At 45.2% G+C, this 144,179-nt stretch overlaps 3 protein-coding genes across 3 annotated transcripts; 2 read left to right on the forward strand and 1 right to left on the reverse strand.

Annotated features, from left to right (window-relative positions):
- Positions 1 to 18,384: 18,384 nt before the first annotated feature.
- On the forward strand, positions 18,385 to 38,894 carry LOC146209571 (neprilysin-2-like). The gene is made up of 7 exons (XM_084587423.1): positions 18,385 to 20,043; positions 23,813 to 24,151; positions 25,047 to 25,337; positions 28,095 to 28,309; positions 31,208 to 31,400; positions 37,350 to 37,625; positions 38,634 to 38,894. Exons 1-7 carry the CDS (start codon positions 18,385 to 18,387, stop codon positions 38,892 to 38,894), a joined length of 3,234 nt encoding a protein of 1,077 aa, XP_084443549.1.
- A 3,822-nt stretch (positions 38,895 to 42,716) lies between these two features.
- Positions 42,717 to 103,548, reverse strand: LOC146209572 (uncharacterized). Its single transcript, XM_084580510.1, has 14 exons — positions 103,418 to 103,548; positions 101,925 to 102,154; positions 73,887 to 73,954; positions 70,896 to 71,042; positions 66,867 to 66,914; positions 60,740 to 60,886; positions 59,728 to 59,766; positions 57,441 to 57,569; positions 55,656 to 55,694; positions 52,282 to 52,413; positions 50,679 to 50,732; positions 48,098 to 48,205; positions 45,238 to 45,276; positions 42,717 to 42,782 (listed from the first exon to the last, which is right to left on the reverse strand). The coding sequence occupies exons 1-14, from the start codon at positions 103,546 to 103,548 to the stop codon at positions 42,717 to 42,719; spliced, it is 1,377 nt and encodes a 458-aa protein (XP_084436636.1).
- A 5,191-nt stretch (positions 103,549 to 108,739) lies between these two features.
- Positions 108,740 to 119,714, forward strand: LOC146209573 (uncharacterized). The gene is made up of 6 exons (XM_084580516.1): positions 108,740 to 109,724; positions 110,265 to 112,588; positions 112,802 to 113,808; positions 118,975 to 119,152; positions 119,362 to 119,412; positions 119,658 to 119,714. The coding sequence occupies exons 1-6, from the start codon at positions 108,740 to 108,742 to the stop codon at positions 119,712 to 119,714; spliced, it is 4,602 nt and encodes a 1,533-aa protein (XP_084436642.1).
- The last annotated feature ends 24,465 nt before the right edge of the window (positions 119,715 to 144,179 follow it).

Here is a 144,179-nt window from a genome sequence, read left to right on the forward strand (position 1 = left end):
ATAGTCAGGTTATGTGTAATTGTATAGCTGTCATGATCCTTCAAGGCCTTTTCGGAATCCGGCTAAGGAGAGGTCTTCGATTCAGGATGAAGCCGCCGGCGAAATTGTGTCGACGCTCATGGGATGATCTACTTTGAAGACATTTGAGAAATTATAGTAATATTTCTAATACGTCAATTTGTAAATACTTTCCCTTTACATAAAAACCCAGCATAAGTGTTTTCGAGCCTTTAACTAGGGAGAGTTTCTTGATGAGATCTTCAACGTTGACGGCCTGAGAATCTCGAGTCTTCACTCACAGAAGCGCCCAATTACTGAGGGGCTGTCACTTATGGGCCATAAAAATCTCTAACTACTAATTTTCCCTTCGCCACAGCATTCAGGGCTCGCACTTACACTAATAAAACACATAACGGACCTTAACAGCTCTAATAAAAGATGCCAGCTGGTTTTCCAGCTGGACTCACAACTGAAAGCCAGATAGAACCCATTGACATTTTTAGGAAACGTAGCGCAAAGAAGACAAGGACACTACGCGCTACAGGCGCTACGTTTCCTAAAAATGCGAATGCACAAACTCGCCCAATTTAGCATTCTTGTGCAGAACCCATTGAGACCGCTTGACCACCAAGTGAGACCCGTTGACTTCCAACCGGTAGGCATATGGAACGTGTAAATACTGGCTCAGAACCAGCTGCGACTAGCTGAAACCGACTGAAACCAGTCAGAAGCAGCTAAAACCATTTTACGGTCACCTGCAGCTAATGCGTTCGCTCCACATTCGGTTCAGCAGCGTTGAATGGTTCTCGTATTTTTTTCATTTGCCCGAGTACAATGTCTTGTACTTTGACTGGTGAAATATGAGGCCAACTGGCTTTGAGAATAACTTTACGATGACGGTGCAGTTAATGAAACCAGTCCTGTAAAGCGGCTGCCACCATTTTTGCTCTTATGAAGGCTAGCTTTTGCTTTCACAATAGAATGAAGAATAGTTTATAACGCCATGGCAGTTCAAGAAGAATACCTGGTTCATACCTTAGCCGATATTTTTATTAGCTTCACTGCGTAATTACACACTGATGGGGAAGCGTTTCATACGAAGAACGACCTAGATCAATGACCTATTTGAATAAAATAGAGCTTCTCCGGTCATTCCTTTTCTCATACCAGCGCTTCCTTTTATCCAGTCTTTCTTGCATCGGTCCCGGACCATGAAGGGGACGGCCCGTTTGAAGATGGGCAACACTGAGGTTTTTCATAGCCGTAGCTCTTCCCTCTATTAAAGCATCGTGCGTATATCTAACACTCCTCGAAAAGCGTACTTAATTTGGTATGAAATGCAATATAGTTTATTCCATTGATGAGATGCAGGCTTGTCGAGTGACCAGTTTCCGTTCGGTGCATTTTACGTGCAAAAGGGAGAACTCGTATCGCTCCTTCAATTAGGCTTGAGAACTTGGGCCTCTTTAGCGGGCGCTCTTGATACCCGACTGACGAAAAAGCTTGCTAGCACATTCCTGGAAAAGAAAAGATTGAATTAGAAAAACGAAACGAACACAGCGCCACTCGCAGACTAGAATTTTGCTTGTTCACGCACAGTATGGTAAACGATGAGCTCACATTCTGGGTAATACCTTAGCTTGAAATAATTAGCGAACCTGGCATGTTAACTATAACCCTGTATTATTCGAAGCTGCACAAAATTAAGGAACCGAGAACATAGCGGCTGCTTGTTGTGCCGATCTATTAGGATGGCCTTTTAAGATATACTTTCAGGATATCTTAATAGGATTTATCCTTTCTATATTCTCTATTTAGATATATTTCAGGAAATCTCTATTAAGATAGCCTTTCAGGAGAATATAGCAGCCTATAATACCCTATTTAGATATCTTTCAGGATACATTAATAAGCTCGTACACTTCGGTTCTCCCAGAAACGCGAGCAGAGTCCCTTTCGGTATTTCAAGACAATAAGAATCTGAATTCTGACCATGACGAAGATTTTCAGAAACTGCAAAAAAAAAGTAAGCTTTACGAAGAAGGTGCCGGGCCAGTTGCTGCATGACCTCAACGAAAACAGCACATCACAAATGAGACAAGGAACAGAAGGCGCGCGCGCGCGCATACACACACACACACACACACACACACACACACACACACACACACACACACACACACACACACACACACACACACACACACACACACACACACACACACACACACACACACACACACACACACACACACACACACACACACACACACACACACACACACACACACACACACACACACACACACACACACACACACACACACACACACACACACACACACACACACACACACACACACACACACACACACACACACACACACACACACACACACACACACACACACACACACACACACACACACACACACACACACACACACACACACACACACACACACACACACACACACACACACACACACACACACACACACACACACACACACACACACACACACACACACACACACACACACACACACACACACACACACACACACACACACACACACACACACACACACACACACACACACACACACACACACACACACACACACACACACACACACACACACACACACACACACACACACATACACACACACGCACACGCGCACACGCGCACACGCGCACACACGCACACACGCACGCGCACACGCGCACACACACACACACACATGAACCACAAACTCTCTCTTCTCTATGCGCTGGCCTCTTGGTAGATGTCACACGCTCACGAGGGGGGTGGTTCAGAGTTCAGGGTGGACAGCCAAATGTACTGCATATACCGGATTAGTGTAATAGCAGAACAATTTCCGGCTCTATTGCATCTTCTACAACCTCAATTAAGAGAAAAAGCCGAATAAAACCGGAAGACACAGAAAAGATGTCAGGAAAACCAGGAAGAAAGAAAACAAAACAAACAGGCGAACACAAAAAGAAATAAAATAAAGAAGGAAAAAAAAGAAGAGAAAGAAAAAAAGCACGCAGAGAGAAAACCTGGAGACCGAACCACACTAACCACATGAAAGCTGTGAAAGTTCCTATTGTTACATCTTGCCTTCATGAGGGTAAACAGCGCAAAAAAGACGAGGACGAACGAAGTACACAAACGAGCTTCGTACTTCGTTCGTCCTCGTCTTTTTTGTGCTGTTTACCCTCAGTGGATTACCAACTTGCCCAAGCGTCTGTTTTTGCCTTCATGAATATCCTGATATCCAATTTATTTTCTTGTCAGCCCCAATCATGTACAACACACGCTTCATAGCGATCTTCCGGATTTTTTCTTTATTCTTCTTTCTCTCACGGAGGAGGAATCATGTGCAGTAGAGCCTTCAGTCGTTAGCACAGTGTGCGTTCGCATTTGTGTTTATGTGTGTGTATTATGTTTTTGTCCTGTTTGTAGTCTTCTGTTTTCGCTGAAATAAGCTTCGTGTTTCAGGAAACGAAATAGTTCGCCTTGTCTGATACCTTGACTGAAAAGCTCTGATCCCTTGGCAATGAAAATTTTTGCTAAGGAAAAAATATAGAGATAAGACTTTGGAAAGAGAAATTATCAGTGTTAATTTTTAGTAATAGGTGCCATAGATATACTAAGGATTTCATCGCGTAAATAGTGATATAACTAGAGTCCTGGCGCTCCTTCTACTTCTCTTTTTTCTTCTGTTGCTCTTCTAATTGAAGCAACCTTCGCCTTTTCTCTCTCCCTCTTCCTTGTCAACCCTCTCCGCTCTTTAGCCTCTGCTCTTCTCTTTTCCGGAGTCCTCCCTCATCACCTCGCCATATTCCCTCTCCCCACAAAAGGTGCCAGGCTTCAACCTGAGTGCTAATCCCAACGCTTGAAAATCTACCTCCCAATTTTGGCCATGTTGCGTGGTTCCATGACGTCACAGGCCCCGTCGACCAATAACCGCTTGACCTTGTCACGTGACTCCGCAATGTCATGACTGAAGGCTCCAGGTTTTCAGTGACGAACGACACCGGTAAACTTTTAAAATGTGGGTTCTAACGCTGACGCGTTATAAGGCTAGCGTCCCCTGAATGCGTAAGCGTGCGATGGGCATCGCCTCCTGAACTTCTTTAGCCATTTATGCTCTATTTGCGAAATTAGGTTTTCTAAGTAAGCACATATATAGTTTAACACTTTTTTACTCTAGCAGAACGTAATGCGTGTTTGAAGGGAGGACCCGGCGCTGTTTATCGCGTGCCTAAGAGAATCTTCACGTTCTTATTGTTTGTGTAGACATACTTACGGCTGCGCTGTTTGATCGGGAGTACATAGTTCGGAGCTTTTCTTCGTATCGATGAGTCACCTGAAAAACAAGCACGAAAGCTCTGAGTTTCCTGCAAGTCGACAGCCGAAGGAAGCTTAGGAAGCAGAGGTGCCATTAAACAAAACACATGCACGTAGGTTCCCATTTCAGATCTTTATTTTGTTTTATTGAGGTCCCATTGTTAAGATCGTGAAGAGTTTGTTTTCGCTCTTGTCTTCTCGCAACAGTAAATACATGAACATTGATATTGTAACGGGTATTGCGCCAAACGTCCAGGCAACGTCCTGAGCCTAGAAGACTGCCGAAGTTCGGGAGCGGTCCGAGCAGCGGTCTGAGCGCGGTTCCTGGCAACCAACTTCGTCGTCTACGCCAACTAGCAACCACTTCATCGTCTACGTCAACTAGCCACTGATTGTCTCCGCTTCGTCGTCGGCTATAGTTTGTATCACAGCCCCCCTCCTCTGTAGCATCGACTCGATGCGACGCGGTGCTACTAGGAAGAAGTTAGCGAAAGGATGCACAAAAGTGTCACAAGGACCCAGCGGCGTTGACGAAAAGTTCAGTTCATGCACGATCATGATAGGGCTTCAGCCGAACCACGTGCACGACTTCAGGACGCTGTGGCCTTCGTGATGGAGCTGAAGCTACGGGAACAATGGCGTAGGTGACTTCACTGATACGGCGAACAATCTCGTAAGGGCCGAAGTATCGGCGTAGTAACTTTTCAGATAGGCCGCGATGACGAACAGGTGTCCACATCCAGACGAGGTCGCCCGGCTCGTAAGTGACGATTCTTCGGTTCAGGTTGTACCGAGCAGCGTCATTCGCCTGTTGTTGGTGGATTCTGAGGCGTGCTAGTTGCCACGCTTCCTCAGCACGCTGAACAAAGATGTCGGCGTCAAGTTCGGCGTCAGAGCCGCAAGAAGGACTAACTGGCATCATGGCATCCAAGGATGTGCTCACTTGGCGACCGAAGACAAGTTGGAACGGGGTCATTCGCGTCGTCTCTTGAGTGGCGGTATTGTACGCGAAAGTTATATAGGGCAAAACCGCATCCCAGGTGCGATGTTCTGCGTCCACATACATAAAAATCATGTCGGTGAGGGTGCGATTGAGGCGCTCCACGAGCCCGTTGGTCTAAGGGTGATACGCCGTCGCACGTCGATGGCTAGTGTGAGTCAGAGTCATGACCAACCGGATAAGGCGAGCCGTAAAAGCTGTTCCACGGTCAGTGATTACCACGGCGGGGGCGCCATGACGTAGGACAATGTTATGAACGAAAAATTGAGCAACTTCGGCTGCAGTACCTTTAACAAGGGACGCGGTTTCCGCGTACCGTGTTAGGTAGTCTGTCGCGACGACTACCCAACGGTTGCCAGACGAGGACTTCGGAAAAGGACCGAGAAGATCCATGCCCACTTGATGGAAAGGGGTATTGGGCGGAGCAATAGGCTGAAGAAATCCAGCGGGTTTCAATGGCGGAGACTTCCGACGTTGGCAGTCACGACATGAGCGTACATAGGCCCGCACCGATGGGAGTAACCTGGGCCGATAATACTTTTGAAGAATTCGTGCAAATTTACGGCTCACCCCCAGGTGGCCGGCGGTGGGTTCATCATGACAGGCACTCAATATATCTCGGCGCAACTCGGAGGGCACAAGGAGAAACGTCTCTTCACTGTTAGCGAAATTTCGCTTGTAGAGCACGTTACCACTCAGAGTGAACGTTTGACGCCCACGATGAAAAACACGGGGAATACGGGCGTCGACGCCCTGCAGATAGTCGACGAGTGACGCTAACTCTGGGTCCATTCTCTGCAGCTGCGCCATTTGGGTTGTACTAATAGCCCCCAGAAAGGGAAAATCATCGGCCGTGTCTTCTGGACATATGGCGATGAGCGAGCGCGACAGACAGTCAGCATCCTGATGCTTCCGTCCTGATTTGTATACGACTGTTACGTCCATACTCCTGTAATCTAAGGCTCCATCTAGCCAATCGTCCTGAGGGGTCTCTGAGGCTCGCGAGCCAGCACAATGAATGGTGGTCGCTTTTAACACGGAAAGATCGGCCGTAGAGGTATGGTCGGAACTTGGTGAGGGCCCATATTACCGCCAGACATTCTTTCTCAGTTGTTGAATAGTTGGTTTCGGAGCGGGTAAGTGTTCGGCTCGCGTAAGCGATGACCCGTTCTGCACCGTCTTGCCCCTGAATTAGTACAGCACCAACCCCAACGTTGCTGGCATCAGTGTGAACGCCAGTTGCGGCGTTTTCGTCAAAATCGCCTAGTATCGGAGGATTCTGTAGGCGGCTGCGAAGCTCAAGGAAAGCGGCCTCTTGTTCACTTCCCCACAGGAACGGCGTGTCATCTCGAGTCAGTGTGGTTAGCGGTTCTGCGATGTGCGAAAAGTCTCGTACAAAGCGTCTGTAATAGGAGCACAAACCTAAGAACCGTCGAACCGCTTTCTTGTCAGTAGGGTGCGGAAAACCAGAAACGGCAGCTGTCTTTTCAGGGTCCGGGAGAACACCTTTAGCGCTGACCACGTGACCAAGGAAGCGAAGTTCCTCAAAGCTGAAGTGACATTTCTCCGGTTTGATTGTCAGGTTGGCGTCTGGGAGAGCTTTTAACACAAGGCGTAACCTTTCTAGGTGTTGGTCGAAGGTGGTCGAAAATATGGCGATACCGTCCAGGTAAACCAACCACGACTGTCACTTCAAACCGGACAGAACGGTGTCCATCATGCGTTGGAACGTGGCCGGTGCCGAACATAGGCCGAACGGTAGCACCTTAAACTCATACAAGCCATCGGGTGTCACGAAAGCCGTGTTCTCCCGGTCTCTCTTATCCACTTCTATTTGCCAGTATCCACTTTTTAGGTCTAGCGACGAGAAGTATCGGGCATCTCGCAGTCGATCGAGTGCGTCGTCTATGCGGAGAAGTGGGTAAACATCCTTTTTAGTAACAAGATTAAGTTTTCTGTAATCGACACAGAACCGCAGAGTATTGTCCTCCTTTCTGACGAGAACAACCGGCGGAGCCCACGGGCTAGTAGACGGCTGAATGACATCGTCGGAAAGCATTTCGGTGACCTGTCTCTGAATCGCTGCTCGTTCCGTTGGAGAAACGCGGTATGGGCGTTGGCATACGGGGCGCGTGGTCTCGTCTGTTATTATACGATGCTTGGCGACCGGAGTTCGGCCCACTTTGGAAGACGTTGCGAAGCAGTCTGCAAAATCTGCCAAGACAGCCGAAAGCAGATCCTTCTGAGCCGGCGATAACTCGGTGTTTATTTCGACAGGTGGCAGAACGTGACGAGGTCCAGTGTCGTCTTGAAGGGCTTCTTCCACGGTGCACAAATGTGGACACTCCGCGACGTCTTGGAGGAAGGAGATCACCGTGCCTTTGACGAGGTGCTGAAATTCGTTCGAAAAGTTGGTGAGCAGAACGGTAGTGCAGCCATCCCGTGGGTGGACGAGGCCTCGGGCAACAATGAGACCCCTCTCAAGCAGTAGCGGGATATGGCCCTCCGCCATGCCCTCAAAGTCATGAAATAGGTCATTCTGCACGCGCATTACGGCACTGCACCGTGGTGGCACCGTGACATCATCCTCCACAATACGCAAAGCATGGCTACAGTGATCGCGGGTGTCTAAGCGTGCCACTGCCCGTTTGGTCGAGAATGTGACTCGTGTCTCGTGTAGGTCGATCGCAGCACCGTTTGCCTGCAGAAAGTCGAGCCCCAGAATCAAATCTCTCGAACATTCGCGCAAGACAACGAATTCCCCGACGTAGACGAAACCGCGGATGCCAATTCGGGCTGTGCACCTTTCGGCCGGGCTAATGAGGTGACCTCCAGCCGTGCGAATGCTAGGGCCCAACCATGGCGTCACAACTTTGCTCAATTCTTGGGCGAGGGCGTGGCTCCTCACTGAATAGTCTGCACCGGTGTCAAGTAACGTGATCGTGTCAGTTCCGTCAAGTGTCACGCAAAAATCAGAAGTAGCGCGTCGGATGCTGTCGCTACCCTGCCCCTGTGAGAAATCAGCGCATCGGTGTATCGGCGGCGGAGGATCTCCAATTTTTCCGACAGCAGCGGCCCTGCCTCCGGAGACCGCTGGAATTAGTTTTCCCGGTGTGGATTGGGAGAACGCTGCTCAGTATTGCTGGGGTCTCTGCGAGGGCTTGGTGAACGGTACCGCAGCGGAGATGACGATCCTGAGTCATAGCGTCTGTATCTCCCAGGCCTCTGACTGGCCGACAGATGAGCTTCTATTTCGAGCGGCCGTTCGCCGTTCAGTCGACAGGGCGCATCGGGTGCGAAGCCGCGAAGTCCCACTCGGCGATACGGGCATGCACGGTAAAGGTGGCCGGCCTCCCCGCAGTGGTAGCAGATTTGCCTGCGGTCCCGCGTACGCCACACGTCCGACTTTCAAGGGCGTGTGACAGGCACCACAGCTTGAGCCGATGCGTCATACGGTCTGATGTGGCTAACCACCGGTGTCGGGTCAATAGGACCACAGGCAGCTGCTTGACGTGCAACGAACGCGTACGTTCGTTTGTCGTCGACCCGTGGAGGCATGGTAGGACAGGATCGTAGGCAGCTGCCTGACGAACAACGGATGTGTGCGGGGGCATTTCATCGACGCGCTGCAGTACGTTGGTGACCGGGAATTCACGAGCAGCCTGGCGTACTTCATCTCTGACGACTTCGGTCAGTGATGTCACTGGCGCACTCTGAGGCAGACGGAAACGTTGGAGTTCCTCTCGAACAACCGACCGAATGAGGTCACGTAAGGCGTCCACACCGCCTCCATGGCACGACGAAAAAACATCTGGGGCCAGGCTGCTGACATCTAGGTTGTACTGCCGGGCCCGTTGTTGGAGCGTCGTTTCCATGGTGGTTGCTTCCGCGAGGAATTCAGCAACGGTACGGGGTGGACTGCGAACGAGGCCCGCAAACAGCTCCTGCTTAACTCCACGCATGAGGTGGCGAAGCTTCGTCTCCTCTTTGATATTGGGGTCTGCGCGCTGGAAAAGACGGGTCATGTCTTCACAGAACATGCGTACACTTTCATTTGGCCGCTGGTTTCTGGACTGAAGTGCAGCTTCAGCTTTCTCGTGGCGGTCGGCGTTTGGGAAGGTGGTCAGAAGTTCATGGCAAAATGCTTGCCAGGTGGTAAGGGCGCGCTCGTGGTTTTCGAACCACGTACGCGCAGACTCTTCTATGGCGAAGTAAACATTATTGAGCTTTCGCTCGTCACTCCAGCCGTTGTACCGAGCCACTCGCTCGAAGGTAGCCAGCCAATCCTCAGCGTCTTCGAAGACGTCGCCGTGAAAAGATGCTGGTGTTCGCGGCGGGTGGCAACGGATCGGAGCTGAGAGCCTGGGGTCAGTGGCCATGTCGAGGTGGCTCGAGAGTTGCGGCTGCGTGATCCTCGTAGGGGTGGAAAGGGGCCCAACCTCAGGCGACTGTCCGCGGAGGCGGCGACTGAGTCGCTGGTGGTCCGGAGTCAGATCCGTCGTGAAGCGTGTAAACGTGGGAAAGCGTACCCAGCGCACTCCACCAGACTGTAACGGGTATTGCGCCAAGCGTCCAGGCAACGTCCTGAGCCTAGAAGACTGCCGAAGTTCGGGAGCGGTCCGAGCAGCGGTCTGAGCGCGGTTCCAGGCAACCAACTTCGTCGTCTACGTCAACTAACCACTGATTGTCTCCGCTTCGTCGTCGACTATAGTTTGTATCAATATACAAGCAAACAAAAGCATGTTTTGCCACAAATGTCGAAGGGAATCAGATGGGAAGAGTGCCAATTTTAAGCGCGCAATTCAAAGAGCGGCCAAGAGCTCCTGCTGTTTATGGGGTAGTTCCAGCGCCTAAGACGTTAACATTATTACTTTCCGATTATAGAAAACTCCGAAAAAGAGATGGAAAATTTAACAAAGACTTCAGATGTTTTCTATTTCAAGATTAAAATACACCAGTGCAAATCTTTCATTTGTATCCGTGGTTAGGAGGAAGGACAGAATGACGAAGAACCGTGTCATTAGTATTGCAGATAATACTACAGCAGCTCCAGCGTTGTCATCGACCATTCTTAAGATTCAGAAACTGAAACAGATGCTTTTCCCAAGCATTTCACCCCAGAAGAGCCGAGCACCAGGCCGGGGGAAAGCTTGTACCCAATGAAAACCGATGGGTGCCCGCGGTACAAGGGATTGAACCCGGTGCCTCCTGAATGCGCGGCGCATGCTCTATCACAAGGACATCGCTTCACGAGGCCGCGGTGCACGAAGCACTAAATTGCAACCACTATGACGTAGGCGTATACATCTTATACACATTCACAGTGCACATCTACGTAAATGCTTAGCTATACACAAAGACAGTTTCTTAGCTCATTCCTCTACTTTGTGCCAGCTGTCACACTACGCAGAGCAGAGGCTTCTTCATGTGCTAGCGGTGTAATGGATGAACGTTTATTGGTTGCAGTTGTTGAACAACTCAACTACGGATGAACCGATGTGAAGCTTTTGATTTTGATTTCAATACATGGCTCACGGGATGCACAACTAGGATAGCATCGTATCAACAGTCATTTGCAAGCAATGAAAAATAAGCCACGTCTTATCTTACCACTGCACTGTATAATACACTTAAATGAAGCGTAGCAAGAATCTGACAGCGAAGTGTGGGTGAAAAGTGTTAGCGTCATTTTTACGCCAAACCACCTTTCTCTGAATTGCATAAAAACAACAGTAGCAAAACACTTCGCTGATAGCAAAAGTCGGGTTCTTGTACTCTTTTTGCTTCTTGGTGTACTGAATATGTGCAACAAATAAAAATCAAAGCAACGGAAAGTTTTTTTTTTTTATGTGGCTCATATGGCGGTCATTTTACTCCTGTACGAAAACTCGATGCCTTAGGCTGTTATCAGGAAGCACCCGGGAGTAACGCCTGACACAAAATTCGATTTTGTTATTTTGTATTTTTTTAGAGCTTCGTATTGATAACGCATGACGAAGTCACTTTACTTCAATAGCATATATCGGACACAACGACGACTGAGGGCTAAGACATTTTGTGATAAAGGCTTAAGCTGCGGATTTGTGTCCTTTCGTGCAGGGACGCCCCTTTCGTAGAGGTGAAACGTCAATAACACATTCCTAATTGGATTCAGTGCATGTGTAAGATCACCACTTGGCCGAAGTTTGCGGATGCCTAAAAGCCCAGAACATTCATGTATGCATAGCTGATCAATCAACCAATCAATTCCCCAAAGTAAGTCAATTATATTTTTGTCAAAGGAAATCACTGCGCCAAGTAACCTATGCATTCCGCGTCAACTCGGCAATAGAGGCTGGTCTTGACAACGGAGAGGCTGTAAACATGATAAAAAAAAAGAAACATACCAAGTGAAACAGAGGAAACAATTCACTGGCGATCAATGAGAATTAAATGACATATACAGCAGAGCGTTACTTTTCTACAGCGTGCTATATAATTGTGTTATCGCCTATGTGAAGATTTGTCGTAGTCAGTAATGCCCATTTTTTGAATGATTTATTGTGCGAACACAATTTCCTTTTAGGAGGCCTAGACTGCATCGCATGTCATTTAGCCTTCGATATTTCTTTCAGGTGAACTTTTCGAGGTCAATGTTGCCGGAGAGAGAAGGTAATTTAATGAAGTAAAAAGGGGAGAGGTCAGCCGGCGCTAAAGTCACCATGTCTAGCGATTCCATATTGTGGTCAGAAAACTAGATACTCCCATGCCACCTCCCAGTAGCATACTCGTCATTTTTCGTGGCGACGGGGCTTCGACATGGGGTGAGAGAGTCCCGTGCATTCGATTCTCATCTTACTCTATCATACGAAAGAAGCTGAAGTGCCCGTGTGTGAAGCTCCTTCCAGCTGGACATGGCCATGAGTCAGGTCTCCTCTAGCGCAACTCTGATGAGCTATGGTGTCCACATTATGCACGACAAATACCGCTTGCATCCTGCCAAGAGCACTCCCAGGAAAAATTCCGCGAATAATCTCGGTGACTGGCTTTCCCAGCTAAAATGTGTAGAGTTCCGCAGTCACATTTATTTCGAGCCATGCAGGAAAGCAGCTATGAGCTATGCGACATCGTTTTTTTTTTTTTGAAGCAAAAAGCATCACTATAGGCTAGTCAACTTCGAGTCTCGCGTGTGCTCCGTCGTTAGAAAAATCCACAGCTGCGCTTGCGCAAACCACGTGACGTCACAGGAGAGGCGCACGTGATGGAGCCGCCGCTGCCGCCACAAGCCGCAGCGACTCCGCCGGTTGACCTCTAGCCGGTGCCGCGTGCTTCTGCGCATGCGCGGCTGTGGTCTGAGCTGCAGCGACTCTGTCGATATATATAGAAGCGCTCTGAGAGGTACGTAGGAGGCATTCGGTATGGAAGACGCTGAAGTGGCGGCTTGGAATTTGGCTGAGAGGCACCACCAAGTGTAAAGTTTGAATACTGTGTCAAAACTGCGGAAACAGCTGCATGTTACTATACGAATCACCGGGCTGTGTTTATGTCTATAGAGAATTTTAATGGTGATGATGATGATGATGATGTGGAATCGGAATAAAGTTTATTCTTATGTGATGCACGGCTGTAATCAATGTTTCACCGCGATGATAGTGTAAAGTTTGAATACTGCGTCAAAACTGCGGAAACAGCTGCATGTTACCATATGAATCACCGGGCTGTGTTTATGTCTATAGAGAATTTTAATGGTGATGATGATGATGATGATGTGGAATCGGAATAAAGTTTATTCTTATGTGATGCACGGCTGTAATCAATGTTTCACCGTGATGATAAGCCATGTAATATCTATAAGGTGCAACCGTGAATAACAAGGTAAGCCACAACTACGCAAAGTAACCACGACCTAAGCCATAGCATCGCCGAAGCTTCTCGCTTCTGATATCTAGGTTTAACCAAGCTGAGCCAGCACCAATGTTTTTGGGTATTTTGGTAACTGCGTCTCACCCGTTAACTGTGTACAGAGCTGTAGAGCCCTAGAGCTTAATACTAATGGCGATAAAATTGACTAATTAAAACTTTAGGTGAAATTCAAACTGGTTATTACACAGAAGAAACACATATAGCTTCCACTCGTGTATGATCCAGTGCTATTTCCTCTTTTGTTTTTTCCTGCAATGGTCTGTGCATGCAAAACAAAATACGTCAGCGATAACTTGAAGAAAGCTCCGGCATGCGTGCGACAGGTAAAGTATTTTACTGGTGCCTTGACGAAAACCTTTTTCGGCCATTGGGATGCTCTGCACTGTGAGAGAAAACTAGCGCCGAGTTCTATAGGTGTTTTGCGAGGACCAGCCTGGACCAGAAAGTCGAGTTCTTTCTGTGGGGCAAGGAGAGCTTGTAGGCCATATTTAATTTAAGGATAAATTCCTTGTTGGACATTACAATGCCCAGGTAGCTGCAGAAAAGGCGGCCGAAGAGGTAAGGTAATTTTCAAAGAAAATGAAACGAGAAATTTTAAAGGTATGCGGCAAAACCCTTCATGTGCTCAATCCCAAGATATCTTGTAACGAGAAAAAACGTTCCGCTAAACTCTCGGCAAGTAATAGCGATTTTCACTGGTGAATTGGAGCTGGGCGCTCGGACAGGAATGTAGCGACTTAAACCCCTGCATTTGGTAAGACAGCGGCACATCCAGAGCGTGCAGCTGAAGTAATGCTGAACTGGAAGTTGAAGTTGCATGCTAGCCACAAAATGTGTTGCGATTGATAAATTGGCGTAAATACGCACTCTGCAACTTGCTTTTGCGCATTTTAAACGCTGTAGATGTTCTTCGATAGACGCACTTTGATATATGCGCGCAAAAACAACAACAACAACAACAACAAAACTGATTCCCAGTGTCCTCTGCCGATAACTTTGAAACCACTCAGAACAGAAAAAAGTATCCCGCAATCTCCGGAAGTGACGACGTCAGCGACTAGAACTTCCGGCGAGGTCGGACTCTCAGCTGCGGATCTAGCTGGAGCGCCCCGAGTACATACCAACAACAAGTTGAATACGCGCAGCCTCTTGGTCGACTAGTGTATTTCGAAATCATCATCCTACAGCAAGAAAACCCGCTCCGCTGCGACCATTGGAAATCGCCACATGAGATCGAAATTGCACGTCTTATATGCAAATATTTATGGAGAAACGCAGTGAGCCTTCCTGGATAGATCTTACAGACGATGGCTTACGAGGGACTCACAAACAATGAAAAATGGCTATTGGAATCCGTTTCTAGCACTACAAGGGGCAGGTTTTACTTTTTTCTGGACACACTTCGTTTTTACCCCGCCTGGTGTGTCATTTTAGGCAGTAAAAGAGCCCTACAGTAACACTTAAGTAAAGTAACAGAGGACTTGACGGGCGGAAAGGCAGAGCATTTCTCCAAGTGGGTGCCACTGCGGTTTTCTGAGAACGATCGAGTCCCTAATTCTCGCTGTCTAGCGTAAAGACGCTAGAGAGCGTTGAAAACAGCAGTAAATAAAAAAAAGACCAAACTGAACAAACATTTTATAAAGTTAACCCCAGTAAAGCGTATCGAAGACAATGAAAGCGTTTCGAAATATGGACATGCAAAATTCAAAATAAAACAAAATGTGAATGTTCCGTTGAGGATAATGACCATGATTTAACGATGACTGGCTCCTCTACAAGGAGTGCATACAAAAGATGTGTCGTAGTCTCAATAAATAGATATACCATAAAAAGGAAAGACAAACAGGGAGGGAAAAGAACGAAGAGAGAAGAAACACCACATGGGCTACTGAAAATCAAGGTTTCCATTACTTAAAGAAGGTTCAAACTTCAGGCATGTAGAGCGTCACCCGCAAATTTCGCGCTGTGAGCTCATAAATAAAGGTATCTTGCCAGCAATGTTATTAGATAAAACTGCACCTGCAGGATTCCGAAATGAAGTTCTGACGAGCTTGATTGGTTCACTGCAGCGACAACACTAAGGCTCCAGTTTCGTAGAAAGACCGGCGTTGCCTTGTCGCATTGAGAAAATTCTCATCGGCTGAGAGGGTTATGACGTCGCATCGCCAAGGCCCTTTGCCCTGGAATTTCGAACTTACCGCGACACTCATGAGAAACGAGACGTATGGTAAGTGTTTATAGGCTTGCAATTTTGGTGCTTTTTAACTTTGCTTTCTGAACTAGATGGAGCATAAATAAATAAATAAATAAATAAATAAATAAATAAATAAATAAATAAATAAATTAATTAAACACAAATAAATTAAAAAAATATATATTTATTGAGTACTGAATGTTTTCACGTATCTAAAATTATTATTTTACAAAACGAACCAGGTCTCTTAAACGAAATGGGCACATATTTATGGTTTCAGGCGTGCTTTGAGCCCACTACCTTTGACATACTGGACGGATCCGTTACCGACTGAGTCACGCAAGACCTTTTTGCTTTGTTAAGGCCTCGCAAGGGTCACTCGTACGGCTCGCGAACAAATGAATATTTATATGTATCTCGTGAAGTATTACGCGCAAAGATTTACCTAAGGTTGCATTGAAATGAGCTTGTTCTCATTAAAGGGAGACTAAAGAGAAAACTGAAGTGGGCTTGCATCGATAGATTGCCAATTCCTGATTACAAAAAATCCACTCTTACTGAAAACAGAGCTGTTATAAGGTATTAAAGAGGAAGAACAGAATTACAGGTATCGCCGCCACAGCCGAAACTGGCAACTACAAATCACGTGACGCGCTAGGGATCATGGAGGCTGACAAATGCGAATTACGTTGCCCGTTTGAATGCGGTCGTAAGTTTTGCCTCGAATATAATAACACGTTTTTATCATACTTAAACGACGGCGAAAAGACAACGTAAACGTTGCAAGCCAAATACAAAAATATACTTGGAGGCGCCACAGGCGCACACTTCAGTTTTGGTTATGTTTCGGCTCAGGCATTTCGTGCGCACTCTGATAGTTTGTTAGGACCTGCAGCGCCTGAATTACGAGCTTGGAGCAGCAGATGCGCCTGGCTCGTTCTCATTTGAGCATTCGGAGGCGCGAGCGAGCTAAATCCGCTGCTGCCGACACGCTCCTTCGTTCACACTTCTGCGCCAACATATCGCCGCCGTCGCCGCTTCGACTGCGAGCTCCCGTTAACCCTGACCGGACCGCTCGACTGCAGCTACGTACGCCACGAAAAGCATACATATGCTAAGTATCGAAGGAAAAACGCATTATCAATCAATTGTTCACTAAATCATGGCTCATCTGACCAACATACTGCGTCAACAAGACCATCAACGTGCTATTTGCAGGCATAGTAAACAAAAGGGGCATGCTTGCCGCTCATTCCAAGGAGAGCGCCGACATATTGCGCTCGTCGCCCGGCGAAAAAAAGGGACCTAGGGTAAAAAGTAAAACTAGAAATAACGAAGCACCAAAAATACATTACAAAAGGTGAAAAAAAAAATCGATTTGTAAAAAAAAAAAAAAAAAAACGCCACCAGCGGGAAGATCGAAGTCGACACTGCCTGCTCCGTAACGTTAGACGCTAACCGCTCGGCTACGCAGCGCTTTTTTTTTTCTTTATTGCCGACTTGGACATTCAAAACAAGACGATGAACAAACAAGACGAAGCTTCAAAACTGACAAGCGCAGCAGCAAGGACACTATTTTGCTGGTAACTAAATCTTATTTGTATGTAAACATGTCGGGAAGCGTTGCAATGACCGAGGGCTCGGTATGTCTATACACAGTGCAAGAAGGAGCGCAAAAGCTTGAGAAAAAGTATTGTGCATTAAAAGCGCTCTGTTTTTTTTCTTTCTTTATGGGCCAATCGCTCGGTAAATTACTCTCTTCATCGTTTTATTTATTTCGGCTGTGGCCGTCATTGCGAATACGCTGTTGCCCTGTTGGTCCTTGAGGGATGCGATGCCGCGGGTCGCGCCGGCTCGCTAGCTGTCACGGAGTCTCCGCTTACCTCATAGTGTGCGTCACTCAACTCCGACTACGTAGTCGGAGGGAACAGTTTGAATTCGACCGGCGGGAACAAGGAAAAACCTCAACTTCTTATCGCAATATCTCAGCAATTATTCGATTTTTTGCTGCCGGATATGCGGCGACAGTGTCACCAAATGTAGTTTATTAGATTTTCATAGCATCTTTAGATGTCTTTAGTGTCCCTTTAAACTGTGCCACAGACCACTGTCGTGTCATACCCTTGAGCAGGAATCAATTGTTCCTCTAGGCTTTTCTGAATACGTGCAGATTTTGATCGATGAAACGTATTCGCTACATGGCGTGCAAAGAAAAAGAAAGTGAATTATGCGCGGCGTGCTGGACAACATAAAACAATTAATGACCTATCTCATGACCCACGATTTCACCAGTATCTATAATAATTCATCCTTTAGGGAAGTAATTGCATTAAGTACCCCAAAATCTGTGTGTTTCTGCAGAAGAAAACAAAGCTGTGCATCACAGGGTTTTTTAAAGCTATGGTGTATACTTCTGGCTTCTCGGGGAAAGCTTAATCCATTAATAGAGACAAGATATCCTTATTTTGAAGGCTACAAAAGCTTTACTTGCGTAATTAATGCATGCCTAATCACAGCATAACTACCATACTGGGACACCTAGTGTGAGAAAATGACCACTAGGGTGTTTGGAACTGACTGTTCGGAACTGACTGTTCGGAAGTAAATTTTCTCGCATGGGCAGCGCCTCTTAAATTTGTGGTGCATTTATTAAATATGTCCTGTGCCGACACGGTTATCATCATCGTACTCAACGTAGAGCCTTTGCCAACTGAGACCAGCAAGGAAATGAAGAGGAGGAAGAAGGAGGTGATCGGTGGGCCTCTGGCTGCAAGCAAGCCGCCTCAGCCCACCAGCCGCAGTCTCAGAGCCCCGATCATGCCGGGGCCACCGTGAGTTGTTGCTAGCTGGTGTCCCTTCATACAACGAGGACGAGCCTGCAGCCACAACGCGGGGTATTCCCGCTGGCAGCTGAGCGGTGCTCCGATGCTCAAGTGGTCCAGGAATGACCAGCAACGCCGGCACGTGCCTCCAGAGGCTACTACCAGCTCTCAGGGGAGCCATTCATCCTCCACTCAAGAAAGCAGCGAATGCCGTCAGAAGCGCCGGCGGGCAACTAGACGTTCCACCACCACGGAAGAAGACTTGTCCCGCAATTCTTCCACACTGGTAACTGATGTGCGCAAACTAGACTACATCCGAAACGTCATCGCGAGTGACAGGACTCCTTTTTGGCCGTACGCCAGCGGTGCTGCGGGCTATGGATTCGGGCTGGGAGCGCGGTATGATACCAGAGGCGGCAGCGCCGGCCAAAGTGGTGGCACCGGTGGATTCTCGGCACGCACGTCTTCGGATGCGGAAACGCTTTGCTACGGCGACGAAGACCGCAGCCGTAATACCACGTGTGAATGGGAAGACAGTGATATGGCCCGCAAATCAAATAGTAATGCTGAGACCGTAGCAGAGAGTTTACCGGAGTCAGCATTGTGCAGCGTTGCCGGAAGTATGACCGACAGCAGCGCAGGCAGTGAAAACGGAGACTCGAGAAAGAGACTACCAAAGGCAGGCAAAAACCCCTCGCAAGCTGCAGTGTTTATATTCATCGGCAGCACGTTCGTTGTGGCTGCGGCGTTCGGGCTGGCGGCTTTCTTCTACTCGAGTGGAGAGCTTGCGCAGAAGTCTTCTACAGAGGGAAGTGATCTGGGTACATATGAGGGCGAATCGAACAATCCTGTTGTGTTCCACGCAGCCGGCAATGTGCAAGCAAGGAGCAGGAAAAGCACGCTTGCAGAAGCCCCAGCTCCTGTCGCTGCTCGGCCAAGCGTGTTTATCAACAACGAAAACAGAGGGTCTGGCTTGGAGGATAGCTTGGCGCAACCGGTGTTGAACGATGATGAGCCAACCAAACCATCGACAGAAAAGCCTCGTCGCCGCAAGAAGATTGCCGTGTGGGAAGGCAAGCGGATCTACAACGCCGGGGGCAATCAAGCCACGAGCACACCAAAGCAGGCGGGTAGTAGCAACAGTCACGAAATGAAATTGCCCAGCTCGGCAGCTAGTAGCACTAAGCGGGTTCAGAGGCACGTGACCAAGAGCGGCAACGGCGCAGCTCGAGAGATAAGCAGAAGGAACACCGTACAAAGAACCGCTCCTCGGCGAATGACGATTCCCACCGTGAAGCGACGGCCTCGCCCTCCTGTGACGCTGAGTGGCCACAACACACGCTTTTGCGAGACGAGAGTGTGCGAGCGGGAGTCGGTCTACCTCACAAGTTACCTGGACTGGGGAGTTCCACCGTGCGATGATTTCTACAGCTTTGTGTGCAACCGATGGAAGAACCTTCATCCCGAGGTGGCAACGTCAATTGACTCGTTGCTGGTGCAGAAGGTCGAAGACGACATCTACCACGCAATGACATCGCAGAAGAGGCCCAGCAATAAGGTGCTCAAAGCGCAGTCACTGGTCGGCGCTTGCATTCACAAGCCTTTCACCGAAAATCACCGCACAGCTCTCGTAGATTTCATGGGGGAACTGGGTCTCCGTGGATGGCCCTTCCAGAGAGACACCAAGACGCTCACGGATGTCTGGAAGAGCGCCAGCCTGTTGCTTCGGAACTTGGGACTTGCCGCTCTCGTTTCGGTGAAGGTGAGGCCGGCACATCTTCTGTGGTGTCCTAGCTTTGTTTTGCTCTATCGGGCACGAAATGTTTCGTATGCTGTCAACTGGGCTACACGATGATGCAGGACAGACGAAACCCTAATTTCCAAAGGGTCTTATATATTACTGATTGATATTTCAGTTTATTCTTTCTTCCCCTTTATATTGAGCATTTCTTGTGGCGCCGTAGTTGACAACCTGGCAGTTGTAGATATCAGCCGCCATATTAAAAAGAGGATTGAGCAAACGCAAGCATGCAGATAGATGGAACCAGCGCTGAATGCTTATAAAGCCCCATATATTGTTTCTTCTTTATCTCGAGCAAGAGCGGCCACCATTGGTTCTGAACACAACTGGCGTCATCTGGTCAGCAGTAACGAAGGCCGCGTAATAATGGGACATCTTAAACTTCTGATTTTGAGTGCACATCAGAGTTAAGAGGGAATCTGCGTGAACGATAATTACGATGGCCGACTCATCCGTATGGCTGAAAACTCTCGCCTATATAAAATACTTCCTTCGCTCACAATATGTCTTTTTGACGTCCGTAGAAAATAAATTGGAAGTACCGATCATTCGAAATTTCCGTACTGAGCCCGTGTGTTGAGTGCCATGCAGCACTATAGATAACGGTAATGTGAAGAGTGGGCTCTAGTTCATATGTAGTATGCCTTGGGAAGTGCATTAATCTAGGCAGACAAATTTTTCGATAGGGGTTTCAGTAAAAATTTTCAGTATGAGACAAATCCACTTCGAACCAGGCAATGTTTTCATTTTCTGGCAATCCCAGCTATGAACATTTCATTAACCATCGTCTTCTGCGTAAAAGTTTGGCAGTTGTATTTCATAAGAGAACGCGAATATTTCTTTGCAAACTCGTCGTTTTGCGAACGCCCATAACGCAACTAGGCGCAGCGGATTTCATATAATAGCCTCACTCAGATGATGACGGAACTGTACAATTATTTAATTTTTCGCATTAAGTTGATGGTAGTGGCCAGTCAGGCAGTAGCCAGATCTCGGCCGTCCTGAAGCGCTTCCATCTCGGTGCACGAGATAAGGAGTAAGCTCGATCAATCACGCTAGAAAGCAACTTGTGTGTCGTGCTCTGTCTCTTTGGCGAAATGATTTTTTTTTTTCAGAAAGTGGTCAACAATGACCGGTTCCTGTACTACCTGTAGCTGGTTGCTGGCGGCACAAACAATAAGTTCTAGTTACAAAAGAATAAAAAGATGTGCTGAAGTGGGAAACGTATAAGACTTTTCAGCCAGTCTTTATACTTTGACCAGCTATTTGTCTCTGCAATGCTGTTAGTCGAAAACGACGGTTCGAGTTCATGGGAGTCGGGAATCTGCTGCGTGTTTGAAGAAGACATTAGGCCTGCACGTATAATGTCGATGTGCAGCATCGCATAAGGAGCCGTAACACAAACACAGCCCTACAATCCAATAAACACTGCATATAGCTCCGATGAAACTGCCTATCCCCACTAGGGCTCGCAGGCCACGGGACACGCTCACAAAATTGCTGCGACTGCTATTAGTACATGTGTGATATACAATCATCGCCAAAGAGAAACTAGGTGTACGAGATGGTGAGCCTCGCAGCGAGAATATTTAGGCACCCTAACCGTACCATTAGTCGCACAACTAGACAGATTGCCATTCGGTTTAAAGGGACACTAAAGTGAAAACTGAAGTGGGCTTGCATCGATAGAATTCCAATTCCTGACTACAAAAAACCCACTCTTACTGAAAACAGAGCTGTTATAAGGTAGTAAAGAGGAAGAACGGAAATACAGGTGCGAATTCGGTGAGAGATACCGTCAGTGGGTGTTTGATGTTTTGTAGGAAACGCGTACGCAGAGCGTGTTTCATTTATATACACATATGTATTTTCAGATTCTAAGCAGTAAATCATGCGTATTAATGAAAACGTGCAGTCTTTCAGCTTACTAAAAGCGTGTTGCTGCACCCAATGAAACCACTGGGACGTGAAAATAGGGGTGTCTCATGGGGGCGCACGTTCTCCTTCGATACTGGGCTTGCCAGCCCGTTGCATGGCACCGTACATGACATTACGTCGCAACGCTCCTCGGCTCCTCATTGGTCAGTCGCATAACGACAGCGCCGACGCTGTGACTGAATTCCAACCTGTTGGAAACGCCTCTGCGTCTGTAGCGATGCTCGCTCTGCGGCTAGACCGGCGAGAATCGCAGCGTCGCAGGGCGAAAATCGCATCATGTGAAACGGGCTTGAGCCAGCCCGTCGCCGTCGCTACATCGACTGCGAGCTCCCGTTAACTCTGACCTGACCACTCGACTGCAGCTACGTACGCCACGAAAATCAAACATATGCTAAGGGCCGGAGGAAAAACGCATTATCATTCAATTGTTCACTAAATCATGGCTCATCTGAGCCACATACTGTGGCAACAAGAGCTTCAACGTGCTATTTGCAGGCATTGTAAACAAAAGGGGCATACTTGCCGCTCATTCGAAGGAGAGCGTCGATATATTGCGCTCGTCGCCCGGCGAAAAAAAGGGCCTCGGGTAAAAAGTAAAAACTAAAAATAACGAAGCACCACAAACACACTAAAAAATGTAAAAAAAAAAAACAATTTGTAGAAACAAAGCACCACCGCCAGCTGGATTCGAACTCACCACTGCTTGCTCCGTAAAGTTCGGCGATAGAAAGCCGACAAATAGTTCTGCGTTTTATGTCACTGCCGTGTTTATAATGGAACACGTTTCGAGGTGTACAGGCCATTGCTGCCGGCATGAAAATTACAACTTCTTGACCATCTTAGCATGCTGCCTGCTCTCACGACTTGGAACTAATGTTCTGAATGCCTATGCGCACTATATTGTGCACTGGAATAATTTTAACATGTGGAATTTCACAGCGCTGGCAAATTTAGGGGCGCCGGCTCTTCGGTCATGCTCTGCTACCGTGGTAAGAATTTTCGATGAACACGGAGCTGTAGCACTAACCTTGAAGGAAAAAAGTTCGACAAAGCTTCAAAACTGACAAGCGCAGCAGCGAGGACACTATTTTGCTGGTAACTAAATCTTATTTGTATGTAAACGTTTCTGGAAGCGTTGCGATGACCGAGGGCTCGGTTTGTTTATGCGCAGTGCAAGAAGGAGCGCAAAAACTTGAGAAACACGTAAAGTATTTTGCATTACAAGCGCTCTGTTTTTTTTCTTTCTTTATGGGCCCATTGCTCAGGTAATTACTCTATTCATCGCTTTATTTATTTCGGCTGTGGCAGTCACTTACTCTGAGCCGATGGTCGATTGCGAGTACGCTGTTACCATGTTAGCGCCTGAGGGATGCTCGATGTCGCGGGCCGCGCCGGCTGGCTAGCAATCACGGAGTCTCCACTTATGTAATAGTGTGCGTCACTCTACCCGACTACGTAGTCGGAGTAAACAGTTTGAATTCGACCGGCGGGAGGAAGAAAAAACTTAAACTTCTTATTCCAATATCTCAGCAATTATTCGATTTTTGCAGCCGGATATGCGTCGACAGGGTCACCAAATGTAGTTTACTAGAGTTTCATACCATCTTTGGGTGTCTTTAGTGTCCCTTTTATCTAGACCCAACAACTTAGAGCATACATCACATAGAACGTATACTAGACATTTATGTTCATCCATGCAATTACCAATCGCAAGAGTCGTGAAAACAAGACGTTCACTCCAATTCAAAGATACCAATGCCAAACGCTAAGAGCCTGTCGGCGCTGGCAACAGGTGGAGCCTGACCCTGAAAACGACGAGCGGTACGTGATTGCGCTTGGCGATCCGGACTTGTTGATTGGTCAGTATGGCAGACAAGAGAGCGCCCTACCGGACTGGTATGCTATGGCCGTCACAAGCTGCTTCAAGGTGTTCACCAGCGGCAAGTACGTCGACATAGCGCGGAGAGTCCGCGAGTTCTCGGCCCGACTGGCCGAGGCCGCCACGGACCGCGGAATCGAGGCTTTCGCCGCCAGCCGATTCAAAATGGTCCAGCTGAAGCACCACGCCAACCTGATCCAGCTCCTGACTTTCCTCTTCAGCAACATCACGGTCGTCCACAGCCGCATGAAGGTAACACAACTATACAAACTCGGACTTGTAGCCTTCGTTGAATGCACGTATCAACGTTTATGGCGCGTACAGCCTCCGTGAAAAGTTTTAGGCCGCAGAGGTTTCTTCCTTCCAGCGTACATAGAATGATAGTGAAACCGTACAACGAAGCCCTTCTGGCGTCCAGTAAAGATGTACAAAAAGTTTCCGTTTCGTTTTATAACGTTAAAACTTGAAATATTTCTGTTCCCACCTACGCTACTGCGAGGCAAACCATGCGGCCTGAATACTTTTTGTAGGTGGTGTATATGGTACCGTACTATGAGACGATGAGGGACTTGGTTCATGGACGCTATATTTTGCAAAGAAAAGGTACAGCATCGCATGACAGAGGCATGACTCGCGTAATTCATGTTACGCAGAGTTTTCGCTTTAGCCAATATAAAAGCTCGTTTGTTGAGTGGTAACCCTGGCTCCGGAGGAAATACAGAACAGGGAGAACTTAGCCGTGTATTTTAGAGACGTTCTTTGCATTGCAGCACTGCACGCATATTTCTTACTATGATTCTGCGCATGCAGCTTTCGCAAGGCTTCATGAAAAGGTGTCGCAAATAGGTGTGGAGCAGTAACTGCGCTGAAAATAGGGCACACTTGAATTGTTTCTGCAAGGAGAATGATCCTTAAATGACGACCTTTAATAAAATACCTTTTGGGACCAAATGTATAAGGTAACATTTCGCAATCGCCTGAAACAAGAAAGCTTGCTCTACTGCGGTCTATTCTGCAACTCCGCAAAACTATTGTATAAAGCAATAATAACACAGGTGGTAGTGCAAGTTTTTAGGGAGGACTAAGGGTGTCTGAAAGTTTCCTTAGGAACATTTCAAGCGATTGTATTTCGTCCTCGCTCGCCCAGGTGCTGGTGAAGACGGAGCAGTACTTCCGGGACTTGCGCACCGTGATGCACGTGAGCAAGGGCGTCGACGTGCTCAACTACCTGGGCTTCCGTGCGCTGCTGCACATCTCACCGCTACTGCCTGACCAGGCGCTCGAGATGGCCTCGCTGCAGATGAGGCAGCTCACCGGGACGCGCCGTCTAAGCTGGCCCCGGTGGCGGCGGTGCGTGCGTATGTTCGAGAAGGTGGCGCCGGCCGTGTTCCTACACGCGTATGCCGAAGTGCACCGGAATCTGCCCAATAAGGACAAGGCAAGTTTTCGAGAGTCGCTTCCTTGCAAATGGACATATATTAATTGGGACCGTGTTCCTTGAGTGAACGTTTGTTAGAGATGTCTGTGGCTTGACAAGCACCATAGGCGTTGAATTTCATATACTGTAGATAGAATAGTAAGCTACAAGAGCCTTTGGAGTGTAGGAGGGCTGCCCTGTTGATACCAGTAGAATGGAGTAGCTTCTTTCTCTCTCGTGTTTTATTGCTAATCTAGCAGACGAGGGTGTGGACAAGTGAGGCGTTTGTTATGACGTACTTATGAAATATGGGGGCTGTTTCTACGTTTTAAACTTTACTGTTGATTGGAAATAATGGTGTAATTAGTTTACGGCTTAAAGATGAATTATTGGAAGGAATAAAAAATGTCCCCGTTTATTATGGGATCGGAAACAACGACATTCGAGCTTCGCGTATGTGCCTTACCAAGCTAATTATACAGAGGCGCCTCTTCAGTCTTCTACATTGTTCAGTATTTACTTTGAATTACTGAGTTTCGAGTATGTTCGCTGGTGCGACCCCTATACATGGTGGGGGATGTAGTATGGTGGGGAATGTATGATGTTATGTATTAATGCGGGCGTAACGTCGAGCGCGGTCAAACAGGGAAGTTGGGAGCTTTGCGAGAACACACGCTACTTCTGGCACCCAGATTGTGTAAACACAACCGAGGCATCCGTTAAGCTATTGAACAGACAGGAGTAGGAAAATGAAATACATATGAGATACACATGGAGAAAGTTAGCAAATGCGAGCTCAGAAAAGCAACAGTAAGCGATACTAAGAGCCATGTAGGGAAATATTTATATGTTTGATTATTTCGTAGTGTTGATTTATGGCAGTTTAGTAATTATACGAAGATAATAAAACTTAGGTTCTGTTCTCACACGTGATAGTGCGTTTCTGCGTTTTCTTTTTTGGTCTTGGGGGGGGGGGGGGGGCGGGGGGCGAGGGTTAAAAATGAAACGGGGAAATAATTTTGAAAGCATTTGTTGTGCGCAGCGGGAGCTTTAATGCTGGTTATGAGGGTACCGAGGGTAATATTTAAAGGGCCACTGTCCAGGGAAGGGCCTTTTAAGCAAAGGAGTCCAGTGTTTCGATAAGGTGTCAGAGATAGTCTGTGCAAAATGTTACAGTGACACGCGCGCCGCAAAGCAACGAAAATACAAATCAAAGCTCTCTTATGTTCTCCTTCGGGAAGCCAGCTTTCCCCTTCCCTGCGCTGGCCCGTCGAGCCGCAATTATGACGTCTTAGTCGAAAACGACATCCATTGGTCCATCTCGCTGTCTGAGGGTGAAGGATGGGTGTCTACGGCTCGCTGTGCGCTTTTCCCTCGCCACGACTGGACTGAATCCAGCGGCGCGCGCTCCCGCGCCTGCTTTTTTTTTTTTTCGTGCACGTGGAGTGCCACGCTCCACCTCCCGCCAAACGCGGAGGAGAAAGGGGGATTTGTCTTGCGGAGGCTAGACGACCGGGCAGGAGAGTGAAAAACCTTTGCGAGGGAACGGGAGGAGAGGAGCACGACAGAATCGGGTGATTGCGGTGGCTGTAACTGCGTTGTTAGTTACTCTTTTCAAAAACATTTTGCGGCCTTGAGGAATGCCTCAAGGATCTGTCCTCTCCCTGCTATTCTTCAATTTTGCAGTCAAAAATCTCTTCATTCGTCTTAATGAGATAGAAGGCATCAAACATAGCATCTATGCAGACGATATAACAATCTGGACCGATGGAGGCTCCAGCGCCAATATATCGCATAGGCTGGAGGAAGCGGCGTATGTAGTTGAAAACTATGTACGCCGGCGAGAGTCGGTGGCGTCGTTCCCTACGTCTCCCGTTCGCTGCAGCGTCAAGGCAGAAAAGATAGCTGGCAAGCTTCTGACTAACCGATCTGGATGACGTTTTCGTGTTCGAAGCGTAGTTTCTGGCTGTTCTTTATGCTCAGTTACTTGCTTCAATGTTTAAGTAGAGAGGGCAAAGAAAATGCTTTCTTTTTTTGCTACTAATAGCGGCCCTCATAGGCTGTGTCAAAAATATAAGCGGGAAAATGACAGGTGATAACATATCTCTGTCTTTTGCATTTCATTTTAGTTGCAAGGAGTTTCGGTAGAGCGTTCGTTTAAAGCGTGCGTGGGTCATTTGTTGACGGCAATAGTAGAGCCTCTTCTTTAGTTCCAATTTACTGCTGAAGTTTTTTACCTCAAGACTTGTTTTTCAAAAGAGTCTGGCATGCGGAAAAGGCCTTTGCAACCATACGTGGCAGAGCCTATTCTGTCCTCGCTGGGCTACGCAGACGTTCCTGTATGCGGTTGCAAACCGAGCGATTTATGTTTGACCCCATAAGGAGCAATGCTATCAAGTCTTATTTGACACATTTTTTTTGGAAGTTCACTATCTCCGTACATAGGTGAGGAACAACATACGAAATGTTAGTGAAAAAACGCCAGCGCCTCGCCGAAAAATCACTTTGCACCACCTCAGGCGACCAGATGCAACACGGAACGTCGCGAAGCTATTTGGAAACTGGCAAGGTTTATATTCAGATGCGAAAGCAATGTTTAATAGCCTGGTTTTCGTAACACCAATTTTACATTGGAGGAAGCCTTTTATAAAGGAACCACAACTGGAAGCCTCATATAGAGAATCCACAGGAAAGGGGAGTGGGGAGGCGGAGGGTAGGGTCATTTACGCCGTAAATAATGTCACAATATGCACTATATGTGCGCGATGTGTTCGACAGATGTGGAGCCTGCTGAACGACATCCAGGCGAGCTTCGTGCTGGCCATAAATAGTGCACCCTGGATGAGCATCGACGACAAGCTGATGCTGCGTGACCGCCTCTCGCGCATCAAGATCGAGGTGTTCCATAAGTTCGTGGCCAAGCGCAGCCACAAGCACTCGCCGGCAGAGTTCGTCCCCGATGTTAAACCGGGCAACGTCATCAGCGTCTACAGGTATAGGCACATGCTTAGTACTGCTACGCTGCACTGTTTAACGCAGGAGCAGCTTTTAAAGCGGAAGTAAACCGTATATCAACCAAGGTCAACCAGTTCGGCCACTTGACCTTCAAAAAAGCGGAGTGACCTTAACCTGATTAAGTGTAGGTGTCCACCGAAAATAAAACTGCACCTTGATGTACCTAAAACTTAAAAAAATATATGACGGCCAACGGCCGCGTTTAATGGGGGTGAAACGGAGAGGCATCCGTGTTCTGTGCGATGTCAGTGCACATTAAAGATCCCCACGCAGGTGGTCGAAAATACACTGCAACCCTCCACTACGGCACCCTTTTTTCCCTTTCTGCTTTCACTGCCACCTTCGTGCTTTTCCTTACGACACGGATCAGATGTCCATCGAGAAATCTGGCGCATATACTAAACATATATCTCCTATAAACACAAAAATGAGAAGAAATGTTAACAAAAAAAATTGCAAATGAAAAAAGCGGTTTTAAAGGGGCTATCGCGGCTACTCACAAGGCTTACGCTTTAGTGTCCCCATAATTCAAACCGCCAAACCATGCATAACCATGCTTAGAACAACATTCACTCATATCACTAGGTTCCACCTAGGCTCTCCCCTCCCCTTCGCCCAATTTTGCCTATTATTGAAGCGGACTGTACGGAAAAGCTGAGCTTAGTTTATGAGCCCGTTATGCGCTATCTGGCTTTTATGCACAAAACAATTCAAGAAACTATCGGTAAGTTCTTGAAGATACAGCTGCCTATCCGGTATTGAGAAATTTTAAAATGTTCTCCTTAATTGAATCATTAAGATGTAACAAATTATCAAATTTTATTGCATGAAGCCTGTAGAGGGCACTCTTACCCTCCGTGTACCTGTGTGGGAGGCTGGCTACAGGCTGCTCGGCTGATCAATCGTTTATTCAATTTGTTAATATCTGGGTATCCATATAGCGCTAAAACATTTGCTAAGCAACAAACATGGTAATTGAATTGCATCGTGTAGTTGATCATGAGTGAATATATCTAAGGCACGGCTCGCAATGTATGAAGACGTGTATTAACTGTTAGTTATTGTACAATTTGCATGGATTTGGTCGAGTCCTGGATACAAAGTGACGACCTTTTGTTCAACCAGCTAACGGGTTGTGGCTTCTTTTTTACAAAAAGCAAATCTGGTAGATTTTGGCTGTTAAAAGAAAAAAAATATGGTTTACCTAAGTTAATCATAAGATATCATGCAGCAGCAGGGCGTTTTGACAGGATCGCGTATGCTGTGTCTGAATTAATAAACGTTGCTGTGTTAATCAGGTGGCCGTGCTTCCAGATATTACATTAACGCTTTTATTAGCGTTGGCGCTGGATACCAATCGCACTTTGCACTATATTTTGGCAAACCCAGAATGTGCAGTGGAGGAATGCGAATGCCTGAGCGTTGCTGCTGCACACGAAACATCGTGCGCCTCGTGCCTAACTCAACGCATCAAAGTTCACGGGCATTCTGTAATTGGTTCACAGGAAACGAAAGGCGCAGTATCTGTCAGATTTGATTTTGTGGGCGCCTGAATTCTCTCGCAAAGGTCAAAGTCGGCTTCAAACATTGGGTTTTGAACCGAAAAGCTTCACTACGAGGGTGAGAGCCGAGCTTCGCATATGCCGTATGCCGTATGCGGTATGCCGCGACCGAGTGACGCCGCAACCAAGGCCAGCTGCGCAGCCCCCTTGCCAAGCTCTGCCGGCGTTGCAGATGCCCACAGGAACCCATGCACTTGGAGGTCATCGTAACTATCACTATTCCTTACTACTTAAGGGGTGTTTAACTAACACTAATCACACCTAACTAGTACTCAGAAGGTGCAGGTCAGGGTTAACTATCACTAACCAATAGTAATGGTTAGACGTTTCGAGACGTCCATAGCCGTCACATGGCGACGTCATCGTCACGTATAATAACTGGAAGTGATAATGACGTCACATTCGGCCATGACGTCATGATTGGTGGTGACGTCATCAGGAGATTCACGCATGTACGGAGCTGACCCCGCCAGGCGTCCCATCCCTGTGCCAGTGCGGCGCCTTTAATTTGGCGCTTCCTCGAACGCTGCACCACAGAGCATATATAGAAATAGACTAAAAAATAGTTGTCACTAAGACTGGAGAAATTAACTTCTGATCCCGAGGTAGTCACTGTTTTCGCTACATATCCAGGCATAGCAGAGCTAAACCATCTTTCATTCTTTCTAGAGAATGCGGGTAGTCGTTATTTGCAGCACCAAAACTAAAAAAAATGGTACGCTAACTTACCCACCTAATATTGCTGATAGTCTGTGTGCATATACAGAAATTCTGACATTTTCTAGTTTTACGTGGCTTCAAAGTGAGAATTGACCTGAGAACTTATTAGAAGAATCGATTGAAATATAGGCCTACGTGTCGAATCAGAGTTAAAAGCCTTCTCCGCTTGCCAAAAGCTTTCACACCACAAAAAAAAAAAAAAAAAACAATTGCAACAAAATAACACACAAAAAAAAACGAACCATTAGGTGTCTCATTGCTCGGGATGTCATCAATGTTAGGCTGGGCTCTGTACTCTGCGTCGCTGGCACGGCCTAAGTGTTACCAGCGATGGTTCATCCTGGGGAACCAGGATCGTCACTGAATTATTCCGCATGTCGCAAAAAATATGTGAGCTTTATGTAGATTCCTGCAGCGGCTTTCTGTCTTGGCTTTATGTTTGCCTGCAAGTTGAATTTATTTTTGCCATGCTCTTTAGTCTTTAGTCATATACCGTCATAAGAGGTCAGAAAAGGACTGCCTCTCTCACTGAACGCATTTCTAGAGCTACGCGATTTTGAGATAACACTGAACGCAATGGCTGTGCTCCCGCAGAACGCTGGCCAGACAGCTCATGGAGCGGCGGCTAGGGCGCATCAAGGCGCGTCGTGATCCGACCGCAGTCAAGTGGAAGGGCTCCGTCTTCGACACGTGGCCCGTATTCGACCGAGATACGGACAGCATTTTTGTTCCAATGGCGATGTTTGACCCTGCCTACATGAGCGACCCGGAGTCGATGCTCCTTCAGGTAAGTGACGTTTAACTTATTTGAGTACAGGATGGAGGCCTGTGGTCCGATCGAGCAGCTATTACGGAATCTTGAAGTGAGTCATAGAAAAACGCAGGTTTGTCCAGCAACTCATAATTGCTGTGTCATCATCAATAATAATCATTGCTCTGTCATCCCCTCTTCAACATCGGTTTTTTAAGCGCGTGTAACAGATCATCTTCAATGTTAAATAATCATTACTGTTTGCATTTTTAAGTGTATTTCCACCCCTTATGTAACACTCCCTGAAAAGGGGGCCTTTAAAGAATAAAACTGAAATGAACTACAAAAAAAGAGAAAAATAACAGTAGCACTGAGCACATCCAGTCTCATTGTCTTATGTTTGTGTCGTATCCTGCCACAAAAAAAGTGTTTTGATCGGCTAAGAACGTTACTTTCAATGAACAATTTGTAACATTCAATAAGCAATGTGTAGCTGGCACTCGCAATGGCATTCTCAAAGAATACATCGAATGATGCCTTCTTGTTAGCCTGATGCAGGGTAAACCCGCATTTTCTAAACGATCAGGATTACAGTCGGACAAAATAAATGACTAGATATATTCCATGCCGTTTTGAAGCCGTCCTGAACAATCCTTTCTTCATTTTGTATCATTAAGCACTAGGTTGTTTGCGAAGTGCGCGCCACGAGAACCGAAAGAAAGAGACGAACAATGCAGCTCTTGTCACGGACCCCTGTTGTTTCGTTCAAAATATTCAATATCTGCTTTAGAAACCATGTATGCCAATGTTTAACGCTTCAAGAGCATTTTCATGCAAACCCGAGATTTACCGAATAGTGGAATGAAATTCCGACGAGTACTCGACAGCTCGCATATGGGCATCACACTGAGAAGAGCAACGCTATTTTTGCGTTGAATCGGAGGCATACGGAACTGTGCTTTGCCCTTCCGGTGGGTACGCCTCAACCAGCCGTCGTAATGCAGCTAGGAATAGTTTTGTTTGTTAAAAAGCGCTGATTTGCCTTCATTGGTGTTATCTTTGCGTATGCAACATATTATCCTCATTTTTCAACGGCAATAAAACTATTGCATAAGCAACATTATCGGATTAGCACCTACATTTTCGATTTATTAACGTTTGTGATAGGTAACTTAAATGAGAATTAAGCAATGCTACTTTCATTAAATTTGTTTGATATAGTGATACAGGATCACCTTGTCCTAAGGAATAGTGCAGTTAAGATTTGGAACAGAAACTCAAGATATGGCTTAGCTAGCATGTATGTCTGTTTACTTGTTGGCTATGGGAATGCATAATATTTTGGCGGAACTGATGGAGCCGGTAAATGTCTCGTAGTTAGAAAGGCTCAGCACCACAATGGTCGGGAGGGTAATTTTGGAAAAAGCGGGGGTGAATCCGGTTAGGAGAAGGAGCATGCAATTCCTCCCCCCCCCCCCCCCCCCCATTGTAGAAAAACGCACCCGGAATACAATAAAGGCAGAAGGTAGAAAAGGGCTGATGCTCTGGAACGCATATATTCAAAGAAGGCGTCGAAGCAGGTCGCAATTGTAAATGCGGTGGGCAGAAAAAGGGGGGAAGGCACCTTAGCGATAGTGGTTGAAGGGTGGGGGGCTCGATCTCGGCACTATCGATCAAGAGTGATGATATTGATGTGACAGTGGAGGTTGCAATCGCTCTTGCTTGCGTCGGCACAAAGGCCCCGTATGTGTCGAGCGACAGTAAAACTGCAATTCAAAATTTTGGTAGTCGGAGGATATCTCCCATCATCATAATCATCATCATCCTCAGCCTGACTATACCCACTGCAGGGCGAAGGCCTCTCCCATATTCCTCAAATTAACCCGACCCGCATCTCCCATGACTATCTCCTGGCTGTCGATATTCCCAAAGCCTTTGACAATGTTCGCCATGAGGTTATCCTGGAGGAACTCGCCAAACGCTTTCCTAGTACTCGGACCCAAATCTAGATCCGCAATTTTTTGACATCTAGACCCATTAAGCTACATGGAAAAGCTCCAGGTTGGGTGCCCAAAACCTATTACTTGGATAAGGGTGTACCTCAGGGCTCCATTCTCGGACCCATATTGTTCAAATTGGTCATAACACGCGTCGTCGAGAATCTGGAAATCAGCACAAGCGCAAGATTCGCTATATATGCTGATGATATTACCGTCTGGACTGAGGCAGCGGATTATGTAGACAAATATTCTATGCCGACTGAACTTCAGGCGACCCTTCTTTGTCTTGAAGATACACTAACCAAAATTGGCCTCGAACTCGCACCACATAAAACAGAATTGATTAGTATCGACGGAAAACATAAAACTAACCCCAGTATGCAGATCCATGTTCACATCGGAGGCAACACCAACACCTCCTCAAATGGGCAAATCCGCATTGTTGGCCTGCCCATCTCAAGCTGCAACAGTCCCCAGAAATGGGTTCATCAGCTACAACGCCTTTGGCCAGCACTGCTACACACTATTCGTCACCTGTCCAACCGGCACGGCGGTGCGCGGCAACATGCCTGCCGTGCGATGGCCCGAGCAGTGGCATAGGAAAAATCCTCTATGGCACGCCCGTCCTCAAACTGTCGAAGACTGACTTCGCTAAGGTCGAACGCATTCATCGCGCAACACTACGCACTATTACCGGTCTACCTAAGCACACTCCTAAAGCCGAACGTGAGCGCTTGGCCGCTCTTCCACCGCTCGCTACCATCGTTTCCGAGTCACAGACGCGTCATCGAATACGTCTAGAGAACACTGTCCAAGGGCGTCACCTGCTAGCCTGGGATGAACAGTGTAACGATAAAACACCAGCCCTATATGCATCTCTTCCCCCTTGGGAGATGCCAGTAGTCACACGCCTCCATCGCCGACCTCTAAACCGCGATTTTGTCATTCCCCGAGAGCTCCTAGCTGCCCATCACCGACAAGAGCGAATCCCTGATATGACTGACATATACACCGACGCTTCGATTACAAGCGAAATTGCATTTATGGGCTGGGTATGCGATGACAACCCTTCCCTTTCAGGCGCTTATGCCTGCCACCTACCTCAGGTACCCCTCTTCATGCTAAACTCCTCGCGATTTGGGGAGCCTTGTCAGGAGTGCCTTGCACCGGAACTGGTTCAATACATATTCTTACTGATTCTTATGAAGCTTACAAGGAAATCGCTACTCCGGGTTCACAAGATGCAACTGCTACGGCCATACAGCGCCTCTTTAAACGCAACCAACTCGCGACCAGAACTGTCGTTATTCAGTGGACCCCGGGTCACTCGGACGAATCAGGGGGCAATGCGGCGGCACACGCCGCGGCTACCTTGGCAAGTGGGATGTCCTCATTTACTTCCCCATCCCCCTTGCTTCATCTTTACTTGACCTTGGGAGGGCAACACATCCCTTCTCTTGCCCTTATGCACTATACTCGGACCAGTCTTCGTAGCCTCAGTCAGCATCGCATGCAGGTGGCCACACCAGACCCACTTTTTACGCAAAAACCCCACCTCACCCGAAGTCAAGAAGTCTTTTTGAACCAGCTCTTCGCCCATGCGGCTTACACGCCACGTATTATGGCCCGCTGGCGTCAGTATACAGAGGAAATGATTACGTCCACCTACTGTGCGAGTTTAACGCGCGGCGGCATATCTCATCTACCCTGGGATCGTCCTGCTTTTTCTACTGGACGCTCCGAGATCAAACCCTACCGCCTGAACTACCGTTTCCTTCTAGAAAATAATGCTAACACACAGATGATATTTGCCAAGTATGGCTTGCTTAGTGGCCTGATTAGAGCAATGTGATTTGAGTGACGAGCTGAACAACGAAGATTCTGTCTACTCCTTTTTACCCCCCGCAGCCATGAGTCTTCCCAATCAATCTCCCATGACACTCCAAATTCTAAGACAAAGAGAATCGGATATCAGAATCTGATTTGGACCCCGGCGCACGAATCTGTTAGTGCAATGAGGCTGCTCACGACCTGGCTCGAGATTAGTGCCGAGCAGGTCAGAATGAGCAAGCTGATGACGACTACAACCGAGAAGGGTGTCTGCTGTCGTATTATGATGTGACGCAATATTACAGAAGGCAGCGTCTGAAACTACCCCATCCAGACAAGGCTTGAGATGGAAAACTGGTGACGGCATGGAGGCGTCTGCAGGCAGATGTTTATCCAAATCCGGTCTTAAATACATATTCCCAGATTGTGAAGCTGGGAGCTGCAAGGTTTGCGGGCAGAGGGATACCCTGAGCTACATAATATGGGAGTGTTTGAATTCCACAGGCAGGGTAAAGAAATTGATAGTAGAGAAGCGTGGGAGGCTTTGCTGGAAAGCCCTACCCCGGAACGCCACCTGCTAGCGGTTCGACTGGCTGATGAGGCCGCTGAGATCCTAGGGATTGTCTGGAGCGGAGCATCTGGAGCATCTGAAGCGGGTTCCCGCCTGCCTAAGCCGCCTCTTTTCTAGAGGGGAGAGCCTGGGCTAGGAAAGAGCCCTTTTCTGTCGGACAATGAAGTTGATTCACTCACTCACCCTAAGCTAATGTCTAAAGTGAGAAAAATGTCAAGCACTTGCTCATCTTGGCGCACGTGCGCATGCAGTGAAACCCCAAAGTTGTTTTTTGCTTCAAATATTGGTTTGGTTTATGGGGTTTTATAATATAATAAATTGGTTCACAGAAAGGGAAAGGCGCAGTACCTGTCACATGTGTTTCTGTGGACACCTAGCCATGCCGTAAGGAAAGGGAGGAAGATGGGATCGAAAGTGAAAAGAGAGAAAAAAAATGCTGACGATTACGATACTTCCTAATGCAAAACTTGAGCTCAGCTCATCAACTGCTTCAGCTTTTCGATAGATTGAGCCAAATAATTCGAGCAAGACATGCATGTATATTTGCAGACAATTTTTAGGCAGGCGGTTCGCAGTGGCGAACAGCGGCGGCTATGCATTTCGGCTCGGGCGGTGCAAATATCGAGATCCGCCGCCACCGATTCGGCGCTCTGATTGCAGCCGCACAGGGGTGGCATTGGAGGAGGAGCGAAGAGAGGATTAGGTTATCGGGAGGTCGCAGGAGGCAGCGCGCGGGCCCATAGGAACATTGAGTGCCGAAGAGATAGCAGCGACTGGAGCGAAGTAGTGAAGCAGCGATAGCAGCGAAGAGATAGCAGAGTGATTGATTTATAGAAGGGAAAAGGCGCGGTAACTGTCTCGCTTCTTTCCTGTGGACACCTCAACCACACCGTAAGGGAAGGGAGGGAGGTGGGAGTGAAAGTGGAAAGAGAGAAAGAGGAGTCGTAGTGGAGGGCTACGAAGTAATTTCGACCACCTGGGGATCATTAACGGGCGCTGACATCGCACAGCACACGGACGCCTCTTCGTTTCGCCTCCACCGAAACGTAGCCGCCGAGGTCGGGTTCGAACCCGGGTGCTCCGGCACAGTAGTCGGGCGTCTTGCCACTGCACCACCGCGGCGGGGCGAAGAGATAGCAGCGACCGCAGGAGAAGACGAAAACAGGGGAGTTAAGAGATAGCAGCGACCGCAGGAGAACACGAAAACGAAGGGAGGGGGGTGGGGGGGGGGGGGGGGGGGGGGGGGCAGAGCGCGCTGCCTTGGCAGCGGAGCTGGTTACGATGGAGAACGGCGACTGCGATGCCGATGTCGACGACGACGCGAAACGCAGGAACGGTCGCCAAAGAGCTGTGCTCTAAAAGAAGCCGTACTGTGGGGCTGGTGGAAACGACTTATGTTGCGAGAAACGCTGTAGTGGAGGGCGCAGGAAATTTCGACCTTTTGACAAGCTTTATAAACGGTGCTTTTGACAGCGCGAGTCATTGGTTGTGTATGTTTATAAGAGTACTGAATGCAAACGCGTCTTTGTTGGCAGTAGCCCCACTGCGCGCGGCATCGTGATTGCGTTCACTTTTCTCGTGCAGATTCCTCGCGTCGCGACGAAGGTGATCAGTGCCCTGTTCGCCGGCATCCACCAGGGCAACTTCCCGCGGGGAAAGTTTCACTGGTCGGTGGACACCGAGCTGGGCTACCACGACGTGCAAAAGTGTCTGGAACGACACTACGCAGTTTCGGACGTCGACGCCTCGGCGTCTCCTGGCGGTGTCAGGCTTCGCACCGAGAAGACGGCCCAGTTAGACGTGCTCGACAGCATGGCACTGCTGCCGGCCTTTAAGCTGTTTCTGAAGCACGTCAACCAGGTGAGGAAACGCAGAACGGCAGCTTCTCCACGCATTTAGGTTAATTGGACACGGACTTGGAAATATTTAACAAAATGATTACTAGTTAGGAAAAATGGGATGACGCCATTTCGAGGCTGTGTGCTAGTTTGAAAGACTGTGTCAGAGGTAGATGGCAGTATTTGCATCCTTGTTTACTGTTGTACAATGACCTGGACAATAAGTTTAGAGTGTTATTTATATATGAGAACATCGACTTTTTTCTGTGACTGCGATTTTAAAAAATTACAATTCTGATGCTTTTCTTGTGACGCATATTTAGCTCTGAGTATATATTTTTGGCGGTGTTTAATCCTGCGGGCTCATTTTCGCTTTTGGAATTGTAAGGCCTGTTGTGAGCCTTTTACTCATGAAGAATGCTGTGGTTTCGTAGCTAGGGTACCCAAGGAAAGAAAGACACTCAAAAAAAAAAAAACGTAACTCAGTTTGTACCTGAAGCGCCACAGAAGAAAGAAAACAAAAGTGAATCATTGGTTTTCGACGTCCGTTGTTTTTTACCTGGCACGTTCCCTGCAGGCAGTTTAATCAAGATAAAATCGGCAGATAAAGTAAGCTGGAGTTAGGTATTCAGAATATATTTTAGAGATTTCGTTTTTTTTTCGTGCAAAGAAGTAACACCGACATGACATATACTTTCCACACCGTGGAATCAGCGACAGCCTTGTCCGTATGTATCACATTCACAGAAGTTACAACATTATTATGGACAAGTTTTGAAATGAAATAACATTCTTCTCAAAAAGATAAGGCGTTTTACCTCAGCGTGAATTTAAAGTTAAAATCAGTTACAAGAATATTTCGACGGAGGAAACCGTAGATTCGTCTTTTGGCCGCGTATGCAACCTCAGCGGATGCCACCGAAAATGGCTTGGACTCATCGGGAAGGTCTAATAACGATTTCAATGTCCGACGGGCTTGCGGTTCGCCTAAAGCAAAGTGACCTAAATCTGGCCCATATGGCGCGCCCAGGTGAATATCGAAGATTACGGGCTCCTGACCGGACTAAACATCACGGTTAAGCAGCTCTTCTACATTCTCTACACCAAAGGACTGTGCGAGACGACGGACGCGTCCAGGCAGCGCGAGCTGACGGAGGAGGCGCTGCGGCGCCCACCTCCCGAGAGAGCAAACGGACCCTTGCGTAACTCCTTCCGCTTCCCCACATTTTGGGAGTGCGCCAGTGATTCACCCATGAACCCGAACCAGAAGTGCACCATATGGACGTCATAGCCATTTACTGTTCCCTCCATTAAATGTTCACTCCTTTTTCTGCCGCCACTGACCTTGATGGCGTCTTTGAGCTTCGCAAGGCGTACTCTACGATGGGAGGTGGTGTGGAAATCAGATTGGGAACACTACATGGTATTAAAGGAAATAATAGAGATTCGTACATATGTTGTAAACCAAAAGAAGGAGAAGCCTTTTATCGCTGCTTTGGAGGCTCATGCGCACAATCAACTCTCCACTGCAGGCGATAGATTGCAAGGTGGCAGCATATATCTAATTCATTGTCATCTGGGCAGTAGCACCTGACAGACATGCCAAAGGTTCTGCCCAGCAATGCGATACCAATTAAGCACATGCGCTTACGCTAAGCCTGGCATGCGTGACCGTTTTGGATGTTTTGGCTTCTCTAGCTGTACTAGCTTCGCTGCCGGTCGACAGTCACGCAGCTTAGGGAACGCACGGGGCATGGGGTTCATTTTGAGTACGTCCCTGCTGTGGCTATTCGAACTAGTCCTTTGAATGCGTAAACTAGAATTCTTGCTTAATGCAGGGAGACGTGCTGTGCGCGTGGGTGGCAGGCATAGCACAAAAAGAGCAGACACGTGTAGAAGGCACACGCGACATTAGATAACAGAAATGCAAACCGGCTCCCGAGAGGGCAGCAAAAATTGTTTGCAACAGCTGTTTATTTTTTTATAAGCATGTCAGAGGAGTGTAAAATGTGATGCAAATTGGGGTATTGTGTTGCTCTTTGTGCAGCCTCACATATATCCTTCACCTGATGTGGAGTGGCCCACCAGGAACAAATATTTCGGTTGATATTGTACACATAGTGTCTTTCATTGTCAGGCATAGTCGATTTGCACAGAGATCTCGCCCCCCAAGCAGATAGCTGAAAAACCTGAACCGAAGGTATGCCTACGAAGGAAAATTACCCCTTCGAAAACTTTGATTAACGCGAGCGCCCAGCTGAGAACATCATGCAGAACTATCATACAGATTATACTTCTCGAAAAGTGTTGACCGGTCATTATAATGATCATCACCAGCCGGACTATATCCACTGCAGGCCGAAAGCCTCTGCCATATACCTCCAATTAACCCGGTCGTCGTCTTGAACGCCTCCGCCCACCTGGCTTTATGCTGCCCTCTGCTACGTTTTCCTTGCTTTGGTATGGAATCTGCTACCCTAAGTGACCGCTGGCATTTCTTTGGACTTGATGTCCTGCCCATGCCCAGTTCTTCTTGATGTTCAACAGAATATTGTAAAAGAAGGCTAGGTCGAGACGGCGAGGTCGTGACGGCAAGGACAGCGAAGCCTTGTCTAGCGTTTTAATCCGATCACGAACCCAGGGGCCAGATCCCGCGACGGTTCCGTTCGGGAACTGGTTCCTTTCGCCGCTCCTAATTGGTTGCTGCGTCACGTCCGGCGTGACCCCCAAAACTTCCGGAGGCGGCTCCACGTTTTTCGCCTACGTCACGGAGCGGCACGGGGCGGGGCCACCGCTCCGAAAGGAACCGTTTTGCCGGCCGGCGCAGGAACCGCGACGAGTTGGTCTGCTTCGAGATGGAACCGCTCTGCGCTCGCTGTGGCGCCTCATGGCCGTAGTCGAGCGACGGCGCGCGCCGCGCAGCTGCTTGAGTACGGCCGTGGTATCCTTTTTTTTTTGTTTTTTTTTTTTGGGCAGCGCTTTGCGGGTTTAGTAAACTAACGCAGTAAAAAAAAAAAGAAGAACGAGACAACGCCTTTTACATGTTTCAGGAGGTTTTGCGGCAACACTGGCTAAGGCTGCGTGCCGATCGCGAAGCGAAGTGGGGACGAAGGGGTATGCCGGGCTGCCGTCAGAAGCAAAGGTGCTCTACGCGCTTCGATCGCTACTTTGCGATCGGGAGCTCTCGGCCAACAGCAGTGCGACCATTTGAATCCGGCAGTCGTAGAGACAAATAATTCGCGTCCGTAAGTGCGGGCTGAGTTTTCCCTCCTTCTACATCAGCGGAAGGGGAGCAGACGGTGGCTGACTGGGTCGAGTGCAGTCGGATTCCATGTGTCATCGGCTGCGTCCTACATTGACAGCTATTCACGGAAAGGTCTCGCATACTCACGACGCTTGAGCGGCCGATAAGGCTACGGACGCTGCCCCGCTACATAGGCAGGCGCGGACGCGCCGGCGCGGTGCCGGTATCAAGCAGCTCGTTCGTACTCGCAACGGCGGCAGCAACTCCTCCGTCAAAGAGCTAGCGTGATTCGGACTGCATACTACGGGCGTTGTAGACATCGTTATTAGGATATTTGCCACTCTGTGCGAAAGGCAGAACTTACAAAAACTTCACAGCGAGCGAGAAAGCAGACGACGCCGCCGCGCGCGCAACACCATCTAGCGGCGAAGAAAGGTACTCATGAGCCAAGATAATTGCTTGGCAGTTGTTAACAGGATGCTTCTAAGAATATTTCAGTCTATTATTCACTAGTTTGCATTACTATGTAATTATTAGGTTTGTTTCGTGCTTAACACCACTTTGGTACAAGTATTTGGTACCAGAAAAAGCCACATGCTCGTGATGGACACGCCTACGATCTGTGGCCATCGCTGATTGGCCGCTGTCTTTCCCGTCTTCGCCGTGAGGTGGCGCCCGCTGTCTTGCTGACGTCAAATTGACGTCATCTTTAAAGAGAACGGTTCCCGAAAGGAACCTCCGCTGGATACGGCCCCAGGCGCGCGCCGGAGCCGGCGCCGCGGGACGATGATGATGGTATGTACAAATGAAAGAAGAAGATCATGGCATGTACAAATGAAAGAAGAAGATCATGGCATGTACAAATGAAAGAAGGTCCACAGAAGGCTCACAATATCATTAACCCGAGTTCTTTCTGTGACCCACCCTGCACGCTTCCTATCTCTTAATGTTAGCCCTACCATTTTTCTTTCGATAGCCCTCTGCCTTGTCCTCTAATTAAGTAGAACCTGTTTGGTCAGCCAGCACGTTTCCGCCCCATAGGTGATTACCGGTAAGATGCAGTTCCTATATACTTTCCTCTTGAGTCATACCGGTAAGTTGCTGATCTAATCTCATAAAAAGTTAACTTACTCAATTTAAATTTTCTTTCGCGCTTCTTAACTGTACGTTCCTTATATCTGTGCACGAGGTTCAAACGTACGCCCTACAAACGAGAGGCCACATACACATACTGTGAGGAGGTTTTACCAATATCGCAATGTCATCGCTACGCACGGTAACGACCTCCTGCTTAAAAGGCTAAGAGTGAGCAAGCAGAGAAGTGAAAATGTAAGGTGGTTCTCTAAGGTTGCGATGCTTTAAGCGATCACTTTGAAGTTGAATACTTTTTGCTGCATATCACTGTAGTAATCTAAGTGGGCTTCTAACATCAGCATCAAGCAAGAATAACAACAAGATGTGCAGATTGATCAACAGGAAGCTTTAATATATATCATTTAAATTGTTTAAGCATGTTATGAGCCAAAACAAGCATTTTATGTTCACTGCAAAAAAGGATGCTGCTCTATGTTAATTTCCTCTAAAAATTAGCTAAAGAAATTCTTATTTTAAATTGCTTTTTAACAAAATTATAGCGCGGAGCCAAGTTTAATTCCAGAATTAATGAAGGAATTTCTCAATAGGCCTTAAAACGGCGACATGAAGGATCTTCAAATATGAGGGGTGAACTGGCACCTACACATTTCACGAAAGGCAATACGGGGATCCGCATCAAGGTGCTGATTCAAAGACACGGTTGCATGTATCGTAACTGGAAAATTAAAACAGGTATTTTCAAGCAGCAAAAAAAAAAACAAAAATTACAAGGAATCAGATTAGAAAGTGATAGAAAGTGGCCTCAATTTCGACATTGGTATCTACACCCTGGTTGCCCGTCTGCAAATCCAGAAATATTGAAGCTGACATCCATCACCTACTGTGGGAATGTCCAGCGCTGAAGCCAACGCGGATCCAGCACCTGGAGGCAGCTGGCTCTCCCCTAATTCCCAGTCTTATGCCGCTTGGGCGCAGGGACCACATCATCGTTCACTCCTGGACTTCAATGCATCAGCCAACCTTTTTCATTTATTTGATCACGCCTTCCATCCTTCATAGTATTTTTGTGCCCTGAGGCAATAAACTTAGCAAAAAAAATTAAAACTTTCGGCACCACGTGTGCAGCATATTGGGCAAAGTTATGCCTATGAATTAAGTGTTTGGAACGCATGATGAAAGGGCACAGTGTAAATAAAGCCGTTTTGTTTCATCCTAGTAGCCAAGCGCAATTTTTGTTCCAGATTTCTAAGAAAGTAAGTAAGTGTGGATTGCAGTGTTCGAATTTTTTAATTTCCAACACACTTTAATGCTGCGAACGCGAAAAATCTACAAATCTGCATGGTTTTGAAAGCGCGATGGTTGATCAGAGGCGTATTGAGGAATGACATGCAAGTTTGATAGTATCCTAGATAGCTCATGGCTTTTTAGAAATATTTACATATACACTGTTTCAAGATAAGGAAGCCTTTTTATTCTGAACGATACTAAAATTTTCTTTTGACTTTGGCTTTCATTAAGGCTCTGGTTGAAATCTTGTCTCCCTGTGTTGTACAGCTAGCCAGACCTGATCGTCACGCAAGATTGTCTCCTTGCGGATGAACGCCTGTGGTGAGGTAATTATACAATCATTCTGCCTCATGTCTTCGCCCGCAGTTTAAGAGCAACAAAATTTATTTATATACCCAAAGGGTCCTTTAGGCGAGAAGCATTACATTATGTGTGGGCTTTGAACACGGTTTCCGTAAGTGGGAGGCTGGATGGGTGACTTGAAATGAACCGCACCTATGGATACGGAGGTGCTTGTGCAAATATTGTTTCTTACCTGTGCTAGTTTGGCTTTCAAGAAATAATGAAAAGCGAGTTGCTGTATATGCTTCGACAATGAAGTCCACTGCTTCCCTTTGCAGGTCAAGCAAACTGGTGTAGAGTTGTAAATATTTCAGCATTGAGCTTTTTCAGCTAGCTACTTGGAAACTACTCGGTTCTTTTTCTTTCCTTTCTGATTCCCTTCATCGCACAGAACATGCATGAAATCTTCGTAGCTAATGCAAAGCAGCAAGTTGACCAAAATGCTATATTGGCAGCTTAAGATATCCACGCAACAACCCCCCCCCCCCTCTCTCTTTCGATATTTTGTTTGTTTACCAGCATTTGCTATAAACGTATTATTCGTTAAATCGTCCAGTGTGCGTAGAAATTACACCACAAACGTAACCACTTGACCGCCAAAGGCAGAGAACGGGAGCAGCTATATATGGCAAGCAACCTTGACGTGCGCGAAAGCAGCGCTCGCCGTACGCAGCGGGATCGGAGGAGCTGCATGTGGCGAGTCATATGTGAAAACTTCGATGCTTGTGGAACCGCTGGCATGATAGCACGGTCAAGCGAGAGAAATATTTGGTAGAACTCTACGATGGCACAATATTTTTCCCATGGGCTCATCCCCAAAATGACCGTCCTGTAACAGAGCCCCAAAAACGAGAAATAGCGTCCGAAAGATACGTTGGCCATAGCTGATGTATTTACATTACGTAGCAAGGGTAAACATGAGTGATATCGTGAGCAAACGAAGCACTACACATAGGAGTGCAAGCTGACGAAGACGATGGTGCGAAAAATTGACTTTCTGGTTGCTGAAAATTGCGGTAATCAACAACAACCAGCGTGAACGCCATATTTGCTTTAATATATATATATATATATATATATATATATATATATATATATATATATATATATATATATATACATATATATATATATATATATATATATATATATATATACTGCTTTTTTTATTAAAAAACCATGCCTGTCTTAGCCTCTTCCGTCATTTTAGTCAAGTTGGAGCTTTCATATGCTCAGGGTATACCCTATAGTATGCATGTTCTTTTTTAATGCATAAGGAACAGTCAGAGTAGCTTTGAGTATTACTGCCTGGATAGGATAAACGTTAGGGATTTATTAAGCTTGCCTCGATTTTGTGTTCCTCTCTTGTCAAATCGGTCACCGAATATAATCGTTTGAGAATCCACCAGCGGCTTCGAGAATCCACCAGCGGCTTCTTGTGCTTTGCCGTTCAGACATCTTTGGAACTTGTCCAATAGTTTTATTTAAAATAAATGTTTTCCTTATTGCTGAAAAGCTTCGATGAGCACATGTGACCTGCGATTTTTCCAAGGAAATTAGTTATTTTATTAAGGACGATTTTTGCTTTATGTCTTTTTTACTTTTTTCTTTTTGCCATCTTTTATGCATGCGTAAAAGGGAGCGCCCCAAAATTGGGCCACCTTACCTCAGTCACCGTTGAGCGCCTCCGAATGCACTCGCCAACCTAATGTGAAAAAAAGAGAGGAGCATTGCATCGTTGAAATATTTTGGAAGGGGAAGCAGTAAAAATGCTTGCGAGAAAAACATGTTTCAGAAGGAAGGAAATATGACGGCAGGCGGAACTATTAGGGTAATGAGTTGGTCCTGGTCGTAAGTGAAGGCCTAGCGGGGCCTCTCCTACCCTGAACTATCTATTTGTTCCTGTAGACCTGCACGGCTCTGAGATTAAGGCAAGGAACATTTTTCCACTGTCCCGAACTTTCGTGTGGTGCACAGTTACCGTGCGCAGCCAGGCATTTCGAAAACGAGGTGGTCTTCATCCTATTTAGAAAGCCGTTCCTAAGTGCCCTATAAAGAAGATATTGGTTTTAACTTTCAAATACGGGGTGTTCTTAGAGGGTGAATAAGCCGCACTTTAAAAGTGGAATACCTGCAATACAAATAGAGTACAAAAAGTTGACGAGGAGCTAGTCATTTAAGTACGAGGCCCTCACCTGCAAATTGTGCTGCTTCGTAATTTTGAGGAGTTTGCAAGATAGGAGCCCGAGGAGATGATAGTCCAAGTTGAAAGCCAGTAAAAACTGACAGCTTACATAAACAAATTTATTCACCAACAGTTCCATAATTCGCATTTTTTGGCAAGTGACTGCCTCTTAGAGAATGGCCTATAGACAAGCTTAAAACCAAGAAACCAGCACCAACAGTGTGACTGTCACCGAGCTTTGCGCTGTGACTGTTACCACAGCCATTTTGTTTTTTACTTTTTGTATAAAAAGCGCTTTAGCACGTTTATGGAGAAACCGCTATCGTCTAAGTCTTAATTTCGCGTACTAAGAAGCAGTGACGCCGCTTAGAACTGAGATTTGTATGTTGCGCTAGTATCCGGCTCCTTTGGTCGTTCATGTGCTCTGGGCTACGCTGAACGTTTAATATGATTGACAGAATTGCAAAATAACCATCTAATCTCCGAATAATGACCCTCAGCCGTCACCGAACGTCACGAAATTGACTTATATGAAACTTTCTACAAATGAGTTTATTAAAGAGGCATATATGATGAACTATTATTGCGTAGGATTATGTCAGAAGGCAATTTCTGCAGTCTTAACACTTATTTTATTGTCAGCGAAGACATTTCAGGGGTAAATTCGATATCGGACCAACCACATGCCCGAAGTATTCCACACCAGCTGCAGTAGTGGATGTTCGCCACCTGCTGTGGACTTGTGCAGGGACAAGGACATCAAGGACACATATTCTGCGCGAAGTGGGACTAACCACATCAAGGAAAGAGGACTTCTCTAAATGGCTCACCGGCAACGATAACAGTGGGAGCCTGTTCCGGTTCCTTAACGAAAATAATTTACACGAGTTTATATAATATGCCTTATGGCAAGCTTGCGTAAAAAAAAAAAAAAATTAATATCTGATACGTTATATAACTTGCACAACCAATGGCGCTCAAGGAGAGCGTTGTCAAAATAACTTGCAAGACATTTTGAGGAAAAGAGAACGCAAAACAAGATTCCCCTCTATATCTTTGAAACTTCAAGCAGTGAGCAGTTATGGTTGCTACTAAGCAATATTACATAATTCTATGCTTCATCTTGTTACCATCTCCTGGACTCTATATTTATGAAAAGAAATCTAGTAAGTTAAGCTGATATCTCAGTAAGGTTCCGCCCCGTCGTCACCTCTTAGGTGTTCTGCGTTGCGACTCCCATTTAGCTCTTCTTGTGGGCCATTTCTTTATATCTGGCGCCGTGGAACAACGAGCTACCTAAGCGGCAGCGGCTTGCGTTGACACCGTCTGATCGATTGTTTGTATCACCCTAGTTATCGTATGTATAATTGGTTGTACATGATCTTGTGGCACTTTGCAGAAAGACATGACAACTTATAATTATGGTCATCGTGGGTCTCACGCTTTCTAAACTGAAATGTTTCAATATGTGTTCTTTTTTTACCCCTGCATCATCTTGGAGTCTCTCGAATACAGCAAAGACACAAGACCGCGTATCTAAGGGACATGACTTCCCGCCGATGCAGTTGAGAAAGTCGAGAAATGGGAAGTATGGGGAGCACTTAGTACTTAATTATTGTAGATGAATTTTCACAGAACTTCACACTACTGATATTAAACTCTAGTATTCCCCATCATTTTTGGGTGCCCTGGACTTTGGACACGTAAATAAGACAGACGTTTTAGCAAGGCTTAGCTGTGTATGACTTTCATTGATTCGCTTAAAGCACAGACACGGGCCCATGGCAATGCTCCTGATTACTTGCTTCTCTATCAGAGCGAGAACAAAACAATTGTTATGAGTAATACACAAAACGTGATTGACAAAATAATAACTAGTTCAAATAACCGCCCTCAATAGGAGAAGAATGGCATTTGTTCTTAACCTGAACCTGCATCGCGATAATAACATGGTGCGGAAGAGGAAATATTTGCGTTCTTTTGTTGTCTATTATAGATCTCGTCCATAAACAAGAGCTGATTCGTCCTAAAAGAAGTTTTCCTCGTTTATATCAGATCAATGGTGTTCCAAATTCGATGGCTTGATTATGCGCTTTAATTGAAAATTATACATTTATTAGGCATTCCCTAACCGACCTTTGTTTTCACTCGGTATCACTGGTCAGTATTTTCGTCAGAAATAACGCAGCATGTAAACACAAACGCTTCATTCCTCAAGAAAAAATGCCGCCTATCAAGGCATCGTGTTTTCCAACGTACTACCTAAATATTTTTATAAGCATACACATTCAGAGCTACTTGAACTGCATTTCAATGACCTCTTCAAGAAGCAGCAACATACCTGACGGACCACCACGTTGCGCATCCGAAGCGCCTCAGTGTCTTGGTACTTCTTCGGTCCGTGACCCCCAAGAGCAGGGGAGCGGCAAGAGACCATCATTTCCCCACTCTCGTTCTGCGAACGTCAACATATCCTGCGGTAAGTCAGGATGATCAAACAGAAAGAGAAACACAGCTGTCCGCGATCCCGTTTATAGACGCGTATTTTGACAAGGCCACCTCGTAAGAGCAATGTTTTTTGAGCTTCCTTTATCAAGATAGATAAACAGAGGAAATGTTTGGTGTTGATTTTATGGCTATAACGTCCAATAGTGACTCATTGTGTGAGGAACGGCATAGGGGAGGGCAGCTCCGAATATATGTATGTATTATACTCTTATATATTGTCCACAAGGGAGCAAAACAGTGGGAACAAACACTTTTCACAATGCGGTGTCATTCGGGGCCAGTTCGCTCCACAATGACATAAAGAAGGTTTGCATGAAGGAAGCTTCATGTTGTTAGCGAACGTTTTAGATACGTCGTTAATTTTTATTCAGTCTAACCTAACCCTAAGCTACACATTCCTTCATCATGAAAGCGAACTGTGTGAGAATTGCATCCATGAATACCACGTAGTTGTGCGTGCTAGTGAGACTTTTTTTCGGCTTTCACAACTGTTTTTACTCTTATGCAAAATATAGGAAAGTCATCTCAAGTTTAGGTGCAGAATAAGTAAATATTACTGCTTCCTCCAAACGAGAATTTGCTTATTTTACGCAGAATTTGGGTCGCTTTGTTTCACTGGCTTCCGAACAAGAGGGGAACGTAGTTTGCAGCACTGTCTAGCAGCGACATGCAGTAGTGGGACAAATGGTGGGAAATTTAGGTTTATTCACTCTTTTTTCTGTTTTATGCTTTACAATTCGTGCGCAACCGCAATAGAAAAGGAAACGAAACAATGTTTGCCTTATAATAAACACAAATTGTCTACACATCAACTCCCATTTGTTCCCACAGAAAACTTATTTATGAAGCGCTATCTTCATTGCTTAAAGGTATCAGTAAAATACGCGTTGTTAAAACTCCTCATTCTACAACTCAAAAAATAAATTAGCGTGACATCGTACCGCGCTACAATTAGAAGAATAAATTTGCATAGCCGCGTACCAAAGTCAGTACTTCGCATGCAAGCACTTGCTACTGATCACCGTCCGCTAACGAGACACAAGCTGTCGATGAAGTTGTAAAGATCGTGTGGTCTATACTCCCCATTCCCTTTCCATTGCTTTTGAAGCAAGTACCTGCAACACATCAACGACATTATTGCAGGGAGGCAATTATAGGACAATATGCGATTTAGGCATAAATGAACATGTCACAAAACAAAGTCAGAAATCTAAGCGCTGCACAGTTGTTAAAAGCTAGGAAGTAAGAAAATACTCAACACCGATAAGTCATCTCGACGGCAACGGTCGTCAAGGCACCGCGGTGCAAAAAAATTACAACAGAGTAAATGGAGAGGGTACGCTATGAATGAAGCACACTGCCGGTTGAAACGTAATCTAAACTGAAAAATAAACAACGTGCATCTATGGCAGGTTGTGACAAATCAAATTTCAATTGCTAAATTCTCGCTGCTGGCATTTTTTTCCCTTGAACGATACGCAAACCCTACCCAAAGATTCCCAATTTAAATTATCTCGACAGACTTGGTCTTGGCTGGCCACTTCAAAGGCCCACCCTCTTTCTGTGACGATTTTGCTCACCTAAATTCCGCCTGTAAGGTTAAAGGGCTACAAAATTAGCGGTTTGTGTCTACGGCTATCCTTGAAGATCCCTGTTAGCGTCAATACTTTGTCACTCGCTTAATCATTAGTTCTTTAACTTCTTCCTCTACTGTCTCAGGTATGCTTATAAACCTTTTTTCATTTTTTTTATTTATTAGAACCTCAAGGGCCCCCAGATGGGACATTACATGAGGGGTAAGTTGTTAGCGACCACAACATGTTAAAGGCCATAAGACGTAAAGCTGGATTCGAACCAAGCCATAAAAACGTGACTGCATGGTCGGGAATAAGCGTGCATGGCTCGGGATCCATAGGTCCTGGAGGACTGATTCCCATCTCACTCTCAGATATCAAAGTAAAGGCATCTCAAAGACCAGAGTTGGCAGCGCATGTCGACTGGACCATGTAATGCGATCTCGTGATGTAGAGAAACCCAATTCTCAACGAGTGTCAAGCATGTCATCGTTATACTACCACTTGCTAGCAGCATGCACAGATGATTCATCAGAGGTGCAGTTGACGAAGAATGCGAGAAGTCTCTATCTTGCAATGAACCTGGCTGGGATCATAAAGGAGGAGATTCGTGATGGTGGACCACTGGACGTTGAACGTACAAAGGACGTGTAACTAGAGACACCACAAAAACGCTTTTGTTTTTCATTGCGGTTTGAGACGTCAAGAAAGCTGATTCGTCTCCACGTACAAGTTCGAACTGATCTCTATAGCTTAACAAGGCGTTCACTCAGTCTTTAACCCACATGACTGCCCCCCCCCCCCCCTTCTCATTTTGAGAGTTACGATGCAATGTGTTACTGTGCTCACCTTTTTTACATCCGGGTAGAGGCGCCTGGCGTGGCAAGCGAGAATCTACAATAATGGAAGAGGAATAAAATTGTTAACATATAGACACTGCAACTGTACAATATGCGTGTAAACATAAATAAGGGACACAAAGGATCACATTGCAAACGACGAAAATACGAGCAAGTTGGTCCGGATAAAAAAATGCCGTATAAATAATGCATGATGAAATAAAATTATTCAAAGAAATCAAGCTGAAAAATTAAACGCTATTTTAATGAATTCGTACGGGGTCCGCGCTTTTTTCGTTACCGCATTTGTTTCGTCATAACGGTACGCAGCATCGTTTGCAACTGCTTTATGCATCTCTTGGAAGAAGGCAGCAGAGCAGGTAACAACGCAAAGCGTAAGAGGCACACACACGCACACAAGGAGAACGCTGCACTGACAACTCTGCTGCCTTCTTCCAGGAGATGTGCGACCAACTAGCTCAGCGTTCGACTCTATTAATGCTTTATGCCACAGATGAAAACATAGCTGGCATTTGCGTTCCGTCGATGTATACTTTACTAAAGCTTTCAACACGTAAAAAGAATCCAAACGGCATGACTGAGTATGATTTCATCAGCCAAATACACTAGCCTTAACAAAGCGCGCCTCTGCGTTCTGTTGCCCTCGTAGGATTCAAAGGTTCGCAAATACTGGCCGCTAGACGTCCGGCGGCGACTGAGCGACAAATACCTCATTCATTCGCTTTATATACACATTTTCTTTTTTTTTACTTCGAAGGCTTTCCATGTGGCATAGGACGGGGCAGTAACCGGAGTAAGCTCCGGATCTTAACGTTGTCCAAGTGCAGGTTTTTTTCTCTTGTAGCCGACAGCCCAACCTCTCGAGTCGTCTTGTTCTTGATGTTTGCTCTTTCGGCCGAAGAGAAAGCCAGCCACAATTTAATTAATAATTATGACAGGGGTGTCTTCCAAAAAATGTGTATGCCAAACCAAATGTTCTGAGGATAACCGCCTTCTAGTGAGCCTTCTATGAAGTATACTAAGGATACTGGCAAAAGGCTTCAGCTATGCGTCCATGATGCCAAAGCTAAAACTAAGCTCCACATAGAATCAGAAAGGCAGAACGCGCTCGACGCAGACTGTTTGCAGCACAAATTATGAAGAACATTGGAATCAAAATTTGGACATCGAAAAGCTACACAAATATCAGCCACTACCACAAATTTACTAATTAAGCGCAGCTAAATACAAAAACCTAGTGAAGTTTATTGCATGTTTGTTGAATTCCGTCTGAAAATCAAAGATCAACAATAAATACTTAGCGCATAATGTATTGCTTATTCCATCACTATATCCGATACATTGTTATAAACTGTACCGCTATATGGAGGCCGTGCAGCATAACACTGACCAAGGAAATGTTCGTTCTTCACTCTCAACAAAATCGCGCTGTGCTTAATGCGTAATTTAGATTCAATAATTTACGATTTACGATATTTTTGAATCCGTATAGATTTTCGATGAAAACATTCTGCATGCAAAAGCCAATGCATATATAAGTGATTTAAAGAAGAAAAGCAGTCAATAGGGTCGCTGGCGCAGACCTTCTCGATGGTTTTGTTGTCCATGTACTTCTCGTACTCGACCAGCAACTGCGTCTTCATTGCTTCGCTGGTCGCATTGTCAAATACCTCTTGGGCGCAGGCCTGGACTACGTGGAAATTCTGTAGCTCCCACTGGTGGCGATGAAAAATTATAAGGTAAAATCATAAAATTCCAGACAACATGCATATTATTTCGTTTCTCATTATCTTGACAGCTGAGAACAGCCCATCACGCCGTGGAGAGCCGGAAATTACTCCAAGTCTACATTCAGTTCAGTCGTTCAGTCGGGGTCGACTCTTCGTGGCCCTGTACACCATATCAAGCCAAGCTGTTCGGTCGCCCACTACCTTTCGAATGTCATCATCATCATCAACATGATTATACTCACTGCAGAGCGACGGCCTACCCCATATTTCTCCAATTAACCCGGTTCTGTGCTAGCGGCATCCTCTTGACCCCTGCGAACTTCTTAACCTCATCCGCCCACGTAACTTTCTGCCGCACCCTGCTACGCTTTCCTTCCCTTAGAATCCAGTTTGTTACCATAAGTAACCATCGGTTATCCTCCCTTCGTACTACATGCCCTGCCCATGCCCATTTCATCTTCCGAATATCACACAGATTCATCTGCAATGCCTCGAAGATACCATCTAACTATCGTGTTTGCTGCCTACGCATTCTCATGTGTGCCTTCCCTTTCTACACTTGTGGCATCGAAGCGAAAGTAGAAGATGAACGCAGCGAAAAAGATCCAAAATAAAAATAAACCACGTATTATGGCTTCCTTCTTCATTCTGATTGTCGCATCCTCTTTCGCTTCGTTTTTGATGTTTTTGTTCTTAATATTTTCTAGAAAGTAAGGCAATGAATGATAACAATATTTTTGCCATAGCGGAATTTTCAAATTTACCACCTGGTATGATGATTTTATCACATATCACTGCTTCCTCCGTAAAATAATATAGAAAGGAAAGACTTTATTACAATAGATAAATTCGCCTCCTGGTGCTGACAGTCACTAAGCAAAAGCAGCTGCTATCACCTCACGTAGTGTTTTCTTTCTCGAAACCTCAAGTAAACCCAGCCACTCTGTGAGTGCTTGATGTGTTATCACCATGTAGTGAGCCCTTATCTCATGGCTCCTGCTCTTCACTTGCGTCTGTTTTGAGCAAACAACGCTGACCAAATACTGTCTAAATTAACACGTCTGACATGCCTCCATGTAAATAGAGTCGGATAGACGAAGATTGAAAAGGAACTATTCATAAATTTCCTTTCCGAAATATGCTATGTACCCCCGCGGACAAAAGTAAACGGTGAATGCTTTTTCCTTCCATTATTTGTCACGCGTTGCATAATTGAAATTAGCAGTATTGGTATGTGTGATCCGGCACTAGACGCCAGTGCCTTTTCACCTGGACAAATATTGTTTTCTTATCTCCAGTGTAGAAGATAAGACTTTTATGTGAACGGCAAAGCGTGCTCCGTTTACTTATATCCGCACCTGTACATAGGCCAAAATTGTTTTCATGCGTCTAAGTTCAGCTGCGTAACGCGCTAAACTAAGGGAAAGGGTTCGCCGCACTAAGATCTCAGACCTTTTTTTAAAATGTTTGGACCTTTCAGGAAGGCGGCCTATTCAAGATGATAATGCACGCACAGCCACCTTCATGACGCTAGTCACGTGACCGGATTAGTCACCTCACCTCCGGAGAAAATTCTAGACGTGTGCACGTATCTTCACAATGGCGTTTATCTATAAAATTAGACGCTGACATTCTCAAGTTGAAGGTGACAGAAGGCCTTTTAGTATGAAAGGTTTAACGCAACGAATAGACACATGAGCTGCTATTTTGATACCGTATGACTTGCTGCTGATTCACTTGCACTACATTCAGTTCTTTAACGCACGCCAACACTGCAGTCTTTCGGATGATTTTGCGTTGAAGGTCGGTCGAAATACTGCTGCTGCTGCGGTATGCACTCTGCTGCCTTGAGATCAGGAAACCACTGCCATATCTACTGGGCCACCTTGGCACGTTGCAGAAACGAAATAGAGTTCAAAGCCAAGCGCATGCATTGCAGGCAGTAACAGTATTTCTCTACAAAGCGTGATCCTTCTAAAACACGGGAATTCTATGTGCCTTTCTACAAAATCTATCATGATTGAGCTAGTTTAATGCCGGTGCCTATATTCGGGAGGTGCTGATAGATTAAGATTTAAGAGAAAGATCCTACTCAGTGTGAGTACCTGCTCAGTAGATAACTGTATGAAACACCAAGAGTTCTTGGTAAAGCGGCAAAAGCGACACAATCGGCATCACATCACAGGTCCCATGAAGGACCCTTTGTCAGTGTATGCTAAGGCGATAACCATGCAGGATGTGCCAAAAGCTCTCGCTGTAAAGCAGTAATTGATGTGCCTCCAGTACCCTGACAGCAAACATAGCATAACCCCAAATACACTAATTCTACCCCATTTGGTGTTTTGATGTTACTAGCAAGTGGGGTGGACGCTCAGTTGAGTGTTTCCTATATCTGCATGCCACGATCGAACCTTATAAAGAGCGATGCCAAGGTTGTTAGTTATTGGGCTATATCTTCTGGTGGCATTGCAGTGCGCTCATTCGCCAACCTGACATATATTGTGTGCCGTTATTAGTATCGAGCTGAGTGAAATTTTTCAGCTCGAAAACAAACCTAGGCATCTTTAAAAATTATTTGTTCCTCCATTAGTTTTATCCTGACCAAGGGCCTGAACTGGGATCAGGCCCCGTTCGGAGTAGACGCACTCCCAAATTAACTAACCAAGAAACGCGAGGTTCACTTGACAATTATATGAAAGAAAAAACTGCATTTATTTTTTGAATAATTCATAAAGTTCAGAAAGGTAGACTAGATTTCATTCCAAGAAAACCACCTTAGGGGCTGAGGCTAACTATATGGCGCCGACAATGGTTCATGTCCGTACAGGCTTCGAAGCACCCGTCAACAGCCTCCTAATAGATTCAAGGTCAGATTATGCAGATTGTTTAGCTCCCTTAGGTACACTGAACAAAAGATGTCCTGACCAGTGGGCTCCAAGAAGTCAAAATGAAAGCAGTGGTGAAGAGCGGCAGCTAATATGAACTGTTATTGAATCGAAAAAAGGCACACGACTTTAGAACGCTGCCTTCATTGCAAGGTACGAGCTTCAAAGCAACTTTTCAGGCGTCACCCCTGTGGTCACCTAAGGAAAACTGGCGTGATTTCTTGAAAACTATTCTTGTTTCACAAATTTACAGGCGTTTGCTCAGATATAAATGCTTTGATGTCGAATTCATGCAAATAATGCATAAAGTAAAGGAAACGTGCACGACAATGTTCGTTTCACCTGGCCTTTAGTCGTCTCCAGGTATACGCATGTGTGTATCTGAAACAGTAAAGAAAAAGGATACTTTTAGAGCTCTTCTCCCACTGGAGAAGTTGTGAAAAACAACTAGAACTGTCATGGAAGTGATAAAGGTTCGCGTTAACTCACGAAAATGCACAAATTCTGCAGGTCTATTTTGAATCCGAAATCTGCGGTTCAGTACCTACAGCGATGGTGTATGCATGATTTTGTTTTGCACTTCATCTTCTGCGTGGATGTTATAGGAATTAGGCAGTTCGCTGTGGTTTGACTAGTGCAGGTCCAAAACAAATGGCGGATGTTATCTCCGTTAAACAGATAATAGTGCCAACGCACGGGAAGTTGCAATTTGGATGGATGGATGGCAGGATGGAATATAGGAGCGTCCCCTTTGAAACGGGGTGGTAGCAGTAGCTATCATGCTCATTTTTCTTCCTATGTCTTAATTATTGATTTAGAATGGTTAACTAAACAATCATTCTATTTATTAACTTTTGTTCCTACATTACTAACATTATGTCACTTCTCTGCTTTTAAGTCACCAATCTTCAGTCGTTTTTTGCTAGTTTCCACCGACGGTTTATTCACCCGGCCACTGTTATCTCTAAACCCCAGAGCTTCAGGAACAGTGATTGCGCCTGCATCAACTTTCGGATGGATACCATTACATTCGAGTATAATATGGTCAATTGTTTCTATGGAGTTTCCACATACAGCACATGCGTCATCTCAATTGTTAAATTTCTTTTTGTAGCTGCGTGTTCTAAGGCACCCTGATCTAGCTTCAAAAAGTAGGGCACTGCCTCTTGAGTTATCAAAGAAATCCTCCTTCCTGATCTGCATTTTCCACTTTCGGTATAATTCCACACTCTGTTTCTTTTCCATCGAATTTATCCAATTTTTACCTTCTGTGTTTTTCACCTGTTGCTTAATGCTCTTTATTTCTCCGTCCTTGTGACTAGCATACTTACTAGTTAGTTTACTAGTTCTTTTCCTCCATTGTAAGTCAACGCTTTTTAGGTACAGGTATTTAAATACCTTAGCTGCCCATCTGTTACTGTCCAATTTCCTCAGGTGTTCCTCATATAATATTTTACTTTGAGCTTCCCGTACTTCGAAAGATGCCCAGCCCATATCTCCCTGTACCGCCTCATTTGTAGTTTTGCCGTGGGCGCCTAGTGCTAATCGTCCAACAGATCTCTGATTTATTTCTAATGTCGACTCTACCTCTGATTTTAGGCACAAAACCGCATTTCCGAAAGTAAGTCCGGGCACCATAATTCCTTCTGAAACAGTTGTGCATTGAATTTGAGTTGTGCATGCAGCGCCATCTTGTAGCCACTTTCAAACAACGGAGGTTTAGCGGTGGCATCAGCGAACAAGCGCACTATTGCCTCGTAGCTGATCTCAGAGGCCAAGGCTAAATCACCGCCATTTGAAGCGGCTGCTGTCAGACGGCACCATATGTACAGATGGAACGGCAGGTTCCCATATTTTCGCGTTATAAGCGGTTGAACAGAGATAACCCTTTCAAAAAGTTAAGTAGGGCTCATCTGGCTACACCGCACATGATTTATAAGCTCCTCTTTTAAAAGCAACATGAATGCTGCGCCAGGTACTTCCTCACGCTGCTGCAGTCCCTTGCCTTTATTTGCTACCTAATCCATCGGCTTGTATTCTACACGATGAAAAACTATTAAACGAGGCAATAGCTTTCCAGCGCGTCATTGTATTATTCTCCGCACCCAAGTAGCTCAGGCGCCTCACCTGAATATATGGGTTTAAGTCTCCTCTCTCGAGGGATATGTCCAGTTTCTCCTGCACTTCCTTGAGGTCCAGGCCAGGGAAGAGCTTCTTCTGGCATTCGGGGAGCAGTTGTCGGTACTCGCGCTGCTCCTGCACACATTCAAGAACGCTGAGGCGGCACAGATTCCGACCGAGGCACTTCGCGAATGTCGTTTTATACTGAGAACAGCACTCGGTGCGATGGTTGCCAACCACTATTTTCTGAGGCTAAACACTGTTATTTAAATATGGAAGTAAAATAGCACTTGTTGAGTGTGTGCATTGTTGTTAGCTTTCCTGCCCACATAGATTACCTCACGAGTGCTGGCGGTAATACTTTTGTAATATGGCGGCGACTTTAGGTGATGATGGGGCATGTGTCTGCCACCAACAGTGTGTCTTTTAAACGTTTATGCCCGTTCACTAGACGTATCAGTCATTATAAAAAAATGTATGTAGAATGGTTTAAAACTTATTAGGTTCTGTGAAAGAGAGGTTTAAACTGCCAAAAGCAAATGTTAACGGATTTTGCGGGCCTCAGGAATGAAAAAAAACCTCGGTAGGGGGTTTCCAGAGCATGCTACCACAGTCATTAGCAGTCAGTAGCTGATGAATGATAGTTGGCGTTTTTTTGTTTGTCTTGCCATTTGTAATAATGTTTTCGACAAATAAATTGTTAGGAACTAACGAAAACAATACATTTGCGAAACAGTAACTGATATATTCTGAATAACAAAAACAACTTTAAAATGTTCTTACTGCCCGTCAATTTCAAAGTAGTGGTGCGAAGCTTGTTAACGACCGAGTAGAAATTCTTTATTTGTAATTTAAGGCTAACTCTAATATTGTTTACAAGTGCAGAAGACTACGTTTGGTTTGTTTGTTGGGGTTCAATTCTCAAAGCGACTAAGGCTATCAGAGACACCGTAGTGAAAGATGAAGGAAAATCCAACCACTTGGGGTTCTTTAACGTGCCCTGACATCGCACAGTACACGGGCAGAAGATTACGTTTGTAGAATAGAAAACCTATCTTGTCATTACGATACTGTTTTTTTCTACTTCATTTGTTGGCATGGTAGTGTCTTCGCAACTAGGTGTTTTCGTCGACATTGCACTGTTTTCTCCAGTTCGCCGTTGGCTTTTGCCGCGGTCTTTTCCGTAACTATTGCCGCGGTAACTCATAATAAATAATACATCCATACAGCCTATGATATGATCAGCACTCTCAATAACTATGAAGTAAAGGATGAAGAGACAATTACGAAGATGGTTATCAAAGAGACGTTTCAACAAAATATAGAGGGCACAGCACCCTGACCGAAGTTTGTAAAACACTTGTCTTGTAGGATATAGGCCCAGTTCTTTGGTGACAGTTACATGTGTTCTTCCATACGAATAGAAGGATACGAGACGGAACGAGTATGCCAAAGGCGCCCTTTTAAAAAAAATATTATTCTGGTGACAGATTGTTCATTGCGCTGCAAATCTGGCCTTCCTTTTTTGCGCGCCTGCTTAATAATGTATTCGGTGCATTGTTTTTATTGCATACTTAGTGAAGTGCGCTTCCTTCGTCCGACTTGCACACCAGCTCCTGTAGTAGGCTTTTGGGAATGAAAGAGCGCCGTAATACTTCATCCAAATGAGTCTAAATAGGTAAATCCGAGCGCATACACTATGTTGCATGTGCCTATTCAACGATTCGCACCACATCGCAACATAAGCTGTGTTCAAGAAAAACAAGTGTTTTAGGTATGAAGGAAACACACAGTCATCAACAAGGGTCAGAAAATATTCACCCGAGACCTTTTAACAAAGAATAATATGCCTGTCCGGTTATCACGTTTTCTTATCATTGTTCTGGAAACCGTTCTAAGTGATAGAGACCGAAGTGGCTAGTAGCTCTACCATTGCACCCTCTTTTTTTTCTTTCCCACAACTTTCTTATAGTGGCTACGTACATTATTTGTGAAAGTTCTTGGTACTCTAAACACTTCTGCCTCAGTTCTTTCGCCCAAGCTACGTGGGAAGTGAGTACATAGGAGCATTGATTATACCACCGATATGGGACAAAGTACATTAGGGAGAGTCAAAGCTCATTAGGGGGCTATTTGCCATCGTCATGCACATGATCCCCTCTCAGGTAAGATGCCATTTTTAGGAAATCGCGTTCTGAATGGAGGCCATTATCATCAAGGAAAAAGGAGAGCAAGTACTTACCACTCAGCCCCACTATCGGGTAAATACAAAACGGCGCAAATATGTACTTGCCTCTATGTGCAACAAGTACTCGTGCATGCAGGTTTCCAGCTGGAAGAAGAAAAGACAAGGTCTGGTTGGCCTTTACGGCAAAGGTTGATCTTTTGAAGGCAGTTACAGAGAGCAGACTTAAGTGTTTGAGTGGAACAGGCTTACTGCGAATTCGATGCATTACGCGCCACAGTGCTCTCCACTCCTCATGTGAAAACTGCAGCTCAGACTGAGAAAAGGCAAATAATCGAAACTAAGCCAAACTTAAGAAGCTATAGGTTACTATTGAGGGTTTTTTTGCTTCACGCAACCAGGTCACCACCAACGAAATGAGCACGGCATTGCACCATCACATCATCATAGCCTCGTGCGAGCACTGGTTGTCTGTCTGAACCGTTCTTGATGCCCATTAATGATTCCCAACAGCGTAATGTCATTGTAATGTTAGGTCCATCTAGTCGCAATAATTACAGGAGTCTGAACATTACGCCATCCTACTGCAAGTACCGTACGTACTGCAAAATATTTCACGACTCTGTTAGTGCGAGCCGTGTAGAGCCTCCGTGTTCAAGGTATTCCGTGAGAGATTGCTTGACGAGGCTTCGCGTCCACTCATTCGCATTACTTAATGCATTACAATGTAACCAAAGTTCGAAATTGTCGACACAAAGCATTCTAGGGATGATTATGATACAATTTAATGCGAATTTTGAGTGCATCTATTTCAGCGGTTTCGCGATATAATGAAAAATAATTAAAAAAAATGCTTGTATATAGGTATGCGCAGTTACAAATCCCTCTTTGTTTTTCTCTGAAACCAAACGCAATTTTTTAGAATAAAATAAAGAACAGCTACGGGACGCATAACTGCTGGCACTTCTTTCTTTTCGTTTGGAAATTTGCATTGGCTCGTGACTTTCATTCGGTTACATCGGCAACGGCGACTCGGCTCAACCGTCGAACAGGCGCATAAATGCTGTGCTTTAGAAACAAGACGGACGGCAGGGCATGCTGGGGGTTGCTTTGCGCTCGCCTTTTGCCTCAAGTCCGTGTGGCGCCGCGTGAGTGCGTTGGCCTCCTGGGTGGCGCTGCGGAAGGCAGCTTCCCTGTCACCTTCCGGGGTGTCTGGAAGCGCCTCGCGGAGACAGAGCGCGCGCTTTGCCTCCAGGTCCAACTTTTCCTGCAAACACGCACTTTTCTTAGTGCGCGCTCACTGCCTGTCACAGTGGGAAAGCGCTGCCCAAAGTACTACTCGAGAGACATCGCTGAGCCGCCTTTTGCTGGAATCTTTTTGAGGTTAACATCGTGATACATTCAGAAAAGGAAGAAACCTCGCGCGTACGTTCTTTTGCAGTTAACAAGATATTTAAGGTTAGCAGTTTGTATTCGATCGCAAAATGGTGAGCCAGATGGGGGCAGGAAATAAATATTACATGTAAACCCCAGGCCCCAAGCATAAAACTAAGAAAGGAGAAATCAAGACGTCAGCATACAATACGGTAATGCATAGTTAAGACGCAACCTAATTTTAGCTCTCTTTCACTTCTCCGTCGAAGGCAGAGCTTTTGAATTCAGCTGAGCTCAGCAGATGACTGCAACCCCATTTTTAGGGCAGCGTCATGAGCCAGGTAGAGAGAGAGAGAGAGAGAGAGAGAGAGAAAGCGAGAAATAACACGCTTGGAGAAGTTTCACTATAGAGACAATTTCTTGTAAAATACAATTTAGATACGTTGGATAGCCTTCAGTCAATAAAGCAATGGAACCGAGAAATCTGTTCCACAGATATTGTGTTTGGAGGCTGTACCACCCGAGATACGAATAGCTGTTAATCGGCTCAAAGGCTGCAAAATACTCGTGCCCATTTCCATTTATTGAATATTGTTGGTCATAAATATTTTACAAATTAGGCGTAAACAGATATTCGTACTCAGAATATGCTGGCTAAATATTAATACGTACAGTTTAAGGACCGGAACAGTGTGTAAGAAATCGAAAAAAGTGAACCGGCGTCTGTAACATGCACTTCTTGCTACACATGAATATGGATATTGAGCGAGGTTGGGAGGGCATTTAAATCCAAGGCTGGATGTTTCCTAAAACGCAGCACGCCTGGCACGCCCGTACAAGTAGTACAGGCGCTATATTCACAACTATTTACACAGGGGATGCGGCTGTTTTTCCGAGAACGTACTACACAAAGCGGCGAATTTCTATCTCTTAGGCTTATTGTTTACCTTTGATATTATTCAATAAACGTGCTCTCATATATCAGCTTTCGCATTCTTCATTTCATATTACTGAAAACGATAAACTGGTATTGGTCGACCTCCATTTTTATGCAGACACATTTTTTCAGAACCTACAATATCACAACTGGTTAAATGTTAAGAGGAATCTCCCAAGGTGGATTAGATTTATAAAAAAGGAGTAACTACTTATTGAATGCCACCCAACTGCAGCCATACGACTACAAAGGAAAGCTATAGAGCTTTTTAGAAACTTCGTAGTTAAAGAAAAAGCTGTATAGCTTTCCTTTGTAACCATATTGCTGTGCTTGAGTGAATGTCAAGAAGTAATTACTTCCTTATTATAAATCTTCTCCACCCGGAGGATTCCCATAAATAATTGACCATCACCATTCCTACACCATGTTATCGAGCAATATGCTCTCGTCCTTCCATCTGTTCTGCTGCCATCCTAGTTAGCTCAGTTAGTAGAGCGACTGCCCTGGAAAGGCGCTAGTTTCGGGCTCGATCCCCGGAACAGGACCAATATTTAACTACGAGATTTGTGGGAAGATATATAGCACTCCTTTGTAGCCGTATGGCTGCGCTTGCATCGATGTCAGTAATTACGCCTTTTTACAATATCATAATAGCAGTTCATTCCCCCATGACTATCTTCAGAACAAAACTTAGTATACGATCAGTCCGGTGTTTATGTGAGGAATCCCTATTTCTTCCCTGTTATCATTTTCTACTATTGCTAGCCCTTGCGCAGAAGTTGACATGTGTCGGTAAAAAATCAACAAAATTTGTTTTATGTTCAAACTCATTTTATTTGGTATTCTTAAATCCCGGATGACTTTTTAGGGGGAGAAGTACCATTCTCCCCCTAACGAAAACGAAAAAGAAATCACCAGAAAGCCACTTTTATGAAAGGAGAGAAATGGGGAGGCAAAACCAACGAAAAGAAAAAGTGCAGAAAATAAAACATGAGAGCAAAATGACCCGTAATCTACCCTATCGTTAAACAAATTTGGAAACGAGATTTCAGGTTGCGACCGAAAGGCTGCTTTTCTGTGGCGTGAGGATAAAAAAGAAAAGTTGAAAGCCTGCACTGTCTTCGTAAATCTGATAGCCGTAAGCCTTTCAGCTACACGTGCACATCCTGCATATAGGGAACTTGCATGAAGCGATGCATGCCGGGTAATCCGCCATGATGATGTCGCTGGCCGCAGACGGGCAGCAGCGCAGCTAGTCTGAATTGAGCAAGTGCCTTGTCTTTTCCGACGGTCCACCGAGCAAATACGCGGCTTTTCTTGCGCTGCCCTTACGTGCGTGCAATTGTCGGCAGATTCCTTAGGAACGTACGCGTCGTCGCTGTGCCCGGAAAACCAGGCGCGCTATGACGAAATGAAAAGCAGTGCGACGCGGTCCTGTTCAAGCTACGCGACAACGGCTGACTGCACTATGCGTCTGGACCTGGCTGCCCGTCGACATCGCCGACATTCATGATTTCTAATTCTGGCAAGTAGGTTGATACTTTTCCGCGGATTGGCGTCGATCTCGCGTCTGTGGCTAGTGCGAGCCATTCGCGTCGACGTTGCTAGAGGAATCATTGGCCTTCTCGCCCTTGTGCAGAAGTGTTTTTGGATACGTGAAGAACCCGAAGTCGGCCTGTCCGATCGCGCCAGCATCGTCTGCGCGCACTACGCGACCACGCAGACGAGGCTGTGTGGCAGTGCCATGCTTCGTCGTCTGCTGCCAACGACAACATCATGGCGGATTACCCAGCATGCATCGCTTCGTGCAAGCTCCCGATACTCTTTGTAATATATATTAATGTTGACGAAAATGTGAATATATTGTGGTGCAAATTCAAACAAATTTGCATTCATTGTATTGCCATGTGTGTTCCTGACAGGGTTAAGAAAAAGAAACAGAACCCCTGGATTACGAGACAGATAACCCACGTGAAAAGAAAGCTTAAGAGAATGAGACGCTCAGGCAGGCCTCGAGACCCTGCTATCAACAGTCTAAGCGCAGGGCTGAAAACTGAGGTTAAACAAGCCAAGGAAAGTTTTTTCAGTTTCACATTAGGCATTTTCCTCAAAGAAGCGCCGGGGAAAGTTTCGAGGTATATGGACGGCAACAAATCCAATAGTATTTTATTAATGGTTGATGGGTCCCCAGTCTCCGAAGCAAAATCAGTTGTCAATGAATTTAACAGCTACTTTCAATCCGTATACGCCTGGAAAGATACTAATCTTGTTACTAAGCCTGAAGGGTACTTTTCATCTATGCCTTAAGGTATTGTGTCCCAGGAATGTATTTTCAACTTGCTGCTTAATCTTGACGATGAAAAAAGCTGACGAACCCGATAGTATTCGTACAGTTTCCTTGCGACGTTACGCGGAATGAATTTCGCAGTACTTGTTCCTCATTTTTAACGCGTCACTAGTGCAGTGTTCTCTTTCGGCAGACTATCGAGAGGCGCCCGTATGATATCCATATTCAAGGTAACTGATCGCCTGTGTGTATCCAATTACCACCCGATCTCCTTGACCTCAACAGGTAGCAGAATATTAGAACATATAATCGGTCGACACTTGACAGTATTTCTTGAAGAAAACAAACTGCTATCAGACGCACAGCACGGGTTTCGGAGTGGCTTGTCGACTGTGACGCAGCTCCTTAGTGCATGCCAAGATTTTTTACTCGCGATTAATAATAAGGAACAGATTGACGCTATATTTTTGGACTATGCGAAAGCTTTTGATAAAGTGCCTCATAATAAACTAATACAGAAACTTTACGAGATCGGAATAAATAGCAAAGTTATCGAATTAATTTGGGGTTATCTAGAAAACAGGTACCAGTACGTCCAAGTTGACGACTACTGCTCGGAGACACTGCAGGTAAGATCAGAGGTACCGCAAGGATTGGTTCTGGGACCAATTTTATTCCTTATTTATGTTAATGATATCGTGAAAGCCATACACAATGATGTTAAGATAAAGCTTTTCGCAGATGACTGCGTTCTTTATACCTCAGGTAAATGTGTAGGTGATCAAATTAAACCTAACAAAAACCTCGCTGATGTTTCAGGCTGGTGTACAAATTGGAGCATGCTTTTAAATGCTGACAAGTGCTTAGTCCTCCGTATGTCCAGGAACAAAATCGTATTAAAACATTCTTATTCTGTGAATGGCATCGCGGCTGTTGAATACCTCGGAGTTACAATTACACACAAACTGAGTTTGGACCTTCATATTAATAGTCTGCACCAAAGCCTTTAAATCTCTCTGGTTTATTCGACGCAAGCTTTTAAAGCACCCATGCACGTGAAGCTAGAAGCATATACAGCGTTAGTGCGGTCATATCTGGAGTATGCATTGTGTCTATGGGACCCTTATACGGCGAAACATATTCACAAAGTAGAAAGAGTTCAAAGAACAGCGGCCAAATTTATTTGCACCAAATATAAACGCACTGATAGCGTGACAGAAATGCTTGATTGTCTTGGTCTCGATAAACCTCGGGCGAGACGTTTTGAATGCAGATTAAAAGACTTGTATTTAATATATAACAACATAATACAAATCAACAATCACAATTTCATTACCCCTCACACTCTGCTCACAAGCTCGCGTTTTGATAACGGAAAATAAATGAGGAATATACCTTTCTGAACAATACCTTCGTGTATTCATTTTTTTCCTCGAACCATAGACGCTTGGAATAAATTACCTAGGAATATTGTCAACAGTTCCAGTGTTGAACAGTTCATCGCAAATTTGAAAATTCTTGGGTGAAGTTGTACTTGTATTCCTGCATTGTCTGTTTTTCTTTTTGGCAATGTTCCATGCTTTGAATTTCTGTATTTGAGTGTGATTGCCTTTGTTGATGTTTTCTTCTTATGTAGTTTTTTCTTTGTGTCCACCCCAGCCTGGAGTCAAGCTACTCTTCAATATTTCGAAATAATAATAATAATAATAATAATAATAATAATAATAATAATAATAATAATAATAATAATAATAATAATAATAATAATAATAATAATAATAATAATAATAATAATAATAATAATAATAATATACAATTATCAACCTGAGAAAAAGATCAGTAAAGTCATGTTACAAAATGAATTCATAGCTGATTTTTGATTATTATTTGTGGCCGAAAGTGAGTTCAGTAGTTGGCCTTTTAAGCCAACCTATGTTCATGATCTCTGGTGTGTACTTATATTTAGTGTAGTCGTGATTGTTTACATTATCCTTTCGACTAAACTAGAAACGAATGCATAGTGCCTAGAGTCTGATAAGGTATGAAAAACACTGTGTCATCATTGTGTCCAGGTGCTATTCTTCTACAAGCAGTGACAAGGGACACTTTCCACTATGAAAAGATGAGATCACGAAGCATGGTAAACCAGAAATAACCTTTCGGACACAAATAATCCCGACTGAGGATCGTAGGCAGTTTATCGGATAACATCTTGGCGAGAATGGTGAGGAAACAATTTGAAAAGAAAAGAAATTAGGAGGCTGGGTAGTTAGATCGTTTGAACTGACGACATTGTATATAGCTGCTCCTGCTTGAAAGGCAGTGTATTGAGCTACACATAGTAGCTGCATGTGAGCTCAGTTGTTGTAGGCAATTAAACAAACGCGCTTCTAATTGAAAACAGTGCGAACGAAACCAAATGCGTTTCATGCTGAAAATAGTTCTGATTTCCCATCTTGAACCCAGGATGAGCTTCTATACGCCCATCAAATTGTTCCTGAGTGTGGAACAGATTGAGTTGACTAAACGTCGAAAATTTGCGCTGTGATAACCAGGCCAACAACGCAATACTGTCCGCACAAAACCTGTTTTCTATCGAGAATAAGCGGTAGAGGGTGCTGCTTGCAGTCAAGCGTCAACTGAACTCACCTCGTCAGAATCTGGGAACATTACGCTGTCCGCAATGCACCTCCGCACCTGGAATAAATATATAGCGAAATTAACAAAGGTAAGCAGTTACGCTCGTTGTACCTTGCAGCACAGTGGTTTCGCAAAAAGAAATTAGAGGTTTAACATAGCGTTCAATGTTCAGTGTCAACGACATGCGTGCTGTACGAAAGCGCAATAAAAAACTATCTTTGATGGCAACAAACTTGCGGCGCCAGCCTAGTTGCTGCATTGACTCGGCCTTCAATGCCCATGCCAGGCGCGTTGAAATAAAGCATTTTTTTTGTCTAGAGGCACTTTATTTTTCTTTACTTTTGTCTGCCTCACCATAGAATATCTCACTAATTCCTTTCACTAGCGTTTGAACTTTGCTTTGAATATTTCGTGCTGAAATATTGCATCTATACCTTATTTGATGTCTGTGTTTGTTTTCGCTCTCTTGTTTGTGTATTTGGGTTGCAGCCTGGCAGTTATTACGAGAGAAGTTGGAGACTAGTATTGCGTGCTTAGCGCTTCGTATACCAAGAGCTTGTCAGCTTGAGGGCATCGCTTTTGTGTTTAAATGCAGCATTGGTTTCATGCACATATTTCTCTAGCCCAAAAATGAATCCGGAATTTGCAGTCACTTTCTGTAGTAACGAGAAAAAGAGGATGATGACGGCGCATGAAGGGCGTTGAGACCAATGAAGTGACATACAAAAAGAAACTCTGGTCAGCTGCTGTCGTCCCTGAATACCCATTCTCAGGCTTTTTCGGGTGAAATAAAAATGCGTCTGCGCAGAAAAATAAAGCTCATTTATGACTCAAAAAATAAAATTGAGAATGTCTTCAGCGCTCGATTCAAACGCTGGACTGATACAGCGAGAAAAATCGTTTACCACTGTTTTGAAGTGAATGTTCACGCAGCTTAGTTTGCACCCAACAACTGGTGTCGACACCCACCAGTATTATTATTATTATCCCGTATTATTATTACTATTATTATTACTGTTACGCGAGAAATTGGCTCATAATGGCGAAACATTTTTTTTGTGTTCTGGCTTTCTCCGTCTACAAAGGCTGATTTCCATTTTCGCTGCGTGACCGCTAAAGCGCTTGTCAATTCTTGCAATGAGAGAGCTTACAGATCAAACTTGTTCGTCTCAGTGCAAATAGGGGGCCAGCTCTGCCAACTGATCAGCTGCAATGAGCAAGCCCGTAAGGAGACGGCGTTGATGAAATTTCTTGACACTGTCTTCCGTCGAATGAGAAGCACGCGTCGTGCAAAGGAAGAAACTGAAGAGGGCGTATACGACATGCCCTCTAGCATAATCCGATCAGAGAACTTATACTGCGCAACTCAACAAAACAATCACAAAAAGTAAGCTTAGCCGATTGGTGAATTACCGATTACAGCGTAATGCCATGGGAGGCCGAGCACCACTACTAACTACGTATCGTTACGAAACTGCCAGCCGACTTGCATCTATCGTCAAGCGCTCCGCCGCCGCCGTCTTCCCAAGCTTCGGTGCGTTCAACGCGACGCGGCCAACGCTCTTTCCCCTCTTTCGGAAGCTTTCTGGCTGGACCGCTAAAACCAATTAGCTTTCGTTGATGAATGATTGGTTTTGGTTTTGTGGGGTTTAACGTCCCAAAGCGACTCAGGCTATGAGAGACGCTGTAGTGGAGGACTCCGGAAATTTCGACCACCTGCGGTTCTTTAACGTGCACTGACATCGCACAGCACACGGGTGCCTTGCTTTTCGCCGCGTGCGAAAAGCGGCCGCCGAGGCCGGGATTCGATCCCGCGCCCTTGGGAACAGTAGTCAAGCGCCGTAACCACTGCGCCACCCCAGCGGGGTGTTGATGAATGAGCTAAGCTGTTAAGGCGGATGCACATGACGGACCTGTTCGCGAACCGATCGGTCACGTGACGTCTGAAGCGCGGACTGGCCTTCCGTGGCGAGCATTCAAACTACAGGAGTAAATCGCAGATGACAGCGTGGGCTAACCCTTGCTCCCAGAGCTCTGCGTGACCGGAGAGCCACACTACTCCAGTGCAGCCTGTGGTAAAGACGCTGAGAGGAAACGCGGCAACTGTGTACTTTTACTCTGCAGCTTCATTTGCCAACTCATTGCCCTGGTGGCTGTTTCGCTCGATAAAACGGGGAAAATGCATGCGGTTCCCTGTATTGCAAGCTATATCGTTTACTTCAATAACTTCCTCCTGTGGCGCTCTTCACCACGCGAAAGCTAGCGCAATGCCCTCTGAGCACTTTCTTCTTCTCTGGTGGTGTCCTCTCCCCTCCTTTTTCTATGACAATACTCGTTATGCTCGGTCACATGGTCTAGTGAGGTAGTTGAGGCGTACAGTTGGAAGTGGTGGTTCCAATCTCGATCGCAAGCTACATTAGCAGATGCCTGCCAATCAAGAAGCTAAATGGCATGATGCCACCCGGAACGTTGTGTGAAGAACAGTTGTGAGGGGAAATGTTGCGAAAGAACAGGAAACAGGGGAAATGTGGTTCTACATGGAGGTTGATAAGAAACAAGGGAGTAATTGTTGACATCGACTTAAGCGAGTCCTTACAAGCGAATAGCGAGCCAGATGCATCAAGAGGGAAGGGGCCCTCCCGCATCGGTATGGGTGACGCATGCCGTCGTCCCAGTTGGCGCTTTGATGGCGGGTGGGAGGATAGTACCTATCACGCATTATGTGTTCATGACATGGCGCTGCCGCATGGTGACATGGATACCGTAAAAGGTGAAGACTTTCTGTCCACGCCAATCTTGATCCAAGCAAGGTTTTTGCCTTAATATAAGCAGAAGATATAAGCTAAGATGATCGGGATACAGGCCAGTGTAACATTCATTCGTGCGCGCTGTGCAGCGTACATGTCACTCAGTGAAAACTGTTTCTTGCTTACCTCAAGCGTTTCAATGCAATATTATGCTACGTTCTCAATGCTTGGGCACCGGGAGGATTGCTAGAAAACTCTCCGCGAGGAAAAAAAAAATTAATCGTTCATGAAAAACTGAAGTGTGGGAAAACCTTTTATCTATATCGCGGACCGCTGAACATTGATTGAAACGGAGAAGTTAAAATCAGGGAGTGGCATAGAATCACATCGTGCTAGTTCGTGCGGGCATTAGCGATTTCATCTGTCGTGCGAATGCCACTTAGGCAAAGGTGTGCTAACTGAACTACCGAATGTTTTAAAATGATAATGAAAATAATGTTTTAAAGAAAATATTTTATGGCAGGTCATTGTATTTTTTTAACGAGTCTAAAATACCGCTTATCAACGCACAATACATTTTCGCTATCGCCTTGTCGGCAGGAACATAGTCAAGTAATTGGCTGAAGAGACAAACTTACTGAGCAAACTGAAAAATGCATTTTAATATATGCGTATCGAAAACTCCAAGGGGTTTAAGATGATACGCTGGCAACAATAGCAAAAATTCGATCGAAATGGTGCATAAATTTATGTTGCAAAATGTTCAGGTGACGGGGGTGAAATTTGCAGGTGGCCCGGACTAACTTTGTGTGCGGCCATCAGAATGGGTATGGTTCAAGCTAATCAGATATTTCAATGTGGCCGAGCTCATTGATCAATAATTCTGGGCAAAATTTTTGGGGGTATACAATATCAGATTTGTTGGCAATCACTGAACTGAGTGCAATCGATTATAGCTGGGTGCCTATTTTAAACACACCGCTTTAAAGGCCCCGGTTCATTCACAAACATGACGCAGCGTGGCCGTGAGAGCGAAAATGCTATGATGGCTTATCAAGTTCAATCAAGGCGAAGGAACACACTGACGTGGAGATAGCCTTTTCCAGATTGTAGGGAGACAGCTCTAAGGTTACAAACGCAGGCTCAGTGCTCTACTCGCTATTGATGAGAGAAGAGCAACATTTTTTAAAAACTAATGAGCCACATTTTTATTCCTTTTTTGCGTGGAACACTTTTCGGTGTTATCCTTCTTCTTTAAATGTTCATATGTGGCGCAGGAAGCCCTCCTCACCTGTGTGATGGTCCAGAAAGCAGCGCTGCTCATGTTGGTGGCTTCGACGACGATGCGGCAGGCCTCCCTGTCCCGCTGAGACGCCTCCACGGAGGGAAGCACAGCCGCCATACACTTCGCCTTGTGGGCATCGTACGAACGGTCGCGCTGCATGACAAAACGCATTCCGGCTCATAGTAAGATCGAATATTATTTTTTATAGAACGCGCCATGGCTTAGAAAAACTGTTTAAAAGAATTCTTGTATCAAAATTGCATTCTTTTATTAGTGTCAGGCACAACCTCGAAAAAACGGGGGAGTATTATGCACATCATTGTCGATTGGGAGCCCTGTTCGTTTGCCTCACTAAAAAAAAAAAAAAAGTCTGGTATAATGTTGCAAGGTAGCAGCCAGCAAAATGAGATTTCTCGAACGTGGTACAGACGGGAAATGATTTCCGCTTGCAATTATGCGGTGGCCTTACTAAAAAAAAAAAAAGCCCGCTGCCATGTTTTGGATTCCTTCTGAGTAGCTATTTATATGCAGCAACTTTCCATGGCCTAATAAAATGCGGTCAGAGTTTGATTAACGCCTTTTAAACCTGTAGACAAGTGTGCTAAAAAAATCTGCAAAATCAGCAAGAAATATCTCATTTTCTCCCACTTTGTCCTAAGTGATTGCGCTAATGTCGTTTAAGAGTATGGTGAGGATTGATTCTCCGCCAAAAAATTATCAATAATGCCTCCAAAACTGCTTCTCATTCTCATTTCAATGATTACTGAATGTTGTTTTTTTTTTTTCAATACATAAAACCACACAAACAAAAACAGAGTGTTATTGACAACAAGCAGCTGTTAAAAAAATTATAGCACTATGTTCGGAACCTATACTTTATGGAGTTTCTAAAAGAGGAAATTTTGCGCGCCCTGGATATTAGCACTGATTACTGCAGTGAATGCCACCACGTGAAATTACCAGAAATATTCTACGTGTACAACGATAGCTAGTTTTTTTTTTTATTCTGGGCTAAGAAAGAGGCCAAAGATTTCACGTAACTCTGCCGCCTACGACCAAACAAATGAATTACAAGTCGCTTTAGCAAACGATTTCCAAAACTAGGGACCTATATTGACGCAATGATCGCAATCCCAAGGTAGAAAAAGAAAGTGAAATTCTTGTATTCCCTAAAGAAGTGCGATGTTTCAAGAAGTCATCCTACGGATAACAATAGTAACTAAAGTCCTCAAAGAATGCCATTTGTTCAAAGAATAAAAAAGCTGAGTGCAGTGTATCACAGACGTTTAATGAAATACATGAGGGATATATGGGAGAGCGGTCGTTTTTTTTTTTGCGGTATTCTATATAATCATGCTTTAGCCTATGCAAAGAATTGACAAAACCATTATTGCTTGTTATGAATAATTTCTTGTGCCATGCCGATTGACGTTTATGTGACTTAGACAACATTCGATATCCAGTAGTCATTGATATTTTAGTTAGGTGAATGTTTCTGGCTCATGCTAATTCGTATCATCTCACCCTTTTGGTAAGAGAAGTGTCAAATCATATGGCACGTTTCATGCTCGGGATTTTTCGAGGCGGCAATGCTTCAAGCAGGGTTGCAGGGGTCCCGTGTGCTTGATTCCTGACTCACCCTTTTATTCGGAAGGAGCTTCCCGAGGTTTCAGCTCGTTCCAACTCCATCACGCCTAATGTGGTAGAGATATCCTACAACCCGCCAACCAGTCGCCTTCCAGCAAATTCTATGAGCTAAAAAAATATATGATCGCCTGCGCACCTTTACACCCAAAGCCTTACGACTCCCGACCCTTCCACCCGTCAAATACTACCCGTCAGAGCCAAGCTCGTGATCTTTCGAGGCTGCATGGGATGCTTCAGGCAGGGGGTGCAAGGATCCTGGTGTCAATGACCTCTAAGGAGCATTTTCGTAATTTTCCAGACTCTGAGGTTTCAAACGTTAGCAGCTGATGCCTCCGGACAGTTTTTGCCAACATGGGGATACTAACCTCTCTCGCACTGAAAAGCTGTTATAGGCAAGCTCGTGTTGTTTGAAGATTGCGACTACTTCAGGCGCCCTTTTGTGCTGTTTCGTGTGAGATGAAAATGGTGCGATGATGGCAACTAGCTCCTTTTTCTTCCCGAAGGAGGTTGTACCACGCCAGGAGAACTGTTGTATCCGCTGAAAAGTATGTCGCTACCCGTCCGCACTACGAATTGTCAGTGTATGACTGTTTACCTTTATTATTCAAGAGAAAAGTATATTATAGTTGATCCTCACTGGCAGTCACTTGTGGGCTGTGGGTCTGAAAATGTAGGAGGTAATGGAAAAGGTATAACTGAAAATAAAAGGAGTTCAGCTAGTTTTGAAAAAAAAAGCAAGATGGGAGGTGTAACATTAGGAAACAAAAATAGACCTAATTTCTTCCAAGTACAAAAGCCAGAAAATGAGGTCCTAGCCAAAATCGAGCAGAAGCAATAACCACGAGTGAGGTCTTTATCAGAATATAAGATAACTGATATCCTGTAAAGGCTAAGCAGCGGATTACAGTAGAACGTAAGGGCAGCAAGCGGCGAACGGGATCAAATGCGAAAAGGTGGCCGCGCCAGTCAAAGATCAGGATTAATTGAAGAGTTATTTCTGAAACCTTCGCCCAACAGTGAGCACATTTATACTGTTTCTGCTGATAGCGATTGTGCCCACCTGTGCCCAGATATCTCTACATTGTGCACAGTTCCAAGCAGCAATCTTCGATCTATCAATTTAGTAATTCAGCTGCTGTGCTTCCAATGACCTTCAAATTCAGCAGCGTTGTTCTTCACAAATACAACACCCTACACGCTCTCACACCGGATAGCGTTGAGCACTGAAATGTTGGTACGACATCTGTCTCCATCAAGGAGGGGAATCATCAGTGTAAGAAGATTCGGAGCTCCTACATAAAATGGCAGACTACTAATGAACGATACTTCGAATCTAGCTGTCGGTCTCACCTCCAAAGCTTCCTGGGACGAGATATTGTGGCATGCCATGTGTTTCATGCGGATTTCTTGGGGCCACCCTGCAAAGAAGATGTCAAGAGAGGAATAACTTTTGAAGAAAAAATGAAAACAAAGGTACCTCACTGTGTGTCAGATAAGCTGCAAGTAATATGGTGCATTTAGTACCATGTCAATCTGTTTCGGAGACGTAACTGCTTCATAAAATTAGAGGGCGTCTTAGATGTTTTTTAAGAGTAGACCTGGGAAAGCCTACTGTTCCTCTCCTATCATTTGCCTCTCATCGTTTGCCACAGTTGTGGTCGTTCCAAGTCATCATTTGACATATTCGTCGTTTCGTAGTGATGATGAGTCATGCCTCGTCATTGTAATCATTAGCACTCATCGCTAATCGCTGTTGCTCGTTTCCGCTCAGTTGCGGTCATTCGAGTCGTCGTTTGACATGTTGGTCGTTTCGTAGTCATGATGAGTCATACCCAGCCATTGTAATCATTATCACTCTAGCTAAGCATTTTTACTCGTTTCCCGTCCGTTGCGATCATTTCAAAGCATCGTTTGACACATTGCTCGTTTTGTAATCATGATGAGTCATGCGTAGTAATTACCATTAACAGCTAAGCAATTTTAATGATTTCCAATAAATATTACTAGCCGTCATATGACATATTGATCTTTTCGTAGACATTAGAGGTCATAAATAGTCATGCCTAGTTATTTTAACTATTTCCAATCAGTTGCGGTCCTACAAGTTGCAGTTTGACATATTGGTCAATACAAGGTATTCTAGTCATTATTAATCATAGGTATTAGTCATTAGCATCAGTCAATAACTCTATCAATGTCTATATTTATTCGTTATCTATCACCACCAATCCTTTTCATCCTTACTTTCCCTGCTAACACGCCCCCTATTCGCGAGTGATACACCAGGGCACATATGCGACACACAGATCCCGCGCACAGACATATCTGACGCAATAATTTATGTCCATTCTCACCCAGGTTTTAGTGCACCCTGAACTTTCTTTACATAGAATATGCCACGTGGTGAAGTAGATGCAGCTTTCAAAATGCATCTCCATGTTCTTTAATTCTAGCAATAATGAGCTAATCAGTGTCCAGTTTCTCTGAAAGGCAGGAGAACGACTGTGAAACCTGAGAAGGAGCTTGTTGGGCTTTCGACTTTTTATTTTTAGAAAGGAAGAAGAACCAAATGAGGATCGGTTGATGCAACGGCCATAAAATCAGTAAACGGCCCATTATCAAGTACAAGGTAACATATATGCAGTAAAACAAAAAGACGACACAAACAAAAGTAGCAAGTAGAGATGAACGACCAATGTAGTGGACAATTGGCAGCAACATTAGTAACTGCAGTAAGTTTAGAGCTCGCACTTGAGTATTCGAATAAGATCGCATATGATAATATATCTAAGGAATGCGACTTCAGGTATTATGAAAGTTTCTAAGATGTGCGACACTCTGAAGTATGTTTCGCATACTTGTCGCGATATGGGGCGCTTGCGTCGTAATCTGGTTTCTCCACTACAAGACGTGGGGGGTAGCACTCCTCGGGATTCTCCCTACTCTATGTGTTTTCATCAACAATCGTCTAGGCAAATTTAAGCACAACAGCGAGGGTTGGATACATTATGCATGAACGAACATCCTTATGAGACTGGTATGCTTCAGGTAAAGTGATCGACGTGTTATTATTACAGCGCGTGGAATGAGACGTCGTTAAGCTAGCCTTTATTGGCCCCATTTGGGGGTTGCAGTTCTCTCAACGCCCTGCGGAAAGAACATTCTTGCCCTTCATGGCTATTCAAGCAGTACTTAAAAGTAACCTGACGAAGTTGTTAGCTTTTAAAGGTCTGTTAGAGTTGTTAAAATAGCGCGTTGTTTAAGACAATAGCACAATACCCACCGTTTAAGAAAATATCACAACGATGAATGATGTTCTTTCCGTCCACCTTAGAGCAGAAAACATACTTTCAACTTGCCTATTGAATTGTGTACCAAAGAAAAGTTCCAGTATTAAGAAAATATCAGAACGATGCATGATGTTCTTTCCGTCCACCTTAGAGCAGAAAACATACTTTCAACTTTGCTATTGAATTGTGTACCAAAGAAAAGTTCCAGTATTGTTCAATCGCAGAATCGCCCTTATCGGCATAAGCCGTAATTCTAAAATCGATGTGAATGATTGGTTCTCGCAGTTTCTATTCCTCGTCTGTTACTTTTGCCTATAATCAGCTTTGTATGACAGTTGCAGTGGATTCGATATTAAATATGCGAATCGGAGAACTCCGAGAAGTCCCGCATGTCTAAATCCACTGTTTGCTTTTTCTGTCCTCTTCGCGAAATGTCCTTCTCGTTTTCTACTCGGCCACTGACGATTGTTTTCGTTTGTATTGAAAAATAAAACTAGCACTAAACCGAAAGAAATGAAACTATCTCAGTAAATTCAAGACAGCATCGGGCGTGATGCATTATGGTCTAAATAACAAAAAGGAGCAGCATAGAGCACCTGAGGCCTGGGATTGAAATTCCTGGCTGATAAAGTCACGACCCCATGTGCTTTGCAAAGTAGCCAGTTTGTTTTCCGACTGCTATAGCTACACAGAACACCAACATCGGTGTCATCAGCTGAAATATCAGGATTATAATGCTTTTTTGAAGCAGAGCCGTTGTCTTTTTAGCACCATCAATTGAGAACTTGCGAAAACCTTTATGCATTGCATGTTCTGTTTTCGTCACTTTCATTCTATGCGTGACGTCATGTTTCACGTGACCTTTAACGAGCGCTTTTTAATTCCCGCGCCAGGCCATGTGGCTCAAACGTCGTAAACTATCACATGAAACAGGCTAGCACACGAGAACCTACCAAAGTCAGACTGGGACGACTGAAGTATAGAGTTCAGCGCCTTGAAGAAACTGTAGGAGAAGGCTTCCAAATTGTATCGGTCCCATCCCAGGAAAGAATGTTGTAGATAAAAGCGCGGAGCATCCCTGCTTTATTGTGGGATGCAATTACATGAGGCGGGGCACCCACGCAGAGACCTACAAGTACATCGTGACATACATGATGCAAAGAGGTCACAGAAACGCAAATATCACTTTCGACTTTTATATCCGCTAGTTATGAGCAAATTCCGAGCACAGCCTGCCCCATTCTGCATACTATTCCTTTAGGGCAGTTTAGTGAAACAGTGTAAGAGTATGAAATACGCTATCACCAACAAATGCCTAGATTATTATACGGTTTTTGTCCATTTGTCAATGGCTCAGTGGACAGAGCAGTGTATAGGTGATTTTGTCTGCGACATCATTTCTTGGTGCAGTTTCATGCTCAAGAACGTACTGAAGTAGCATAAAAAATTCCTTCCTGCGCATTTGTACGAAACGCAGTAATATGCTGCAAAACGTATTAGAGGGTAAACCGCACACTAGCGTTTCAAGCGCTAATTTCGAGTCAGTAAAAATTCAACTTTTATTGCCATAAAATGCGAGAAATTATTTCGGGCTGGTGCGAGTGTTCAGGGAGGCCTCCAGTCGGGGGCGACCTCTTGAGCTCGCGTGTCGAGGGCCAGTTGCGCAGTTTTTCTTGGGCTGGCCAACAGCTTTCCCATTACTCCACTGAGGGAGCTGGCAAGAGTGTCTTTGGAGTGGAATTGCTGGCGCATTCCCATAGTAAGGGGTCTTGGGTGGCCTGCGTCCCGTCGCCGCAGTGCCAGTATGCAGGGTTGTATTCTCCGTTCGTAATTAATGATAATCGGTAGGGACTAAGAATGGCCTTTGTAAGCGTCTGAGTGTCGTGGCTTGCGCCCGGTCCAGATCGGGGTGAGGGGCGGGGTACGGGCATCTTAGCTCGCGATAGAAGTTTATTATCTCCGTGTATGTGCGCGGCGCCTCGACGGGCGCGTCCGTTCGCGATAGATCTCCCGTCTCCCTGTTGGTTAAGCCTCGGGCTGGACGGTCGACCCCTTCGTTTCCGGAGTTACCCGCGTGAGCCGTAAGCCATACGAGATTGATGTTGTGATTAAGAGATCGGTTGCGCAGAATTCGTGTCGCGAGTGCGAGTGCAGAAGTTTTGGCGAAATTTTGAAAGGTATTCTTTGAGTCGCTTAGAATAGTTTTGGTGCGGGGATCTGCGATGGCCAGTGCGATAGCTACATCCTCTGCCTCGCATATGGAACTAGCATTAAATGTTATGGCTTTGAGGAAGGCTGACTTTGAAGTGGCCATACATGCCACGCATGCACTGGTTTTGATGTTTTGAACTGCATCCGCGTACACTGCTTGTGGATCGTTCTCGTACTCTTTCTCAAGGGTCTGTACCCTTTCCTCCCGCGGGCATCATGTGTGCCCGGTAGCATGCTTCTGGCTATTGGTTTAACAACTAGTCTATTAGCAGATCAATTAAGGGGAAATGAGGGTGCTCGTTATAATACATGAAGGAAAGAAGCCAACAGTCGGCGAGGCCAAGGAAAGCGTAGGGGATGTTACTTTATGTTCTTTTTCTTTTTTAATGTTTACTTGGATAATCAAAGAAATTAGTAATGTAATCTTGTTTAGGGGAAGATAATTAAACACAAAGTAGCAGAAAAAACAACGTGCCGATGGTGGGAACCGAACCCACGACCTCCGAATATCGCGTCCGGTGCTCTTCCAACTCAGCTACATCGGCCGCTGTCCCCCCTGCTACTTGCTTGGGTATTTATGTTGTCTGTATACGAACCTTGAGAGTGTTCACCAGCGCCACCCTCAACCATAGCGGCGGACGTAGAACGTCCTTTGTACCGCCAGCGTCACGTAGAACGTGATCAAGAGCGAGGGCGAAAGCGGTGCTAGAACCCTCTTACGCTACCTATGGCTTCAAGACTGCCAGAACCGAGACCCCCGTAAGCTACAAGCAGATCAAGCCATAAGCTACAAGCAGATCAAGCCATAGGTAGCGTAAGAGGGTTCTAGCACAGCTTTCGCCCTCGCTCTTGATCACGTTCTACGTGACGCTGGCGGTAACAAAGGACGTTCTACGTCCGCCGCTATGGTTGAGGGTGGCGCTGGTGAACACTCTCAAGCTTCGTATACAGACAACATAAATACCCAAGCAAGTAGCAGGGGGGACAGCGGCCGATGTAGCTCAGTTGGAAGAGCACCGGACGCGATATTCGGAGGTCGTGGGTTCGGTTCCCACCATCGGCACGTTGTTTTTTCTGCTACTTTGTGTTTAATTATCTTCCCTAAACAAGATTACATTACTAATTTCTTTGATTATCCAAGTAAACATTAAAAAGAAAAAGAACATAAAGTAACATCCCCTACGCTTTCCTTGGCCTCGCCGACTGTGCTTCTTTCCTTCAACTAGTCTATTAGTAATGCCAGCCGGTAAATGGGTTGTTGCATACACTTTCTCAGTTGGGTGTACGTGGAGCGTCTCTAGAATTACGCTTCCCGCAATGCTGCGTGACAAGCGGGCCACTTGGGCTGTCTTATGGGCTTCAATTAGTTCAGGTAGCGTGTTAAAAATTCCCAAACTACAGTTGTCGATCTGAGTTGACGTATACCGGCAAGCCAAGGGCCGCTTTGTATGCTGTTCTTATTATGCTAAGTGCATCTTCGTCCCTACTACGCAGATGATAGTACGGGCAAGCGTACATGATCCTGCTTATCAGGAAGGCTTGAATAATCCTGCACAGGCCGGCTTCTCTCATACCCCTGCGACGTGTGGCAATGCGCCTCACCAGCCCACATATCTGGTGCGCCGTGATGCGTTGCCGGTGTATAGCTTCTGTGTTCTGCGTATTATTTTGAATCAACATTCACAGAAATCTGATCGTGGCTACCGGGGGTATCGGATGGCTGTCAATGTGTAACATGGTGGATTCTCGAGAATCTGGTTTTGCCTGTGAAGCTTGTTTGTTCTTTATAACTAAGAGTTCCTATTTAGCCGGTGAACACGTAAAACCGTTTTCCTGCACGCAAGACTGTATCATGTCGATAGCTCGTTGTAATGAATCTGTAATCTCTCCATCAGATCCAGAATTAGTCCATATGGAGATGTCGTCGGCGTATATGTGTGGGATATTATCTAACAAACGCGGGAGGCCGCTCATAGCGATGTTGAAGAGAAAAGGTGAAAGTACGGTAGATCGCAGTGTTCCTCGCGTCCCTAGCGTAATTTTTTCGCCAGTTTTGTCAACGAAATAGAGCGCAGCCTTACGCACGTTCAGGAAGGTAGCGATGTAGTCATATGTTCGCACGCCTACGTTCATCTTTGAGAGGCGAGTGAGGATGAAAGCGTGTGATACATTGTCGAATGCCTTCTCACATCGAGTGTCAGGATGGTTCGCGTGGCTCTTAAGCGATTTGGATCTAGAATGTCATGTTGTATTTGCCACATGATGTCCTGAGTCGAAAGACCTGCTCGAAATCCAATAATGGACGGGGAAAACGTGCCTTCCGCATCGGTGTGCATGAGAAGCGTGTTTACGACAACGTGTTGCATTACCTTCCCGAGACATGACGTACTAGCAAGATTAGGCAGAGATTCCTCATCTCGAGCCTTTTTCAAGGTTTAGGCATGCAAATAATTTTAGCGTACGTGCTTCCATTCTTAGCGACGCTGCCCTCTGTCCAGAACTTGTTGACGATGCCAGTAAGAGCCTCTACTGACTGGTCCTCTAAGTTGCGCAATATCTTATTGGTGATGCGATCTTCCTCCTGTGCCGAGGTGGTGTTAATTTGATTAAGTGCAGCTCTGAGCTCTGCTACGGTAAAGACGCTATCCATGTGAGGATTATCCAATCCTGAGTACCCATCTGACGTGGGTATATCCTGGGAGGTGTTAACGTACTGATCTATTAATGTGTTCATGAGCTCTTTGTCGGTGCCTTGGAAAGATTGAGAGATCCTATGTAGGCTCTTGTGGGATTCGGCCTTAGGTCTCGTAGGATAGAGTCAATGCCTTAGTAGAAACCAGGTGTTCTTGTTGCCCAGTTGCCCATTAAGGCGGTCGTAAGTCTGATGCCCCTGTTCTTGGCTAAGTTACCACGAGTAAGCCTCGATTTCCTTTTCAAGTCGGGTTAGCCGAATTTTTAAACGTCAACTTAGGTTGGTATGAAAAATAATTATTGGTTCACGATTCCCCGGTGCTGTATATGTCACATTTGTTCTATGAACACCTTAACGGTGCTGTGAGGGAAAGAGGAAGGTGGGGATGAAAGGGGGAAAAGAGAAAGGGATGCCGCAGTGGAGGGCTCCGGAGTAATTTCGACTCCCTGGGGATCTTTAAAGTGCCCTAACATCGCAAAGAACACTGATGCCTCTTTGTTTCACCTCTATCGAAATGCAGCCGGTGGCGGTCGGGATCGAACGCGTGTTTTCCGGTACGGTAGTCGGACATCGTAACCTTTGCACCACCGCGGCGGGACAAAAAGAACAAGTTTTCGCCAGGCAGCTTAATGGGAATTCACTGGGCTGTTGTGGACTGCCCAACACTTAGGCCACGCTGACGCGAATTGCGCAGGCAGAATTTACAAAAACATTTAAAACACATCTGAGTCAGCTCCGCTAATATTATGCACAAAACCCTAGCCACAAATATTCAGATGATGCCTATCTTCTTTTGCAAGATGCGTAAACGTCAAAAACGTACTTCCGCCGCACGAGAACTCTGATCAATGCGGAAAAGGGAAGCTGTTGGTGCGTGTTCGAGTCTCTGAAATAAAAAATGGTGGTTACATCACTGCCGACAACTTCGAACATCAAGATAAAGTGGGTTGAAAGTGCTTGGCGCATCTTAAACTCGATACTCATAGCTCCTTCAGAGATGCAGGGGATCTCAGCCGCTTTCCACCTCTATTACAGGATCTGACTGTATTATTTATTTTGAGGAACTATTCGTATTAGAGATGACAATAGCCAATCCTGGTTAACTGTCCATCTCAGTAGCTTGCGGAGCTTCAAGAGGTCTAATAGGCATTTTGGGTGCGAGACCCCTACAGGCATTGATACTGTATATGTGATGAAAATCTATAAGGCTCACTACCTGCGACCACTGAGGCAGAATCCTGATTCTTTGCTAGCGACTGTATGACTCACGGCTATTGATAATAACAAAATATTAGCAGTGAGTTTTGAGCATATTCTTATTGGACACGGTAGCCTAGAACCACGTCTATATTGCGCAAATGCACTAAACTAGCGTTTGCCGAGTGTTCAGTGACCTAAGACATTTGCGGGCGAGCCTCAAGCAAACTACTGTATTTTGTGCTATAGTGTATAAATATTTTTTTTTATTTTTACCTGCTCTGTCCTTTCTCCCTATCGCCCACCTCTGATTTTTTCTACCGCTTCCTCACTATCCCTTTATCTCGCCGCTCCAGTTCAGGTGCTTCAGATATCAGCAGATACCGGGGCTGGAAAATATCTTTTCTTTCCTTTTGGATATGTAATAAAATAACACTATTACTGGTACTACTACTACTACTAATACTAGCAATATACTAATATTACTAGTACTACTAAACTGGCACATGGACAAGCGAACGAGGTCTTTTCGGGAGCTTAAATAACTAAAAATGCACCTGGACAATGACTGCTGTTACAGCAAACGACTTCGTATTAATTTCAACATTCTGAGTTTATTAATGTGACATCAACCACAGCTCAAGTTATCGTCTGAGCTCCTTGGCTGAGGAACAAGTTATATTTTCAGTATTACCTATAGCCTGAAGTAGCGTTTCTTTTAAAAATAAATATTCGAACTTTTCATCTACGCTGGCGACATCACGCTGCGTTTCTCAGAAGCGGCCTAGAGGTGATCGGTGTTCGCGGTGCAGGCAACAACCCTCTGCTGGATGGACATGCTGAAAGAAAAATCGAACAACAATTGTATGTGTATTGTTCCACATTGCACAAATCGGACAATTTCAAGTCAAGTGAGCCTGCACAACTTTCCGAAGAATAAAAAACTGAAGTCGCTTTGGACCTTGAAGCTGTGAATCGAGAAGAAAGTGAATAACTACAATGTTTGCATCGAGCACTTCAAGAAATATTTTTTTCTGCAGTTATGAATTTCTCTTGAAATATACAACGCAATTTAATCAGGCAAGCTTTCAGAGAGCGGCAAGTGATTTCATTGGATTGAAGTTAATGAAGTCAGTAATCAGAATATCAATACTTTGGAGCTATGTGCTATGTTCATATGAGCCAGAAAGACTTAAAAGAGCTTTGGCTGAAATCGTGTCGATATAATATGTATATTTCATTACAGAAACATGCCTGAAAGAGCAAAAAAAGCACTTTAACTAGTAGTCTCGCTTGGGCGAGCTGTGCCATTCAACTGCTGGTACATGCGCAATTAAGGCACGGACAAACACATTGTGTTACTTGTTGGTCCGTGTATTCAAACCGCATGTATGAGTGTTGAAAAACATTTCTAAATGTTTGAACGCGCATTCTCTACTTGTGCGACAGCGGTAAATCAGTCAAACGGCTGAATTGTGCTTGCTTGTTTACACCTTCATCACTGCTGGGCATGCAACGCGAGTCACAGTACAGAACGCGGTGCACCGCAATCGTACCCTCCTCTTGCGTACCCCTCATTTTCCTTTGTCTTTTTGCGCGGTTTCATGAGGCATTCTAATACTAGTCACTAACTAGCTGTCACTATTATTCTTCACTTGTAGTGATTCCTGTTCTTGAGGTAATCTGACTTTATCATTGTAGTTAACTGAAACGACACCGTAACCATTGTCCCGCCGGGGTGGCGCAGTGGTTACGGCGCTCGACTACTGTTCCCAAGTAAGCGGGATCGAATCCCGGCCTAGGCGGCAGCTTTTCGATGGAGGCGAAAAGCAAGGCGCCCGTGTGCTGTACAATGTCAGTGCACGTCAAAGAACCCCAGGTGGTCGAAATTTCCGGAGTCCTCCACTACGGCGTCTCTCATAACCTGAGCCGCTTTGGGACGTTAAACCCCACAAACCAACCACCATAACTATTAAATCGCTCTTTTTTCATCCTTCGTGTGAAAAATCAAATTGCAATAGTAATATTCCTCGACATAAAAAAGGCATTTGAGTGCGTCTGTCACTCAGAGTTATTGGAAAAATTAAAATCGTGTGGTATTACTAATGCCTCTCTCCAGGTTTTTGATAGCTACCTTTCCGCTAGAAAACAAAAAGTAGTGCTGAGTGACAGACACTCCACACTACTACCTGTGACTTGCGGGGTCCCGCAAGGATCTGTATTGGGTCCTGTTTTGTTTTCCATTTTCGTGAACGACCTACCGCAGGCCGTTCAATTTTCAAAAGTCTTTATGTATGCAGATGACACTGCTCTTTTGTTCACATCTAAGTCACTCTTGGGCCTAGAAAATACGATAACGTCCGAACTGTTTAATGTTTCAGAATGGTTTCGTGCTAATAAACTAACAATAAATGTAGATAAAACTAAATATGTAGTATTTCACTCCAAGAGAAGAAACATTGACCCTAGTACGATTCACATATCTCTAAACAACGATTGTATTCAGCAAGTTTGTTCTTTCAAATACCTTGGTATCATCTTTGACCAACACTTGCACTGGCAAGAGCAGATAGATAAGCTATCTAAAAAGCTAGCTTTCAGTTGCTACGCGCTTACCAAGGCGAAAAGGTATTTCCCGTACACCATACTACGTTCCCTGTATTTTTCGTTATTTCACTGCCACATCAGCTACTGCTGTGAGTCTTGGGGACAAACGTACAAAACTTATCTACTTCCCTTACAGAGACTGCAGAAGAGAGCATTGCGTATAATATACCGCGTATCTTTCGACTGCAGCAACAATAATTTATTTCTAGAAAATCGAGTACTTTCTTTAGAATCAATGCTTAAATACAAAATCTGTGTATTGGTAAATAACATCATTAATACTAGTATTCCTCTGCCACTTGATATTTTCTTGTTGCCATCTCGCAATACAAGACACGCATTAAACGGCAATTTCAACCTCCCTGCCTGCCACAATGTGTACGGAGAACGTTTAGTACAATTTTCTGGAGCAAAACATTGGAACACGTTGCCTATTAATGTAAAACTTGCAGGTAACTTTAAAAAGAGTTGTAAAATGTTCTTTATTAACAGCCAAGGAGAGTTATGATCCCCTCCCCCCCCCCCATTTTTTTTTTTTTTGTGTGTGTGCGCTTGCGTTTTGTATTAATTGCCTATGAATTGCTTGCTGAAAAGTATTTTTCTCCGTGCCTGTTGATTCTTTTTGCTTGTCTGTTTGAGTCGTTTTTTTTTTGTATGTTTGTGTGTGTGTGTGTTTGTATGCGCTCATTACGGCTGCCTGACCAAGTTTATTCTGTACTGGACCGTCTACTAGCCCCCCGGCTATCGGTTCAAATATTCTTTATGTATTTCGTTTCCTACAAATAAAGATCACTTTGATTGATTGATTGATTTATAGACTAGTCTTTGACGTTACAGCCATCGCTTGGCCTTTGAAGCCGAAACCAAAACAGGTGAAAAAAAGAAATTCGTTTATAAATTATGCAGCGGTCGTTGGCGAATATGACGAGATAATTCGCGTACAGTAATGTCTTGGGCATCATTGGAAAGGATAAAAAATGAACCTAACAATTAGATGAGTCATTTAAGAAATTTTTTTTTCTAGACAGTTCGTAGAAGCGGTGCATAACGCTGCGTTCCTTTCTTTTCTTCACAGACACACCGGTGCGATTTGGTTTTGTTATTGACTGTAGGGTTGCCGCATTCCTTTATTGCGCTCTCTCTGAACGTTTACAGCATCGATGGGAAAAAGTATCAACAAAGGCTTTGAGATAACCCAGATGTTGTTAAGCATTCATATCTTAGATATCGATCGCATTAGAAGGGCTATCAGAACTATCTACTAGGCACAACTAGCTACCGTTAACTTCGGCACCAGAATTTATCATAGCCCGAAAAAATAAAATTCCAAATCCAAAATTTTATTTCTAATTCTTATCATTGAGCGCTCTCGTACGAGTTGCATCTTTGGTTAGTTAAGAGCCACAAATAGTAAATGATAATGAAAACGCAATTTTAAATGGCTGTTAACACTGAGAAAACTAAGCCTTCTTCATCATCGAACAAAAGCCAGACGCTGCAAGCAACAACGTGCGTCAGGCTCCGTCTTCGTACCTTCTGCGCGCCTGCGCCCGCTTGCGCAGCAGCCCGATGCTGACGCTAGCCGGAGCGCGGCGCCATGCTTGCCGTGTTTTCTTTAATCATGGCGCAGGCTACAAAGCTTTACAAACTATGAAACAAATGGTAAACATTCAGCTGGTAAGAAGCAGGGTCATTTATGACTCATATATAGTACTTCGGGAGGTAATAATCCTTAAAACGGGAGGAGAACCCTCGACTCCATACCAATGAGCTTTCGAGTATTTAGTTGTCTGCTGAGTCTGCTAAGGACGTGCTCACTGAACTTAATCGGGAACACTTGGGGACAAACCATAATGGAGAACAACTAACGAATATATGGTTCGCTGAAAAAAAAAACAACAGTTGCTGAGCAACTCATAATGATTTGCAGAACACGACTGACAACCGGGACAAACAATGGTTCTCATAGACAAGGAATAGTGTTGTGGTTGAGCTTAAAAGTTTTTTTTTTATGCAAATGTTGACTAGGCCCCTTAACACGTAAGGCATGTCTAAGGGTTGTGTTGTTATACTGATGGGTTATTATGGTAAACAATACCGAATCAAATGCCCTTATTATAAACAGGTGTTCAAAATCTTGGACCTCACATTGAACCCTGGGCTGATCTGAGCTGTGAGACTTCGTTCGTGTGCATCGACAGTGTAAATATTTTTGACGATGACATTGCACATCTAGAAGTGAGTCAGAAATCTTACGTGAGGAACCATTAATTTAAAGATAAGAAATCTGATTTTAGGAAATCCATGCAAGAATTTCGGAAAGAGAATATCTGCTGGTGCGAAGTAATGGTATTAAAATTGTTTCTTCAACCATCCTGACCATACGTGAAACTTATGCACTGAAACTGTGCAGCGCTGCTGCAGAACCTCACATCCGCATTGAAAGCTCTCATTGCAGAGTCAAGCAGAAGTGGATTTGAGATGAAGCTCGATGTTTTATTGTCTCTTTACAACTTAAACGTATCAAACATCAAATGACAGTATGCGATGTCGCAGGTTACTTCAACTTGCCCTCTGTAAAACGTCTTTGTAAAACATCTTAAGCGCAGCGAAATTCGACAAAAAAAACGCCATTTTTTATTCCAATTGCAAACTGATGTTGCTAACAGATTATTCGACAAGATGGAAGCACCCCGAAAGAGGAACAAGTGAACGAACGTAGGGAACACTGCAGGAAGTTGCAAAGAAGTCTTACAATACCGATTCACTGCCGAGGGACTGATCCCCTGTGCTGGATACAATGAGTGGCTTCTCAAGTCGTGCTTAAGAAAACTTGTCATGATGCACACTTGACCACTGCATACCATAGAACCACTTTTCATCCAGGCATTGCGGAACATTAATACTCTTCAAGAGAAAAAAATTACAGGACTGCACTTAAGTCTGCTTAAAAGAGAAAAAGAAGAAAGCCATTTTACAGTACTGTTTTCACTAACTGCATCGTAATTGTCATTACTACTAACACCATCATCATTATCGCCGCTACCATTACTACAAACTAAATTTACCGTCATTGTCATCGCTACAACCATCATTATCATTGCCCCTAACTACAATGCCGTTACCATTCATACTATCATAACCCCTTCAGGCGCTGCGTCCACATATGTGGACGCGACCCAAATGTCGTCGTAGCTTGCTCGCAAGGCGTGTTCCCACCTTTGAATTTGGCGCACAAAACAACTGGCCCCTCCCTGTCAAGTATGTGACGCCATCTGTTGCAGGTACATCGAAATGTGTTTGTAAACAAGAAGTCAAGATGGACGTCTCCACGTTTTACGGCGGGGCGAGTAAGTTGATCTTATTTTCGCGTGCTCTCTTTCCAAATGGTCGTGAAAAACGAAATTTGTCATGTGAAACATGCCAGTAAGGTAATGTAGAAGGGGCATGCTGAATTTCATTACCTTAGGCAAAGAAGGAATGCTTTGGTGGGCTCTCAGAATTGCGCGTCCACAAACGTGGACATGGCGCCTTAGTGCTGAAAATATTGTTACGAGACACCGTTCTGTGCGCACGAGAAAAACGAGGACAAGGAACAAGAAAATGAGGCAAGCGCGCTCGCTCGAGTAAGAAACCATTGACGTGGCTCTATTAAAACTGAGGAAGAATTAAAGAAGGAAGGAAGGGGAAGTTCTTTTCAGAAAATGGCGACATTGTTCTTGTGCGCTGGCATGACAACAGTATTGTGAACATGGCTTCAACCGCCGTGGGCTTAGGCGAAGCAGGCACTGTACGAAGGTGGAGCGAGTCTTCTAAATCACACATCGACATTGAATGCCCTCAAGTCATCCTCGCGTACAACAAGTACATGGGAGGCGTCGACAAGATGGATTTTTTCATGTCCCTCTACCCACTGCGCACAAGAACAAGGAAGTGGCCGGTGCGAGTAATATCGCATTTTGTTTCATTTGCTCTTTGCAACAGTTGGTTGGAGTACATCAGAGATGCAAACAATATGCAACTGCTGAAAAAAAGCACATTAGATTTGCTCGCATTTCAGAGTGATGTGGCTAATAGCTTAGTCGCCTGCAACAAAGCACCCCCAAAGAAGCGAGGCCGACCGAGCAACGAAGGTCCACAGGAGATCAAAAAGAAGCCTCACAATGCAGAGCCATTGCCAACAAGCACAACGCGCTATGATGGCACCAACCACTCGCCCCAGGTTATGAGCATACCAAATGCACAACGATGCAGACGCCAGGGCTGCACTTCGAAGAGCCACGTTCGCTGCCGCAAATGCGGAATTTTTCTTTGCCTGTCGTCACAGAATGACTGTTTTTATCTATTTCATAAGCCTTGAACAAGTGGCTACTCTTCTGTACCTTAGGTATTTTCAGAGTAAAACATTTATTCATTCCTCATACTTAGTAGAGAATACAAGAAAATGTTGTAGTGTTCGCACTCATGTAGGAGCTTTGAGGCGCCATGTCCACAAACGTGGACGCAAATAAAATGGGCTCAAATATGAAAATTTTGGCGTAATTTCTTGCACTTGACTTCTGTCTGGTCTACTGATCATGAATAACACAAGGAAAAATTTTTCCTTTCAGAAAATTTAATTCGCGCCTGAAGGGGATATTTATCATTATCACTAACTGCCTCGGCATTGCCATCGTTACTACCAATATCCACATTAGAAAAGAATTACGATCGTTTTCTCACGGGCCCGGTGTGGAGCAGTTGTGTGCACTAATGCTGCACTAAAAGTTGTGTGCACTAATCGGACGGATGATGATTCGATTCCTGGTGATGACAGAGTTTTCAGCTCGTGCGAACATTTCCTGCGGGCATTTTTTGGAAACATTTCCGATGCTTATGAGTCAAGGAAGGCTTTCGCCCTATAAATGCAATTCTCATTCACAAACAACACACTGAAACAAAAAAAAAGTAGGAGGAGGTGAGGCTTAAGCTGTTTTAATGGGCTGTTATGATAATGTCATTGGCTTACAACTGCAGCTCCACACGGTGTCTTCGTTCCGTACTATACATCTTGTTTCCTGCACGCGTAATGACTAATCAATTTATCTGTTTGACTGTTATCTCACTCACATCATTTAACACGCAGTCTTAAGTTACTACAATATGCGCAACAGCGCTATACATAGAAAAAAGGCCCCCTTTAACATAGCCTTAAGGATGGCCCTGCGTGGCTTATGGGGGGAGCATGAAATTCGTGATCCAAGGGTCCCAGTGAGTTCGATGCCCCTCTCATCGTCTTGTTGAAAGTGGCTGCTTGAATCGATAGCTCCTGCCAACTTGGCCTGTCCTGAGGTATCGAGACACCGTGTAGCCCTCAACCCAATCATACATGCGGACATACGTCAGCATGATGGTGAAGGCCTTCACCGTAGTAGTTAAATATCAGGTACTTTTCTGTTTCTTCTTTTCTTCAAATTTTCCCTCTCCCGAATAATCTTGACCACTCACTCTAATTACAGATAGTTCAGTTCAGTCATGCCCGACTCTTCGTGACCCTATGGACCATATCACGCCACGCTTTCCGGTCTCTCACTATCTTCCTAAAGTCACATAACTTCATCTGCAGCGCCTCGAGGATGCCATCTAACCATCGCGTTCGCTGCCTACCCCTTCTCCGGTGACCCTAAACTTTTCCCAACATCAAATCTTTCTCCAGCGACTCCTCTGTTCTCATTAGATGACCAAAGTAGCTTAGCTTTAACATTAGAATTTGACCCTCCAATGAGCAGTCAGCGTTTATGGTCGACAGTATCGACTGATTTGATCTGCTGGCCGTCCAAGGAACTCTCAAGAGTCTCCGCCAGCCCCACAATTCAAACTCGTCAATTCTTCGGCGGTCAGCCTTCTTCACAGTCCAACTCTCGCATCCATACATCACAACAGGAAAGACCATAGCACGAGTTACACGGATCGTGGTTGGCAGACTATAATGTCTCTGCTCTTTACTAGGCGGTCAAGGCTAACCACTGCTCTCTTTCCCAGAAGCAGACGTCTCCTAATTTCATGGCTGCAGTCTCCTTCCGGGGTAATCTTGGAGCCCAAGAAGAGAAAATCTGTCACAGCTTCCACTTCTTATCCCTTGATGCTCCAGGACTTGATAGGGCAAGATGCCATAATGTTTGTATTTTTAATGTTCACTTTAAGCCCAAACGTCTCATTCTCTTCTTGTACGCGCATCAGAAGGCTCTATAGTTCCACTTCAATTTCTGCCATTAAAGTCGTATCATCCGCATCATTAATGCTATTGTGACTGGTTACAGAACACACAATTTATTTACAGCTACATACACATTGCAACACAACTTCTCCTCTGTGAAGGTGCGGCCTCTCATCACGGCACCCGAGACCAGTGTCCTTTTGCCGCGTCGCTCGTACTCCTCGGAGCTTCTTTATCCTTCTCCAGGCGCTCCTCTTCCTCCGCCTTTCCGGCGTCACTATAGTAGCAGTTAGCCGCAAGCTACCGTTGAATTCTTCGAGAACCACTCGCTGGCATGGCTGGGGGTGGTTGAGGGACAATCGAAGGTCCTATCGGGAGCGACGCTTTTCTACGGCTGAAATCGCTGGCCGTCAGTGCGACGCCAGCCCGCTGACCTCCTCTCAAGCTGGGACAGTTCAGAGGGAGGCGTCAACCACGGCCGCTCCGTTTGCACGCACGCACGCACGCACACGCACACACACACATGCACGCACACACAGACACACACGCACGCGCACGCACGCAAACGCATACGCACGCACGCACGTACACACACACACACACACACACACACGCGCGCACGCGCACACACACACACACACACACACACACACACACACACACACACACACACACACACACACACACACACACACACACACACACACACACACACACACACACACACACACACACACACACACACACACACACACACACACACACACACACACACACACACACACACACACACACACACACACACACACACACACACACACACACACACACACACACACACACACACACACACACACACGTCGCAGTCTTTCCAATCGTTAGTTTTGTTATGCTTGCGATCAGGGCGCTTCAAACACGCATTTAACATCTCCGCCGCCACTGTAATGCGCGACTTCTTGGAACGAGTCAAATGTTATACGGCACCAGTGCGCAGGTGATGTCCTTAACCCCCCTCCGGTACGCCATGACAACAAAAACGAACACAAGACTGGAAACAAAAGGGCCCTCGTTCCCTCTGAGCAATGGAGCTGGTGCACAAGCGTCGACAGCGCGTCAGACCAAGCGCGGAATGACTCCGACTCCCTGCGGCGGAGGGCGGTCAGCTGATTCAGTGTGGCCCACAGGAATAATTGGGTCCCTTTTGGCAATTTACTCTTTTAGCGTCCTGCTCTTTGTCCACACGCCAGACTTCACGCGTCGCTTCCAAAACTCTGATCGAAACTCCTTTCGCGTTCGTTGCTTTCTGTCGAGCGGATAGTGCGCTTCATTCTTTGACGACAATCTCTGTTATCCTTGTGATCGGATCGCACGGAAACATTGTAGGCCAGCCTCATTTTTGCCCGGTTCGATTACCGTGGTGTCCGCGGCTCACGCGGTTGATCTGCGATTTCATCTCCCTAGTCAAGCAAAATTCCCGCGGTCGCCTCATATTGAACGCCCGTACTTGCGTGGTCTTCTGTCTCTATAAACGTATCGCTGACAGTTGGCTCATGCATGAGCTTGCAATCTGTAACACTTTCACGCACGCAGTACCCTCTTTCTGCGCTTTCGCTACCGTAGTGCTCTGCTGGGTTGATCGTTGTAGCCACATCTACCTCGGCACACATTTCGTCGTTGTTACAACCCTCATTCAGTGCCGTTATGCATAGGTGCAATACGAATGACGCTTCTATACGCGCCGGATGTTGGACATCTTCAACAATTGCACGCCCCTCAGATTTCAGCGTGTTCTTCGCAGCCCTGAGAAGCACAGTGTTAACTGTGTCTATGTCTGTTTCCGTCGCGTCAGAATGCACCTCAGGCGAATTAACAACTGCCTCCTCTTTCTCTACCTTGGCAACATTGCCGCCTTCCGTATCTGCCAGTCCGCAGTCTAATCTTTCCGCTCTCTGACCTTCCTTGAAACTCTCCGCGATGTTCGCTCCTTTGTCTGGACTCACCGTTTGTTTCTTTAGGGCCGCCGCTGTCATGACAGCTTCCTCGTAATGTAAATTGACTACCGCCAATTCCATTTCTGCTATTTTAGCTTTAATTTTAACCGCACTATCTCCAAGGTATTTACACACGTGAATGGGTTGCAATTTGATCCCATTATGACAGCAACTCAGAAGCAACGGTTTTTTTCTCGTTAGTAAACGCAATGGATACAGTTTTGTTCATATCGATAGCTATTTGCCACTTTTGCCTCCAGGAACAAAAAAATTGAGAAAATGCGTTGCTCAACCTAAGCTTTTCGCCAGGATATTTGATGCCCGATTAAAGTTCGCAGCAATCAGCTTATAAGCGCATTCTTACTAGCTTACTAGCTAACTAGCAGCAGTCTTACTAGTTATGTAGAGTGTCTATTGTGTACTGCACATTCATGAGTCAGAGTACTTCGGCCAAAAAAAGTCCCAGAGAGACTTTATCGTTTCTAAAGCCTCTTTATAGGTTCCTCTTTGTCTTCTTTCTTGGTAGAGGTGAGAGCTGAATCGATTGTCGCAGTGGTGAATTCTTTATTTTTAATGACTGCATCCTCAACATGTAACAATTCTTCGTGTCCACATGCTATCGTCAACATTACAAAAAATGGAAGCTTCGCAAAACTATCGTGCAGAGGCATTCCGAACGAAGCCCGTTTTCCAGAACCAAACTTTGACGGGAAATCTGATAAGCTTGCAGAAATGAAAGAACAGTGAAAGCGGCTAGGAAAAAAAATTTGCTGGGGTTTAGCTGTACTTAAACCCAGTAGGTTGCTTAAGCAAAGCAGACATAGCTACTTCTTCTTTTTATTCTTCTACATTTCCTTTTTCTTTTTCTTCTTCCTCTTCGTCTTCTGCTTCTTCTTCTTTGGCGAGGCGTGGCTACCGACCGGGTGTACGCGACGGCTTGAAGAAGAGTCCCACCTGCGGTCGCTCTAAATGTCAAACGCGGCTACCGGCTGGGTTTACGCGACGGGCTGAACCATGGCGTAGTATTGTTTAACCAATAAAAGCAAACCGTACTAGGAAACCGTATGTAGGAAATTCAGCGCTTGTGTGTCCTCGTGTCTTAGTCGTGCATTTTGCTGTGTTGCGCTGGTAATAATATGTAGTGGAACACCAACTGGTCCGGACTCTTACACTACCGTCCCAGCAATATGCGCTTGTACCCCAGTCACCCAGTCACTGAGAAAGTTACGTTTGTGGCGTTTTCTACCAGCGGCATGCTGAGAATTAATGATGGACTGGTTCTCTGTGGGAGGCTTCGGTATATCTCCCTTTTTCCTCCTCCTCTGCGCCGCTGTGGTGCATACTCGTCCCCGATGCACTCAACTATGGGCATGGTCCTCTGCGGTTTTTCCTTTCATAGCACCTGGACGATTCGTTGTTTGACTCCACCCGTTCCCCGTGACCACACTTTCGCATTTTAAGTGTGGTATGGTTATGCGTTTTTGTACCGTTGCTTCGTTTTTGTCTCGCTTAGTGTTGGCCTTCAGTACCCAGATTTTATTGTTCTAATAGATAATAGTTTGTTACAGGATTACAATAAAGTGTCTTTTATTGCGAAAGCAATACTACGCCAAGTCTAACCACTCGTCGTTGTGTGCCGTGGTGCCTCATGACGTTTTAATTCATGTTATCCCTATGCCACGGGCAGGAACTGCCAACTCGGGTCGCTCCTTTCATACGGGAGTGTGATACCAGAATCAGCCTGCCAGAACCGTTTGCATTCTTGTTGCCTCTACGACATGCAGGCACGTAAGGGAATAATGTAGTAGGCAAAAGAACCATCAGCCTTTGCTTTCGCAATTCTACTAGGGTTAGCCAGAGCTAAACCACAACAATGTTTTGTCATAGAATACAAGGAAAACCCGACAGAATTATTCCAGTCCATTGTATATCCGATATATTGTTCTCAGCGGTATGGCTATTATTGAGTAACTGTAATAGCAGTATACACATGTGATGGAGTGATTGTAGCATACGCTTGTTACTGCGGCGAACCCGCCTTAATGTGCTTTCTACTTTCGTAAACAGCTTAATAAACCTCTTAATCCAATTATTCCACTCTTAATCAATCTTATGCTCCATCTTAGTATATCTTCAGGCTTTCTCATTAACTGCAAGTAAGCAGTCTCAAGGACCCTCCGTAGAATCGTTTTCTTTTAGCTGAAACAATATGTGAAACGACCCAGAAATTCTGGGCGCATATGAGAGCACAATTCGCCTATATTGAGCCAACTGAGTTTCGCCTTCGTTATTAGAGCATTAACACTTTACCTCCACTTGTCCGAAGAAAAGATTATTCCTTTCAGAAACTCACAGCGACAGGATACGAAGGCGATACGAGGTAGCAACAAAATAGCAAAATGGATGCTTTATGGAGGCCCATCGGTCTTTTTTCTAATGAGCTGCCTGTATATAGGTTTAAATAGTATTTGCACCACATATTTATACTAGTGCTGGAGGTCCACAGAAAACGCATCAGTCCCGTTAATTACTTCGCAGTCAAGTATTCGCCTTTTGTTAACTTTTTATCTTCGGCATTTAGGCGCCTGATTGTAAGTAAATATTTCCGACTTGTTCATAGAAATAGCAGCATGAGTTTTCAAATTTTGGGAACCGCAATGACGCCCAGCGCTGCATGAAAAGACAGTTTGGTCCAAGCTAGCATCATTCGAAAACAGCGCGGCTCTCAAGTTCCTGCGCGATGCCACGCGCGCAAGTCCCGCAAGTGTCACGTGACACCTCTCGGCACCGCCCTCGTTGTGGAGCCGGCGCAGCAGAAAGCACCAAGGGTCCGGGCGGTGCAGAATAAGTGAGTCGCTCGCCACGAAATAGGACTTCTAACGTAGAATCTTTCTTTCTTTACAAAAGAAGGACCTGTAAGGACCATCACTCTGGAGCAGAGCAGGCAGCCGCAGGATAGCACAACGACTCATCTGCTTTCTACGCTTTGCGCAAGTATCTTTCGCGATTGAATATTTAGCTCCTGGTCTGCTCCAAGTCTGTTTGATTTTGTGCGCGTTTTTAGTGTTACTAGTCATTAGTGTCTACTTCACTAAAAAAATGAGTGACAAGGCACCTACGACTGTAAAAGAGTTGGCCAAGGCATTCGCAGACTTCGAAGCTCGTTTCGACGACAAAGAAGAACGGTTGAAAGAGGCCTTGAAAGAAATAATTGAGACAGAACTGGAAAATGTGAAACCACGGCCGCTCAATAGTGCGCCTCCATTGAGCGGCCGTGGTGAAACAGTCGGTGCTGTTCATGAACGAAAAGTTTGAAGAATTCAGGACTGAGATGGTTACGCTGAAAAGAGTACTTGCTTCTGTAAAGGATGAAAATCACGAGCTCAAACAGGAAAATAACCGTCTTAGTAGAGAATTGAAGGAGATAAGGAGCGAGGTTATTGACCTCTAACGATACAGTCGAAAGAAAGATAAAGGGTATTCCCTTAGAACAGGAGGAAGACCTCTTTCAGATAATGGAAATCATTTGCTCTTCATTGAAACCAGATATTCAAGAAAGAGACATAGACGTTATACATCGCGTCCCAACGAAATATAAAAGCAAGTCAAATATCATTCTGAAGTTTACTTTCCAGAAAGTCCGGGACAGTGTCCTGAAAGCAGCTAAGAAATGCCGGCTAAATACGTCTGTGTTAAGTTCTGATGACCCCGACCCCATCTTCATTAATGAACACCTTTGTCCGGCGAATTAACTGCTCCTCGGAAAGGCTTTTGCAGCAAAACGAGAAAAATATTGGAAGTATACTTGGGTATTCGATAACAAAATCCTCATGAGAAAAGCAGACAAGATCAAGGTACATCATGTGACACGCGTCGAAGATCTCAGAAGAGTTTTTAATCAGATGGCATACAATATTTCCCAGATAGAGCAAGCTAGGCTTGCTCACTAAATTGCAACGTACGAAGCATTCACAAAACTTCTGACAATCGTCTAGCGCATGCTGTCACAGTTTTCCTACATATATGACGTGATTACTATCACAGAGACGTGGTTAAAAGAGGCCGAATCCGTTTTTATTCAGGTGACGAAATGCTGTCATTATCAAGGTCTGGCAGTACACGTGGCGGTGGTGTTGCCCTTTTTGTCAAAAGTACACTACGTTACTGCAGCTCGATATTAAGAAATCCAGCAGTGAAGCAACTGCAGTTCTTTTCATTAAACTTCAGTGTAGCCCTGTAATTGGCGTGGTTTATCGTCCTCCGCACTCTAAAATGCTACAATTTATTTCTGACATGGAAACTATTTTGGTATCATATGCGAGTATAAAACATCCCATTGTTATCTGTGGTGACTTTAACATTGACATATTATCAGACAACTGCAGTGATTACGTTTTTCTTCTTCAATCATTCAGTTTTAAAGATGTCATCAACTCTGAAACTCGGATAACCAGTCAAACTGAATCCCTCATTGACCATATGTTGTGTCACCTTGATATGAATTTTCGGGCAGGTGTGTAAGATGTTCAGGTTGCTCATCATTGTCCGACATTTATGCTCTTGCCCGGATCCTGTATGTCACCGTCTAGTTAAAGGCATCCAAAGTGATCTTTCCGTATTGATTACGTGCGAGTTAGAAATATACTTAAGAGCATTACTTTCAGTACTATACGTAATGATGACGTAAATATTGAATTTGAAAATTTTCTCTCGTACATCAAAAATAAAATTAGTCAATCACCACGGGAGTGTATCAAACGCAACTACAAAGATCCTATATGCCCATGGATAACTTAGGACATACTTGACGTTCTAAAGAGAAAGGATCCATACTACAATAAATGGAACAAGAATTAAGGAAAGGACTATCACCGAAAGCAGTTTAAATATTGCAGGAATAAGTCAGTAGCCATGATCAGAAAATTGAGAAAACTGTATTACACTAAACTGGTTAGTCAAAACAAAGAGGACACGAAACAACTATGGAAGATAGCTAGAAGCGTAACTGGAATAATTAAACAGAATGAAGTCACCCCCAATAGCATTTCTCTGCAAGTTGATTATGATTTCAACGAATACTTCACTAACATTAGTAGTAGCATTACTAGCCAATCCTCACTATCGCTATATAGTTCATCTGTACCAACATCTGTACGGAATAATTTTCATTTTCGCCCTATTACCACTGAATACATGAAAGCTGTTGTAAGTAAGATTGCAGTAACCAAAGCAACCGGTCTTGACGGCGTTCAATCAAGGTTAGTCAAAGATAACATAGATATCCTCTGTCCTTACTTTTGCCACTTGTTCAATCGTTGCCTAGAAAATAATCGCTACCCTGATACATTGAATGTTGCTAAAATATTTCGAATATATAAAGCAGGAGATCATAACCAGCCAGGTAGTTACAGGCCGATATCAAGTAACAAGTAAAAATATTTATTTACAACAATAATATTCTGGCAGAATCAAACTATTCAACTTCTGAAAAGGAGTGTCTCCTTGTCGTTTGGGCCACAATGAAATTCCGGCCTCACCTCTACGGTCGTAAATTTAAAGTTGTGACAGACCATCATGCTTTGTGTTGGCTGGCTAGTCTCCGAAACCCATCAGCACGTCTTCCATGGTGGAGCCTTCGTATGCAGGAATTTAATTACTCTATCGTTTATATATCTGGACGTAAACATGAAGAAACTCCACGGGTGATCGAGACACACTGTCTCGATCACCCGTGGAGTAGGCCCATGACAGTAAGGACGAAGACGCCCATTTTCTTGGCATTATCAGTTCCTCTGATTTAAAGGCCCGGCAACGGGCTGATCCAGACCTCAAAACTGTGATTGATCATCTGGAGGGTTTTGATTCTACAGTATCTCGAATGTTTGCTAAGAACTTGTCATCCTTCTGTACGCGCGACGGAATCCTCTACAAGAAAAGCGCCGGCAACAGTGACCGAGCCTATCTTCTAGTCATCCCTGCAGATTTCCGCGATGAAATCCTTCATGCTTGCCATGATGAACCCACCGCTGGACACTTGGGCGTTGCACGCACTCTTACCAGAGTACGCCAGGCCTACTACTGGCCCAAACTTGCCGCCACCGTTCATCGATATGTTAGAGGTTGCCGCGAGTGCCAGCGACGCAAGACATCGCCATTGAAGCCAGCGGGTTTCCTGCAGCCTATTCCCTCACCGCTAGTACCATTCGACCAAATTGGGATGGACTTTCTCGGCCCTTTTCCTCCATCGTCAGCTGGTAATAAGTGGATTATCGTGGCTAGAGATTATCTGACACGTTACGCGGAAACTATGGCGGTGCCACGTGCAACAACCTCCGAAGTGGCTCAATTTTCAATGACGCAGATTGTCCTCCGCCATGGCGCCCCTTCATACGTCATTACTGATCGTGGCAAGGCATTTACAGCGCGTCTTCTTGAAGAAGTTTTCCAACTAAGCCAGACACATCACAGAAAGACTACTGCTTACCACCCTCAGTCTAATGGCCTTACTGAGCGACAAACAAAACAATAGCGGACATGCTCGCCATGTACGTGGATGTGCGGCATAAAACATGGGACGAGATATTGCCTTATGTCACATTTGCATATAACACGGCCGTCCAAGAAACAACTCGATTTACTCCGTTTCGCCTAGTATACGGACGCGATGTACAGACCATGCTCGACGCTATGCTGCCGTGTGCGGCTGACGACCAGCTGCTTACTGCTGACGCAGAAGAATTCATCAACTACGCTGAGGAAGCTCGCCAACTCGCCCGTAATCACATTACAAAACAGCAAGCAACAGATGCACGCCGATATAACGACCGCCATCGCTATGTCGTGTTCCAGCCTGGTGACAAAGTCTGGGTGTGGACACCTGTCCGGCGCCCAGGCCTGTCAGAAAAACTTCTCAATCGTTACTTTGGACCCTACAGAGTGTTGCGTCGCCTCTCAGAAGTTACGTACGAGGTTATTCCAGACGGAACTGTACCAAGTTCTAGTCGTCAGTGCTCGTCTGCTCTAGTGCATGTGCTTCGCATGAAGCCATATTTCACCCGCTGAAAGTCGTGTTTGCCATCCGGATCAGTTTTTTCTGTGAGCTTGCGTTTTTTTTTCGAGGGGGGGGGGAGGAATAATGCCACCTGACGGTTCGAGGTAGCGCTTGAAAGACGAAGAAGTTGGAGACTCTCGCGCGCTTCGGCTAGCTAGGACTGTGGACTATTGAGCCTGTGTCTCTGTGTTACCGTTTCCCGTGAACCCCTGTCTTGACTGTGTGTCTCTGCCCCTGTTGCCGATTCCCATAAATCCCAGTCTTCGTGACATTACACCTCAGCAACACGGAATTGTCGAAAATGGGTCAGCTTCCACAACAGTGTTAACTTTATCGCAAGTTATTAATTATGCCCTGCATCAGAACAAAATAGCTATTGTTGTTTTTTTTTTTTAGATATTCAAAAGGCATTTGATACAGTATGTCATCCTATATTGTTGCAGAAATTGGAAAGTTGCGGTTTTGTCAATGACTCGCTTAAATTTTTTTCCCAGCTATTCATCTAACCGTAAGCAAAGAGTACTTAATAATGATTTTATATTAGATGTCAATAATGTAACCTGTGGTGTGCCACAGGGTTCTGTTTTGGGTCCCGTGTTGTTCTCAGTTTATCTAAACGATCTCCCGCAAGTGTTTCGCTTTTCTCAAGTACTATTGTACGCAGACGACACCGCTCTAGTAATTATGGGGATTCTATTCAGGCAATTCAAACGATCATAATGAATGAGCTGATAATGCTGTCTTCCTGGTTCTTCAACAATCGCTTAACGCTGAACATTGCCAAAACTAAGTATATAATTTTTCACTCTAGACCCAAGACTATTACCAACACATTTACACTTACTCTAGGTAGCACGTTAATAGAACCAGTTTCTTCTTTTAAATATTTAGGGGTTATATTTGATTCCCATTTACACTGGAAAGAGCAAATTAACAACGTATATATATATATATGCAAAAAATTAGCCTTAGGGTGCCACACGCTCATTAAGGCGAGATACTATTTTCCTTACCATATAATACGTTCTCTCTATTTCTCGTTTTTCAATTCACATATCACTTACTGCTGTTAATCTTGGGTTCAAACATATAAAACATATTTGTCGCCTTTACATCGTCTTCAAAGGCGGGTATTGAATGCCATAACTAGTAATTTTGATCAAACCAGCAGCACCATCTACAATGCCAACAAAATACTATCATTCTATAACCTTGCGTAACTACAAAATTGCGCTTGTGATCAACAATATAATCAGCAAATCCTCCCCCCTTCCATTGAGCCTATTTGTCCAGCCTTCGCGTAATACTAGGCAGGCATCTAACTGTAATTTTAACCTTCCCAAAACTGTAATTTTAACCTTCCCAAATGTAGAAATGTATATGGTGAGCGACTGATGGAGTTCAATGGTGTTCAGGTATGGAATGAACTGCCGATCGCGGTAAAAGCCTCCAGAAAGTTTAAATTGACATGTTAACTGTATTACCAGTCTAATCAAATTCTGCCTGAACAGCTTTCTTAGTGAAATTAACTTTTGTTGCCTAGTTTTTTAAACATGCTTTACACTGCTATTTATTATTGCACACATGCTATTAGTGTGCGTAATAGGTTTTATGAGAATCCTTGCACTTTATTGCACTTTGCAACCCTATTCTTTCGTGTTCTAGTTTTCTTCATGGTAGTACTATTATGCGTATCAATTTTATTTGGTACTCATAATTATGTGGGTATTTTATTTTACTTGCACTTTGTGTGGTATTGTTGCAGATGTATGTAATTACGAAAGCAATGTTGTGTTTATATCCCTATTGTTCCTCTCAATCCTTGATCCTCTGTGGCTGAACCTGGGAGTAATATTTGTATTTGGACCGACCATTAGCCTACTGAGTTATCGGTCCAAACAGTGTCTGTACATATTATTTCATTTTGTGAATAAAGTTCCTTGAAAATAAAACTATTTTTTCCGGTTAAATTACAAAAGGTTACGTTTATGTTGTGCATATAATATTGATAGCAATAATGTAAACCTACGTTAAAGTGCGATTTTTAGCGCCGTGAAACTCTCTCTCGCTCTGTTTCGGTTTAGGGCTCTTGAAGGCAGTCGGGTAGTTTTTCGTCAAATACGTGAAAATCAAATAGAAGAAATTGCGCTTACGTTCGAAGAACCTCATTCCGAAAGGGACTGCCGGCTCGAAGACTGACTTGCAGGGAAAAGTGTCACCGACGACATCCTTACTAGCCTTGGACGAAGCTGCGCTGGCGCCCGAAGAAAGCCACGCGGCAAGGAGAAGCGTGCGCACTGCGCCCGTTACGTGTCCCATGTCGACCCGGGAGACAATCTGTCGTACTCGGTACTGCAGATAGAGCTGAGGCAGTCGCGAAATTCTGGACAATCGTGGAAAGAAGATGAGAGCCGGAAGCCCAGTGACGTTGCGACGACCTCGTTTCTCTCTCTCTTTCGCCCTCTCTCTTTCCTATGCTTCTACTATTAGCGTTTTTTCAGGCCTTTGCTATTTGGACTGGATTTTGTTTTTCAGATCAATGAACGAGAGGAACGGCTAGAGAGACGCCTTTTCATTATTACCAGGAGGACGAAGCCAAAAAGTGAAATAAAAGACATGACGAGCAGTTGTTTGAACTTGTAGACGGTTTATCCAAGTATTCCAAACGTCGAAGTCTATGTCGTTTGACTAATAGAAAACTGTTCCTACAAAACATCCCGTCCCTTATTCGGGCTTAAACGCTTTGTTACTAGTGTAAGCTACCTTATTCCACATAAAGAATTAATGAAACGTAAATGCTAATCTTATAGACCCATTTGAAGATACATGGTCATCCCTCTAGCTGAGCTGTAAAGAATCGCTACAGAAAAAAAAAAAGGAGTATGTTCCAAATCTAGTATTTGACTGTAGGCGGGCGGTCGTTTTCATTTTGGTAACGTCTGTTGCGTTTCTGTTTTTAAATGTGTATTGATTTTTATTACCTTGCCTAATACTTTGAGTTCATGTCCGCATGTATGACGAATATTTAGCTACCAGCTTAGAAGGTCTCATGACAAACTGCGCCTTTACGGTTGCTTTAATCAAAAGTGCGTGAAAGTGTTTTACCTCAAATAACACTAGACTAAACTTGAAAGCCTCCACACAACGAAAAAAAGAACGGAGTTTGTCATTTATAGGACGTGCAGTAATAAGCATATCTGGTGCTGATATTATTCCCAATCAGCTTTGCGTGGAAGAGGTATAATGTTAGAATTTGTGTTGTCCGTTATCAGCTGTATTTTCTAACGTGGAAAAGCATGCTCCCTCTTGGTAAACGGCTTTCGGATGACAAAAATGCCGTAAGAGTTTGCCAGTCGGTAATTTATGCCATTCCATTCGACGCTTAATAAGCATCCTGTTCACTGAAATAACAAGGCCATACCGAAAAGAACAGGAAGTGCTGCAAGGATGATAAATGTGGGACAAGGCTCGACAGTGAATGGAGGGAAAGGAGGCCTATTCAAAGAGCCATTGACTCCGCTCGTCCGTGGTCTTACCGCTGTGCAAACTTAGCAGTGGAAGTGAGTCAGCGCCCAAAGGAAAATCTGAAACAACCAGAGTTGCCTTACCCAGTTCGCGCAATGCTACAAAAAGAGGAAGTGGAGACACAGCCCCCTTGCACTGGTTCTGCGAGTCGCGCGCGATGGCGTGCAGTTGCTTGCTCAGCTGACTTTGCACAGAAACGCGCTCGAGACGGGCGCCACCCTTTGTCGTTCGTACCTCAGAGGCGTAGGACATGGGCGGCAATCGACCTAGATGTGGTGGATGCTGTGCGTGCGAATAACGTGAACTAGCTTGTGCTGTACTGAGCACGGGATACTGCTCTTTGAAAACGTTAATAACAACAATAGATTCTCTCTCTTTTCAGATACATAGCACGTATTTCATCAGCATTTCTCTTGTCAAATTCACTGTGTCTTTTTCACTATTGATCTGCAGGCCTATTTATACTAGCGTTTCTCAAATGATTGCGTATTTCTCGATTTCTCTAATGCCACTGCAAGACTAAAGCATGCTCTACTTCATGAACTAAGCTTCCCGAACATCGACCTTCCGAAATAGATTAGGGTAGTGTTGTCTCCAAATTCAGCGTTTAGTTTTTAACAAGTAATAAAATCAGCTTACCGCTTTCGATCCCTTTCCCATCCGGTGTTCATTAAGTGCCGCTTCTGGGTCATCTCTTATTCTTGATTTACACAAAAGGCTTGTTTTCGTGCGTCTCTTCCTAAATTTGTCTATTTGATAACGATTGCGCTTTATGCCGTAAACTTACTGGTAATTTAGATGACTTGAAATTCAGGACTTCGACGTTATTAACGAATGCCGCAGTACATTTGTGCGTGAAATTAAAAATCAATAAATGCAAATCCTTGTTAGCATCTCGTTCAACGTCATGACTCCTCACGCATGTGCTCCATAACGTGCCATAAATATTTGTGACAATAGAAAGTTGCCTGGGTCTTACCATTACCAACGATCTACCATAGAAATCCCATCTTATCTGTGTCGCTCCTAAGCCGGTTATCCTCTAGAAAACATTGGCCGTAATTTCTACGTTGCGCCATAATAATTAAAATTACTGCTAGTGCTATGTACAGCGTAAATTCTCTCTGAACTGAAATAACCATAATCTATTTCAGATCCCGCTCATGTAATCCTCATACAGTCTCTTGAGGCAATAAGAGTCGTCCAAACAGGTACAACACAAACGGCCATCAAAACACAGTCAGCGGTACAAACTTGAAAGCGTACTTACATCTACCACTCGTATCGACTCCAAGAAAGGTTTCTCGTCTGTGTATTTTACTTAAAATATACCACTATTACTTAGCCTTACGATTCTTTTGGGTTCAGTGCAATTATACATTGTATTTCGCCGTATTTTCAGTGTAAAGGTATATTATTCCGCACTCAGACCTTTCTTGCTCGTTTCTTCCTCAGACCAATATTGACTGGAATAACCTTTCTGCCTCACTAAGAAATGTAACTGGAGAAAACGACTTCAAACAAGCCTTGGGAGGCTTTTGAGGTTTCTCTTTTTCAACAGTATTTTTGCATTTTTCCTGCACGGTTTTCTCATTTTCTTTCATTGTTACCCTTATCCCTTTTTACATAAGTTATACTCTTGACGTTTATGCCATCTTCTATGAACTGCATTTCGTGTCTTGTGATTCTTTGTTTTGTCTTTCCTTATTTCTGTTTTGAGCTTATTTTTCGCGTTCTTTCTAACAGCCATTTTTCTGCATGCTGTACACAACCTGTGTCGCCCTTCCTTTATGCAATTTGCTCTGGTACAATGCGGGTATTTAAGTACTTTGTGAAATATACCGCTTCGGTAAATATTTAACTTTTCAATTGAATTTTTATTAAAACCTACATACGTTTGTTTTGTAAATAATTAGCAGACATTTTTAAAATAACTAAGGCAAAAAGAAGGTTCCACCAGGCGGGAGACACGTGTTATTTAAACTGCAGATCATATCACCATGCATGTGTGAGCACGCTGTACCGACGACGATTACAGGCACTGCGAGGCACAAGGTTCAGTTGGAACTGGACTGCACCGGCGACTATGCGAAAAATGGGCAGCAAATCTGAGTAGTTCGGGCTGTAGAATCGGTTAATAGCTACCGCTAGATCTGAACACTTTGTTCTCAGAAAGCAACTGACGTTTATAGCGCGACTTAAAATAGCTACCAATTGTCACATGTGTTTGAGTACAGCGCACACCTTAGAAGATTAATCTGGGAAATCCTCAGGAGCTAGCAGAGTTAGGAGACGCTATTTCTTCCTCAATTATACTTTTTAACTACGTCGTCAATCTCATAAAGTTTTGGAGGCCCGAAATTTCGCTTGATATTAAGAAAGCCTATGGCTCATAAGAATTATGTTTATCAGCTGCGATTAGAACATTACAGAAAACTTTTATGGTGTTTGAAAATTTTCTCCGCGTTGGGTATATCAGATGCTAGTTGCTCGGGTCCGTACACAAGCGCACCAGCAGCACGTGCTTACATAAATGTAAGCTACTTCCTAATGTAAAGCGTCCACTACGTTTTTATCACCGAGGCATACACGACATTACTATGGCCGGGACTGACTTCTCAATAAAGCCTTGCGGCCACTAAACGTTTTAGTCGTGTAGGTATCAGGATGCATTTCAAGAGTGCCGACAAGGGTGCAGAATTTGTAAATAAATAAATAAATAAATAAATAAATAAATAAATAAATAAATAAATAAATAAATAAATAAATAAATAAATAAATAAATAAATAAATAAATAAATAAATAATAGCCTTGAAGGAAAAGTGAAAACGGAAGACAACAGGAGCACATCAGGACTACAGTCAAAAAACTTAAGTATGCCATGAATTTGCACTATAGACATTTTTTTTTTGTCACAATGTCACTGCTTTTGTTATTTTCTTAGTTTCCTGATTCGGGTTCTTCATAATAGTACTGAGATTCTGGCAAAAAAGCAGAAATGAACTGATACCGCAAGTAATAGCAACAGCCACCTTCAAGAAGCTAATAGATGGACGTGCTGGGACACCGTGTTTGTCCTTTCGAACGAATAAATATCATGCCTATCTGCTTCGGTAGAATTCTTAGCATTCTCAATGTTTTTGTCTGTGGTTTTGCTTTGCGCCCACATTTTTCGAATTTTCGCATCTCAATCTTTATGGCGAAAGCCTTTCCACACTCATGGAGCGAAAATCTGTGCGCGGGATCAGTGCGCCGCATCCGTGCACTGATGTGTCGCTTGCAATAGCAGCTTGTGGGGCGAGTAGATGCATCACACCTAGAACAGCAGCGCGGAGGATGTTATGTTTGGGTGTAAAAGAGGTAGTCAAGATTCCGTTGTTTTTTGTGTGTCACAGTTGACAATGTGCGCGGATGTTGTGTTTCTGTCGTTGTACTATCTCGTTGCGCCGCTGTTCTAGATTGATAATGAAAAAGATTGATGGTGAGAGGTAATGAATAAAAGTTATAGACAAGTAAAAATGCCTGGCGATGAGTGGTAATGACTACAATGACTAGCCATGACTCACCATGACTATGCAACCAGCAATATGTAAAACGACGACTTGAAATGGCTGCAATTGAGTGGAAATGCGTAAAAGGACAAGGCATGAGTCAGCGTGACTACTAATGACTACAAAACGACCAATATGTCAAACGAAGAATTGTAGTGACTGAAACTGACTGGTAATCATTAAAATGTTTAGCTGTGAGTGGTAATGGCTGCTATCACTAGGCACGACTCATCATGAATAAGAAACAGCCGATATGTCAATCGACGACTTGAATTGTTGCAACTGACTGGAAACGAGTAAAAATGCATAGCGATCAGTGATAATGATTACAATAATTAGGCATGATTCATCATAATTGCGAAACCACCAATATGTGAAACAACAACTTGAATGTCCAGAACTGAGGCAAACGATGAGAAGCAAATGATAGGCCAGAAAGGGCGGGCTTTCGCCATTCTCCTTTTAAGAGACATCTAAGCGACTAATACGTTTCCAGCATCTCTGCACTTTTGACAAGAATTTTTATCTTCGTCATGCCTTCAGCCCTCTTCATATTGTTTTGCCGTTCAGTCTGTTGTTTTGCCATACGCGAAGCAGTTCGCATTAGTGTCATTTTCACCACCGCAATATTGTTTTGATTTTTGTCCTATTTAGCGCTGTTTTTGCTCGTTTTGCCATTTCGTTTATTTCTTTCTACAGGTGCTAGGCTACGTTTTTATTGCTGCCTTTCTATTGCTGTTCAATGCTGCGGCCTTTTGCGCTTTTGCTTCTCTCTGCTTTGGAAATGTTTCCTTTCGACATGCGCTAGCATCGTCTCAACTAGGTGTTGTGTTACACATCGTTGCATTCTTGTGCATTTCAACCCTCCAACTTCCTTTTTTTTTAGGTGAGTAATTTTTGGGCGAGTAACGATGGCAGAAGAAAAAAAGAATTAGTGGGGGACTCATGTGGTTCTCCCCTGTCTTGCGCATGCGTATCTCTGCCAACTTCTTGCTCTGAAGTTTTCGATCAGGGCTCTACTACCGCGGATTTCTACTTCCGAAAATAATGGCGTTAGTACTGCTGATTTCTTGTGAAGCTCATATTGTGCTAGTGGGGCGTTCCCCAGGATAAAGATCTAAGCCTCATCTTCAGAAAATGGATCCGCGAGTGATGGTCTCGGCCGCCCAGTGACAAATCCAGCCTCTTTTAAAAACACCGGTTTATTACAGATAGACGAAAAAGCCTAAAATAAGAAGAAACAACGTCAAGTGCTACTGCGCTCGAAACATACAGTCAAGGCACACAAGATAACACAAAGGATAAAGCAGAACGAGGGTCAGGGCTTTACCGCGGCGAGACAAAACACTGTGGTGGGAATAGGGCGAGCGATAGGGCCAAAACGCTAACGGCGGCACAAAAACATTGCTCCTCGCGTGGCAGCAAGTCATGCGAATACGCTGTTGAAACTTGCGTTTTTCTCTCCTTTTTTTGCTCCCTTTGTGTAAAGTGTTCGCCTGACACTAAACAGGCGCCTTCAGCAATTTATGGCCGGCGACAGCTCCTCCCCGGGCCACCCTCTGCGGGATGCCATGGGAGAGGGGCCAACGCCGGGACAAGCGGACCGCGGACCCCTCCGACCGGAGGGAAAAAAAGAATGCGGGCAGACAGAACGAACGGGGAGCCCCATCGATAAGCATGTGTATTTCCGAGCTCTTGCTCCCTTCTTAAAGATGTTGTATTTGATTCTCAATTGTTGTTGTAAATAAACGAAGTTATCTTAAAACTACAACAGCCGTAACGATTTGAATCAGTTACAACAGTAAAACAAAAATTTGGTGCCGAAACCCGGGAACGGAAATCAGGACTATCGACCGGACCCAGCAACTAAACGACCAACGACAGCAGCGACATGGATGTTCTGAGGAAAAAGAGAAAGACCATCAGAAGCCAAGCGACGCGGCTGACCAAAGAAACGGACGACATCTTGGGCGCTGAACCACTACCCACGATCGAAAAGGTGAGCGTTCTCATCGAACGTTTACAATTGGTAAAGCAACAGCTTATCGATGTGGATGCGGCAATAGAACCTACCGTTAAAGAAGATGAAGCAGAAGCTGAATTTGAACAAGTCATCGAATATAGCAACAAAGTGACTATCTGCATCTGCCGTCTAAAATTGAGAAAAGATGAAGCTGAACAAGCAATCGGGACTCAAGATATCCGGAATCAAGCTTCAATTGGTACCAGTTCCGCGGCTCAGAAAATTAGACTTCCGAAGCTGGAACTGGCCAAATTCGACGGCAAACGGAAAAACTGGCAGCCATTCTGGGAACAGTTCGAGGTGGCAGTTCACAAGAACGCAGATCTTTCCAACATAGATCGCCTAAATTACCTAAAGACGCTGCTGACAGGGGAGGCCAAGACAGCTATCGCCGGACTGCAAGCATCAGGTGATTGCTACAACGACGCGGTCGACATTTTGCAGCAGCGCTTTGGGAATCAGGAAGCGTTGATTCAAGATCACATGCAAGGCCTGATTGATGTGAAACCTGTGGTATCTGCGAAGAACGTGGCGGCCTTGCGGCGGCTATATGATGATGTACAAGTTCACATGCGGGGACTCAAGGCGCTGGGCATCGACGAAGGTGGTTACCAGGCGATGCTGTATCCCGTCCTTCTCCGTGCTATGCCGAAGGAGTTGATCCTGGACTTTCATCGCACATATGCTGAGGCCCACAAGGCAACAGCGTCAACGATGAGCGATGATTCTGGGTCAACGAGCTCGCCATCAGACCCCGCACAGGTGACGCCTCTGCAATCTCTGCTGAGGTTTTTCCGCTTCGAGCTGCAGAGCCGCGAGAGGACGGTGGAGGACAGGCCCGACGACACGCATGGTAAGCCTTCTCCTCATTTTGATGGGCACTAGACCCGGAATCAACGAGGGAACTTTCACCCTTCTTCCGCCTCAGCCCTGCATGGTGCATCATCCTGCATGGAATGCGTATTTTGCAAATCGAAAGGTCATGACAGCCAAGAGTGCCAATCGAAGATGTCAGTCAAAGAAAGAAAAGCGATATTAACAGCGAAAGGCGGATGTTTTCGGTGCACGAAGCATGGACATCGTTCAAGGCAATGCAGAGTCAATATCAGCTACAAAAAGTGCAAGCGCAGACATGCGACAGCGTTATGCGACCCTGCAATCAACGAAGCCGGAAACGCACGGTCGGCCAACGAAGGGGTGCAACCCGTAAACCTGCATGCTTCAGGATCAGAAGGCCCCAGTCACCGCACCGTCTTAATGCCTACCGTGACAGCCTTGAACAAGGGAAGTAAAGCAAGAAAAAATTCCCGAGTTCTCTTTGACAGCGGCAGTCAGAGAACATTCATCACAGAAGACTGCTCTAAAAAACTTGGGTGCAAATTGCTCGGAACAGAGATACTATCGATTGGGGTTTTCGGAGGACAGCAAAAGCAGCGCACATTCCGGCGCGTTGAAGTGTGTCTATTGGCAAAGGACGATCCGAAAACTCAATTCAAATTTGAAGCCTTAGAAACGCCTACAATATGCGAACAGGCCATTCCTAGTCCAGATAAGCGAATTATAGAGACTCTCCACGAGCTTTCTTTGCCACCGGGTGACGAATGCTGTTATCCCAATACAGCAGGGATCGACGTACTGGTGGGCTCAGATCACTTTTGGGAGTTTCTAACTGGCAAGGTTAAAAAACTGGGCGACAGGCTAACGGCACTCGAAACAGTGTTTGGCTGGGCAGTGCAGGGGCAAACGTCTTTCCCCTGCAAAGATGTCACTTGCGCCCATGCAGTCGTGCTAAGAACTACGGTTGCAGACCAACAAGTTGAGCCTGTTTTGAGATGTTTCTGGGAGTTGGAAAGCATTGGAGTCTCCGACACACAGGAAGATACCACCGACAAGTGTCTCTGGGAAGGCTTTACCAAGACCGTAAAGGTTGTTGATCAGTGGTATGAGGTGAAGCTTCCTTGGAAGGAGCAAGTCAATCTTCAAGACAATCGAGCAGTAGCAGAAAAACGATTCCACCAGCTGGGGAAAAGACTGAGCAGGACGCCTGCTCTAATGAGTGAGTACGATGCCGAAGTGCGACGCTTAGTGACCGAAGGCATAGCGGAGATCGTGCCCGATGAGGCTTGTAGCGACGGTCAACATATTTACTATATGCCCCACCAGCCTGTACTTCGTGAGAGCAGCAGCACGACAAAGTTGAGAATTGTATTCGACGCGTCGGCTCATGGATTGGGAGCAAAATCTCTTAATGAGAATTTAGAAAGCGGACCAAATTTAAATCCAGAGCTTCTTCGGCTGCTGCTGAATTTCCGACGCCATAGAATCGCGCTGGTGGCCGATGTGGAGAAGGCATTTCTACAAATTAGGGTGGCTCCTGAAGACAGGGATTCATTGAGGTTTTTGTGGTATCAAAGCAGCCCCAAAACGGACAAACCGCTCCCCAAAACCATAGTGTTAAGAATGGCACGCGTGCCATCTGGAGTTACGTCTAGTCCCTTCCTGCTGGCGGCGACGCTGCGACACCACTTTGACAGTGTCAAAGACCAATATCCCGATACTGCTGAGCTTCTCAAGGGAAGCATTTACGTCGACGACTTGCTGTGTGGTACTGCCAACGATGAAGAAGCCGCAGAAATTTACGAGCAGGCAAACGGCATTTTTGAAGCAGCCTCAATGCGTTTGCATAAATGGGGATCGAACAGCGAGAAGATGAAGTCAATTTTCTCGGAAAGTTGCCCGAACGAAAGGCCGCTAGGACAGCCAGCGGACTTGTTAAAGGTGCTTGGTCTCACCTGGCAGGCAAACGAAGACATTCTCACTTTTTCCCTGGACCCGATCATTGAATTCTCCAAGGAAAGGATAAACACCAAGCGCTTTGTACTGCAAACAACAGCACGATTGTACGACCCTCTTGGATTTTTATCCCCATACTCGATGAGGGCGAAGGCACTATTTCAAGAGATTTGGAAAGAGAACCTTTCGTGGGACCAAGCGCTGCCAGGTCACATATTGGAGAAGTGGATCAAGTGGTGTGAGGACCTTTCCTCACTTAACGATCTCAGGATTCCCCGTACCTACGATACAAAAAACGCAGGAGACCCGGTGCGCAGGACGCTGCATATATTTGCAGACGCAAGCACAAAGGCTTACGGCGCCGTAGCCTACCTTTGCACAGAAAGCAGCACTGGGCAGTGCACATCCACCTTGGTAATGTCTAAATGCCGTGTGGCTCCAGTAAAACCTGTCACACTTGCAAGGCTGGAGCTGATGGCTGCATTGCTGGCGTCACGACAGTGCCAATTTTTGAAAGCCAATCTCGAAGTCGAGATCGACAACGTGTATCTGTGGACGGACTCCATGATCACTCTGAGCTGGATCCGTGGAGATGCGGCAAGGTGGAAAGAGTTTGTCAGAAACCGCGTAACTGAGATTCAGCAGAACACGGAAGGCACGACATGGAAGCACTGCCCAGGGAAAACGAATCCTGCTGACCTCATGACCAGGGGATTGATAAGCGCACAGCTGAAGTCCGGCGAGCTCTGGTGGAGCGGGCCACCGTGGATTACAAGCGCAGCTGAAAGGTGGCCAGCCGAACCAAAACCGGCCGACTTCACGACTGAAGAGCTTGAGCAGAAAAGGGAGGTCGGTGTCTTAAATTCCACCTGCGATCAAGGAGACGACTTGCTGGATCTCAAGAAATTCAGCTCAGCGTCGAGGGTAAACCGAGTAACAGGCTGGATTTTCCGATTTGTGCGAAATTTGCGGACTGCTGACAAAACATCAGGCCCTTTAACCGCGGAAGAAAGTGAACATGCAAAAATATTTTGGCTGAAAAGGGCTCAGAGGTGTGCATTCTCTGAGGAACTCGAGCGCACAAAGAAAGGCAACCGCCTCCCGAGCGACTCGCCCTTGAAAGATTTCACGCTCTAGACAGATAAAAACGGGCTACTGAGAATTCAAGGGCGGATCTGCTCAGCGAACACAACGCACGATGAGCGGCACCCGATTGTGCTTCCCAGGGAGCATAATTACTCATCTCTGTTGGTGCACCAAGCCCATCGACAGCAGCTCCACGCAGGCGCCAGGGACACACTCGTGCAGCTTCGAGAGAAGTACTGGATTGTGCGCGGCCGTCAGCTGGTGAAAAGTGTGGTGAGGTCGTGTGTGGTGTGTAAGCGGTATAGTGCTTCTCATTTCGATGCACCGACTGGGCTCCTTCCACCTGATCGAACGTCCCAAGCAGACCCGTTCCAGGTCGTGGGCCTGGATTTCGCCGGACCCCTCATGGTGAGGGAGAACAGTCGGACGCTGAAGTCATATATTGTGCTGTTTACATGTGCTGTGACGCGGGCCGTGCATCTTGAACTTGTTGTGGACATGAGTACTGAGCGTCTAATCCAGGCGTTCCGACGATATGTGTCGCGAAGGGGCTTGTGCCGAATCATTTACTCTGACAATGCTCTTTCGTTTAAACGAGCCTCGAAAGATATGGGTATTTTGTGGAAGCTCCTGCGACACCCTGACACACAGGACCATTTCGCCAATTCAGGCATAGAATGGAAATTTATCGCTGAGCGGGCGCCGTGGTGGGGCGGGTTCTACGAGAGGCTAGTCCGTAGCGTGAAAACCGCGCTGAGGAGAACGATCGGACCTCACTGCCTGGACGCTATTGAGCTGTCAACCGTCTTGGCCGAAGTAGAGGCAGTGATAAATTCCAGACCCCTCACGTATACTTACGAGGACCCTAAGGACGGCGCCCCACTGACACCGGCTAGCTTCTTAACCGGAAGACGCTTAACTGCTCTGCCTTCGCCCGAAACACGAGCCATTGAGACGTCCGCGGCTTCGCTGCGTGCGCTCTGGAAGAAAAGAGGCCAGATCTTGAACTTGTTTTGGCAGGCATGGCAGAGAGAATACTTGGGGCAGCTGCGCTCTGCGTACGCCTCTAAGCGAACCAATTCCGCGAATCCTCGAGTTGGAGAGGTTGTTTTGGTCCGAGAGAACCGGCCGCGACTGCTCTGGAAGAGCGGGATCATCGCTGCCATAAATCCCGGGCGCGACGGAAAAGTTCGCTCTTGTGAAGTCAGGATGTCGCAGGGGAAAACGATACGACGTCCCGTTCAGCTACTGTACCCATTAGAGCTTTTCGAAAACGGAGAATGAGCAAGCTCATTCGGCGGGGCAGTGTTGAAACTTGCGTTTTTCTCTCCTTTTTTTGCTCCCTTTGTGTAAAGTGTTCGCCTGACACTAAACAGGCGCCTTCAGCAATTTATGGCCGGCGACAGCTCCTCCCCGGGCCACCCTCTGCGGGATGCCATGGGAGAGGGGCCAACGCCAAGACAAGCGGACCGCAGACCCCTCCGACCGGAGGGAAAAAAAGAATGCGGGCAGACAGAACGAACGGGGAGCCCCATCGATAAGCATGTGTATTTCCGAGCTCTTGCTCCCCTCTTAAAGATGTTGTATTTGATTCTCAATTGTTGTTGTAAATAAACGAAGTTATCTTAAAACTACAACAGCCGTAACGATTTGAATCAGTTACAACATACGTCGAAGCCATTCCTGCCGGCACTACTTCCGTCTTCTTAATGCAGGTCTTCGTACCGTCGTCCGTGCACGCTCCGCTGGCCCTTGACACTCGCAGACCGCCTCCCCCCCCCCCCCCCCACCCCAAGCTGGCCTCCCGCAGGGTAAAAACCACGAGTCTTGCTTTCGACGCGCTTATCTACCTACCTCCGTTTCCCCGCAGATAACTATCGCCCCACGATTGCCAGTTCGACAATGCGCACTCGCGCTGCCCGGGTAAACGGCAGTACAAACAGGAAAAAACACGCACGGTTTCAAACAATAAAAAGGACGCAGAGCCCCACAAAGCATATATGCTGGATAATGCGCAGTCATCCCAGTTGAAGTGACCACTGTCATCGGCTGTCCAGCTAATTGTCAAAAGGCGCTGAAAGAGGAAATTTCTTTCTCATGAAGCATTTCAGTCTTGTGATTCCACAGAATGAAGCGGCTTCCACAGAAGTGAAGGTTTGTTCACGTCTCTGTATTGAAAGATCGTCCATTCAGTCCACCGCTGGGTAACCGTCGTTACAACCTTAATATCCGAGTTGGCATACCACCCATTTCATCCTGAAGGAACAGAAAAGCTATAAATGACGTGACTGAAATTCATAAAAAATTTGCTGACACATGCACGTTTGAATTTGCTATAGTGTCTTACGGCCATTCCCAGCAGAGTTAATGCACATAATTGTAACTGATAAATCGACTTGCTAAAGTTTTAAAAAATCTTTGAAATTTCTTTCCCAATACGTTATGATTTTATGTTTCTTAAAATATTCTTCTTTCGTTTTTCATAACTACGTTTTTCAAAATTCACGCTTGGCACCAATATTTTTGTGGTAATCGCCAGTGCAAATTTCCGTACGTATGAACCTATACCTTGGTCAATCCTTCCTTGTGGACATATGCCGTGTTTCAGGAGCCCAACAACGCCGGCACCAACGGCGACACAGCTCAGTCGACAAAGAAACCAATAAGAACTGCGCTCTCATAACAGAAATCTAGTAGTGTAACTAATTTTGTATCGAACGATTACTTTTGTCAGGCATGAAAAGAACGATGACATCGGTGTCTGCTTCCGTTTGTCCTCATGTGAACTTTTGGACCCTCTGTTGCTGTTTACTCTTGTTACTCGGCTTATTAATCGAGTGCCACTGTTTTTGCGCTGTTCAACACGTCTGACGCGGTTGGTCTGCAACACGGGCTATTGTTTGACAATTAGGGCTAGGAAAGTTTTTGGAGGCTGCGCTCACAACAAAAGCCTGCCATATTTAGTAAGAATGCTTTTTAACATATGTCTTCAGAGTTTTATGCGACAATTTTAAATTTGAAATATTAACCGAAAATTATCTCCGATGCACCATATATTGACCTTTTTTTTTCACTTGCCGAAAGCGCGAAGAAAGATTTCACCCGCCTGCAGCAGACACTTTCTTCTCTGCGTGGTAATTATAGATGTATTTTATTTCTTAGTGCATTAAAATAAAGTGAGCTTCGTCTTCCAGGGGAAATATAAAAGATCGCTTATAGTCAAGGAACTCATTAACAGGATTTAACGAAACTGATGCGCCAAGTAATTAAGCTTGTTTGTCAGTAACCGTTGTTCCGACAGCTGCGACTCCCCTGATCTAACTTAGATGACGTAGTCGCTTAGTGATTTATAAGCACCTTGGGCGCTAATGCGCTTTGTATTGCGTATTATTAAATAATAAATTGTCTCTACATGCCGCAGTCAGCGTTCGCGAATAATGGAAGCGGTTTCCTAGATGACTATACGACCTTGCAATGTGCCTCAAGGGCTGCTATACTGGCTTGGTAGTCGAATAGAGAAGTTTCTTTTGTATGCTCGGAAACTCCCCTGGAATTGTAGACGAGACGTAAAATGGCAAATTGAACAATATGCAAAACATTTCCTCGATGATGTGCACTGTGTTCTGGTACTGCACTAATAGAGACAAAAAATGGCCACACCCTCGGCGCAACTGCACAGTCATAGTCAAAAGAGCCAGAATACCACATTTGCTTGCTTTACTGCTTTACTATTATTGGGGATCAAAAACGGCAAAACTGTCTCTACTGGCTACAAAAAAAGAACTGATAAAAACGCATAAATAGGAAAAGAAGATGTATAGCAGCGCGCTACAGGGCCCGCCGCTCAGGTGGAACGGCGAAATGTGCGCACCGACGGGGCAGTGATGAGGGTGGCTTGGCGGCAAGCAAGTTGGCAGATAAGTTAGCAACATCGGAGGGGAGCTCCTAGAGAGATGACTCCATGTATGCGGGTTTGAGGCGATACAAAGAGACTACCTCTTCACAACCATCCAGCAGGACAGTCGTCGATGTTATCGTCTTGTTTAGGACGCAGTACGGGCCATCATATGAAGGGCAAAAGGCGCCTCTACAACATCTCGCCTTTGAAAATATCCATCGAGGACGCAAGATATGGGTGCACAAACACCTTACGGTCAGATAATCGAACAGGGACTGTGCGCAGGTGTTGAATGAAGGCCTGAAGAATTTGAAGGTACTTCAGGGGCTGGGACAAGATAGCTGAAGAAACGAACAAGTCTCTGGGAAGCAACAGGGGTGCACCGAAGACGAGTTCGACCGCTGAACAGCCAAGGTCACTATGAAGACCGGCGCGTAGGCCAAGATGCGTATAAGAATGTGGTGATTGAGGCGAGCAGTAACGGTTTTTTATGTGGTGTGGCAGTGTTTAGTGCCGAGCAGACGGGTGAAGAAAGTAAAGACGGCGCATTCGAACTAGCGGCCACGATCCGGGGTGACAATCTAGGGCAGCCGAACGGGAAACCCATCGTATTCAGAAATGTGGCGCAACAAACACAAACACAAGAGAAGATACACAACACACGCGCACACTACCAACTGTAATAAGAATCTTAAACACTTCCTCTTCACCACTCCTCCTCTTTTACACTCAGGTACATCTCATCTTCCTCTTCTTTGCCAAGGAAACAGTGGCACTTTCTTCCTCGCAGACAATAAACATCGGCAAAGAAGAGGAAGATGAGATGTACCTGAGTGTAGAAGAAGAGGAGTGGTGAAGAGGAAGTGTTTTCAGATTCTTATTACAGTTGGTAGTGTGCGCGTGTGTTGTGTATCTTCTCTTGTGTTTGTGTTTGTTGCGCCACATTTCTGAATACGATGCAGCACCAACTAGCCCCTCAAGCCGTTATTTTGGGAAACCCATGCTGAAACGAGATTAACTCCACTTCTACGTAATAATGGCATCACCAGTACCATGGGATAGACTAAAATTCTAATCAGAAACAGGCTTTGGAAACTGTTTCCTCAGTGATGTCCGGAATGGGCACTGCCTCCGGCCAACTAGTGAAGCGGTCGATCATCTTCAGAATATACTGGCAGCCATGATAGGTAGGTAGTGGTCCAACCAAGTCAAAATGAACGTGATTAATCAACAACCAGGTGGTAGGAAAGACTGGGGTGGAGTCTTGTACAACGGGTCAATTTAGCTGACTGGCAAATAAGGCACGAGCGGACGGGCGCACTGGCAGACATCGGTGTTAATGTTCGGCCAGACGTATCGCATGTTAACGATAAGGTTCGGCCAGATGTATCAGAGGGTAACGAGTCGCGATGTGGCTTCGATGCTGGAATGGTAGATGGCACGACAAAAGTCTTCCGGGATGAATGGACGCGGTAGAGCCGATGACATGTCGCATCAGAGGAATTTGGGCACAAGAAAAGACGAGGCACGACCGGCATGGGGGTGGTCACTGAGGGCTTGAAGCTTATGGTATTCTAGCTGCTCACGGGACATATATTTCCAGCCCACAGCAGATGTAAACACGCCGATGGAGGTAATGCGTGTAAGTGCATCAGCTGCCTCATTGTCGATTCCTTTTGATGTGCCAGATATCTGTTGTGAACTCCGATATGCAGTTTCTAATAGCTCAAGCGCAACAACGACGACATACCGATGGAGACGACAGGACAGGGATGTAGACCAGCTGAAGAAGTTCGGCCCCGACGTGCGTGCAAACGTTCGTACGGAACCTATACACCAGGGGCTTATGATTCCTTAAAACGTAGGATGGCGGCTTTCCAAGAAATGGCCTTAATGCTGGATGGGGGAGTAGATGGCGAGCAGCTCGCCGCCATATACTCTGTGGCAATTCTTGGCAGGCTGGAGCTTCCGACAGAATAAACATAATGGGTGCCACTCGGGGTAAATTTTCTGCTGAAGAGTAGCACCAATGGCCACGCTGGAAGCATCCACCCCGATATGAGCGCGGAAGTCCTAGGGGGATGAGAAGGATCGAATCGGCGAGGGCTTGTTCTGCATGCAACCATGAAAGCAGCCTGAGTTTTGGGAGACCAGGAAATCGCGGAGGAGGAGGATTTGGTTGTGCGAAGAAGGTCGGTCAGTGGGTGAAGACAATCAGCGCGGCGCAGGATAAAGCGCTGGGAAACATTTACTACGCCCACGAACTCGCAGAACTTGTGTAGGGCAGTGGGTGTTAGGAAGTGTTTAACAACTTGGACGTGAGAAGACAATGGATGAATCCCTTGCCACGAGATGTAGTGGCCAAGGAGCTCGAGCTCAGAAGAACAGAAGGCACATTTCTGGGCGTTGACAGCCAAGCCAAATTCTTGGAGGCATTGAAAGAGGTTCCGAAGGCCACGCTCGGGATCTTGGGGTCTACGACTCGCAACGAGGAAGTCGTTGATGTAGGCAAATACAACCGGGAGGCCGCGTGTCACTTCAGTAGTGAATGTTTGGAAAGTTTGAGCTGCGTCGCGTAGCCCCAAAGGGCATGCGCACGTACTGAAGCAGGTCAAGGGCGTAGTGATCCCTCTTCGGGATATCGGTAGGTTGAACGGGGATTTGATGGTACGCTTTGACAAGCTCCATTTTACAAAAGTTCTTGCATCTCTAGATGCCCAATGAAGTCTTGGATATGTGGAAGGAAATAGTTGTCGTGGATTGTGTGAGTGTTGAAAAGTCTGTAGTCGCTGCACCGACGCCAGTCACCCGGTATTTTTGGGGCTCCAAATGGAGCGGTGAGGCCCAAATGCTGGACGAAGAGCGAATAAGAACAAGCTGGAGCATGTGACCGATTTCCCGTTTAGCATTCGCCAGAGGCTCACCGAATAGGTAGCGCGCACGAGCTGCGACGGGTGGTGCACGCATGACAGTGTGGTGGGTTATACCATTCATGGGTGGCTCTTGCAGATTACAAGGTTTCTTAACCTCGGGAATGTCTGCGAGGACTTGGATGTACGGGCATGACGGGACCAGCGTGCGGATGCCAGTGGAAGCGACAATCGATATTACGCCAGTGATGGAAGGGCGCGTCGTGCTGTCGATGGACGATGGCGACGTATGCTGACGTATGCTAACGTCCAGATCAAAATGAGTCAGAAAGCTGGATCCGAGGATGGGTTGCTGGACGTCGGCGATGATGAAAACTCATCGAAACATGCGCCGCAGGCCAAGGGTCATAGTGAGGGACCGGGGGCCATACATCGCGATGGAGGTTGAGCTGGCCGCACGGAGAGCGAGTCCAGGTTACTTGGAAGTACGGTCAACCTTAAAGCACGACAGCACGCTGTTTTCGGCCCAAATGTCGACGAGGAAGCACAGGCCGGAAATGCGGTCAATGACTACGACATGCCGCGTCATTGATCTCGCAATGCATTTCCCGAACATTTGCATGGTAGAGTGCATTGGCCTGAGCGGTGTCGAAAAGTTCGCTGACACCAGAAAATAAGCTGACTGTGAAGTTTGTAAAAGCGGGAACCTCTCGACGAAGACGCACCGTGACGAGGACTTGAGGAGAAGCCGTGCTGGGCATGCGCGACGTCCGAAGGGCATCGAAAGAAGCAGCCAGCAGGTAGATCGGGTTTCTGGTCGTGAATTAACAAAGGGTTTGGGTGGAAAGGAGAGGGCGGCGGCGGAACGAGAAGTCGTGTCGTGGACTCGATCAGCTAGCTGGGTTAGGGCCAAGGGACATCTCTCTCGCAGCAGCCGAGACGAGGCGGCTGGACTGCGGCAAGCGCTGCAGGAAGAACGCTCTCAACAGTGCGCCGTTCGAGTCGGCGTTGCTTTCACCCAGGAGCTTCCGCATGCTAGGGAGTAGATGGGAGGTGCAGCGGTCTCCAAGCTCTTCTCATGTGAGCAGCTGCTGGAGGCACATAGTCTCAGACGCCGTGGTGCGGATTCATGGCTGTATCACCACTGTAGGGAATTTACAGTGTCGCAGCGGAGCACCAGAAGAACAGGACCAGCATGGCGGGCTTCTCGAACCAAACAACCTGATACAATACTTCAAATTAGAAAGAAATCGATACGCAGAACCACGCAATGACCTCGGCAGACAGGAGACAGTAACCTGGAGGAATATACAGGCTAGGACATCCCCAAACCTAGAAAAGTACCACAATATCTGGCCCGAAAAATTCACAAATAACACATGGACTGCATGCGGCGAAGTCGCGGACATTGTTTACAGGATAAGAAACTGCAAAGAGTAATTAGAGAAATATAAAGCTAGAGCACTCAGCCAAGCTGAGTGGGAGGGAGAGGTGGCTCACACGAGTCTCTCTGAGCAGCGCAGCCTGTTCACCAGTGCCCTCACCAGGGCCCGGGAGGCAGCCCAAGCCAATGGTGTCATGGACTGAGGAAACCACCCACGCTATTCCGGTAGACAATTAAAGTTTACTCTCTCTCTCTCTCTCTCTCTCTGCCGTGCGTGCGTACGCATCCAGCACGCGCCACTCAACTTTTTTTCTTCTTTCGCAGGCTGGGAACGCCGATCTTAGCGCATCCGCTAACAGCGTCGCTGTGTGCTACGAGGAGGCTAGTGTTTGGTGCGCGCTTTTTGTTTTTAACGCGAATTATTAAATTTACCCGATTTTTCAAAAAGAACTTTCTGCTCAACAGTTCCAGATATGTACAAGAAAAAGAGAAAGCCAAATTCTTTTTACGATTCTTACTCAACCATTCTTCCTTAACATTATATGTCTTGCATGCCTGCCAACTTCATGCCAGTGTAAGAAAGCTTTGTCAGATCTCCATCATGGCTTGCCTACGTAGCTTCGGTTACAGCACGACTTTTCAGGGCAGTGCCGTGTTTACTCAGCTAATGCAACTACACCGTCGCCACATTAGTCATGGGGAAGTATACCGATTCTTACTTTTTTTCCGCCGCCTACTGCACAAATCAAGCAATTGCTGGGCGCAGTTAGCAGGAGAAGCAGAGCAGAGTCCCGGATCATCAAGTTATATAGGCCAAAATACAGGGCCGGATTTGTTCTATACGAGCACGTGAACGGGCATGTATGCATTCAGCAAGTCGTGCTGCGTACTTGAGCTGTAGTAATAAATCGAATGAGCAGAGCTGCAAGTTTTATCTGCCGCTGTCCAGGTTCATTTGAGAAGCAGGACACAGTGTTAACAGCTGGTCCCACCATACCGTGGTATTACAGACAACCGATGCCGATGGTGTGAACTTTCATCGCGTAAGCAAAACCTCAATGCTTGTATGTTGTTGAAGAAAAAATTCGAACAGAGGTAATCGGATTTATTTGTCAATAATGTTCAATGAACCTAGTTTTGCGATCACGCGGAAAGTGAAAACGGTGACTCAAGCCGGAAAAAAATGTTATAACCTAAGTAAACAGAAATAAATCACTTTTGATAGTGTGGCACGAAGCCGTAAATTATCTGAAAATGTTTGGGAAAGGCAGAACGCAAGGTTTCGAGTGCTGGGCCTGAGATGTTCTTGTAGCGCATTTTTTCCTGTAAAAAAAAAAAAACTTCGTTAATTATGGCACTGTGCTTTTGGTGGCGCCCCTTCAGATATGCCAGGTCAAGTCAATGTGCAGGAAAGTATACAGTGTAGACCACAATGCCATAGCGTTACATCTTTGACAAAGTCGTCTATGTAACCGGCCTCCGCAAAATGACCCCAAAAATATTCGTCTTTCGTAGGAGCAAGTAAGTTACAATCTTCACTGCACTAAAGCTCAATATGATCGTACAACCCTATATGACATGGTCTACACAGGTGTGACATGCAATCAACAGCCAGCTGCGTTTTCTGCAGCCCATGGCTCCTTGCACCACGTCCCATGCGTCTAGCAAGAATAACGGGCTTTCCAACGTGAACAATTACCAAAAATAGCAAAATAAGCGATGACATCTCAGAGCAATAGAATAAACTTTTCAGATATTCCTCATACACCTGCTAAATCAGAGCCACTTTCCGTTCCTTCTCCGGGATGAAGAATTGGTAGAGGCCACTAGGGCTGTGCGGTTTTGATCGGAGTTTGAAATTATTTACCGATATTTCAGCATTATCATCATTATTATGATACGTAATAACATGGCAAAGGTGTGATTGCAGAAGCTACATTTGACGTAATAAATTTGACGCCAGATAGTAAATTTCAGACAGTAATTAATGCTGAAGTGTTTACTGAACGAAAATTACAACGCCCAGATTTTGGCGCTCGCTAGTGTAAACATGGAATACGTAGGTGCACAATTTATCAGTTCTTTAGAATTCTTGAATTCTATTCGAGTTTGTTGCTCCAAGAAGCATTGAAAATCCCGCGGCAGCATGAAAAATCTCAGGTTGCATGATAGAGCCCATAGATGGCGCCATGTGGGCCCAACACTGCTTTCTTTCGTTACAACGCGCAAGTAGTGGAAGCCCGGTGCGTGTTCTTGGCCCTTTCCTTCTCGCGAGACCTTCTCGCCTCTTACGCCGATTTGTGCTTGAGCAACTCCCGCCAGCCCACGCGCATGATGTCTCTCACACCTCTTCTCCACTCCCTCGCATTGACGCCGCTCCCGAAAAGGGACGCTCCCACTCGGCGCACCGGCATCTCGGCCGACGAAGCAGACCCGTTCTTTCAGTCGCAGGCGGGCTACGCTTGCAGGCACTTCACTTGCCTTGACGGAGCTCACTGGGATAGGTGGCGAAGAAAGAGTTCGGCGTCTCCTGCTTGAGCATCATTCATCGGTATCGTTAGGGAATGTTCGCTGCGTATTGGTCGTTTGTGTCCTTTTCCCAATTTAAACACTGATCTCTCTGATCTTCGTGATGATCAGCGGATGAATGGAAGGGGTTGCGGCGCTTTTCTATAGTGTTTTTTTTTTAATTCTGTGTGTGTGACCACGCTTGGACGGCACGGTGTTGAGACGTCACTTCTTCCTCCTTGTACGGTAGGTGCTTCTGTTGGGAGAGACAGGAAAAACAACGTGCGTAAGTCAGCCAACAGCTTCTGTCAACTGACGAGTCTATCATTCGCGTCATTGCGACCAGTGTCGCGTCACTCTACATAGTGGTGCGAGTGCGCGATCAAGTCGCTGAATCTCACTAAATTAAATGCAGTGTTCTTTTGGAGAGGCGAGTCGAAGCAGACAATTTTTCCGGCTGAGTGAACTTCTGATAGAATTTATTTAGACTCCACAAAGACAACTGCCTACGAGAGTAAGATTTAAGGACAATTCCTGCGTGCAATTATTTCCTATAGTGACATAGACAAAAAAAAAATGAAGCCATGTTTTTAGTACTGTTGAAGCCTGCTCATCTGCAGAGTAGCATTATAATGAGTAATTTCTGCGCATGCATTTGCCAGGCGTAAACAGAGATTCCGCCACTGTAGCCCTTCTAAAAAGCTTATAAAATCACCTACTCTCAATCCGCAACTAGGTCAAGAGTATCTAGGGAAACAAGAGCCTCTTGTAAATGATATTTTATGGAAGAGACAGCTATCTCACGTTCGGGCAGGTAAGGAAAACAGTACATTGTGTTCAATTCTATAGTGTTTGCGTCCCTTTTTTCTCTTCATGCATCCTTCAAAATGTTTAACTAATACGAGGTTGATCCGTTCAGATTCTATGTCATGAAGCCCTTCAAGTCTTTTGAAGTAAGAGGCTAAGTGTATTTTGCTTTGTTTTTGCCCAGTGTCATTGCAGTTGAAGATTTCTAAATTAGGTCTCTTGGATATCGTCTCCGTTTTTTACTGTCTGCGAAGGATAGCCTCTTTTAAGAACTGACGATCGGCCGTTTATGACTCCCTCTAGAGGACCTCTGTGGCTTCTTCTTTACGGAACGACAAAGAAAGCTTTTGGCACATTTCTTCTGAAGCATTAGGCTCAACTATAAGGTAGAAGTCACGTTGAGCGCCAATCCCGAATTGCGCCGGTAGCCGGTCCATCTGAGTAGGCCGCGGCCATTAGGCTACGACGATTGATGTGTAACGATCCGCGCTGAAGCCCCGGGAAAAGCCGCTTTCTCAATCTTTCGCCTTTTCTGCTTCTCTGCGGACGGACAAGCTTGTCGACGGAAAGCAAAATGCAGCTCCGGGGTCCTGCATTATTCATCGGGTTCACCGCAGCGCTGCACTTTGGTGAACTTGGAGTTGGAGGAGCGCTACCGGAAGTCGTTCGCATCGGTGAGTCGTTGGGCTTAGTGGCTTATTTTATTTCAACGCAAATGACGAAGGGAACATTTTAAAAGTGATGGCCGCACTACTTGCTTCACTTTCTCCTTGGTTAAAAAACGGAATGTACGGCTTTAGTCTTGTGCAGCAAATGCCCATGAATAAGATATTACACCACCTGGTATGCACTGTAAGCAAACTCGCACCCATAAAGGTGCATCCTTAAAGGTGAAAGGCAGTGTACAGTATGAGTCCAGGGCTCTAATTGGTTACATAGCTGGCTGGCTAAGGGAAAGTTGTTTTTGAACGCATCTTCCACCGTTATGAAGGCACGGTCTCGTGCTTTACTGTCTTTGAAGGGAGTGGTTAAGTGGATTAATCTGAGTCCTGGTGATATGGCTTTCAATGAAGCTTTTAAACGTGAGGTTGGATCGCTCTGCGCAAAAAAAAAGTTCAGAATCAACGCATGAAGACACACAATAGAATCCATAGGTGCCGCGTATGCACTATGTTATCTCAAACAGAGATCAGCACTGGCATTTGTTTTCAGATCTTGCTGCATTTAGTTCTAGTTCACTTTCGGAAATTTTGTATTGTGTTGCGTTTATTTCCTAAAACTGTCGCTTTTTGTTTGTTATTATTTATGTAACCCCACTCCCCTCTATAATACCCAGGTAATTGAGGGTATGGAAAATAAATAAATATTAAAAACTAAATAAAGTAGCAATGTAATTAGGACTGCTGAATACTTGAAGTTCCTATCGTGTATACTATCAGATATCTTCTAATCATTGTAGTAACAGTCAAGTACATTTACTACCCCTGCTTTCAGTGAGGTAGTAATCAGGTCGTACAAAGTTAGTTGCAGTCAAAAAACGCAGTAACAGCAGGAGTTACTACCATCAGTTCAGTCGTTCAGTCGTGTCCGACTCTTCGTGACCCTATGGACCATGTCACGCCACGCTTTCCGGTCTCTCACTATCTTCCTAACATTACATAACTTCATCTGCTGTGCCTCGAGGATGCCATCTAACCATCGCGTTCGCTGCCTACCCCTTCTCCGGCGACCCTCAACATTTCCCAACATCAAATCTTTCTCCAGCGGCTCCTCTCTTCTCATCAGATGACCAAAGTAGCTGAGCTTTAACTTTAGAATTTAAACCCCGAATGAGCAATCCGGGTTTATGGTCGACAATATCGACTGATTTGATCTTCTGGCAGTCCAAGGAACTCTCAAGAGTCTTCGCCAGCACCACAATCAAACGCGTCAATTCTTCGGCGGTCAGCCTTTTTCACAGTCCAACTCTCGCATCCATACATCACAACTGGAAAGACCATAGCACGTGTTATACGGATCTTGGTTGGCAGACTAATGTCTCTGCTCTTTACTAGGCGGTCAAGGCTAACCATTGCTCTCTTTCCCAGAAGCAGGCGTCTCCTAATTTCATGGCTGCAGTCTCCTTCCGAGGTAATCTTGGAGCCCAAGAACAGAAAATCTGTCACAGCTTCCACTTCTTGTCCATTGATGCTCCAGGACTTTATAGGGCAAGACGCCATGATCTTTGTCTTTTTAATGTTCAGTTTAAGCCCAAACTTCTCACTCTCTTCTTGTACGCGCATCAGAAGTCTCTTGAGTTCCACTTCACTTTCTGCCATTAAAGTGGCATCATTTGCATATCTAAGGTTGTTGACACGTTTTCCAGCAATCTTCCCTCCAGCTGAAGACTCGTCCAGACCGGCCTTCCTCATGATGCACTCTGCATATAGGTTAAATAGGCAGGGCGACAGTATGCAGCCTTGCCTCACTCATTTCTCGATCGGAAACCAATCAGTAAGACCATGCCCAGTTCTGACTGTGGCCGCTTGCCCTTCATACAGGTTTCCTTTTCCTTTAAGGTCGTAAGATGATCAGAATCTTGTTTTGCTGCCTTATATTTGTGCTTTAACTGTTTAACTTATTCACAGGAGGTCCCCCTGACGGTTTTTGCCTTGAGGCTTCCTTCTGTAAAAACATTCACATGCTTAATGTGTACTGCATCAAGGCAAATAAAAATGAAATCAAATCAAGAAGGTAGTACAAATTTAGTAACGGGTAAAAAAAGGTATTAACGGCAGCCTTTACTACCTTTTTACCACATTTTTTTTCAAAGAGTGCATAGATGGTTATTCTAGACCGCTCACAACGTCTAACGGCATGCGTGTTTTGAAGCCTCGTATCGAGTTCTTTGGCGGCTTCGCGGGTGCACCGCTGTCGGTTGACTTCCCGCACCTGCGCACGTCCGGGTCGCTACGTATATCAGCGGCGGTCTGCGGCTAGACGTCGACGTTTTCTTTCGAGGAGCTCTACTCGGTGATTGTCGTGGCGAGGCATCATCTCGTATTTTTGTGATTTTGACATGGGATAAGGCATCTTTTGGTTCAGATGCGGCGAGCGCACGTCGAGGCGAGTGATTAGAGCGAAAACTGAGTAGGGAATAGCTCAAGAATGCTTCGCATTAAGAGGATGGCTGTGGCTTTCATGACATGCGTGTAACCCGTCTTGCCAATTCTCCTCACAGCATAAAGGACAGTGTATATACACGCAAAGCGGGTGACGCACATACGTTGATACTTTTTTTTTCTGCAGCGCTTCTACAGAAACATATATAACTACTTCGAATGATCTACATAGGCAAGCACTTATCCTTTTCTGGGCCATTCTCGATAGCTCTTCAAGCATAATTCTGTGCTTAAGCGCTCACTTGTTGATAAGCGTATCCCTGCGCATTTTTTCCTTTTACTCCATGTCATTTCCCCTGCTTCTTTTACCAAAAAAATAAAATCGATCCTGCCATTCAGTCCAAGTCGACACACCCTTCCAGCCCAAAGTACAAGTAGAAACACCCATGCACCCTGTCTTCCTGCAACACCCTTGCACCTGTGCACCCTTATAGGGTTCATGGGTGTGCTGAAGGTGCAAATGCGCAATCGCACCCTTTAAAAGAAACAAAAACAGCAAAAATAAGGGCGTGCAAAGGGTGCGCTTACAAATGTTGGACAAAGTTGTTAACAGCGATAGGAGCTCTTCTGAAACGCGTCTGTAGGCATCCTATGAGCTCGCGTCAGCGCAGCTTGAAGTCAATTAAAACTGGTTGAAGCTTACAGATATTCGACCAAGCAGTGCCATCGACAAATTGAGGGCGCTGTTCCGAAAGCAATGACTTTGGAGTTCGTATTGCTCCCTCTACTGACATCCAAGATTTCTTCTAAGCCATGCCATGCTGCTTGGAAGTTAGCGGCAATTGGGGAGACACATCCTGGTGCGCTGTTTGTATAAATTGAAGCCAGGCATACGAGGTTAGTCCATAGCTTTTAAAACTTTGCACCAGTCTTTGCATTGCTTTTAAAAGGACTACTTCGAAACCGAGCGCATAGATTAATCACCGAGCTGGGAAACTCTGGCGACGTGCGGCCGCCAGCCGAGAGGCTCGGATAAGTGCGAATCGATACGAATGAACCCGAGATGGATTTTAAGGAACGGCCGGCTCGCGATACGGTATTGAAACCTTATGGCGATTTTCACGCCAAACGATGCCCTGCTCAAAGAAAGCTCGACACCACACATACTATAAAGAAAGTGCTTGGGGCGCAAGCAGAGCTACCCCATTTGTTCACACATCGGGGTGGGTGTGCGCTGTCTTTTCAAAATTTACCAGGCTGCATGATGTTCTTTTCAGTCGTTTAGTGATGAGCATATGCCACATATCAATTATAATTTATATAAAACAACAAGCACACACACAAGAAAAGAAGAATGGGACAGAGCGCATAGGATAATCACCCAGCTAATTGAAGCCAGAGAACAAATTGAAGAGTTTTATATCGGAAAGAAAGGCAATTTGTGCGTCAGAGACACGTCGATCAATCTGTATAATGCAGAGAAACATTTCTTGAACATAGCTTATCTTATACATTATGATGCTGAATGTGTTCCTTGCGTATGCAGCGGCAGAGATATATATGTATGTTTTTCTGCACAATAAATCAGTTGTGAGTGGTGCTCTGTCCCGTTCTTCTTTTCTTATGTGTGTGCATGTTGTTTTGTTGCCTTTCATTTATAATGAATAGACACCAACTAGATCAACAAAAAGTTCTCTTAAGCCACATATCAAGCACGAAATCTAATTAACCTTGTTAGAAAGCATTGTACTCACGTTGCCTCGTAAGCAATGCTTATCTAACTTAAAAGAATCGTCTCGCCAATGTGAGTTAGAAGCCAGCATTATTTTTTGCAAAAACAGTGCAAGTTGCGGGGAAAGAATTAAAATGCAGACTTTTGCTGACCTCAACCAGCAGGGTTGAATAAACAAGTGAAGACGCCACACAAAACGCAGCTTTAGCGTTTTTAATGTTCAGGGCATACGTCCAGACGCAGCCAATGCCAGTAAGAAAAAGAAGCATATGCAAAACACTAAATACACAGCAGGAATAAAGATAGTGTGTGAGAGAAGTCAGCTCCCTTCTTCACGTTTCCCAGTTTGATTTCACGCGTTTGCAATAGACACGAATGGGCGGTAGCAATGGTACGCAAGCATGGCTCCTAGCGAAAGCACTGGAAAGCGAGACTGCTAAGTATCTCAATACGTAAAGATGCCCAGAAACAAAACGCCCGCCATATTCATAAGATCTGCAGTGTTGTGCGTCCACGAACAGAAGCTTTGCCGTGGACGCAACATATAACAAATATATAAGCATCTGACTGTGAGAATGGCTTTTTTACTTTTTTTTTTAGATCGGATGTCGACGAGAAGATAGTGAGGCAGAACCCTTTCGGCGTTTCTTCTTGCTTTTTTGCTTCTGCATCAAACTCCTTCTAGATGAGAAATATTCGCATCATATGCTTAAGCTCGCTTTAATCGGATGCATCAAAATGCTGCAGAAAATTTGTTTTGCGCCTGTAAGATATGTCTCAGGAGAATGGGAAAACGAATGAAGATATACTGTTTCATTCAAGACAGCTGGTGAAATGGGCTGGAAACGATCGAATGCCTTGTTTTTTTTTATTTGTTGAGTTATTTCATCCCGAGATTGACGGAGCAGACAGCCTGCTCTCCGGCTTATAGTCAAGCCTTTTTTCTAACGGCGTATTTTATTTCTGGCTCCTGTCTTTACCTTCATCAGTTGCGCTGGGATGAAAGGAAAATGATTTGTCCTTTTCTCCTTTTGCATTGTTATGTTCTTTATTCCAAAAAGTAATCCTTGCCGTGCTTCTTTCTCTAAGGAAAATGAAAAGCACGGTAATTCTCTCACTTCTCGAAGGAAGCTGCACAGGGAAGTGTATTGGTTGATGCTATATGGTTAACGACTTATTGAACGAAGAGCCCGACTTCGTATGTGACTGTGCTCAGAAAATCAGTGCTGGTTTAAATTCTCGTGATGTCACATGAGCTCAAAAGCCAATAAAATACGAAAACTTTGAGGCCAGCCAGTCGTCAACGTCGTGGTCGTCGGTACCACTGAAGAAAGGTGGGTCACGGGGGCGTTGTGGCCCGGGACAGAAGATGGTGGCAGGAGTGGCAGGGATGGGCGTCGATGGTTGGCTGGGAGCGCCCTGCATGGTTGTGATCGAAGGCGGTAGCGTGCGGTTCCGAAGTTCCAGGGTGAAATTTGCGAGGAGGACTGGGGCGACGACCGAACCTCCACCAAGTGTAAGGTGTTTATAGGAGCACCAAGACCGCAAGCAACGTCCGCAAACCAAAGCGACGGGGGTAGCGCTCTAATCCACAGTGCAGTGCCGTTGTTGTTGTTGTTGTTGTCCAAATAACTTATGGCACATACCCACAGAGGGGAATCGGCCAAGAATTGGGTAGCAAAGAATTTTTTTTTTTAATATACTTGCATAAAAAAAATGATTTGAGGGGTAGAGCAAAGGAAAAAAAACGGGAAATAAGTGAAATATAAAATGAAAAGTGGTAACACTCACGGGAGATTGACACTACAATTGTAGAACAAGTGATATTTAAATATTTAGCAAGGCAAACGATTTGAGTCCAGTAAAAAATTTTGCATGGCGGTAAACACAGACCTGTGACTGTGCCCAAGGATGGTGGCGCCAAATGATAACAATGTCGGGCTGCTTAAACTAAGGCCAAGCTGTTGCAATGGCCTTTCCATCAACTGTTTTCTCAGCGTAGTAAAGCGGCGGCAAAACAATAAAAAGTGATCTAATGTTTCTTGTTCACCGCAAAATGCGCAGACGGGAGACAGTGCCAAGCCAGACCTGTAAAGATAGAAATTTAAAGGTGGGATACGGCATTGCAGCCTTGTTAGTGAAATCTCAAGTTGCCGTGAATGACATAATTTTCTATTCCAAGAATAATTTAGATGCAGGTAGTGATCAGACATTAAAAGATGTCCATTTTTCATATTTAATAGGACGTTTCTTCGAAACCTCGCTGCGGTGATGTACGCGGTCGCCGGAAGGATAGATAATACGGGGCCATTAAGGGACTCTTTTGCCAAATTGTCAGCATATTCATTTAAAGTCACATTGCTGTGGCCTGGAACCCATACCATATGTACACTTTTCAAATGTCTAGGGATCAGGGAGACAAAGGTTTTTACTATTGCAGAATCCACCGACGAAGAGAGAGATGAACATAAGGATAGAGAGTCGGAAATTACTGCTACTTCAGAAAAAGAGGAGTCTAATTACCGTAAAGCGAGTACCACCGCCAGAAACTCCGCTTCAAAAATTGGGGTGAAGTCCGGAAGCCGTACAGAAAAAGACCAGTCTAAATGTGGACAATATATACCCACACCCGCCTTTTCATTACTTTGAGATGCGTCAGTAGCTACAACTAAACTATCAGAAAGGCTTCTTAAATGATCTTCTAATAATCCGTTTAGAAAAACGGATGATAAGTTTTTAGCATTATTCGGGAATATGTCGTCAAAGACAATTTTAATAGATGAACCGATGGTTTGTATGGGTAGAATACTAGGAAGGGAAACATTTAAAGGGTCCAGCAAATTTTTGACCATAACAACCTGCGGGGTGTGAAATTTAGACCAATGGACACCGAAAAAGGAGGTCGGTTGACAGGAAAAAACAGACATAGATCGGTGAAACTCTGATTCATATATCCTTAAGTACGTCTGAATGGTTAGAATTTGTAATCTATATATCAAGGGTGGAATCCGGGCTTCAAGGTAGAGCACATTGTTGGCAACAAATTTTGGAAGTCCCAGACACAACCGAAGTGCTTCTCGCTCCAACAGAACAAGCGGTCGAATTTTATAAGTTGCTGATCCAGAAAACAAGACTGAACCGAACTCTAAAATTGGACGCACATACATAACATAAATCATTAAAAGGACATCTCTCCGCATTCCAGACCTGGGACGACTAATTCGGCGCAACATGCCCACGGCCCGAGCCCCTTTCGTAGCAATATGGTTAATGTGGGGCTGCCATGAAAGATTATCATCATAAGTGACCCCTAAATACTTTAAAGATTTAACCTGTGATAATATTTGCTGCTGATACATTACAGACAGACTTACAGAATCTTTTATATTAAATACGAGGACTGCGCTTTTGTTGACATTTAATGTGAGACGCAAGCCACACAACCAATTCTCAATAGAGTTTATTTACGTTTGCAAGTGGAGATAAAGTGATTGAATATCCGATGCAGTTGCAAAAAACGCAATATCATCCGCATATACGTAAGTGCGAACGTCATGATTAACTGGTATTGAGCTGAGTAGTATGTTGAAAAGGACTGGTGAAAGGACTGCTCCTTGCGGCACTCCCCTGGCTTGCTTATATCTGCCAGAATGGACGCCATTTAATGCACAGTAAAACTCTCGGTTTTGGAGGAATTCAGATATCCAGGCTACTAAATAATGTGGAAACTGAAGAGATTTTAATTTTTGCAATAGAATGCTATGCTCAACGCTATCATAGGCCTTGGCTATATCTAGCGTTATCAAGGCAGCGTGCATTTTTTGGCGCCGCGATAAAAGAACTAGACTCTCGAGATCAGCATGCGCATTCCAGATGGAACACTTTTGACGGAAACCAATTTGGCAAGGGCTGAGGATATTTTCTTTATTCATGAATTCCGAAACACGTATAAGTATGACTCTTTCAATTAATTTTAGAATGTTTGATGTTAATGCAATTGGTCTAATATTATCAATGGACAAGGCACCGCCTTTATTCTTAAGTAAAGGAATTATTTTGGCAAGTTTCCATTCTGGGTGTATCCAAGCATGTTTGATGGAATAATTTACTAGCTCTAATAACGTCTGAGGTGACTCGTCAAAAAGAATTTTTAACATTTTTGAAGTTACTTTATCAGGACCGGGAGCAGCGGCTGGTAATCTCATAACTATAGGAGAAAGCTCACAAACGGAAATTTGAGGATCATAAATACCTGGTTACATTGGCATTACAGATATCGAGCACGAAGGAAGTGCAGACGATAAACGCTTCTCCAGTCCTTTGGCTATCGTTTCAATTGTGTCTATCGCTTCATGGGGAGTCAAAATTAAGGAATGTAGATTTTGTGCTTGCGGAATCTTTTTCCGCGAGCGTAAAAAACCAAAAAGAGCAGTTCGATTGCCAGATTTAGAGAGGAAATCAAAATGCTTAGCATCATACTCGTCCTTCGCTTCTGCAACTGTACGTTTAAAAGTAGCTGCAATGAACTTGTAATCCTGCCAGTTTTTCGGGCACTGGTTGTGGAGAAGCTTTTTCCATGCCGCCTTTCTACATCTGTAATCTCGGGAACAATCAGCATTCCACCAAACAGCTGAAGTATTCCCTTTTGAGCTCCGTACCAAGATCTCAGGCTTCTTACGGCAATCCTCAATCACCGAGCATAAGCGTTTTGATTTTTGTTCTTCATCCGTGTTAGTCAATGACTCAAGATTAGAGCGTAACGTTGACTGAAAGTTATTATAGTTGATAAATGACTTCAACTGAGAAGTCGCTGGAGTTACAGGGTGATTAACCTCAAACGCAATTGGTATGTGGTCACTAGAGGTGCCACAATCAAGTGTCGACCAATTATTAACGAAGAGACTGGGAGAGGTAAAAGTTAAATCTAACACAGATTGACTGTGTTTTCTTATAAAAGTGGCCGAACCCGAATTTCTACAGGAAAAGTTATTATTTGTTATCCAATCCCAAAGACGCTTGCCACAACTATCTGTCTTGTAGCCCCATGACACATGATGCGAATTAAAATTACCAGCCAGAAGAACTGAGTTTCGACAATTAACTAATAGCAGATCTAGAGGTTTTGTATCTTGTACACCGCTAGGGAAATAAGCATTCACTAAGGAAAACGGACAGTGCCCTGGAATTTCAAAGTCTAGGGCCAATAACTCACAATCTATAGAAGATAACTGGAAAGAAATCTTAGCCCTGTGACAGAATTTTGTACAGACAAATATAATTAAACCTCCTCCTTTTGATTGGCGGTCTTGCCGGAATGAATGATAATTTTGTAAATAGAAATACTTTTCGGCTGTTAGCCAAGTTTCTTGCAAAATAATTATGTGTGGATTATATTGAGAAGAAATGTAAACTAAATCTGTTGAAGCTGTTAGAATTGAACGACAGTTCCACTGGATAACTCTTAGTGCCCCTATGATTGTGAAATCTTGGCAGCCGCAACTGCCTGCCCCAAAATATTATCCTTTGGCTTTAATGTATGCTGATGTTTCTTTGATTTTGGTTGGGACCGCGGAGAAGAATGATTGGACATGGGAGACCCACACCGTTTTAGAATTCTTACATCTGATTCTACCATCTCTGCGTCATTAATGTTTTCATCGTCATCTGGGGGAGCAGCCCTGTTAGGCGAAGCAACAGTAGTGCTTTCAAGCAGTTGAGAGCTTTCAGAGGGCATATTTGCTATGAAAGGGGCTGTTCCTGATTGCAGGGCTTGCGTTAGCTGAACTGCCAGAACGTTAGAAAAACACTCTGTGACAGTAGCAACTATTCGGTCGACCATTTTAGCCATTGATGCTTCCACTGCAGTCATTATCGCCTTTGAGATTGATGCATCCAGAGGCACACCTGATCGGGCTGACACACCTGCATAACCGTGTAATCGTTCCTTAACTTCTGTTACAGCGTCACGACGCGAACAGCGTTTTCTATCTATTACCTCTAAAATTTGCAGCTCCTGTTTTCGAGATGGACACTCCAAGGAGTTTGCAGCGTGGGCTCCACCGCAAAGGCAGCATTTGTCGTGTTGTTGTGAACATGATGACGAATGATGACCATCGCCACATTTGGAACACCGCACGGAGGACTTACAACCACGTGCACTGTGACGATATCGCCAGCAATTAGTGCAGTGCAGTGGCTTAGATTCAAGAGTATCCACACGGAAGATCAATGGCCATGCTTTTATCTCTGACGGGCATGAAGTTCCCGCAAATGTGGCAATCACCGACTCTGTTGGTACCCGCGTATTATTAACCTCCCGGCTGCAACGATACACCGCTACCACACCAGCCGCAGAAAGAAGGTCGAGGGTTTCAGCTGGAGTTAAAGAAGGGTCTACTCCTCGGACTAATCCCTTTGTGCATGCAAGATGAGTTGGGATAAAGCTGCTCACCTGAAGCGATCCAAATGAATTGCATTTAAGCAGATCCTTCACGCAATTGAGGTCTGGAGATCGGCACAGTATCCCGCCACGCCCAAACTGCCTCACTTCTGTGATCGAGTCATACAGGGTAGAGGCTGCCTGGAAAGCAGCTCGAACAGTCCCAGGGTTATTCATTTTAATAAATCCGCCATCCTTGGGCACCAGCGCCACAGGAATGTTTGGAACGCCAGATCGTTGGAACGTTTCCAGAGGTAGATCGTGAGGAGTAATGAAAGCCGACCAGGGGGAGCGCCCCTGGCCGGGAGACTGCGTAGACATCACTTTACAGTTACAATCTCTCTGCGAGCGTTATCAACACGGTGAAAAGCGCAAATGCGCAGGGGAAAACAGAAAAAGAGGACTAGCCGCCCAATACTTAGCCGATTCACGCCTTCTGCTCGTAGCGGTGCCCTGGAACCCAGTAAACTCTTCTTCTTCTGAACAAGGCTCCGGCTCCACTTCGTCTACCTCTTCGGGTTGGCGCGCGAGCTGATGGCGATCGGTATTACTACAGTATAAATAAAAATATGCTTCAAACGCTAGAATGCAAATAATCAACAGCCCTGAAAAGAAATGTGTGGTTGTTGGCTGCTGTAAACAAGGGCGAATTTGTCGGACCTGGAGGACTTTAGATGGCATTGTGTCATGCTTCTTTTATGTTGCTGTCTGGTTTGGTTTGGTTCGTGGGTTTCACGTCCCAAAGTGACTAAGGCTATGAGGGACGCCCATGCATTGTTGTATGAAGACCAGCTAGCCCCGAGAATGTTACGCACAACGTCCCCTTCGTTCTCGATTGCCTGAAACCACATCGAAAAGTTTCTTTGGCGCAAGAAGACGAACAGCATATATATTAAATAAATGATGACAACCATGCCTGGCGTATTCTAGATGGCCAGAGTTATGCATGTTAAATATCAAAAGTTGCTCGTCTGTGTGTAGTGTTCACTTTATTCGCCCTGTGTTTCTAAAATTACGGGCCAGAATGCTGCTAGCAGAGCAGCATGTTCCGTTCTAGCATAGACGGTGTTAACCCCGTAGCATCAAATCACCTGTCCAGCAGTCACCTCTTCCTGTAAGGAAACCAGCGAACAAAAATGCTCAGTTCGCTTGGTGTCACTTGCCTTCGGGAAGCTAGTGACAGCATAGTCCATAGTTCACGCATAGCTCTCGTTGCGGAAGGTAAACGCTCTCGTAAAATTTTCAAATGTACAATGTGGCATGTAAGGTAATGATATGCACGTAAGGTGATCATATGCTTGTAACGGTGAAATCGTTTCTACCAAGAGACCTGTATAGGTTATCGCGTAAAATTTGAAGCTTAATATATTTTGCCAACGAGTGTGCAAAATCTGGCGAAAGATGAAAGGCAATATAATATGTGATTACATCACATATTATATTTCGCTTTTGGTTTAAGTGTAAATTTTGACGTACTGCGTAGATTATGAGCACATAACTTCGAATTATCTCCGAGCGTGTTAAAGTGGATTAATGTTGATCTAGTTGCATTGCACATATTTATGTGGATCATGGTGTCAGTGGTAGATTAAGGTAGATTAAATATTAAACACGATGATTAAGGGTGATCAAGAATGTATTACTTTGGGTTAGGTTGCAGAGGAGTAGATCAGATTCGATTAGATTGGATAAAACTTATGATTAAGGGTTTGGTGGGCTGGTATGAATTGTTATAAAATTGATTGAGTTGGAATATTATTGATTGTGGCAGGCTCCAATAGATTACGCCGCGTTTAGTTATATTAGGGCGGATTACAGTACCATAGATCACATTTGAATACATTAATAGTGAATTATGGAATAGTTATGTTATATAAACTATCGTAAGCATAGTTGAATGATCGAAATGAGGATAATGAAGATTTATAATAGTAATTGCTTTATTTTTGTCTGGTCAGTAAACGAAGGGTAAGGAAAAGGTGGGAATCCAAATCAGACTGACTGGTTCATTGATAACAAATGATGCTAATTTATGACCTCTAGCTATGATGAAGGGCTAAGAAGTTGAAAAGGGCGTTTACGAAATCATTATAAGTGTAAAAGTCGTAATGACATAATGGGCCAAGATTTATAAGCGGAGTGAAAATTATCTGAGGCATGATACCAAGGTTATACTCTGTAAAAACGAAATGAAAAGATATGTTTCTTTGTACTGCACTAAAGGGTGGAGCAAAGCTGCTGTAGTCACCAGCTTGATAGTGCGATTGCAGCAGTTCATGACAACAGCTGAGGCAAATTGCTTGAACTCTCACTGAAAAGAAAAGAAAATGTAAACGCAAACAGTGATCACTGAAAAGAAACAGCATGCCAGTGTCGCATCATTAAAAAAAAAAAAAAAAACGTCACAATGAACAGAAATGTTCAGCTCACTATAGCCTTACAATTACAGATGGCATCAGCAGAACTGGTGCATCAAAGATTTTTGGGTAATTTATTTATATCGATAGATTGATTAGGATGTCTAGGGGATGGCCAAACGTGTATTGGTTAATTACTGAAGTGGTAGGTTTGGTGTCGGGGTGAGTATGTCTGGGAGCAGATGGAGCATGAGTAAACGAAGTGCGGTGTTTTTATGACAATGCGCCGCAGTGCCTAGTGTAGGAATGCAGATGTAGTAGCTTTTAATTAGACAACGACTGGAATATGTTAGAGAGCACATCATGCCCTGTTTTATAGTTGTCAGCCCCCGAATAACATATATGCATGACAAGGCAAAACGAGGTGTAGAAGATGGGAAGACTAAATCAGAAAGAGCCGAACACGAATTTAGAGCCATATATATCAGCAGCGCTAACACAATTAGGAAGAAATGCACATTATTCTATTGTTTTCGCGCTGCTGATGTATATCAATTATGTTATTAAAGAGTTGGGATGGAAGGAAATGAAGACAAGTTAACTTGTCGAAACACAAGCTAGCGAATTAAGGCTCCTCAACCCTTCTTCCTCTTTATAAAGACGTACTGAAGGTATACAACCATACAGGTTGCACACCTCAATTTCAAGCGCCCCATCTTCGGCTTAAAGTCGAGCGAAAGGCTCGGCACTGCTTTGTCCAGTAGTAGTACATGCGTTGTTTTTCAAAGCTTCACAGCGCGCTTGGAAGATATTCTGGGATAGAGCGAGTGAAGTCTAGAACGAAACAAAGAAAAAAAGGAAGTTGAAAATCGCATCTGTAGACAACATTTCTAAAGCTGTGTGTTTTTTTTTGTATGTTTTTCGTGAGGGGGAGGGGAATCCAGAGAGAAAAGGTTCTTTTGGAATGTGCCCATGGAAAATCGGAGTTACGTTTAATAATGACGTGGCGAGGTCTCCTGGTTTTGGGTTTATAAAATGAAATAACAACTTTCGAGCTCCGTTCCTTTATAGCGAAGATGGAGACAGATTTGATTTCTTATTTTCTGGAGACCTTTTCTCAATGCAGCTTACCCGGATCATAGGAACCGTATTTCGAGACCGAGGAAATCGAGGCAAGCACTCTCCTATTTCTTAAACCTTTTATTTTGAAATGCTTTTGCTCCTCTGGCTACAACATTGATAATAGTGAAGATATAACGTTCTATAGCTGCGTACTCTGAAATAACATTGCATGAGCACTGCTATAACTTTCATCCTTTTCACTGTTATTGCAAAAACGTGCCGACTGAGTAGTGGAAGCAAAATTCACGATGGAAAGTGCATCAGAAGTGACTAAGGAGAAATGGTTATCGTAAAAACCAGGCCACAGTCTTGTAGACGCGCAGTTTTACCGGTAAACTAGTTATGGAAATGCTAGTGTTTTAATTTAGCCGTTTTTTCTTTCTGTTTATCTTTTCCAGGTTAACCACGAAAAAGGTTAGGTCCACGAAAATGATTTGCCGACTTCCAGGAGTTCACAGAGACGTTTACTTCACAATATTAATTCTTGGCTATGACAGTTGTTTGATCGCTCGTTAACCGATATGTCTAGAGAGGCTGAACAAAAACAATCCGTCGTTAGCTCATTGTCTCTGAAGTTGTTAATGTGACCCAAAATAAATTTAGATATTGACGCTGGTCGACTTCGTGCTATTCTAGAAAATAAGGGAATGTTATCTAGAATACACTACTGAATTTCTTGTTCTTGTAGTGCCTAATTATTTTCCGCTCTTTGCTTCGTTTCTTATAACAAGTACATTCATAATAAAAAAAACGGTTCTCGAGCAAAAGGCAGTCGACGTAAAACAACCATGTAAGTAAAAAACCAAGGGACATTCAAATGACTTCAAGCTTCAGACGATTACAAAAGCTCAAGAGATAGTGTAACGTGTGGGCTCGATTATGTAGATTATTGTGCAATTGAGATTATGCAAAAAAAAAAATCCAACCGAATTACTGACACCTTCAATACGACGCGAAATGTTGAGCTTGAGCGCAAAACAGAAATATCCAGTCACCTTTGCACTAAAAACGGGGATCTCTCTTAGGCATCGCCTGTACAGCAGAAAGCTGTTCAGAACAAAAGGAAAATCGGTCTCTTCCTTTATGTTCAATTAGGAACCAGGTTGAGGTCTGATAATGTGTTTCTGTGTTCATTTCAGGTATTCTTATCTGAAGAATCGCAGTAGGTCTGTATCCTTTTGCGAACTGAATCCCCTAGCGTATTCAGCAACAACACAGTCGTTGGTTTTGTTTATACGGAGCCACAAAACAACCTCCCGACATGCCAGAAAAAAGAGAATTTTTGTGCCGGGACTTCATTCCTTATCGGAGCCTTTGTGTGCACAATGGCCAACCCGTAATACGGCGTGGAGGAAGAAACAAAAAAAAAAGCGAAAATGAGATCCAAGGAGGAAGAAAAGTTGTTCTCGCCTCAAAGAGAACACTATATAGCAGACGCGAGTTGCCTTTCTTTTCCTACCACGCCTTCTATCTGCTCCACCAGCGCCTTTCGCGAAGCCGTGTGGTGGACTATACTCATACGTCACGGTGGCACTTGTGATGTCGCCACTTTGTCTGCGTGCTGAGGTTCGCTATTTTTTGGTCGCGATTTCATTTATTTCGCGTGTAGCACAAAGGACCGCAATATATATCGGCGGAACAACAAAAGGCCACAGGACAGCAAGCGGAAAGCTTGTCTTCAAAAGAAAGCGAAAAGATGGAGGTTCGATAGATCCGGAAGTGTAAAATGGGAGTGCCAGGGTGTATTGCAACCACCCTGTCAGCAGTGCCATCGCCATTTTTCGGACCAATGATTCACAGTCCTGATTGGAGAAGAAACCGACGGAGCGCTTCAATACGCGCAACAAATGCTGACATCCCTTCCTATTGAAACGAGCGTATGCACGAACGAACAACGATGGATGGCAAATGAAATGACGTGAAAAAATTGCCTTTTTCGGGAAGCTGAATTGAGTGGGATGGTAGTAATTTGGAGTGCGGATACAACTTGCAGCTCTAGCATGAACGCCTGTCTTAATATTGTAAAAATATTTGCGAGTGCTTGAACTGTTGCCGAACTCAAAGCTTATAAACTGAGGGCAATACAGGTCTCAATATAGCCTAAGAGTAAAGAGACAACTCTCATGAGGAGAATACGAGCAGCCTGGAATAAACTCAGCAAAGCGTTTTCGCTGCAAGAGGTCGAAGAGATTAATAATGACACTTACACATGTGTGGTAACAGTCACGATGAGCGCTAGTAGCATTCGGATTGCACTTTTCCAATAAATAATTTGCCAATTCTTGCACTGGGAAGAAGAGAAATTCGATTTATGCCCCTCTCTCCCGAACAATCTGTAAGGTGAGCCTGAGTACGTTGAGATCTTTTGCAGTGCAGATAACATATTTAGCCCACGGACGTTTTGCTACTTTGAGTTTAGACTTATTGCGTTCTCACGGCCGCGAGTGCTTATGTGTATGACATGGACTTCGCTCTCCGCGCACCATTTTCCGCTGGGGCATGTCTACGCCCCGCGTCGTGCGCCCGCGATGGTGCTCTTGTGCGGCACTGCACGCGTCTGACGCAAGGTTTTCTCACACGTGGCATTTCCGAGGTTTGCGCGGAAACATCCGCGCTTTCCCGTTGGGAATAGGCGGGACCACCGGTTTGCCAGCGGAAACTATAGTAACAGAACTGCGTTGTTGATGAGAGTGACAGGAGAATGAAAAAGGAACATCCACTGGCCTATCGACTGCCGGCTTACTAAGTCGCTACCTCGACTACGCGCACATGAAAATAATTTCAAGAGCTAGAGAGAAAAGGGGGGCAAAAGAGACTCGCATCCCTATACAGCCGTGCCAGCTAGTGATGACGATGGCTTTAATAACAGATGCTCCCATGGAAAGAAGCCTTCGCCACAAAAGGCGAAAGCCTCTAAATCCGAGTACCGAATTGCTGGGAAGCCCTCATTTGACCATATTTACTTCAACGCGCCGATTTGGGTGAGTGCCAGCTACAGATTAAGAGCGCGTTTCTTCGCCGCTGGATACGACTGCGATAGATTTAATGCGTCCAGGAAAAGCGACTCTTGTAGGAGTCTAAAAACAAAAACAAAAAAAAACAACCTCCATTGGCACTGCGTGTGTGAAGCTACAGGTCCGGCAGGTGTCTGCAGTCGATATAAAAAATATAAACCTGTCAATGTCGAATCTTCGATTCAAGCCATATCAACACAACTGTTACATTGTTGTTTAGATTGTGTCGAGTATAGTTAGGTTTAACTCATTGCGCGTCGTAATAAATTATTTATTTGTTTATTCCTGAATAAGAATTGAACTCCATGCAACATCAATCATATATCGTTGGATATCTTATTTCAAGTACCATTGCACTGAAATAATTGCAGGGCGTACATATTAGCGTTAACTGCTAATTATGATTACAAATGAAACTTTCGCTACTACATCAAGCCATATTAAGTTAGATAGCTTATACAGTCAATCGCGGATATATAGAACTCAAAGAGGATCGTGATATAGTTCAATTTTGTGTGAACGCGGTGCCAGAACTTTCACCTCTTCCACCTGTACATACGCAGCCTCGTTATCATTCACCGGCGTTCGCAAGACCACACGCAGCGTTCCAGACTGTGGCTGGAATAAAGATGTTTGTTCGAGCGGTGGCGCACAAGTGGTGGAGGTGCCCTTAGTATCCCCTTAAGCATCTTGCTTTCCACCTGTCTACTGCTCCCCCTGGAGCTCCATTCCGGCCTTCGCTTACCCTCAAACCCCTTAGGTATGAACGAGGGCAACGGAACCCGCCCGCTCCCGGCATCTCCCCCTGCTACTGTGGCTACCCCTACCTGGACCATCACCGGCCGCCAGCGCAATCCCCAGCTCTTTGCCGGCCTTCGCGGCGACAATGTCGAAGGCTGACTTGATAATTACACCAGAGTGAGTTTCTTCAACCGCTGGGATGACTCCCACAAGCTACCGAACGTTGTCTTCTACTTGACTGACGTCGCAAAAAACATGGTTTCTCAGTTACGAAGGCCACATCTCTGATTAGTCAACATTCACCCAGCAGCTGCGGACAATTTTCGGCACGCCCGCTGGTCGTTCTGAGCTGGCTAAAAGGAAGCTCGAAGCCTGTCTTCAGCAGCCTGGTGAGTCGATGCTGCTATGACGGAAGCTGAACGCGTTCGCCATATTGTTAAGGGCATCGAAATCGTTGCATTCAACGCCTTGCTGGTTCAGAACCCCTCCACTGTGTCGGACATAACCACCTGTCAACGCCTGGACGAACTTCAGCCGAGCCGCCTGCAGCAAGACAATATCAATGACGGCGTTTTTGTTGGCGGCAACCTGCGCACCATTATCCGTTCCAGTATACGAGAGGAGCTCGCCAATCAAGCAAGCTTAGTTTCTGGAAGCTCCCATCTCTCGCCAGCCACTTCAGATTTGCGCAGCGTCGTCAAGGACTAACTGGGCGCCTTCACCTGCGCCGTGGCACTAGCCACGTCGACTACCTCCTGCCGCATCCCCACGTACGCTGAAGTGGCTTCGAAGCCACCTGCCCCAGTCCATTCTCCTTGTCCTGCTCCTGTGCGCGGTTATGTGGCTCCAGTAGCTACATACTCTCAACCGCCCCGTTATCTTAATTTATGGCCGTCAACCAACAACTCTATTCGACGCCACCTTCTTCTCTGCTCCTGCATCCCCATCTGCATCGTTGGGCAACCAGTTTTCTACACGTATGGCTCATTGCCGGCAAATTTCTCGCCACAACACTGAAGCCGTCCAGCAAGAACGGAAACACCGCTCTGACCAGCACAACCGCCCTGCCTCCTTATCAACCGGTGATGAAGTGCTACTCTGGACGCCGATCCGCACGCCTGGATTGTGCGAGAAGTTCCTCCATCGCTATATCGGTCCTTACACCGTGCTTCAGTAGACATCTCCCGTGAACTACCGCGTTATCTCATCGCATACCGTCTCCGATCGGCGTCGGCGCTCAGAAGTTGTTCATGCTCGCGCATGAAGCCGTACACCCGCCTACCCGCTTCTATCTAAACAGCGACCAGGGTGGCCGCTTCTTTGCCGTGTGGATCTGTGTGCGCGCGGTGCGAGAACTTTCAACTCTTTGACCTGTACATACGCCGCATCGTCATCATTCACCGGTGTTCGCAAGATCACGCGCAGCGTTCTAGACTGTGGCTGGAATAAAGACGTT

Source organism: Amblyomma maculatum, chromosome 1, assembly GCF_055883805.1.
Source record: "Amblyomma maculatum isolate TAMU_Amacu chromosome 1, ASM5588380v1, whole genome shotgun sequence".
Lineage (NCBI taxonomy): Eukaryota > Metazoa > Arthropoda > Arachnida > Ixodida > Ixodidae > Amblyomma > Amblyomma maculatum.

Bases quoted from the DNA above. Each gene is read 5' to 3' on its own strand.
- LOC146209572 (XM_084580510.1), bottom strand. From the start codon at position 103,548: ATGTCCTACGCCTCTGAGGTACGAACGACAAAGGGTGGCGCCCGTCTC. The intron at 73,955-101,924 runs GTAAGCGCAATT...TCTTCTTTGCAG, and splicing joins CGGAATGAGGTTCTTCGAAC to GGTGGCCCCAAGAAATCCGC. The intron at 57,570-59,727 runs GCAAGTACATAT...GAATGTGTGCAG, and splicing joins AGTACTTGTTGCACATAGAG to GAGCAGCGCGAGTACCGACA.
- LOC146209571 (XM_084587423.1), top strand. From the start codon at position 18,385: ATGCTCAAGTGGTCCAGGAATGACCAGCAACGCCGGCACGTGCCTCCA. The intron at 20,044-23,812 runs GTGAGGCCGGCA...CGCTGGCAACAG, and splicing joins CCGCTCTCGTTTCGGTGAAG to GTGGAGCCTGACCCTGAAAA. The intron at 25,338-28,094 runs GCAAGTTTTCGA...TGTGTTCGACAG, and splicing joins ATCTGCCCAATAAGGACAAG to ATGTGGAGCCTGCTGAACGA.
- LOC146209573 (XM_084580516.1), top strand. From the start codon at position 108,740: ATGGATGTTCTGAGGAAAAAGAGAAAGACCATCAGAAGCCAAGCGACG. The intron at 109,725-110,264 runs GTAAGCCTTCTC...TGCTCGGAACAG, and splicing joins CAGGCCCGACGACACGCATG to AGATACTATCGATTGGGGTT. The intron at 119,413-119,657 runs GTGAGTGTTGAA...TGGCTCTTGCAG, and splicing joins AAATAGTTGTCGTGGATTGT to ATTACAAGGTTTCTTAACCT.